Source organism: Lichenostomus cassidix, chromosome 3 (genome assembly GCF_008360975.1).
Source record: "Lichenostomus cassidix isolate B80296 chromosome 3, HeHo_3.0, whole genome shotgun sequence".
Lineage (NCBI taxonomy): Eukaryota > Metazoa > Chordata > Aves > Passeriformes > Meliphagidae > Lichenostomus > Lichenostomus cassidix.
In genome coordinates this window covers 111,797,815-111,939,617 of record NC_139483.1, presented here as the reverse complement: position 1 = coordinate 111,939,617, position 141,803 = coordinate 111,797,815, and the positions used below count along the sequence as shown (strand labels likewise).

The 141,803-nt window shown below is 51.0% G+C and overlaps 6 protein-coding genes and 2 pseudogenes across 10 annotated transcripts; 3 read left to right on the top strand and 5 right to left on the bottom strand.

Annotated features, from left to right (window-relative positions):
- Positions 1-15,858: 15,858 nt before the first annotated feature.
- Positions 15,859-41,975, bottom strand: LOC146440524 (L-gulonolactone oxidase-like). The gene is made up of 12 exons (XM_085057217.1): positions 41,818-41,975; positions 37,446-37,547; positions 35,806-35,931; positions 34,752-34,846; positions 32,654-32,744; positions 31,611-31,796; positions 23,739-23,846; positions 23,455-23,531; positions 21,995-22,144; positions 18,638-18,802; positions 16,673-16,763; positions 15,859-16,192 (listed from the first exon to the last, which is right to left on the bottom strand). The coding sequence occupies exons 1-12, from the start codon at positions 41,947-41,949 to the stop codon at positions 16,064-16,066; spliced, it is 1,452 nt and encodes a 483-aa protein (XP_084913343.1). The 5' UTR covers positions 41,950-41,975; the 3' UTR covers positions 15,859-16,063.
- A 6,866-nt stretch (positions 41,976-48,841) lies between these two features.
- EPHX2 (epoxide hydrolase 2) lies at positions 48,842-71,955 on the bottom strand. 4 transcript variants are annotated; one of them, XM_085057216.1, is made up of 19 exons: positions 71,796-71,954; positions 70,358-70,442; positions 69,775-69,934; positions 68,217-68,407; positions 66,620-66,742; positions 66,089-66,163; positions 64,458-64,553; positions 64,266-64,344; positions 62,528-62,562; positions 62,412-62,438; positions 60,988-61,073; positions 59,082-59,193; positions 58,913-58,987; positions 55,395-55,440; positions 53,803-53,905; positions 53,631-53,700; positions 50,309-50,389; positions 49,803-49,861; positions 49,154-49,326 (listed from the first exon to the last, which is right to left on the bottom strand). In XM_085057216.1, exons 1-19 carry the CDS (start codon positions 71,894-71,896, stop codon positions 49,242-49,244), a joined length of 1,689 nt encoding a protein of 562 aa, XP_084913342.1. In that variant the 5' UTR covers positions 71,897-71,954; the 3' UTR covers positions 49,154-49,241. The 4 variants fall into 4 exon arrangements, with proteins under 4 accessions (XP_084913340.1, XP_084913341.1, XP_084913339.1 ...); XM_085057214.1 differs by lacking the exon at positions 49,803-49,861 and having other exon boundaries at positions 48,842-49,326; positions 71,796-71,955; XM_085057215.1 differs by lacking the exons at positions 49,803-49,861; positions 69,775-69,934; positions 70,358-70,442; positions 71,796-71,954 and adding an exon at positions 68,919-69,203 and having other exon boundaries at positions 48,842-49,326; positions 68,217-68,884.
- A 1,838-nt stretch (positions 71,956-73,793) lies between these two features.
- LOC146440522 (uncharacterized) lies at positions 73,794-81,785 on the top strand. Its single transcript, XM_085057221.1, has 4 exons — positions 73,794-74,078; positions 76,428-76,884; positions 79,076-79,233; positions 81,652-81,785. Exons 2-3 carry the CDS (start codon positions 76,433-76,435, stop codon positions 79,215-79,217), a joined length of 594 nt encoding a protein of 197 aa, XP_084913347.1. The 5' UTR covers positions 73,794-74,078; positions 76,428-76,432; the 3' UTR covers positions 79,218-79,233; positions 81,652-81,785.
- A 4,127-nt stretch (positions 81,786-85,912) lies between these two features.
- On the top strand, positions 85,913-98,029 carry LOC146440521 (neuronal acetylcholine receptor subunit alpha-2-like). Its single transcript, XM_085057212.1, has 7 exons — positions 85,913-86,000; positions 87,832-88,071; positions 91,101-91,246; positions 93,984-94,028; positions 94,127-94,236; positions 95,427-96,519; positions 97,617-98,029. The coding sequence occupies exons 2-7, from the start codon at positions 87,999-88,001 to the stop codon at positions 97,740-97,742; spliced, it is 1,593 nt and encodes a 530-aa protein (XP_084913338.1). The 5' UTR covers positions 85,913-86,000; positions 87,832-87,998; the 3' UTR covers positions 97,743-98,029.
- Positions 98,030-99,984: 1,955 nt separating this feature from the next.
- On the bottom strand, positions 99,985-135,297 carry PTK2B (protein tyrosine kinase 2 beta). 2 transcript variants are annotated; one of them, XM_085057211.1, is made up of 31 exons: positions 135,177-135,297; positions 130,220-130,476; positions 127,514-127,692; positions 127,345-127,432; positions 126,114-126,193; positions 124,430-124,492; positions 122,774-122,828; positions 120,508-120,648; positions 119,097-119,171; positions 118,899-119,000; positions 118,379-118,496; positions 117,062-117,101; positions 116,926-116,972; positions 116,647-116,700; positions 115,009-115,106; positions 114,834-114,918; positions 112,725-112,825; positions 112,534-112,643; positions 110,219-110,319; positions 110,041-110,130; positions 108,252-108,456; positions 106,868-106,976; positions 106,711-106,776; positions 105,869-105,994; positions 104,645-104,791; positions 103,385-103,420; positions 103,062-103,089; positions 102,753-102,799; positions 101,777-101,920; positions 100,942-101,022; positions 99,985-100,856 (listed from the first exon to the last, which is right to left on the bottom strand). In XM_085057211.1, the coding sequence occupies exons 2-31, from the start codon at positions 130,433-130,435 to the stop codon at positions 100,641-100,643; spliced, it is 3,048 nt and encodes a 1,015-aa protein (XP_084913337.1). In that variant the 5' UTR covers positions 130,436-130,476; positions 135,177-135,297; the 3' UTR covers positions 99,985-100,640. The 2 variants fall into 2 exon arrangements, with proteins under 2 accessions (XP_084913337.1, XP_084913336.1); XM_085057210.1 differs by lacking the exons at positions 105,869-105,994; positions 135,177-135,297 and having other exon boundaries at positions 130,220-131,017.
- On the bottom strand, positions 120,830-122,697 carry LOC146440520 (uncharacterized; annotated as a pseudogene).
- On the top strand, positions 123,558-124,318 carry LOC146440519 (uncharacterized; annotated as a pseudogene).
- Positions 124,566-125,793, bottom strand: LOC146440518 (uncharacterized). Its single transcript, XM_085057422.1, has 3 exons — positions 125,776-125,793; positions 124,898-125,632; positions 124,566-124,589 (listed from the first exon to the last, which is right to left on the bottom strand). Exons 1-3 carry the CDS (start codon positions 125,791-125,793, stop codon positions 124,566-124,568), a joined length of 777 nt encoding a protein of 258 aa, XP_084913548.1.
- Positions 135,298-141,803: the final 6,506 nt, after the last annotated feature.

Here is a 141,803-nt window from a genome sequence, read left to right as displayed (position 1 = left end):
GGAATGCAGGATTTGGGATCTCCGGGAAGCTGGAGAACATCCTGGGAAGTGAATGGGGGAATCCTGAGGGAAGAGGGGTGGGAATGATCCCAAATCCCAAATCCCAGATCCCAAATCCCAAATCCCAGATCCCAAATCCCAAATCCCAAATCCCAAATCCCAAATCCCAAATCCCAGAGCCCAAATTCCAGATCCATGATCCCAAATCCCACGTCCCAAATCTTAAATCCCAAATCCCAGATCCCAAATCCCAAATCCCAAATGCCAAATCCCAAATCCTCCATGTCCACTGAGCAAATCCCATCCCTAAGAGATCCCTGGATTCCTGTTTGGAATTTCTTCCCAGGCTGCTCCAAGCCCATCCTGTGGGGATTCCCAATTCCCAAAGGCTGCGGAATTCCAGCCCTTCCCGAGCTGTTTTCCAGGGAAAAAGGAGCAGAACTTCCAGGATGGAGCAAATCCAGGCCAGGAATTCCTGCTCCGATATTTTTATGGATACAGGGTCTTCCCAAGGATCCCAGGGATTGGGAAATTCTGGAATTCCCCCATGGATGAGGAATTCTGGGATGTAATAAACCATTTATTTGAATAATTTTCCAGGAAAACCTTTTTTTCCCCCGGGAAAAAAATCTTCATTCCAGAGTTCATCTATGATCCCTGCTGATCCTGCAGGATGGGGAATTCTGGAATTCCCCCGTGGATGAGGAATTTCAGGATGTAATAAATGATTTCTTTGAATAATTTTCTAGGAAAACCTTTTTTTTTTTCTAGGAAAAACCTTCATTTATGATCCCTGCTGATCCCGCAGGATATTCCCAGTCCTGAATGATTGATATTCCCAAAGTTCCCGCAGGAATTTTGGGATCCAGAGGCATCGGGAAGAGCAGCAACTAAATCCTCCCTTTTCCAGGGTTTTTTCCCTCCCGGAAAGCTCCACATCCACCGGGATCTCCACCTCATCAGGAATTCTCTTTCTGACTTTTTTAGGAGCTGCCGAGCCTGGGAAAACCGGGAGCCACCAGGAAAAGTGGGAGTTGTGGTTCATTCCCAGGAATTTCCCAAAAAAACCGGAGCCAGGAATGCTGAGGAGCAATGTAAACATGGAGTTTCGCAGTCAAAACGAGGGAAAAATGGGATTTTTTCCCGAATTTTTGGGACAGAGCCCTCGGAGGGAGATAACCGGGATGGGGGAAGAATGTTTTCCTTGGCTGAATTCAGAATTCCCAGTGCCGGGAATTCGAGGATTTCGGGATCAACAGGTTGGTTTGGTTGGAAAGGGAATTTAAGGATCATCCCAATCCAACTCCAAAATTCCCAAATCCCAGGGGGATCCAAATCCATCCTTGGACATTCCCAGGGATCCAGGGGCAGCCATAGCTTCCCTGGGAATTCCAGCCCCTTTGGGATTTGTGGGAATTCTGTAAACCCAGCAGGAATTCTGCAAATCCAGCCGGAATTCCATCCTTGCCGAGACGAGGATTTGGATCCCATTTCCTGAATCCTTCCCTCTGTTGTCACAACCACCTTTTCCCGAATTTCGGGGCCTTTTCCCGAATTTCCCCAGCCAATCCCTGCCCTGCCAGGCTGGGTCAGCCCAAGGAGGACTTTTATGAGGGAATTTTGGGAGCAAAGCTGGGAAAGGCGCTGGGAATGGGAGATGAATCCTCATGGGATGTTGGATGCTCCCGGGATGTCCTGCGGAGCTGAGGGAATTCCCAGGAGGAACTGCAGCTCCCAGGAAGGAGGAGAACCCAGCTGGTGCTTCCAGAGGGCAGAATTCCTCTTCTCCATCCCCACAATTCCCTGGGAAAAGGGCTGGAGGGAACAGGAAACAGGGAATGGCTTCCCAGTGGGAAAGGGGAGATTTGTTGGGATGTTGGGAAGGAATTGCTGGCTGGGCTGGAATTCCCAGGGAAGCTGTGGCTGCCCCTGGATCCCTGGGAATGTCCAAGGAGGGATTTGGATCCACCTGGGATTGGGAATGGGATGGGATTGAAGCTCCATGGATCCCAAACCATTCTGGAATTCTGGGCTCAAGGACACTCGGAATCCATCCAGAGGGATTTTGCTGGAATTCGGGGATGGCAAAGGGCAGGGAGATCCTTGCTGGAGTGCCGAGATTCCCAGGGAAGCTCCTCGATCCCGAAATTCCTTCCCAGGATGGATCCAACCTCAGGCTGGGAGAGCTGGGGATGGAGGGAATTCCCTGGGAAAGGGGAGATTGCTTGGGATTTGGGAAGGAATTCCTGAGGCCCTGGCACAGAATTCCCAGGGAAGCTGTGGCTTCCCAATCCCTTGGAATGTCCAAGGATTGATTTGGATCCCCCTGGGACAGTTGGGGTTGGAATGGGATGGGATTGAAGTTCCATGAATCCCAAACCATTCCCTGATCCCGTGGTTAAAAATCCTTATTTTTCCCCTTCCCGGTCCAGTTTATCCCTCTCCATCCCAAACCAAAATCCCAAACTTTTGGACTCCTTTGGAATCTCAGCTCCATCCTTTCCTTCCCCTCCCATTCCCAGATGGATTCTCCACGGGACGCCATGACCTAAATCCATAAATCCTTTCCCTTTTCCCACTGCGGCTCCATGAGATTTTCGGGAATTCGGCAGCTCCTGTTCCGCGCTCCAGGCCCGGAATTCCCGGGAACAAAGGGCAAAACCCCAATCCATCTTTTTTTTCCCCCAAATCCAGGCACAGAGCCAGGCGTTGGCATTGCTCCCTCCGCGCTCCGGGAGCCAAGGATTGCTCAGAATCCCTGGGAAAATGGCTGGAAAAGGGGATGAGAGGAATTCCTGGTGTCCAGCGGGAACGGAGGGGAGAATTCCAGCCAAAAACCGGGAATTTGTATTCCCAGCAGGTGGTTCAGGTGAATCACAGCTTGCAGGGAATTCGGGAATTGGGAGATGGAATTCCTTGTCCTGCTCAGGGATGAGCTTGGGAATCAGGAGAGGATCCAGAGCCATCGCTGGAGTTGTTTTTCCTTAAAAAAAAAAGCGGGAAAAGGGGGATTATCCAGGGATCTGGAAAAGGGATTATCCAGAGGAAAAGTTTCCAGGTGAAATGCCAACCCTGATCCCTGGAAATGTGGGATGAAGGATCAGCTCCGGATCCAAGGAAACCCTTGGATTGAGCTGGAATTGCCCAGCAGGACCTGCTTGGGAATTTTTCCCTTTTTTCCGAGTCTTCCTGCTCTTCCCTCTGTCGATTTCCCACACCTGGAAACCCAAAGATTCCAGGATTCCCAAGGATCCTGCCTGCATTCCAGCCGGGAGGAAACACTTTTGGAGGTTCAGGGAATCATCAAATATCCCGAATTTTGAGGGACACACCGGGATGATCCCTGATCCCACGACAAGCCTGGAATGTCATGGATCTCCCATCGTCCTTTGCCACCCCTCCATCCCTCCGGGATGTCCTGGAATCCCAAAGTTCCATCCCAGATGGATCTGGACACCAATTTGGGAATTGCCTGGAGGCTGGAAAACCATGAGAAGTTGTTCCAAATTCCTTCTGCTCCAGAGGCTTTTCCAGTTCTGGAATCCTGGAATGGTTTGGACCTTAAATCCCATCCCATTCCACAGGCAGGGACACCTCCTGCTATGCCAGGCTGCTCCAAACCCCTGGAATTCTGGTCTGGAAAACTTCCAGGGATCCAGGAGCAGCCAGAGATTCCCTGGGAATCCTGAGGGATTGGAATTGTCCCAACACATCCCGCAGGGCTTGGAATTCTGCTTCCCAGAGGGACCTGTGGAGTGATGGAAAACTCCACAGAGGATGGAAAACCAGGATTTTCAGGACAACCTGTCCATGGAAATGTCCCTTCCCTGCCCTTGGAATTGCCCTCCCTGACCCTTTTTTCCTTGTCAAAAGATTTTCCTGGACTTTCCCCTCATTTCCTGCATTCAGATCCTGGAATTTTGCCAACCACCAGGACACGGGAGATGGGAAAATCCTGTACCATTCCCAGCCCTGTTTTTCCCTTTGGAAAAAGCAGGATCAGCCTGGCACTGCCTGTTCCCTGTGCAGGAAAAATTCCTAATCCTATTTTTCCCTTTGGAAAAAGCAGGATCAGCCTGGCACTGCCTCTTCCCTGTGCAGGAACAATTCCCAGCGCTGTCGCCGGGAGCTGCCGGAATGAGGACAGGAAAATCCCGGGAGCGAGGCTGGAAAAGCTGCTGGATGTGACAGCGGAGGGAGGAAATCAGGGAAAATCCAATTCCCAGCACAAATCCACCCTGGCGGGGGAAGGAGGGAATGGAGAATTCCTGGATCTGCTGAGTAACCAGATCTGCGGAATTCCCAAATCCACTGAGTTCTCAGATCCACTGAATTCCCGGATCAACTGAATTCCTGGATCTGCTGAATTCCCAAATCCGCTGAATTCCCAAATCCATCACCTCCCCAATGGAATCCAACAGCACCAGCCTGGATCCACAGCTGGAAAAACAGGATCCAGAGCTGTTCCCGTGCTCCCTGCCCTTCCCAGGCCTCCTTCCAAATCCCAGTCCTGCTGAAAATGGGATAATGATCCCAGCCTTGGGAATTTCCTGGGTATCACCTGGATCCAGGGAATGGCGCCAGGATGGAGCAGCCGTGGGGATTCCCGGCTTTTCCAAGGCTCTTCCAGCCAAATCTCAGATGGACAAGGTGGGGAATTCCAGCCAGGAATGAGCCTGGAGAGGCAAATTCCAGGCTCTGTCCCTCCTTTTCCTGGATCAAGTTGTTTTCCAAGGATTTTCCCCGATGGAATCTTAGAATATTTGGGTGGGAAGAGACCTCAAAGCTCCTGCACTCCCAGCCCTGCCATGGGCAGGGAAAATTCCCACTTTTCCAGCTGGATTTTCCCACATTCCCATCCGTGCTTCTCCTCCAGGTGGGAATGGCTGATCCCTCCGGATGAGATCTCCGGGAGATGTTTTTTCCACGGATTTTCCTCGCCGCTCCTGAACCCAATCCCCATATCCAAACCACTTCCCAGCAGGATTTTCCCAGCCCTGAATCCCGGGATTCTCACCGTGGAGGGATGTGGTGATTCCTCCCTGCTGCTCCATGCTGGGAATCTGGGAATTCCCATCCCGACCCCGCGGCAGATCCCGGATCTCCAGGAGCTCTGGGGGTGTTTTTTTTTTGGGAAAAGGGAGCAGATTGTGGCGCCCTGGGGACTCTCCGTGACCTTGGGAAGGGAATTGCTGCCACTGGAAACATTCCAATATTGACGTTTCCCGTTCCCGAGCCGCGCTGTGGTCGCGGATCAGCCATTCCGGCCCCTCCGGATCGATGGGAACACCGCCAGGATCTCCCGGTGTCCTTGTCCCCACCGTGGCACTGGGATCATCCCGATCCCTGCTCCCCAATCCCGGATTTCCCTCATTCATCCCATCCTGTTTTCCGGGAAAAAGGAAAAGCAGCAACCCGGCCAGATGTGGAATTCTGGAATGGTTTGGATTTACGGATCTTAATTCCCATCCCGTTCCAACCCCAACAGATCCCACGATCCCAGGGTGATCCAAACCCATCCTTCGACATTCCAGGGATCCCGGGAATTCCCTGGGAATTCCAGCCCAGCCCTTCCCAGGGAAGAATTCCAGAAGATCCCAGACCCTGAGAAGTTTGGCATTGTGTGGGGCTGGAGGTGACAATCCCTGGGATTATTCTGGGATGGGACTGAGCCCTTTTTGGGAATTTCGGGAGCTCTGGAGGGGAACATCCAATTTTTCCTTGAGGAAATGGCCTCGGGATGAACCAGTGGAGTTTGAGTTGGATATTGGGAATAATTCCTGCCCGGAATTCCTGCAGAGCTGCCCAGGGCAGGGCTGGAGTTGCCATTCCTGGAGGGATTTAAATCCCTGTGGATTTTGGGATCAAGGCAGAGCTGGGGGAGCAGTTGGAAAAAAATCCCACAGGAATTTTCCAGCTCCGATTCCATGATTCCATGCCCAGAGATCCCAGATCCCATTCCCTGCTGGTCTCTGTGAGGGAGGAAAGGGGAGAAATGAAGGAAAAACGTGGATGAATTTGGGAGAATCCGGTTTTTCCTCACCCACAGAAACAGCAAATCCCAGCTGGAATTCCCTCTGGCTTTCCCTGGAAGAGTGGGCGGCGGGAAGATCCCAACTCCAGCTGCTCCTGGAGGATGTGTGGGTGGGAATGTCTCATCCCAGCCAGAATGATTCCCCAGGAATCACCACAAGGATGCAGAAAAAGGTGGAAAAAACGCAGGAAAAGCATCGGGAATGAGGGAAACGCCAGAATCCCAAATCCTGGTTGCCTGGACAACAATCCTGAACCCCTTGGATGAGTCAATCCCAGATAACCCACCGAGGATGGAATTCCCTGTCCAGGAGATTTCCATTTCCCATTCCCGGTTTATGGCCAGACATGGATTTATCCCAAAAAACCAAAGGAATGTTGGGTCAGGATCAGGTCTGGAGGCTCCAGATTCCAAGGGGATTCCCTGGGAAAAGCATCCAGCATAGGAATTAGGTTTCAGGGAATTAGCAGCAATTTTAAATCTCTGTCTCCCACTTCCAGCAGAATTTTGGGATTTTTCCTCCCATTTCCAGCCTGGGAAAAATCATCAGCAGGATCTGCCTGTGGGTTGTGTTCAGAATTCCCTCTGGTGTCAGTTTTTATTGGATATTTTGGGTTTTCCACTTCCCAGCTGCTGCCATCCAACCCCTGCTCCTGCCGGACTGGGAATATTCCAGACAGGGAATAAATAATTCATGGATCACAGCCATGGATTGAGGCATCCGGAGCCCCCAGGGAGAGAAACATGGAATTCCTGGCTGCACTTTGATCCTGAGGGATGTTCCCGCTGATCCATGCCGTCTGGGAGAGCGGGATTTCCATCCCGGATATCGGGATTGCCGGCATGGAGGGAGAGGCAGAATTGGGATTTGAGCTCGGAAAGCTGGAGGGGTTGGGATGGATGGATGGGAATTTTTGGTCAGGATGGGAATTCTTGGTCAGGATGGGAATTTCTGATCGGGATGGGGATGGATGGGAATTTCTGGTCAGGATGGGAATTCTTGGTCAAGATGGGAATTTTTGGTCAGGGTGGGGATGGATGGGAATTTTTGGTCAGCTTAGGAATTTTTGGTCAGGTGGGGATGGATGGGAATTTTTGGTTGGGATGTGGATAGATTTTTGGTTGGGATGGGAATGGATGGGAATTCTTGGTCAGGATGGGGATGGATGGGAACTTTTGGTCAGGATGGGAATTCTTGGTCAGGATGGGAATTTCTGGTTGGGATGGGGATGGATGGGAATTTTTGGTCAGGGTGGGAATTCTTGGTCAGGATGGGGATGGATGGGAATTTTCCAGGGTTTGGGAGGGAGGAGGAGCTGGTGACAAACAGGACACAGATCCCGAGGGAATGCAGATTTGGGACAAGAAATCCCCAGTGGAGCCATCCGTGTCCAAATCCGTGTCTGGATCCAGGGGTGGGATGGATCCAGGGATTGTCTGGATCCAGGTGTTCCCCGTTTGCATCCAGGGATGGTGAGGATCCGGGAATGGGGTGAATCCAGGGGAAGTGTGGATCCAGCTGCTCCCTGTGTGGATCCATGGTGGAAATTTGGGAAAATCTGGGATAGTGGGAGGTGTGATGGATGGGCTTTTCCACCCCAAACCACTCCATAATTCCCACCCCAACCATTCCATGATTCCCACCCCAACCATTCCATGATTCCCACCCCAACCATTCCGTGATTCCCACCCCAACCACTCCATGATTCCCACCCAAACAATTCCGTGATTCCCACCCAAACCATTCCATGATTCCCACCCCAACCATTCCATGATTCCCACCCCAACCATTCCGTGATCCCCACCCCAACCATTCCATGATTCCCACCCCAACCATTCTGTGATTCCCACCCCAACCATTCCATGATTCCCACCCAACCACTCCATGATTCCCACCCCAACCATTCCATGATTCCCACCCCAACCATTCCGTGATCCCCCCAACCATTCCATGATTCCCACCCCAACCATTCTGTGATTCCCACCCCAACCATTCCATGATTCCCACCCAACCACTCCATGATTCCCACCCCAACCATTCCGTGATCCCCACCCCAACCATTCCATGATTCCCACCCCAACCATTCTGTGATTCCCACCCCCAACCATTCCATGATTCCCACCCAACCACTCCATGATTCCCACCCCAACCATTCCGTGATCCCCACCCCAACCATTCCATGATTCCCACCCCAACCATTCCGTGATCCCCACCCCAACCATTCCATGATTCCCACCCCAACCATTCTGTGATTCCCACCCAACCATTCCATGATTCCCACCCCAACCATTCCATGATTCCCACCCCAACCATTCCATGATTCCCACCCAAACAATTCCGTGATTCCCACCCCAACCATTCCATGATTCCCACCCCAAACCATTCCATGATTCCCACCCAAACAATTCCGTGATTCCCACCCCAACCATTCCATGATTCCCACCCCAACCATTCCGTGATTCCCATCCCAAACCATTCCATTGTTCCCACCCAAACCATTCCAGGATTCCCACCCAAATAATTCCATTATTGCCACCCAAAACCATTCCTTGATTTCCACCCCAAACCATTCCGTGATTCCCACCCAAAACCATTCCATTATTCCTACCCCAACCATTCCGTGATCCCCACCCCAACCATTCCATGATTCCCACCCCAACCATCCCGTGATTCCATGAAATTCTGCACCATCCACATCCCACACGGCAGCAGCTTCCCAGCTCCTGCTGCATCTCCGAATCCCTGGAATCAGCAGCAGCCTGAGGCAAAGGACAGCTTTGATCGTTTTCCAGGAAATCCAAGGACACGGAACGGGCGGGAGAGACCCATTAGGGCTGGCAGGTGTCTGACGGAAAACAGAGCCGGCTGCAGGCGCTTCCCGAAATTCAATTAGGGATTGTAAACAGCTCCCTAGGCTGGGCTGGACAGTGGGATAAATGCTCTGGAAAACGGGCTGGGGGAAGGGTTTCCAGGGAAAAGGGGGAATCCAGGAGGAAAATGGGATCAAACCCAGCTCGGGTTCGGCTCTGGGTTTTTCCCAGAGAGGAATGGAGGGTGGGAAAATGAGAGGCTGAAATCTGGGAGCCACCGGATCCCGACGTGGCTTTGGGAAGTGGATTGTGCCAGGGAAAGGATGCCATGGCTGGACAGCCTGTGGGGATCCTTCGCCTCTGGATTGGGATCCTTTAACTCCAGATTTGGATCCTTTAACTCCAGGTTGGGGTCCTTTAACTCCAGGTTGGGGTCCTTTAACTCCAGATTTGGATCCTTTAATTTCAGATTTGGATCCTTTAACTCCAGGTTTGGATCCTTTAACTCCAGGTTTGGATCCTTTAATTTCAGATTTGGATCCTTTAACTCCAGGTTTGGATCCTTCACCTCCAGGTTTGGATCCTTTAATTTCAGATTTGGATCCTTTAACTCCAGATTTGGATCCTTCACCTTTGGATTTGGATACTTCACTTCTGGGTTTGGATCCTTCGCCTCTGGGTTGGGATCCTTTAACTCCAGGTTTGGATCCTTTAACTCCAGGTTGGGGTCCTTTAACTCCAGGTTTGGATCCTTTAATTTCAGATTTGGATCCTTTAACTCCAGGTTTGGATCCTTTAACTCCAGATTTGGATCCTTTAACTCCAGATTTGGATCCTTTAACTCCAGGTTTGGATCCTTTAACTCCAGATTTGGATCCTTCACCTTTGGATTTGGATACTTCACTTCTGGGTTTGGATCCTTCGCCTCTGGATTGGGATCCTCTAACTCCAGGTTTGGATCCTTTAACTCCAGGTTGGGGTCCTTTAACTCCAGATTTGGATCCTTTAACTCCAGGTTGGGGTCCTTTAACTCCAGATTTGGATCCTTTAACTCCAGATTTGGATCCTTTAACTCCAGATTTGGATCCTTTAACTCCAGATTTGGATCCTTTAACTCCAGATTTGGATCCTTTAACTCCAGATTTGGATCCTTTAACTCCAGGTTTGGATCCTTTAACTTCAGATTTGGATCCTTCACCTTTGGATTTGGATACTTCACTTCTGGGTTTGGATCCTTCGCCTCTGGGTTGGGATCCTTTAACTCCAGGTTTGGATCCTTTAACTCCAGATTTGGATCCTTTAACTTCAGATTTGGATCCTTTAACTCCAGATTTGGATCCTTTAACTCCAGATTTGGATCCTTTAACTCCAGATTTGGATCCTTTAACTCCAGGTTTGGATCCTTTAACTTCAGATTTGGATCCTTCACCTTTGGATTTGGATACTTCACTTCTGGGTTTGGATCCTTCGCCTCTGGGTTGGGATCCTTTAACTCCAGGTTTGGATCCTTTAATTTCAGATTTGGATCCTTTAACTCCAGGTTTGGATCCTTCACCTCCAGGTTTGGATCCTTTAACTTCAGGTTTGGATTCTTTAACTCCAAGTTTGGATCCTCTGGATTTGGATCCTTCACCTCTGGGATTGGATCTTCCATCTCTGGGTGTGGATCCTTTAATTTCAGATTTAAATCCTTCGCCTCTGGATTTGGATCCTTCACTTCTGGGTTTGGATCCTTCGCCTCTGGATTGGGATCCTTTAATTCCAGATTTGGATCCTTTAACTCCAGATTTGGAACATTTAACTTCAGATTTGGATCCTTTAACTCCAGGTTTGGATCCTTCACTTCTGGGTTTGGATCCTCTGGATTTGGATCCTTCACCTCTGGGATTGGATCTTCCATCTCTGGGTGTGGATCCTTTAATTTCAGATTTAAATCCTTCCCCTCTGGATTTGGATCCTTCCCCACTGGGATTGGATCCTCTGGATTTTGGATTCTCCATTTCCGGATTTGGATCCTTCACCTCTGGATTTGGGTCCTGGGATAGCTGGGAATGTCACTGTCCCTCCCATCCCATCCCACTGGGCTGGGATTCAGGGAATTCCGGAATGATTTGGGATCCAGGAGGAACCACAACTTCTCTAGGAATCCCAGCCAGAGCCTCATGTGCTTTTCCCAAACTTTTCCAGAACCTAGGAAAAATCCACCGGGATTTTCCCTCTTCTTTTGACTCCAAATACAAGCAGAGCACCCGGAAAGCTCAGCCCTGTTTTTCCAATCTCCTTTTCCCTATTTCTCCTCTTTCCCTGTTTTTTCCTGCTTTTTAGCTCTCCCCATTCCCAGAAAGCTGAGGGAAAGGACTGCCAGACTTATTCCCTAAAAACCATCCCGTGGTTTTCCAGCTGCTCCAGGATTTTCCTGCCTTTTTCCCCGCAGCTCCATGTTCTGCTGAAATCCTGACCTTGTCCTTCCCTCGGGGCAAATCCATCCTTTCCGGCAGAGAAATCCAGGAGAATCCTGGGGAACGGCTGGGCTGGGGCTGTGTGACAAAAATTCCGGGATTTGGGGTGGATTGGTCTCACCTGGGGTGGGGGAAAGGGGGGAATGTCCGTGGGAAGGTGGGGAAAAGGGAAAATATGGGGAAAAGAGGGGGAAAGGAGGGGGAAAAGAGGGGGAAAGGAGGGGGAAAAGAGGTGGAGAAGGAGGGAAATAAGAGGTGGAAAAAGAGGGAAAAAGAGGTGGAAAAGGAGGGGGAAAAGGGGGAAATGAGAGGTGGAAAAAGAGGGGGAAGGAGGTGGAAAAAGAGGTGGAAAAGGAGGGAGAAGAGGTGGAAAAAGGGGGAAATGAGAGGTGGAAAAAGAAGGGGGAAGGAGGTGGAAAAAGAGGTGGAAAAGGAGGGAGAAGAGGTGGAAAAGGAGGGAAAGAGAAGGTGGAAGAAGAGGGAAAAAGAGGTGGAAAAGGAGGGGGAAAGAGGTGGAAAAGGAGGGGGAAAAGGAGGGAAATAAGAGGTGGAAAAGAAGAGAGAAGATGTGGAAAAGGAGGGAAATAAAAGGTGGAAAAGGAGGGAAAAGAGGTGGAAAAGGAAGGAAAAGAGGTGGAAAAGGAAGGAAAAGAGGTGGAAAAAGAGGGAAATAAGAAGTGGAAAAGGAGGGAAGAAGAGGTGGAAAAAGAGGTGGAAAAGGAGGGGAAAAAGTGGAAAAGCAGGGAAAGAGGAGGTGGAAGAAGAGGGAAATAAGAGGAAGAGGAAAAAGAGGGAATAAGAGGTAGAAAAAGAGTGAAATAAGTGGAAAAGGAGGGAAAAGAGGTGGAAAAAGAGGGAAAGAGGAGGTGGAAAAGGAAGGAAAAGAAGGTAGAAAAGGAGGGAAATAAGAGGTGAAAAAGGAGGAAAATAAGGAAATAAAATGATGATTAAAGGGATGTGGAGGGAGAGTGATGAGAGAGAGAAAACTAATTAAAATGATATAAAAGGGTAAAATCTGGATAAAGTGGCCTAAAATGAGGATAAAAGTGGTGCAAAATTGGGATTAAGGAGGGGTAAAATCGGGATAAAAGTGGTGCAAAAATCAGGATAAAAGAGGTGTAAAAATCAGGATAAAAGAGGTGTAAAATCGGGATAAAAGAGGTGTAAAATCAGGATAAAAGAGGTGTAAAATCAGGATAAAAGAGGTGTAAAATCAGGATAAAAGAGGTGTAAAAGGAGGGTGATGAGAGATATAAAAGGAAATCAAATTATGATAAAAGAGATATAAAAAGCGAGTGATAAGAGCCATCAAAGGCTACAAAATTTACGACAAAAGGGCTCTGAAAAGGGCGGGAATGTGACCCCAAAATTCCCTGCTCTGCCCATGGAATTGTGCCACGGAATTGCATCCACCCGGGCAGGGATGATCCTCCTCCTTTCCCAGGGATCTGTGGCGTCAAGGATTAATTAATCAGCGGCCTTAATTAATTATCCCCCCTGGAAGCACGGTTGGGGGGGGAAGGACCCAGATGTTCTCCACAGCTGGATGTGGAAAATCCCAATCCCAACCTCTGGAAAGGACTGGGATAGACTGGGAGAGACTGGGAGAGACTGGGAGAGACTGGGAAAGAGGATTCCTGCCCAGGGAATGAGGATGGGACTGGGAATGGTCTGGAAATTGCCACCGGCGGTTTCTGGCGTCCCCAAAAGTGTAATTACAGGGATTAGAGGGATTAGGGGAAAGCAGGACACGGCGATTCCCTTAATTCCACCCATTTGCACTCGCGGGCCGGCGGGGAGCATCTGGGGACAGCCTGGAATGGTTTTCCAGGAGGATTCTCCGTCCTTCATCCCAGCCGGGTCGTGGATCAGAGCAAATCCCCTGGGATACAGCAGGAGGGGGATGTTGGAGTGAAAAAAGGGGAGATTTTGGGATGTTGGGAAGGAATTGCTGGCTGGGCTGGAATTCCCCGGGAAGCTGTGGCTGTCCCTGGATCCCTGGGAGTGTCCAGGGAAAGGCTGGATCACCCTGGGATATGGAAATCCAAAAATCCTGGAATGGGATGGGATTTATCCCAACCCATCCCTTCGTTTTGGGATTCATCCCTCCTGCTCACCCCATCCGAGAGCTTTGCAGGATTCCTGCCGGGATTTTCGGAGCCCACAGCTCATTCCTGGCTTTTTTACGATCCTAAAAAAAAACCCACCCCGGGTTTGTTCCTCCTGAAAGGCACAGAACGGCTCGGCCCCGTCGTGCCTGCCATCAAAGAGAGCCTTTCCTTGGGATTTTTCCAGGTTTTTCCTGCTGACGTCAGCATTATCCATCACCCGCCTGGGACTTCAAACACGATGCAGAGATCCGGGCGGGAAACGAGCCGCCGTGTCCCAAAAAAAGAGGCCAAAGCAGGAATTCTGAGCTGTGCCAGAGGAATCCGAGCGTGGCTCCCGAGGATTCTGTTAAAATCCGGGGATTTGAAGAGATCTGGCTGCGCTGTCCCGTCGGAATTACCCCTCGGGCAGGGATGATCCCATGGAATCACGGAATTGTTGAGGCTGGAAAAGAGATCGGAGATCACCACGGGGAGTTCATCCCTCGCCCTCTTCCCAGGAATGTGGGTCCTGGAGGGACAAAAGCTGGGGACAGAGCTGGGAGTGGCAAATTTCATGGAATCCTGGAACGGTTTGGGTGGGAAGTGACCTCAAATCCCATCCCATTCCAGCCCAAACACCCCACACGATCCCACAGGGATCCAAATCCATCCTTGGACATTCCCAGGGATCCAGGGGCAGCCACAGCTTCCCTGGGAATTCCAGCCCAGCCAGCAATTCCTTCCCAACATCCCGCTTTTCAGGATAAACCAATTATTTTCCATGATTTTCCCCCCAATCCCCTCTCCAGCTCTGCCACCCCGATTTTCCAGCCCCGGCGATCTCCCGGCGCCAATCCCACCCCAGCAGGGACTCCTGGAGCTCCCAGGGACGCAATTCCCGAGCTCCTGGTGCCACCTAAAGGCCTCGATCGGGATTGGAGAAAATCCCTGAAAAGACCCCAAATTCCTCCCTGGGAATCCAACATTTGAACTCGGAGCTGTCCGAGAGGCGAAGGAGGATTTGGGATCGCCCGTTCCGGGTGGGAACATCCCTGAAGCCTCAGAGGAATTTCGGGATCAGATCCTGGTCCTGCCTGGCCGGGGAGCCCTGAGAGTGAATCTTCCCATTAACGACCCCAAAGAATTCCTCCATCCCTCGTGGGGTTTCCTTTATTTTCCTCCTCTTCCCTGTTTTTTTTTCCGAGATTTTTCTTCCTCTTTTTGTTTAATTTTTTTTCTGGTTTTTTTCCCATTTTGTTGTCTTCATTCCTACTTTTCCATTCCTTTCTCCCCTTTTTCACCTTTCCTTTCCTCTTCCCTTTCCTTTTTCCTTTCCTTTTCTTCCTTTTTCCTTTTCCTTTTTCCTTTCCTTTTTCCTTTTTCCTTTTTCCTTTCCTTTCCTTTTTCATTCTCCCTTTTTCCTTTCCTTTCCTTTCCTTTTTTCTTTTTCCTTTTTCATTTTTCCTTTTTCCTTTCCTTTTTTCTTTTTTCTTTCCTTTTTCCTTTCCTTACCCCTTTCCTTTTTCTTTTTCCCCTTTCCTTTCCTTTCCTTTCCTTTCCTTTCCTTTCCTTTCCTTTCCTTTCCTTTCCTTTCCTTTCCTTTCCTTTCCTTTCCTTTCCTTTCCTTTCCTAAACTTTCCTAAACTTTCCTAAACTTTCCTAAACTTTCCTAAACTTTCCAACTTTCCTTTCCTAAACTTTCCTGAAACTTTCCCCTTCCCCAGGGACAGAGCCCAGAGCTCCAGAGCCGTCCCCGGCCCCAGAGGTGTCCCCAGAGGTGTCCCCAGGGTCAGAGTCCCAGCCCCAGAGCTGTCCCCAGAGCTGTCCCCACCCCCAGAGGTGTCCCCAGAGGTGTCCCCAGGCTCAGAGTCCCCAGCCCCAGCGCTGTCCCCAGGGTTGTCCCCAGCCCCAGAGCTGTCCCAGCCAGATGGTGTCACCTGCAGCCCTGGGGACAAAACCTCGGGTGACACAGAGGCCGAGCTGTCCTGGCGGGAAGGTGACACGGAGCCACAGCTGTCCCGGGGGAAGGTGACACGGAGTCAGAGCTGTCCCCGGGGGAAGGTGACACGGAGCCACAGCTGTCCCGGGGGAAGGTGACACGGAGCCACAGCTGTCCCCAGAGACAGAGCACAGAGCCACAAAATTCCTCATCCAGAGGGTGTTTGGCTCTGGAAGTTCTTCCCCAAAAAACGGTGACATTGCCAAGGTTTCCAGTATTTTCAGGAGTGATTTCCAGTTGGGACAGGCTGGGAATTTTGGGATATGATCCTGGTGGATCCTCCTCTGGATATTCCGCGATTCCCAAAATTTCCCCGTTGTGCCTCTTCCCAGAAATGTCGGAACTGCGGGAAGGGATGGAATCATTCCCAAAAATCTCCATTTCCTGACCCCTCAGTGGGAATATCCCAGGATTCCCAACCTTTTCCCGCATTCCCAGGGCTGGGAAATTCCATGGGAAAAGCTCTTCTCCAGGAAAAAAGGCTTTATTGAGGAAATCAAGGCACTGGAATTCCGCGGAATTCCGGAAAACTGGGACGAGATTCCGTGTTTTTTCCGGGAATATTTCCTTCGGAGCAAATCCCTGTCAGGACATGAGGATGCAGCACCTGGGGAGTGGGAATTCCAGGATTTTCCATGGATTTTTTGGGGGATTTTCCCGGAATTCCCCGTCAGTAGAACACCTTTTCCAGGTAGGCGTTCAGGAAGATTCCGGAGGGATCCAGCTTCTCCCGGATGGCGCAGAATTCCGGGAAAGCCGGATACATCTTCTCCAAGTCCTTCCGGGTGCAGCTGTGAGCCTGCGGGAAACGGAGGGAGAAATTCCCAGTTTTCCCAGGGAAATTCCCGGTTTTCAGGTGGAAATTTCTGGTTTTCTAGGGGAAATTCCCAGTTTTCTGGGGGAAATTCCCAGTTTTCCGGTGTAAATTCCCAGTTTTCTGGTGGAAATTCCTGGTTTTCTGGGGGAAATTTCTGGTTTTCTAGGGGAAATTCCCTGTTTTCTGGTGTAAATTCCCAGTTTTCTGGGGGAAATTCCCTGTTTTCTGGGGGAAATTCCCCGTTTTCTGGTGGAAATTCCCAGTTTTCTGGGGGAAATTCCCAGTTTTCTGGGGGAAATTCCCGGTTTTCTAGGGGAAATTCCCTGTTTTCTGGTGGAAATTCCCTGTTTTCTGGGGGAAATTCCCAGTTTCCCAGTGGAAATTCCCTATTTTCCGGTGGAAATTCCCAGTTTCCCGGTGGAAATTCCCGGTTTCCTGGTGGAAATTCCCAATTTTCCGTACCTTGGCCCAGTGGGGTCTCCCGCCGTGTTTCCTCATGATTCCCTCGTAGGTCAGCCAGTAGTCGAGTCTGGGAATGTCCTTTCCGTAGGGCCTGGAGAGCGGGAAGGAGCCGGAATGTGGGAATGAGCGGGAATGAGCGGGATTGGGAATGAGCAGGATTGGGAATGATTGGAATTGGGAATGATTGGGATCGGGAATGAACGGGAATGAGCAGGATTGGGAATGAGTGGGATCAGGAATAAGTGGAATCAGGAATGATTGGGATTGGGAATGATTGGGAATGAGCAGGATGAGGAATGATCGGGAATGAGTGGGATTGGGAATAAGCGGGAATGACTGGGATTGGGAATGAGCAGGATTGGGAATGAGTGGGATCCGGAATGAGCAGGAATGATTGGGAATGAGTGGGAATGGGAATGAGCAGGATTGGGAATGAGCAGGAATAAGTGGAATTGGGAATGATTGGGAATGAGCGGGATCAGGAATGAGCAGGATTGGGAATGAGAGGAATCGGGAATGATTGGGAATGAGTGGGATTGGGAATGATCAGGATCAGGAATGATTGGGAATGAGCAGGAATGATCAGAAATGACTGGGATTGGGAATGAGTGGGATTGGGAATGAATGGGAATGAGTGGAATTGGGAATGAGCAGAATCTGGAATGAGTGGGATTGGGAATGTGGGAGACAGGAATGATCAGGAATTAATGGAATTGGGAATGATTTGGATCAGAAATGATCAGGAATGAGCAGGATCAGGAATGAGCAGGATTGGGAATGACTGGGATCAGGAATGATTGGGAATGACTGGGATCGGGAATGAGCAGGATTGGGAATGCGGGGGATTGGGAATGAGTGGGATTGGGAATGATCAGGAATGACTAGAATTGGGAACTAACAGGATCAGGAATGATTGGGATTGGGAACGAGTAGGAATGAGCAGGATTGGGAATGAGTGGGAATGAGCAAGAAGATCGGGAATGAGAAGGAATGATCAGGAATGACTGGGATTAGGAATGAGCGGGATTGGGAATGATCGGGAATGAGCAGGATCAAGAATGAACGGGAATGGGAATGAGCAGGAATGAGTGGGATTGGGAATGAGCAGAATTGGGAACAATTGGGAATGAGTGGGATTGGGAATGATTGAGAATGATCAGGAATGAGCGGGATTGGTAATGAGCGGAATTGGGAATGAGCAGGAATGAGTGGAATCGGGAATGATCAGGAATGAGCGGGATAAGGAATGAGTGGGATTGGGAATGGGTGGGATTGGGAATGAGCAGGAATGAGTGGAAATGATCAGGAACGAGTAGGATTGGGAATGAGTGGAATCGGGAATGCTCGAGAATGACTGGGATCAGGAATGACTGGGATCGGCAATGACTGGGATAGGGAATGAGTGGGATTGGGAATGAGTGGGATCGGGAATGAGTGGGACCTGGGAAAAGGGGAATCTCTACAATCCCTCTGGAAAATCCCTTTTGGGAAAAGGAGACCCCCAGGGATCCAATCCCAAGATTTTGGGATGCTGGGAGTGTGGGAAAGGGATGGATTTGGGATCCCGGGATTGGGATGTCGAGGGATCTCTGTGCCAAAATTCCAGGTGGGAATGTTTTCCCCAATCCAGATCCCTCTTTCCATGGATTTACTCCTCATCCAGGAATCCTGGGATTCAGGAGGTCCCAGAAAATGGCTGGGACAAGGTTTGGGAATGAACCTCCATCCCACAGAATTCCCAACCCCACCTTAATCCAGGGAATATCCCGGAATGTCCCGACAACCCCTCCCACACCTTTGGCCTCAGGGACATCCCTAAAAAACCAGGACATCCCAAAAAAACCCGGGATATCCCAAAAAAACCAGGATCGCCAGGATCTCCTCGGCGCCGCCGGCTCTCCGGACGGGAGAAACATTCCCGGTTTTCCAGGGGAACATTCCGGGATGGATGGATCCGCGGCTGACCTGTACATGATGACGTTGATGAAGCAGCTGTCCCGCTGGAAGCACGGGCTCAGCGGGATCTCATCCCGCCGGGAAAAGCGAACTTCCACCGGGAAGTGAGCCACCAGCTTGGAATTCCCCTCCAGCGCTGCCTGCAGCTCCAGCAGAGCCTCCTTGGTCTTCCCGCTGGTTTTTTTGGGAAAAGCGGGATGGGTGTGAGTGGAGGGGGAGGGGTGGGAGATCCGTCCCGCGGCATTCCGGGTTTTCCGGGGAATGTTCTGGAATGTCTCAATGCATCCCACCTGTTTCTTTGGGATCACAAAATCCGGGATGGATTTGGGATTTGGGATCTAGAGGGATCTCCATGATTCCAGGTGGGAACGGTGTATCCAATCCAGATTCATTTTTCCATGGATGTAGGATCCCAGGATTTGGATCTAGAGGGATCTCCATGCTCAGATTCCAGGTGGGAATGGTGTCCCCAACCCAGATCTCTCATTCCCTGGATTTGCTCCTCATCCAGGAATTCTGGGCTGGAGGAAATCCCAGGAAAAGGATGGGACAAGGGTTGGGAATGAACCTCCATCCCACAGCATTCCCAGCCCCAGGTTATCCAGGGAATGTTCTAGAATATCCCAATGTATCCCTCCTGTTTCTTTGGGATCGCAAAGTCCAGGATGGATTTGGGATCTTGGGATTGGGATCTAGAGGGGTCCATGATTCCGGGTGGGAATGGTGTCTCTGATCCATATCCAGTTTTCCATGGATTTAGGATTCCAGGATTTGGATCTAGAGGGATCTCCATGCTCGGATTCCAGGTGGGAATGGTTTACCCCAATCCAGATTCCTCATTCCCTGGATTTGCTCCTCATCCAGGAATTCTGGGCTGGAGGAAATCCCAGGAAAAGGATGGGACAAGGGTTGGGAATGAACCTCCATCCCATAGCATTCCCAGCTCCGGGTTTTCCAGGGAATGGTTTGGAATGTCTCGATGCATCCCTCCTGTTTCTTTGGGATCACAAAGTCTGGGATGGATTTGGGATTGGGATCTAGAGGGGTCCATGATTCCGGGTGGGAATGGTGTCCCCATCCAGATCCATTTTTCCATGGATTTGTCCCTCATCCAGGAATCCTGGGATGGAGGAGATCCCAGGAAAAGGATGGGACAAGGAATGGATTTGGGATTCTGGGATCAGGATGTGGAGGGATCTCTGTGATAAGATTCCAGGTGGGAATGGTGTCCCCAATCCAGATCCCTTTTTCCATGGATTTGCTCCTCATCCAGGAATCCTGGGCTGGAGGAAATCCCGGGAAAGAGCTGGGACAACAGATGGATCTGATATCCTGGGATAGGGAGGGATCTGATATCCCAGGATTGGGATCATCTGATATCCCAGGATAGGGCTGGGATAAGGGATGGATCTGATATCCTGGGATAGGGATGGGACAAGGGATGGATCTGACATCCCAGGAAAGGGATGGATCTGATATCCCAGGATAGGAATGGGATAAGGGATGGATCTGACATCCCAGGAAAGGGATGGATCTGATATCCCAGGATTTAGGTGGATCTGATATCCCAGGATAGGGATGGGATAAGGAATGGGATAAGGGATGGATCCGATATCCCAAGATTGGGATGGGACAAGGAATGGATCTGATATCCTGGGATAAGGATGGGATCTGATATCCCAGCACAGATGGATGTGATATCCCAGGATAGGCATGGGATTGGGATGGACTTGAAATACTGGGAGAGGCATGGGATGAGGGATGGATCTGATATCCCGGGATAGGGATGGGATAAGGAATGGATCTGATATCCCAGGATTGGGATGGGATAAGGAATGAATCCGATATCCCAAGATTGGGATGGGACAAGGAATGGATCTGATATCCCAGGATAGGGATGGGACAAGGAATGGATCTGATATCCCAGGATTGGGATGGATGTGATATCCCAGGATAAGGATGGATCTGATATCCTAGGGTAGGGATGGGATAAGGAATGGATCTGATACCCCAGGATTTAGATGGATCTGATATGCCAGGATAGGGTTGGGATAAGGGATGGATTTGATATTCCTGGATTGGGAGGGATGTGATATTCCAGGATAGGGTTGGATCTGATATCCCGGGATTGGGATGGGATAAGGAATGGATCTGATATCCCAAGATTGGGATGGGAGAAGGGATGGATCTGATATCCCAAGATTGGGATGGGAGAAGGGATGGATCTGATATCCCAGGATTGGGATGGATGTGATATCCCAGGATTTAGATGGATCTGATATCCTGGGATAGGGACGGGATAGGGATGGATCTGCTATCCTGGGATAAAGGATGGATCTGATATCCCAGGATAGGTATGCATCCGAAATCCCAGGATAGGGATGGGACAAGGGATGGATCTGATATTCCAGGATTGGGATGGGTGTGATATCCCAGGATTTAGACGGATCTGATATCCTGGGATAGGAATGGGATAAGGAATGGATTTGATATGCCAGGATTGGGATCGATCTGATATCCCAGGATAAGACTGGGATAAGGGATGGGAGAAGGGATGGATCTGATATTCCAGGATTGGGATGGATGTGATATTCCAGGATAGGGATGGATCTAATATCCCAGGATAGGAATGGGATAAGGGATGGATCTGATATTCCAGGATTGGGATGGATCTGATATCCTGGGATAGGACTGGGATAAGAGATTGATCCAATATCCCAGGATTGGGATCCAGAGGAATCCCCACGCTAACATTCCAGCTGGGAATTCTTTCCCCAACCCACATCCCTCTTCCCACAGCTTTTCTCCTCCCTCAGACCATCCCAGGAAGGATCCGGAAACTCGGAATTTACACGGGAATGGCCCAATCCCAGAATTTACACAGGAAAGGCCCGATCCCGGAATTTACACGGGAATGGCCCAATCCCGGAATTTACACGGGAATGGCCCAATATGGGAATTTACATGGGAATGGCCCAATCCTGGAATTCACATGGGAATGGCCTTGAATTTACATGGGAATGGCCCAATCCTGGAATTTACATGGGAATGGTCCAATCCCGGAATTTACACGGGAATGGCCCAATCCCGGAATTTACACGGGAATGGTCCAATCCCGGAATTTACAGGGAATGGCCCAATCCTGGAATTTACATGGGAATGGCCCAATCCCAGAATTCCCAGAATTTACATGGGAATGGCCCAATCCTGGAATTTACACGGGAACGGCCCAATATGGGAATTTACACGGGAATGGCCCAATCTCAGAATTTACATGGGAATGGATCAATCCCGGAATTTACAGGGAATGGCCCAGTCCCGGAATTTACACGGGACTGTCCCGATCCCAGAATTCCCGGAATTTACATGGGAATGGCCCAATCCTGGACGTGCTGCCGGAAGCGGCACTCGTAGCTGAAGATCCGGTGGCTCCGATCCACGTTTTCCGCGCGGGAATTGAAGAGGAGCCAGAAGAAGAGGCGATTGATCCACGGCAGCAGGGCGGGAATGAAGGAGCTGCAGGGAAAGAGTGGGAAGTGAGCCAGGAATTGCTTCCCAAGGGATGGGATGGCCGGGAAAAAACTGGGAATCGTGGAATGGTTTGGGATTCGTGGAGTTTCAATCCCATCCTGTTCCGATCCCACCATCCCAAATCCATCCTTGGACATTCCCAGGGATCCAGGGGCAGCCACAGATTCCTTGGGAATTCCAGCCCAGCCGGGAATTCCTTCCCACAGAAATGAATCCGGGAAGGATCAGAGCTGGAACTCAGTTGGATTCCCGAGTTAACAACACAAATTCCTAAGGGAAAATGTCAATCCGGGATCCTGGAATTGTTCAGATCATTCCCAAAAATGTTGGGACAGTGAATCCAGAGGGGATTTGGGCTTGGCTGAGGAATTTTGGGATGTTGGAATTGGTCTTGGAGTGGGATTTGGGGGCGAGATTCCCGAAATCCGGGATGAAATTCCATCCCATCCCTGCCCACCCTCCCAGAAGGGAATTCCTTCCCAAGATCCCAAAAATTCTCCTCTTTCCCAGTGGGAAGCCATTCCCTGTTTCCCATCCCTTTTCCCAAATCCCTCTCCACGGGAATGCTGGGATGAGGAAAAACTCCAGAGGAAAAGCTGCGATTCCCCAAGGATTCCAAATCCCAGGAATCCTGCAGCTCTCCCAGGATCTCCCCTGCCCTCATCCCAATGGATTTTGGACCTCATTCCCTCAGATCCTTCTGGGAATGGGAACGGGAATGCTCAGACTTTCCCTGGAAATCCCAGAGCCTCATCCCGGAAGACTGAGGGATATCGGGAATTCAGCGGAGTTGTCGCTTGGATCCAATGGCAGAATTCCAGGTGGTCCCAATCCCTCTTTTCCCTCTTTTCCGAGTTGTGTGGATCGGATCCAATTCCATCCCGGGATATTCCCACATCCCAACCCATCCCTAAAAATTTCCCATCTCGACCTCGGGAAAGGCTGCCCAGGGAGGGAGTGGAATTCCCATTCCAGCGGTGATTAAAATTCCACGTGGATTTAAATCCCATGGCTCAGGGGAAGGTTGGATCCGGTGGGATTTTCCAGCCTCAGCAATTCCATGATTTTTTTTCTGTGGACACCAGAGGGCAGCGCAGCCCCAGCCGTGAATCCCAACCCAACCCATTCCCTGGAAAAGCAGCAATTCCTCCTTTTTCCCGGGAATGGGAATGCTCCAGCTGACAGCTATCCCTTCCCGTATTCCCTGCGAATCCCAACAAAGCGGCAAACCAATCCCAAAAAAATCGGGATGAAGCCAGCCTGGAATAAACCTCAATCCCGGAGGATTTTCCTACCTGATCCAGAGCAGGAATTCCAGCAGATAATATCCGACGGCGTAATCCCAAAACCAGCTGGAGGAGGAGCAGGGAGGCTGCAAATCCAGGAGGGAAAAAATTTTAGGGATGAGCAGGATTTGGGAAAACGGGAATGAAGGATTTGGAGAAAGGAATCCCAACATTCCACATTTCCCACATCCCGCTCCGGGAAAAATCCCCGAATTGCCACGAGGATCCCAAAATCCAAAATTAGGGGGTTCATCCCATTCCCAAAATCCCGCTAAAATCCACGGGATGCCTGCCTGGGAAGTGGGATCCTGGTAGATGATCCGGACGTTGTCGCTGTGAGGGAACCACAGGAAACGGAAATATTGGGATTTCCTCAGGTGCTCCTCCAGCTGATCCAGGACCTGAAAAAAAACCGGGATGAGGAAAAATGGGATTGGTGGATTTTCCTGAGTGGGAACGACGGGAATGGGAGGTTGGGAAGCTCAGAGGATTCCCGGGAATGCTGGAGTGATTCCAAGGGGTTTGTGTCCCAGGAATGCCAGGGTTGGGATTGGTGGATCCCATCCGGGCACTGAGGGCATGGATCCCGGGATTTGGGAAATTTGGGAATGGGAAGAGGATCCCGAAATCTGCATCCGGCTGCAGAGGCAGTTTTCCTGGAAGCACAGCTCTCTGCAGGTTGGGAATTCCGGGATAACAGGGAATGGAGCTGGGATCCAATGGAAAAGGAGTTTGGATCCAATGGGAATGGAGTTGGAATAACAGGGAATGGAGCTGGGATTCAGTGGGAATGGAGATCCAATGGGAATGGAGATCCAACGGGAATGGAGCTGGGATCCCATGAGCATCCCCAGCTTCCAATCCAGAATTCCCAAAATATCCCTGAATACACAAACCAGGAATTTGGGAAAAGCCATTCCCTTGGATCAGCTCCTGCCAGGCAGCCACAACACATTCCTGGGTCATATTCCCAGGACAAATTCCCTGGAAATATTCCCAGGACAAATTCCCAGGAGAAATTCCCAGGAAATATTCCCAGGAGAAATTCCCTGGAGAAATTCCCAGGAAATATTCCCAGGAGAAATTCCCAGGAAATATTCCCAAGACCACCATAGATCCATCCCAAGAATTCCCGGAAGGAACTGCACTGCCTGACCCAGCAGGACCCTCTGGAATGACCCTCTGGAATGGGAATTAGGGTTTGGAATTGCAAATAACTGGGAGGATCCGGTGGGAACGGAGAATCTCCGGAGCTAAAACCGCCGTGACCTTCCCGGGATTAATCCATGGATCACAATAATTAATTTCCTCCTGCATCAGGAAAACGCCTGGAAGCAAAGCTGGGAGTGGGGAGACAATCCTTCATGGAAAAATGTGGGAGAGGAGCTGGAGGTGGTGGAAAAGAATGGATTCTGGAATGGTTTGGGATGGGGAGGAATCCTAAATCCAATCCCATTCCAATCCCACAATCCCAGGGGATCCAAATCCATCCTTGGACATTCCCAGGGATCCAGGAATATTTGGGAATTCCAGCCCAGCCAGGAATTCCTTCCCAAATCCCAAGCAATCTCCCCTTTCCCAGGGAATTCCCTCCATTCCCAGCTCTCCCAGCCTGAGGTTGGATCCATCCTGGGAAGGAATTTCGGGATCGAGGAGCTTCCCTGGGAATCTCGGCACTCCAGCAAGGATCTCCCTGCCCTTTGCCATCCCCGAATTCCAGCAAAATCCCTCTGGATGGATTCCGAGTGTCCTTGAGCCCAGAATCCTGGAATGGTTTGGGATGCATGGAGCTTCAATCCCATCCCATTCCCAGATTTTCCATGATCTCAGTGTGATCCAAATCCCTCCTTGGACATTCCCAGGGATCCAGGGGCAGCCACAGCTTCCTGGGAAAAATCTGCATCCCAACATTTTCCATGGTTTTATTTGGGGATGAACACACCGAGCAGGAAAACAAGGACACAGCATTCCCGGATTTTCTCCCGGTCGCCAGCCGGGAATGAGGAATTGACCTTTGCTGTGAGCAGCTTTGGATTCCCGGGATATCAATCAGTGGGAAAAAAAAGCTGGAGAGTTGTAGGAAAATTCCAGCGGGAAGGGAAGGGAGGGAGCAGCACTGGGAATGGGGTTGGCTGGCTGGATTGGGATGCAGCTCCGAGGGATTTGAGGATCCAGGGAATGCTCAGAGCCTTTTCCAGAGCTTTCCAGGAGAGCTGGAGAGGGATTTGGGAAAAGGGCTGGAGGGGACATGAGACAGGGAATGGCTTCCCAGTGGGAAAGGGGAGCTTGGGCTGGGATGTTGGGAAGGAATTGCTGGCTGGGCTGGAATTCCCAGGGAAGCTGTGGCTGCCCCTGGATCCCTGGGAATGTCCAAGGATGGATTTGGATCACCCTGGAATTGCAGGATTGGAATGGGATGGGATTGAAGCTCCATGGATCCAAACCAGTCCGGGATTCTGGGCTCAAGGACACTCGGAATCCATCCAGAGGGATTTTGCTGGAATTCGGGGATGGCAAAGGGCAGGGAGATCCTTGCTGGAGTGCCGAGATTCCCAGGGAAGCTCCTCGATCCCGAAATTCCTTCCCAGGATGGATCCAACCTCAGGCTGGGAGAGCTGGGAATGGAGGGAATTCCCTGGGAAAGGGGAGATTGCTTGGGATTTGGGAAGGGATTGCTGGCTGGGCTGGAATTCCCGGATAATCCATGGCTATCCCTGGATGCCTGGAATATCCAAGGAAAGCTTGGATGGAGCTAACCCCATTCCCAAGCACTCCCAGTGCTGCTCCCTCCCTTCCCTTCCCGCTGGAATTTTCCTACAACTCTCCGGATTTATTTTCCCGCTGATTGATATCCCGGGAATCCAAAGCTGCTCACAGCAAAGGTCAATTCCTCATTCCTGGCTGGAGAAAATCCGGGAATGCTGTGTCCTTGTTTTCCTGCTTGGTGTGTTCATCCCCAAATAAAAGCACGGAAAACGTGGGAATGCAGATTTTTCCCAGGAATTTTGGCTTCCCCTGGATCCCCGGGATGTCCAAGGATGGATTTGCATCCCACTGGGATCATGGAAATTCTGGGAATGGGATTGGGATTTGAAATCCTGGGATGTCCAAGGAAAAGCTGGAGCATCCCGGGATTTTGGGGGTTGGAATGGGATTGGGATTTGAGGCTTCGAGATCCACGGAATTCCCATCCCAAACCATCCCAGGACTCTCCACATCCCTCCCAGCCTTTCCCAACCTCCGGAGTTTTCCAAGGTCTCCCGAGGGTCACGGAACGTTACATAATCCCAAATCCAAGGGCGCCGGAGCCGCGTTCCTCGTTCCCAGATAACTCCCCTCGCCGCTATTCCTCCCGCTCGGATCCGCGGCTCCGGATAAAAGCTGGGAACGGGGAGCCGCCGGAGAGGGCGATGACCCGGGATTGATAACGGCATGAATATTTATGGGATCGCCGTCCTTCCCACGGCTCGGGAACGATGGGATGAGGGGGAGGATGGGCTCGGAGCTCGGCTGGGGTTGGAGGGTTTTGTTTCCAGGGAAAAGGGGAGTGGAGGTGGGGAGAGGAGGATTGGGGTGGTGGGGGAGAGGTGGGGGGGATGTGGGGAAGGGATTTGGGATGTGGGGAAGGGATTTGGGATGTGGGGAAGGATTTAGGGAATGTGGGAAAGGATGCAGGAAAGGTAGAAAAGGATTTAGGGAATGTGGGGAAGGATTTAGGGAATGTGGGAAAGGATTTAGGGAATGTGGGGAGGGATGGAGAAAGGTGGAAAAAGATGTAGGGAATGTGGGAAAGGATGTAGGGAAAGTGGAGAAGGGATTTGGGAATGTGGGAAAGGATTTAGGGAATGTAAGAAAGGATTTGGGAATGTGGGGAAGGGATTTGGGAATGTGGGGAAGGGATTTGGGAATGTGGGGAAGGATTTGGGAATGTGGGAAAGGATTTAGGGAAGGTGGGGAAGGGATTTAGGAAAGTGGGAAAGGATTTAGGGAAAGTGGGAAAGGATTTGGGGATGTGGGGAAGGATTTAGGTAAATTGGGAAAGGATTTAGGGAAGGTGGGAGATGATTTAGGGAATGTAAGAAAGGATTTAGGGAAGGTGAGAAAGGATTTAGGTAAATTAGGAAAGGATTTAGGGAATGTGGGAGAATATTTAGGGAAAGTGGGAAAGGATGGAGGGAATGGGAGAAAGATGTAGGAAAGTGGGAAAGGATGCAGGGAAGGTGGAAAAGGATGTTGGGAAAATCCTGGAGGATGCAGGAAACGTGGGAGAGGATGCAGGGAAAGTGGGAAAAAGTAGAGGGAAGGTGGGAGAGGATTTAGGGAAAGTGGGAAAGGATTTAGGGAATGTGGGAAAGGATGCAGGGAAGGTGGGAAAGATGTAGGAAAATGGGAAAGGATGCAGGGAAGGAAGGAAGGAAGGAAGGAAGGAAGGAAGGAAGGAAGGAAGGAAGGAAGGAAGGAAGGAAGGAAGGAAGGAAGGAAGGAAGGAAGGAAAGGATTTAGGGAATGATGGAGAAAGGTGGGAAGGGATTTAGGAAAATGGGAAAGGATGCAGGGAATGTGGGAAATATGGAGGAAAATAGGAAAGGATGGGAGAAGGTGGCAAGGGATTTAGGGAATGTAAGAAAGGATGGATGGAATGTGGGAAAAATGTGGGAAAGGATTTAGGAAGGTGGGAAAGGATGGAGAAAGGTGAGAATGGATGCAGGGAAGGTGTTGGAAGATGCAGGGAAGAGGGAAAAGGATTTAGGGAATGTGGGAAAGGATTTAGGGAAAGTGGGAAAGGATGGAGGGAATGTGGGAAAGGATGGAGAAAGATGGGAAAGGATTTAGGGAAGTGGGAAAGGATTTTGGGAATGTTAGAAAGGATGCAGGGAAGGTGGGAAGGGATTTAGGGAATGTGGGAAAAGGTTTAGGGAATGTGGGAAAGATTTGGGAAGTGGGAAAGATGTGGGAAAGAAAGTGGGAGAGGATTTAGGGAATGGGGAAATGGACGGAGGGAAAGTGGGAAAGGATTTAGGTAAATCGGGAAAGGATTTAGGGAAGGTGGGAGAATATTTAGGGAATGTGGGAAAGGATGGAGGGAAAGTGGGAAAGGATTTTGGGAATGTAAGAAAGAATTTAGGGAATGTTAGAAAGGATTTAGGGAACGTGGGAAAGGATTTAGGGAATGTGGGAAAGATGTGGGAAAGTGGGAAAAGATGGAGGGAAAATCCTGGAGGATGCAGGGAAGGTGGGAAAGGATTTATGGAAGGTGGGAAAGGAAGCAGGGAATTCCTGCGGGATGCAGGGAAGCTCCAGGAGCTCTGGAAAGGTGGAAAAGCACCAAGGAAAGGATCCGGAGCATTCCCAATCCATGGAAAACTGGGAATTCCCCACTGCAGGGAGCAAATTCCCTGGAAAAATCACTTCCAGATTCCCTGGAAAAATCATTCCCATGGCTGGGAGTGAAGTCGCTGCAGGCTGGGAATGCAGCTGGAAAAATATCTCGGAATTTTGGGATATTCCCATTGCAATTCCTGGGAAAAAGAGGAGCCTGAAGGTCTCGGGATTTCGGGAATTCTCGTGGATTAGCCACATTCCCGGTTTTCCCAACTTTTCTCGAGCACCTGGATTGCTTTGGATCGGGATTTGGGAATCAGAGCCTGGAAAAGGGAATTCAATCCTTGTTTTTGGCGCTGCTGAGCCATCCCGGAATTCTTCCATCCCTGAAAAAGTCAGGATTCTCCCAATCCCTAAAAAATTCAGGCTGGATTCCCGGGAGTGAGCCAATCCTGCCAAAAATCCTTTTTTCCCCCCCATTTTTCATGGAATTTTCCATTTTTCATGGAATTTTCCATTTTCCATGAGGCATTCCGGCAGAATGGGAATTCGGGATCGGATCCGGGGAGGAGGCAGCGGGAATGGCAGGCCTTGGAAAAATCTGGGAATGAGGGATTTGGGATCCAAAATCCTGGAAAAGGTTTTTTCCCCCTCTTGATGCAATTCCTACCTCGGTTTTCCCGCTTTTCCCAGTTTTCTGGTTTTCCTGGTTTTCCCATTTTTTCCCGGTTTTCCCAATTTTCCAGTTTTCCCAATTTTCTGTTTTTCCCGGTTTTCCCAGTTTTCCCAGTTTTCCCAGTTTTCCCAGTTTTCTGGTTTTCCCAATTTTCCAGTTTTCCCAGTTTTCTGGTTTTCCCGGTTTTCCCAATTTTCTGGTTTTCCCAGTTTTCCCAATTTTTCCAGTTTTCCCATTTTTCCCAGTTTTCTGGTTTTCCCAGTTTTCTGGTTTTCCCAGTTTTCCCATTTTTCTGGTTTTCCTGGTTTTCTGAGTTTTCCCAGTTTTCTGGTTTTCCTGGTTTTCCCAATTTTTCCTGGTTTTCTGGTTTTCCCAGTTTTCCCACTTTTCCCAATTTTCCCATTTTTCCCAGTTTTCTGGTTTTCCCAATTTTCCAGTTTTCCAGTTTTGCCAGTTTTCTGGTTTTCCTGGCTTTCCCATTTTTTCCCAGTTTTCCCAATTTTCCAGTTTTCCCAATTTTCTGTTTTTCCCAGTTTTCCCAGTTTTCCCAGTTTTCCCAGTTTTCCCAGTTTTCCCAGTTTTCTGGTTTTCCCAGTTTTCCCAGTTTTCCGGTTTTCCCAGTTTTCCCAATTTTCCAGTTTTCCCTGTTTTCCCAATTTTCCAGTTTTCCCAGTTTTCTGGTTTTCCTAGTTTTCTGGTTTTCCCAGTTTTCCTGGTTTTCCCGGTTTTCCCATTTTTTCCCAGTTTTCCCATTTTTCCCAATTTTCCAGTTTTCCCAGTTTTCCCATTTTTCCCAGTTTTCTGGTTTTCCCAATTTTCCCAATTTTCCGGTTTTCCCAGTTTTCCCTCTCATTCCTCCAGGAAAATCCCTTGGGAAAACCTTTTTCCCTGTGGATTCAATCCGGAAGCTCCGAGGATCCAGAAAGTTGGGAAAAGCTGGAAATTCCCATTCCTGGAAATATTCCAACCTGGGGTTGGATGAGGCTCGGAAAAATCTGGGATTTCAGGTCCTTCCCACCCAAATCCATCCGGAATTCTGTCGGATTACGGAATTCCCGGCATGGAGAGAGTAGGAAAAGCCTCAAATCCAAGGAATTTTATCCCAAAAGGGAAAAAGGGATTGAAAAAAAAAAAGGGAAAATGGGGTTGGATGCATTCCGGGGGGAAGGAATTCCTTCAGATCTCTCTTTTCCAAAGGATTCCGAGGGATTCGGATCAAACCCATGGAAATCCTGAATTCCAGGGAATTCAGTGATCCCAGAAAGGGAATTTTTCCAAGGGAAATCAGCCGGGAATGGAACCGGAAGTGGCTTTTCCATCATTCCAGGGAAAAAGGGGAATTTTCCATGATTCCAAGAAATAGGAAAAATCTGGGAGATTCCAGAGGGAATTGTGGGAATTCTGGAATCATTCCTGGCAAACCTTTGGATCATCCCGGAATTCCCAGGGTGGGAATTTCTTCCGGTTGGAATATGAAATCCTGGAATTCCCAGATTCCCACAGAGCCGTTTTTCCATGGAAAAACGCAAATTCCAAGGGCGGAAAGAAAGAAAACTGGGAATGGGAATCTCCCAGAATTCCACATCCAACCGGAGCGGCTCGGGAAGGGTGGGAGAGGTGGAATTCCAGGGAATTCCCAACATTCCCAGGCTGGGAAGAGTCGGGAATGGAGAATTCCCAACATCCACCAGGAATCCCAAATATTGGGAATTCCATCCCGGGTTGGATGTGAATCCCTATGGATTTCTGTCTCTTCCCAGATTTCGTGGCATTGGGAATGAAGGAAGAGCAGGAAGAGCCTCAGAATTCCCGATTTTCCCTGGATTGGGATGAATCCCAAGTTTTCCATTTCTCCCAAGCATTCCCGATGAGAAAAATCGGGAAAATTTCTGATCGGGGAAATTTAATTTTCGGAGAAATTTTTTGGAAATTTTGGGGAATTTTCTGATCCCAAAAAACTCTCTTCCCACCCTTTGGAATTGGCTTTTCCTTTGTAACAATTCCCAGATATTTTTCCACCTTCAAGGATAACGGGGAAGCCTCGGAAATCATGGAATTCCGTCTGGGAAAATCCTTGGATTCCAAGCATTCCCAGCGCCGCCATTCCCCAAATCCACAGATTTCCCGATTTTTCCCCTCATCCCGAGGGAATTCCGGGATTTCCTACCTGCGGGAGGGTGGAGGGGAAGGCGACTTCCCGCAGCCGGAATTCCGGAACGCACTGGAAGGTGACGGAGAGGAGAATTCCCAAACATCCCAGGTGGAGCCGAGCGGCCTGGAAAACCTCGGGATGGGAGGAGTTGGAACATTCCAGGATTTCTCCTGAGGCCAGGAGCAGGGAAAGGGCTGAGACCTGGAGAGAGGGGGAGGAGCTTGGGATGCGGGAATTGTGGGAATGGGGAATTCCGGAGGGAGGGAATTCCCAGCTCATCCCATTCCGTGGGCAGGAATTCCCGGGGGGATCCAAATCCATCCTGGGAATTCCCAGGGATCCAGGAATATCCGGGAATTCCATCCCAGCCAGCAATCCCTTCCCAAATCCCAAGCAATCTCCCCTTTCCCAGGGAATTCCCTCCATTCCCAGCTCTCCCAGCCTGAGGTTGGATCCATCCTGGGAAGGAATTTCGGGATCGAGGAGCTTCCCTGGGAATCTCGGCACTCCAGCAAGGATCTCCCTGCCCTTTGCCATCCCCGAATTCCAGCAAAATCCCTCTGGATTTATTCCCAGTCTCCTTGATCCCAGAATTCCAGAATGGTTTGGGATCCATGGAAAATCCCAAGCTGGATCCGGCAGGATCATCAAATCCAACTCCTGAACATTCCAGGAATTTTTCCCCCCCCCTTTCCCAGAATTCCTGGAGCTCTGGATGGCTCAGCTTGAATTCCAGGGAATTAATCCATCAGATGAAAGGGGAAAAAAGTGGGAATCCATTGGGAAAAAAGTGGGAATCCATTGGGAAAAAAGCAGGAAAACAAACACCAGGAATGTTGGAATTTTTGCGATTTTCCTTGGGAATTAATGGAATTTTTGTCGGGATGGGAAGGGATGGAACATCCTGGAATTCGGGAGATGGAAATTCCGCAATTCCTCATCCCCATCCATGGAATCTCCACACGGGATTTGAGCCGGAAGCAGAGAATTCCCAGACCTGGAATAATCTCCGGAATTCCCGGAATTCCCGATGGGTTCATTCCCGGCGGGAATCTCACCTGGGTGGGCAGAATTCCGAAGGCGATGCCGGTGTTGTGCGTCCCGGTGCCGATCACTCCGGCCGCCGTCACCGCGGAAACGGCGCCCAGGCTGGGAACGAGCGGGAAAAGGATTTTTGGGATGGGAAATTCCCGGAATATTCCAAAGGGTCCCACTTTTCCAGCCCAGGGATGGAGAATCCGTGATTTCCGTGGGGTGAAATCCCGGAGAAATCCCGGAGAAATCCCAGAGGGGCAGGGCTGGGGGAGAATCCAGAGGGAAAATATCCCAGGAAAATATCCCGGGAAAATATCCTGGGAAAAATGGTTCATCCCAAACAATTCCAGGGTGGGCAGTGGGAATGAAATCCCGGCTGGATTCCGTGGAATTTTGGAATTGTCTGGGTTGGAAAATTGGAAGAAATGGAATCCTGGGTGGATTTAATGGAATTCTGGAATTTTCCGGGTTGGAAAATTGGAACAAATTGATCTCTGGGTGGATTCTGTGGAATTCTGGGATTGTCTGGGTTGGAAAAGAGACCTCAGAGCCCAACCATTCCCGAAATCCCCGTGGATTGAAATCTCTCCTGAGATTCCTTGGGAGCAGATCCCAATCCCACCTGGATCCATTGCCAGATCCCAATCCCAATCCCATTCCTGATCCCACCTGGCTCCATTCCCAGAGCCTGATCCCAGTTCCATTCCCGATCCCAATCCCACCTGGATCCATTCCTGGATCCCAATTCTGGCTCCATTCCCAGATATCAATCCTGGCTCCATTCCCAGATCCTGATCCCAATTCCATTCTCAGATCCTGATCCCAGATCCATTTGCAGATCCCAATCCAAGATCCATTCCCAATCCCAATCCCAGTTCCATTCCCAGATCCCAATCCCAATCCCCATCCCAATCCCACCTGGCTCCATTCCCATACCTCAATCCCAGCTCCATTCCCAGATCCTGGTCCCAATTCCATTCCCAAATCCCAATCCTGACTCCATTCCCAGATCTCAATCCCAGTTCCATTCCCTGATACCAATCCTGGCTCCATTCCCGATCTCAATCCCAGCTCCAATCCCAATCCCAGTTCCATTCTCCATCCCAATCCCACCTGGATCCATTCCCAGACCTCAATCCTGGCTCCATTCCCATATCCTGGTCCCAATTCCATTCCCGAATCCCAATCCTGACTCCATTTCCAAATCTCAATCCCAGCTCCATTCCCTATCCTGATCCCAGCTCCATGTCCAGATCCCAATCCCAGTTCCATTCCCAGATCCAAATCCTGGTCCCATTCCCAAATCCTGATCCCAGTTCCATTCCCAGATCCCGATCCCAGCTCCATTCCCAATCCCAATCCCAGTTCCATTCCCAATCCCACCTGGATCCAATCCCAGCTCCATTCCCAGATCCTGGTCCCAATTCCATTCCCGAATCCGAATCCTGACTCCATTCCCAGATCTCAATCCCAGCTCCATTCCCAGATCCCAATCCCAGTTCCATTCCCAAATCCCATTCCCAGTTCCATTCCCGATCCCAGTTCCATTCCCGATCTCAACTGCACCTGGATCCAATCCTGTATCCCAATCCTGGCTCCATTCCCATATCCTGATCCCAGCTCCATGCCCAGATCCCAATCCCGATCCAGATTCCTGGATCCCAATCCTGGTCCCATTTCCAGATCCCAATCCCAGTTCCATTCCCGAACCTGATCCCACCTGAATCCACTCCTGGATCCCACTCCCATTCCCAATCCCATTACCATAATTCCCGATCCCATCCCCATTCCCATCCCCATTCCCCAATCCCAATCCCATTCCCATCATTCCCGATCCCATTCCCATCATTCATTTCCATTCCTAAATCCCATTCCCAATCCCATTCCCATTCCCAATCCCATTCCCATAATTCCCGATCCCATTCCCGTTATTCATTCCCATTCCCAATCCCAATCCCATTCCCATTATTCATTCCCATTCCCGATCCCATTCCCATTCCCAATCCCATTCCCATAATTCCCGATCCCATTCCCGTTATTCATTCCCATTCCCGATCCCAATCCCATTCCCATTATTCATTCCCATTCCCAAATCCCATTCCCATTCCCAATCCCGCTCACTTGGCCAAGGCCATTCCGTGTTTCTCCAGCTCCAGGTTGAGCTCCGAGAGCAGAATTCCAGCTTCCACCGTCACCTGCAGCCTCTCCTTGTCCACCTGGAAAATCGGGATGGGAAAAACTCCTCTGATATTCCCAAATCCATGGACAGCTCCCACCCCAAACCTCATCCAATGGAATTACACCCAAGGAAAATTCCATCCAAGGAAAATTCCACCCTTGATCCATCCAATGGAATTCCAATGGAATATGAATAATATGAATAATATGAATAATATGAATAATTCCAATGAAATATCCAATGGAATTCCAGCCTTGATCCATCCAATGGAATTCCAGCCTTGATTAATCCAATGGAATTCCCACCCTGATCCATCTAATGGAATTCCAATGGAATATAAATAATATGAACAATTCCAATGAAATATCCAATGGAATTCTAGCTTGGATCCATCCTATGGAATTCCAGGTTTGATCCATCCAATGGAATTCCATCCTTGACCCATCCTATGGAATTCCCAGCATGGATCCATCCAATGGAATTCTACCCTTGATCCATCCAATGGAATTCCCACCCTGATCCATCCTATGGAATTCTAGCCTTGATTAATCCAATGGAATTCCCACCATGATTCATCCTATGGAATTCCCACCCTTGATCCATCCTATGGAATTCCAGCCTTGATTAATCCAATGGAATTCCCACCCCTATTCATCCTATGGAATTCCCATCATGGATCCATCCTATGGAATTCCACCCTTGATCCATCCTATGGAATTCTACCTTCATCCATCCAATGGAATTCCCACCATTGATTCATTCTATGGAATTCCAGCTTTTTTCCAGCCCCATTCCCGCCTCATTCCCAATCCCAGAATTCCTCCCAAAACTTCTCCCAGCTCCACTCCAGGCAGAAAATTCCCAGGAAAAGGAAATCTGTGTTCCCTCCTCATTCCCGTGAGGATCTCCCAGAGAAAGATCCATCCCTCCATGAATTCCCGGGAATTTTTCCGCCCGGATTTTTCCGGGTTATCCCAGGAATTTCCCGGCTCTGACCTGCAGGATCCGGTTCATCTTTCCCATGTGGATCATGAACTCCTGGGAGCAGGCGATGTCCGAGGGGGAATGACCTCCTCCCACCACCTTCACCCGCTTCTCCCGCTGCCGGGCCAGCTCCAGGATCTACGGAAAAAACCCGGAATTTCCCTCAAAAACTGGGAATTTCCCTCAAAACCATGGGAATTTCCCTCAAAAACTGGGAATTTCCCTCAAAATCCCTGGAATTTCACTCAAAAACTGGGAATTTCACTCAAAATCCCTGGAATTTCACTCAAAAACCAGGAATTTCCCTCAAAATCCCTGGAATCTCCCTCAAAAACCAGGAATTTCCCTCAAAATCCCGGGAATTTCCCTCAAAATCCAGGAATTTCCCTCAAAACTGCAGGAATCTCCTTCAAAATCCTAGGAATCTCCCTCAAAATCTGGGAATCTCCCTCAAAATCCGGGAATTTCCCTCAAAACTCTGGGAATACCCTTCAAAATCCTGGGAATCTCCCTCAAAATCTGGGAATTCCCCTTCAAACCCCAGGAATCTCCTTCCAAATCCCAGAAATCTCCCTCAAAATCAGGGAATCTCCCTCCAAAATCTGGGAATCTCCCTTAAAACTCTGGGAATCTCTATCAAAATCTGGGAATTTCCCTCAAAAACTAGGAATTTCCCTCAAAACTCCAGGAATATCCTTCAAAACCCTGGGAGTCTCCCTCAAAATCCTGGGAATCTCCCTCAAAATCCAGGAATCTGCCTCAAAACTCATCCTGGAATCCACTGGTTTGGATAACTCCACTTCCAGGATGGAATCTGCTCCCCAAGCCTGGATTTTTCCTTGGCTCCATTCCCAGATCCTGATCCCACCTGGATCCATTCCCAAATCCCAATCCCATTTGGGATAAATTCCTTTCCATTCCCAGTTCCCAATTCCCAATTCCCTTCCCAATTCCCAGTTCCAAATTCCTTTCCATTCCCAATTCCCAGTATTCCCAATTCCCAATTTCCTTCTCTCCCAGTTCCCTTCCCATTCCCAATTCCCAATTCCATTTCCAATTCCCAATTTCATTCCCAATTCTCTTCCCATTCCCAATTCCCACTTCCCAATTTCATTCCCAATTCCTGATTTCATTCCCACTTCCCAATTTCATTCCCAATTCCCAATTTCCTTCTCTCCCAGTTCCCTTCCCATTGCCAATTCCCAATTCCCAATTTCATTCCCAATTCCCAATTTCCAATTGCATTCCCAATTCCCAATTCCCAATTCCCTTCCCAATTCCCAGTTCCCAACTCCTTTCCATTTCCATTCCCATTCCCAATTCCATTCCCAATTCCCATTCCCAATTCCATTCCCAATTCCCATTCCCAATTCCATTCCCAATTCCCACTTCCCGATTCCATTCCCAATTCCCACTTCCCAGTTCCATTTCCACTCGGGATCAATCCCATCCCAAATTTCCTCCCCAGCCCCGATCCCAAAAGCCGGGATGGCAGAACACTCGGAATTCCAGCCGGGATAGGCAGGGAATTCCGGAAGGAGCAAAATCCCACCAGGATCTCCCAGATAAAGGGAAGAATTCCCACTTTTCCCTCTCTTCCCAACCTTTTCCCGTCATTCCCGAGGTTTTTCCTTCTGGAATGTTCTCCGTACCTCCCGGAGCTCCTGCACGGAGCTGGGCTGGAAGTAAAGCTCGGGACTGGATCCGTAGGTTCCGGCCCAGTTCCGGAACTGGAATCCTGCTTGGCCGTGGACCTGGAGTGGGAATGGGAGAGCTGGAGGGGTGGAGCTGATCCTGGTGGGATTGGGATTGGGATTGGGAATGGGATTGGGATTGGGAATGAGAGATCTGGAGGGATGGAGCTGATCCTGGTGGGATTGGGATCGGGATTGGGATTGGGAACAGGATTGGGATTGGGGTTGGGATTGAGATGGGGATTGGGATCATCCCATGGGGATTGGGAATGAGAGATCCGGAGGGGTTGGATCTGATGCTGCTGGGATCAGGATTGGGAATGAGATGTGGAGGGATGGAGATGATCCAGCTGCGATTGGGATTGGGATTGGAATTGGGATTGGGAATGAGAGATCCAGAGGGGTTAGAGTTGATCCTGCTGGGATTGGGATTGGGATTAGGATTGGGATTGGGAATGAGAGATCCAGAGGGATGGACCTGATCCTCTTGGGATTGGGATTGGGATTGGGTTTGGGATCGGGATTGGCATTGGGAATGGGAGAGGTTGGATGTGATCCTGGTGGGATTGGGGTTGGGATTGGGAATGAGAGATCCAGAGGGATGGAGGTGATCCTGCTGGGATTGGGATTTGGATTGGGAATGGGAATGAGGGAGCCAGAGGGGTTGGAGCCAATCCTGCTGGGATTGGGATTGGGATTGGGAATGAGAGATCCGGAGGGATGGAGATGATCCTGCTGGGATTGAGGTTGGGATTGGGATTTGGATTATCCCATGGGGATTGGGAATGAGAGATCCAGAGGGATGGAGCTGATCCAGATGGGATTGGGATTGGGAACGGGATTGGAATTGGAATTGGGATCGGGATTGGGAATGAGAGATCTGGAGGGGTTGGATGTGATCCTGCTGGGATTGGGATCGGGATTGGGATCGGGATCATCCCATAGGGATTGGGAATCAGAGATCCAGAGGGGATGGAGCTGATCCTGCTGGGATTGGGATTGGGATTGGGAATGAGAGATCTAGAGGGTTGGATGTGATACAACTGGGATTGGGGTTGGGATTGGGATTGGGATTGGGATCGGGATTGGGATTGGGATTGGGAATGAGAGGTCCGGAGGGATGGAGGTGATCCTGCTGGGATTGGGATTGGGATCGGGATTGGGATCGGGATCATCCCATGGGGATTGGGAATGAGAGATCCGGAGGCATGGAGCTGATCCTGCTGGGATTGGGATTGGGATTGGAATCGGGATTGGGAATGAGAGATCTAGAGGGATGGAGTTGATCCTGCTGGGATTGGGATTGGGATTGGGATTGGGATTAGGGTTGGGGTTGGGATCATCCCATGGGGATTGGAATGAGAGATCCGGAGGGATGGAGCTGATCCTGCTGGGATTGGGATTATCCCAAGGATTCTGGATCCCATCTCCTTCCCTTCCCTTCTCCCATTCCCACCTTGGCTCCAAGGGATAATTCCCAATCCCAAATTCCCAATTCCATTCCCTTCCCAGTTCCTAATCCCCTTCTTTTCCCAATTCCCAATTCCCAATTTACTTTCCAATTCCCAATTCCTTTCCATTCCCAATTCCCAATTCTATTCCCAATTTGCAATTCCCAATTCCCAGTTCCCAATTCCCAATTAATTCTCAATTATAAATTCTTAATTCCAAATTCTCTTTCTAATTCCCAATTCCCAATTCCATTCTCTTCCCAGTTCCCAATTCCCAATTCTCGATTCCCAATTCCCAATTCCTAATTACAAATTTCATTCCCAATTCCCAATTCCCAACTCATTTCCATTCCCAATTTCCCAGTTCCCAATTCCCACATCCAATTCCCAATTCCCAATTTCCTTTTATTTCCAATTCCATTTACTTCCCAATTTGCAATCCCCAATTTGCAATCCCCAATTCTCAATTCCCAAATCCAATTCCCTATTCCATATTTCCTTTCATTCCCAATTCCCAGTTCCTAATTCCTAATTACAAATTCTCTTCCCAATTCCCAGTTCCCAATTCCCAATTCCCAATTCCCAATTCCCAGTTTCCTTTCCATCCCCAATTCCCAATTAATTGTCGATTCTAAATTCTTAATTCCCAATCCCCAATCAATTCCCAATTCCCAATTCCCTTTCATTCCCAATTCCCTTTACTTCCCAATCCCCAAAATCCCAAAAATCCCCAAAAAAATCCCCAAAATCCCCAAAATCCCCAAATCCCTTTTCCAGCTTATCCCAACCCCCAGGCTCTCCCCTCCCCTCCCCTCCCCCACCCCGCCCGAGGCCAGGAATTCCGGGAAGCAATTCCCGAAATCCCAGAAATCAGCCTTGGGAGAGGGGGAGGGGCAAAATCCCCAAAATCCCCCCAAAAAATCCCCAAATCCCAAAAAAATCCTGGAATTTATCCATAAAAAAACCACGGAAAATTGGGGGAAAAAGTCCCAAAAAAGCCAAAATTGAGGAATTTTAGAGCGGCGGGTTGGGAGAAAATTCCCTCCGAGGTTGATTTTTCCGGGAATTTTGGGTTTTTTTGTTCCCTGTCTGTTTTCTGAGAGATTTTTCCCATTTTTTTCCAGGGGGATTTTGGATCCCTAAATCTACATCAGATCCCTCCTTTCCCACAGTAAAAAAAAACCCCAAAAATCAAACAAACAAAAACCCCAAAACCACCACAAAAAACCCCAAAAAAATCCCAAAAATCCCCCAAAAATTATAAAAATCCAAAAACCAAACCAAACCAACAAACAAAAAACCCAAAACCACCACAAAAAAACCCCCAAAAAATCCCAAAACCCCCCAAAAATCAGAAAAAGAAGAAAATACAAAAAAGAAAAAAAACCAAAAAACCAAACGAACAAAAAACCCAAAACCACCACAAAAGAAACCCCAAAAACCCCCAAAAACCCCGAAACCAAAACAAAAAAACAAAAAAACAAAAAAAAACCCCAAAAATCCCCCAAAAAATTTAAAAAATAGAAAAGACAAGAAAGAAAAAAACCCCAAAAAACCAACCAAACAACAAACCCAAAACCACCACAAAAAAACCCCAAAAAATCCCAAAAAAGAAGAAAAGACAAGAAAGAGAAAAACCCAAAAAAACAACCAACCGAAAAACCCAAAACCACCACAAAAAAACCCCCAAAAAATCCCAAAAATCCCCAAAAAATAAAAAAAGAAAAGACAAAAAAGAAAAAAAACCCAACCAAACAAAAAACTCCAAACCACCCCAAAAAACCGCCAAAAAACCCCAAAAAATAAAAAAGAAGAAAAGACAAGAAAGAATAAAACCCAAAAAACCAACCAACCGAAAAACCCAAAAGCACCACCAAAAAATCCCGAAAAAACCCCAAAAAACAATTAAAAAACCCCAAAAATCCCCAAAAAACAATTAAAAAAACCAAATCCCCAAAACAAACAAAAAAATCCGGGAAAAAAACCCCAAAAAACCCAAAAAACCAACCAAACAAAAAACCCAAAACCACCACCAAAAAAATCCCGAAAAAACCCCCAAAAAACAATTTTAAAAATCCGGAAAAAAATCCCCCCAAAAAACAATTTAAAAAGACCCCAAAAAATCCCCCAAAAAATTTTAAAAAAACCCCAAAAAACCCCCAAAAACCAATTTAAAAAAAAAAAAACCAAAAAATCCCCAAAAATGATTTTAAAACTCAAAACCCAAAAACCAATTTTAAAACCCCAAAATCCCCAAAAACAATTTCTAAAACCCAAAAAATCCCCAAAACCCAATTTTAAAACCCCAAAATCCCCAAAACAATTTAAAAACTCCAAAATCCCCCAAAACAATTTAAAAACACCCAAAATCCCCAAAACAATTTAAAACCAAAAAAAACCCAAAAACAATTTAAAAAACCCAAAATCCCCAAAACAATTTAAAAACCAAAAATCCAAAAAAAATTTAAAAAAAAAAAATCCCCAAAACCAATTTAAAAAAACCAAAATCCCCAAAACAATTAAAAACCTCTGAAATCCCCAAAAACAATTTAAAAACCCAAAAAATCAAAACAATTTAAAACACCCAAAATCCCCAAAACAATCTAAAATCCGAAAACCCCAAAAATCAATTAAAAAACCCCAATAAACCCCCAAAAAACAAAAACCCAAAATCCCTAAAAACAATTTTAAAAAACCCAAAAAATCCTCAAGAAACAACTTAAAACCAAAAAAAATCCTCAAAAACAATTAAACCCAAAACCCCAAAAACAAAAACCGGAAAAATCCCCAAAAAATCCCCAAAAAACCAAAAAAATCCCGAAAAAATCCCCAAAAACCCCAAAAAAATCCGGGAAAATTCCCGGTCGGATTCTCCTCACCATCCTGGAGCAGCCGCTGGAATTCCCGGCTGGAATTCGGGATGATCCCGAAGTTCGCAGAGCTTTATTCCCAAAGAATTCCCGGCAGGAATTCCGGGCAGAGCTCAGCCCATCCCATGGGAATTGCCTCATCCCAGGGGGGATGGAAAATCGGGAATGGAGCGGAGCCTGGAGAGGAGGAAAATCCCAAAAATTCCAAAGGTTTGGTGGAAAAGTTGATTCCTTTTGGGGTTTGGGAAGTTTGGAAAAGTGGGAAAAGTGGGAAAAGAAGTGGGAAAAGAAGTGGGAAAAATGGGAAAAGAAGTGGGAAAAGTGGGGAAAGTGGGGAAAAGAAGTGGGAAAAGTGGGGAAAAAAGTGGGAAAAATGGGAAAAGAAGTGGGAAAAGTGGGGAAAGTGGGGAAAAGAAGTGGGAAAAGTGGGGAAAAAAGTGGGAAAAATGGGAAAAGAAGTGGGAAAAGTGGGAAAAGTGGGGAAAAGAAGTGGGAAAAGTGGGGAAAAAAGTGGGAAAAGTGGGGAAAAAAGTGGGAAAAGTGGGAAAAGTGGGGAAAAAAGTGGGGAAAAGAAGTGGGAAAAGTGGGAAAAGAAGTGGGAAAAGTGGGAAAAGAAGTGGGAAAAGTGGGAAAAATCCCGAAGATTTAAATCCCAAAGATTTAAAAGATTTTGGGAATGTGGGAGAACGGGGGAGGGGAGAGAGAATTCCTGGGAAAATTGGGAAATAGGGAGAAGATTTCAGAAATTTTGGGAATGTCGAGGAGGGAAATGCTGGAAAAATTGGGAAAATGGGGAAATAGGGAAAAGATTTCAAAGATTTTGGGAATGTGGGAGAAGGGAATTCCCGGGAAAATTGGGAAAAGGAGGAAATGGGGAAAAGTTCCCAAAGATTTCAAAGATTTTGGGAATGTGGGAGAAGGGAATTCCTGGGAAAATTGGGAAAATAGGAAAAAGATCCCAAATATTTCAGAGATTCTGGGAATGTTGAGAAGGGAATTCCTGGGAAAACGGGGAAATAGGGAAAAGATTTCCAGGATTTCAGAGATTTTTGGGAATGTGGGAGAAGGGAAATCCTGGGGAAAGTGGGAAAGGGGGAAAATAAGGAAAAGATCCCAAAGATTTCAGAGATTTTGGGAATGTCAAGGAGGGAAATGCTGGAAAAATTGGGAAAAGAGAGAAATAGGGAAAAGTTCCCAAAGATTTCAGGGATTTTGGGAATGTGGGAGAAGGGAAATCCTGGGAAAATTGGGAAAATGCGGAAATAGGAAAAAAATCCTAAAGATTTTGGGAATGTGGGGAGATTCAGGCAGGGAATTCTTGGGAAAATTGGGAAAAGATCTCAAGGATTTCAGAGATTTTTGGGAATGTCGAGCAGGGAAATCCTGGGAAAACTGGGAAATAGGGAAAAGATTTCCAGGATTTCAGAGATTTTGGGAATGTGGGAGAAGGGAATTCCTGGGGAAAGTGGGAAAAGGGGAAAATAAGGAAAAGATCCCAAAGATTTCAGAGATTTTTGGGAATGTGGGAGAACAGGGAATTCCTGGGAAAATGGGGAAAATGGGGAAATAAGGAAAAGATTTCCAAGATTTTGGAAATGTGGGAAAAGGGAAATCCTGGGAAAATTGGGAAATAGGGAAAAGATTTCCAGGATTTCAGAGATTTTTGGGAATGTGGGAGAAAGGGGAGGGGAGAGAGAATTCCTGGGGAAATTGGGAAATAGGGAAAAGATCCCAAAGATTTCAGGGATTTTGGGAATGTGGGAGAAGGGAAATCCTGGGAAAATTGGGAAAATAGGGAAAATAGGGAAAAGATCCTAAAGATTTTGGGAATGTGGGAACAACGGGGAGGTTCAGGCAGGGAATTCTTGGGAAAACTGGGAAATAGGGAAAAGATTTCAAGGATTTCAGAGATTTTTGGGAATGTGGGAACAGGGAAATCCTGGGAAAATTGGGAGAAGGGGGAAATAGGGAAAAGATTTCAAAGATTTTGGGAATGTGGGAGAAGGGAATTCCCAGGAAAACTGGGAAAAGGAGGAAATAGGGAAAAGTTCCCAAAGATTTCAAAGATTTTGGGAATATCGAGCTGGGAAATGCTGGAAAAATTGGGAAAATTGGGAAATAGGGAAAAGATTTCCAGGATTTCAGAGATTTCGGGAATGTGGGAAATAGGGAAATCCTGGGGAAAGTGGGAAATAGGGAAAAGATTTCCAGGATTTCAGAGATTTTTGGGAATGTCAAGGAGGGAAATGCTGGAAAAATTGGGAAAAGAGAGAAATAGGGAAAAGTTCCCAAAGATTTCAGGGATTTTGGGAATGTGGGAGAAGGGAATTCCTGGGGAAATTGGGAAAATGCGGAAATAGGGAAAAAATCCTAAAGATTTTGGGAATGTGGGGAGATTCAGGCAGGGAATTCTTGGGAAAATTGGGAAAAGATCTCAAGGATTTCAGAGATTTTTGGGAATGTCGAGCAGGGAAATCCTGGGAAAATTGGGAAAATAGGGAAAATAGGGAAAAGATCCTAAAGATTTTGGGAATGTGGGAACAACGGGGGGGTTCAGGCAGGAAATTCTTGGGAAAACTGGGAAATAGGGAAAAGATTTCAAGGATTTTGGGAATGTGAGAGAATTGCTGGGAAAATTGGGAAAATGGGGAAATCAGGAAAAGATTTCCAGGATTTCAGAGATTTTTGGGAATGTGGGAACAGGGAGGGTCGGGCAGGGAATTCCCAGCTCCATCCCAGATTTTCCTTGGAAAAGGAAATTCCATCTGCCGTTCCATGGGAATTGTGGATTTTCCAGGGATTTTTCCAGAGATTTTTTCCAGGGATTTTTCCAGGGATTTTTCCAGGGATTTTTCCAGGATTTTTTTCCAGGGATTTTTCAGGGATTTTCCATGTTTTTTCCATGGTTTTTCCACATTTTTTCCATGGTTTTTCCACGGTTTTTCCACGTTTTTTCCAAGGTTTTCCCATGATTTTTTCCATGTTTTTTCCACTTTTTTCCCACGGTTTTTCCATGGTTTTTTCCATGGTTTTTCCACATTTTTTCCATTATTTTTTCCACGTTTTTTCCATGATTTTTCCATGTTTTTTCCACATTTTTCCCACGTTTTTCCCACATTTTTTCCATAGTTTTTCCACATTTTTTCCATGGGTTTTCCACATTTTTTCCACGTTTTTTCAATGGTTTTTTCCACATTTTTCCCTGGTTTTTCCATGATTTTTCCACATTTTTTCCACGTTTTTTCCATAGTTTTTCCACATTTTTTCCATTATTTTTCCACATTTTTTCCATGATTTTCCCACTTTTTTCCCATGATTTTTTCCACATTTTTCCACGTTTTTCCCATGATTTTCCCACATTTTTTCCATTATTTTTCCACGTTTTTTCCACATTTTTTCCACGTTTTTTTCCACAATTTTTCCACATTTTTTCCACAATTTTTCCACGATTTTTCCAAGTTTTTTTCCAAGGCTTTTGCCCTCCTGCCCATCCCGAAACTCGGAGCAAATCCAGGGATAATCTCCTGACATTCCTGAGGCTCCCAGAGGTGGCCAAAGGTCAGGAATTGATCCCAAAAAATTCCTTGGGATTATCCATTAACGGCAGGGAGGGGGAGGGGCTGCAGGGATCCCAATTCCCAGGATTTTGGCTCATTCCTCAGGAATTCCCAAATTTCTGATGCATCCCCAAATCCCGAGGAATTCCCAATTTTTTTATGCATTCCCAAATTCCCATGCATTCCCAAATCCCAGGAAATCCCAAATTCTCAGAGCGTTCCTGGTTTCTGACACACTCTATTCCCAAATCCTGAGAAATTCCCAAATTTCCAATGAATTCCCAAATCCCAATGCATTCCCAAATCCCAAGGAATCCCCAAATCTCAGGAAATCCCAAATTCCCAGAGCATTCCCAGTTCCCAAAGCGTTCCCAGCTGAGGAATTCCCAAATTCCTGGAATATTCCTGGTTTCTCACACACTCTATTCCCAAAATCTGAGGAGTTCCCAAATCCCAAGAAATTCCCAAATTTCCAATGTGTTCCCAAATCCCAGTGTGTTCCCAAATCTCAGGAAATCCCAAATTCCCAGAGCATTCCCAGTTCCCAAAACGTTTCCAGCTGAGGAATTCCCAAATCCCAAGGAATTCCCAAATCCCCAATGAATTCCCAAATTTCCAATGCATTCCCAAATTTCTGATGCATTCCCAAATTCCCAATACATTCCCAAATCCCAGGAAATCCCAAATTCTCAGAGCATTCCCAGTTCCCAAAACATTCCCAGCTGAGGAATTCCCAAATCCTGAGGAATTCCCAAATTTCTGATGCATTCCCAAATCCCAGGAAATCCCAAATTCCCAAAGCAATCGCAGCTGAGGAATTCCCAAATTCCCGGAGCATTCCTGGTTTCTAACAAACTCTCTTCCCAAAATCTGAGAAATTCCCAAATCCCAAGGAGTTCCCAAATTTCCAATGCATTCCCAAATCTCAGGAATTCCCAAATTCCCAGAGCATCCCTGGTTTATGACACACTCTATTCCCAAATCCTGAGAAATTCCCAAATCCCAAGGAATTCCCAAATTTCTGATGCATTCCCAAATCCCAGGAAATCCCAAATTCCCAGAGCATTCCCAGCTGAGGAATTCCTAAATCCTGAGGAATTCCCAAATCCTGAGGAATTCCCAAATCTCCATGCATTCCCAAATCCCATACATTCTTAAATCTCAGGAAATCCCAAATTCCCAGAGCATTCCCAGCTGAGGAATTCCCAAATTCCCGGAGAATTCCTGGTTTCTCACACACTCTATTCCCAAATTCCCAATGCATTCCCAGCTCCCAATCCCACATTCCCAATTCTCAATCCCACATTTTCCTACATTCCCAAAATCCCAAGCCCTCATTCCCAGATCCCAATCCCACATTTTCCCTGATCCAAATCCCTCATTCCCAATCCCACATTTTCCAAAATCCCAATCCCAATTCCCAATTCCTCATTCCAAAATGCCAATCCCACATTCCCAGATCCCAAATCCCACATTTTCCCACATCCAGATCCCACATTTTCCCTGATCCCAATCCCACATTGCCAATCCCACATTTTCCCACATTCCCAATCTGCCATTCCCAGTTCCCAGTCTCACATTCCCATCTCCCAATCCTGATCCCAGTTCCCAATCCCACCTCCCCACCTTCCCAATCCCCAAGTCCCACATTTCCAGATCCCAATCCCACAGTCCAAAGTCCCAATCCCACATTCCCAGACCCCCTTCCCACATTCCCAATCCCACATTTTCCAAAATCATAATCCCTCATTCCCAATCCCAATCCCAAATCCCACATTCCCACATCCCAATCTCAAATCCCAATCCAGCATTCCCAACTCCCAATCCTGATCCCAATTCCCAATCCCACATTCCCAATTCCCAATCCCACATTTTCCCACATTCCCAATCCCTCATTCCCACCTTCCCAATCCCTTTATCCAATCCCAATTCCCAATTCCCACTGGAATTCCTGACCCAATTCCCAATTCCCAATTCCCAACAATTCCCAATTCCCATTTCCCAATTCTCGATGGAATTCCTGTTCAAATTCCCAATTCCCAAGGGAATTCCTGTCCCAATTCCCATTTCCCAGTTCCCAATGGAATTCCTGTCCAAATTCCCAGTTCCCAATTCCCAACAATTCCCATTTCCCAACAATTCCCATTTCCCAACAATTCCCAATTCCCAATTCCCAATGGAATTCCCAATTCCCAACAATTCCCAATTTCCATTTCCCAATTCCCAATGGAATTCCTGTCCCAAATTCCCAATTCCCAACTCCCAACAATTCCCATTTCCCAATGGAATTCCCATTCCCAATTCCCAATTCCCAACTCCCAACAATTCCTAATTCCCATTTCCCAATTTTCGATGGAATTCCATTCCCAATTCCCAATTCCCAATTCCCAATTCCCAGTTCCCAACAATTCCCAATTCCCACTGGAATTCCATTCCCAATTCCCAATTCCCAACTCCCAACAATTCCCAATTCCCATTTCCCAATTCTCGATGCAATTCCTGTCCCAAATTCCCAATTCCCAACTCCCAACAATTCCCATTTCCCAATTTTCGATGGAATTCCTGTCCAAATTCCCAGTTCCCAATTCCCAACAATTCCCAATGGAATTCCTGTCCCAGTTCCCAACAATTCCCAATTTCCACTTCCCAATTCCTGAGGGAATTCCTGTCCCAATTCCCAATTCCCAGTTCCCAATTCCCAATTCCCAATTCCCAATTCTCAATTCCCACTGGAATTCCATTCCCAATTCACAATTCCCAGTTCCCAGTTCCCAACAATTCCCAATTCCCATTTCCCAATTCCCAATGGAATTCCTGTCCAAATTCCCAACTCCCAACTCCCAACTATTCCCAATTCCCAACTCCCAACAATTTCCAATTCCCAATTCCCACTGGAATTCCTGTCCAAATTCCCAACTCCCAATTCCCAGTTCCCAATGGAATTCCCAATTCCCAATTCCCAACAATTCCCAATTCCCAATTCCCATCCCGCTTTTCCCAGCACGATTCCCTTGGCAATGCTGCTCCTGGATTTTCCCTTCCAGCTCCAACCCCAATCCCAAAGTCTCCTCCCCCTTTCCCCAAAAATTCCCAAAAAGCTGGAGAGAAACACCAAATCCATGGAAAACTCTGGAAATGCGGGAATTTAAACCCCCGGAGTTGCGGCTTTTCCCAAAAAAATCCACCCGGCTCCGATTTTCCGGGATGAATCCGGCGGGAAAAACTGGGAATGGGAATTCCAGATGGAAAAACCGCCAAATTCCGCAGGAAAAACCGGAATTTTGGGAAGGGGAAATGGGAGATTCTGGATCCATTCTCCAGCCCGGGGGTGGGAAAAGGGTTGGGAATTCTTTGGGAATTTTTTGGGGAATTTTTTGGGAATTTTTTTGGGAATTTTTTGGGAATTTTTTGGGAATTCTTCGGGAAAAGGCGCAGGGGAGAAGGGTGAAGGATTCCATGGAAAAGGGAAGCGCCGGGAAAATTCCGGAATTTATTTTTCCGTGGTTTCGGAACAGAATTAATTCTTATTTATCGATTATTGATTATTGATCAATTATTGATTATCAATTATTGATGATCAACCATTGATTATCAACTATCGATTAACCCACTCCAACTTCCACATCCCAGAGTTCTCCAGGAAAACCTCTGGAATTGGAACCCATGACCCCAAATCCCAAAAAATTCCCACAAAAAAATAACCTCCAGGAGCTTCTTTTTCCCGGGAATTTTTCCCGCCGATTCCCATCCCAAAAAAAATTCCCATTCCGAGGCAGGAAATGGAATTCCAAAGGGGAAAAATTCCACAAATCCCATTCCAAAGGCACAAATCCAACAATTCCGGATCTGGGGAAATTCCCGGGAGAAGCTTCCGGATCACAGCTTGGAATTCCTGGGAAAAGGAGGATCCGGAGGAAGCTTTTCCAGCCATTCCAGCAGGATTCGGTTCACCTCGGCTGGTCTGCGGAGAGAGAGAATTCCCGGGAATGTGGGGGTTGGAATTCCCGGGAAATTTCCTGGGGAAATTCCTGGAAAATCCTGATTTTTGGGGGAAGGGATGGAACCCCAATGAGAGAATTCCCGGGAATATGGGAGTCAGAATTCCTGGGAATGTGGGGAATCCTGGTTTTCAGGGAAAGGGATGGAGACATGATGAGAGAATTCCCAGGGATTTGGGAGCTGGAATTCCTGGAAAATCCTGATTTTCAGGGAAAAGGGATGGAGATGGGATTGGAGATGGAATTCCTGGGAATGTGGGGAATCCTGGTTTTCAGGAGAATGGATGGAGATGGAATTGAAGCCGAAATTCCCAGGAATCTGCGACTCAGAATTCCCAGGAATGCAGCAAATCCCGATTTCCTGGGAAAAACATGGAAGCCGAAATCCCCGGGAATTCCGGGCAAATCCCGTTTTTCCGGGAATTCCGGGAATTCCCACCTCTCCATCTGCGTCCAGTGCCCACAGTCCTGGATGTGCTCCCTGTGCAGCCGCGGGACCTGGGGAAGGAGAGCATGGAAGAGGAGATGGATTGGGATGGGAGAATTCCCGGGGAATTCCCAGATTTCCCTTCATTCCCAGGGAATTCCCAGTTTTTCCCTTCATTCCCAGGGAATTCCCAGCTTTTCCCTTCATTCCCAGATTTTTCCCACTTTCCCAGGGAATTCCCAACTTTTTCCTTCATTCCTTCAATTCTTGTGGGACCAGAAATTCCCAGATTTTTCCCACTTTCCCAGGGAATTCCCACCTTTTCCTTTCATTCCCCCCTATTCCAACATTTTTCCAAAATCCCCGCATTTCCCCCAATTCCCAGATTTCCCCAAATCCCCAGATTTTCTCCAAATCCCCATATTTTCCCCGAATTCCCATCTTTCCAAGATTTTCCCGGAATTCCCGGCATTCCCGAATTCCCAGATTTTCCCGGCATTCCCGCATTCCCGGCTGACCCAGGTCTCCATGCCCTTGCTGAGGTTGGGGTGCAGCACGGGATCCTTGCCGGCTGTCAGCAGCAGCGCCGGGATCCGGATCTGCCGGGAGAGCCGCGGGATGGAGATCCCAACGGGAATTTGGGGATCCCAGCAGGAATTTGGGGATCCAAAGGGAATTTGGGGGATTCGGAGGGGATCTGGGGACACAAATGGGATTTGGAGAGAAATTTGGGATATCCAGAGGGAAATTGGGGGATCCCAAAGGGATTTGGAGAGAAATTTGGGGAATCCTAAGGGGATTTGGGGGATCTAGATGGAAATTGGGGGATCCCAATGGGAATTTGGGAGATCCAGAGGTGATTTGGAGAGATATTTGGGGTATCCAGAGGGGATTTGGGGGATCTGGAGGGAATTTGGGGGATCCCAAAGGGATCTGGGGATCCTGAGGGGATTTGGGGGATCCAGAAGGAATTTAGGATATCCAGAGGGAATTTGGGGGATCCCAACGGGAATTTGGGGGATTCGGAGGGGATTTGGGAGATCCCAAAGGGATTTGGGGGATCCCAAAGGGATTTGGGGGATCCCAAAGGGATTTGGGGGATCCAGATGGAATTTGGGGGTTCCCAAAGGGATTTGGGGATCCTGAGGGGATTTGGAGAGAAATTTGGGGGATCCTGAGAGGATTTGGGAGATCCTGAGGGGAATTTGGGGGATCCAGAGGGAAACTGGGATATCCAGAGGGAATTTGGGGGATCCAGAGGGGATTTGGAGAGAAATTTGGGGGATCCTAAAGGGATTCGGGGGATCCTGAGGGGAATTGGAGTATCCAAAGGGAATTTGGGGGATTCAGAGGGGATTTGGGGACACAAATGTGATTTGGAGAGAAATTTGGGATATCCAGAGGGAATTTGGGGGATCCTGAGGGGATTTGGGGGATCCAGATGGAAATTGGAGGATCCAAATGGGATTCGGGAGCTCCTGAGGGAATTTGGGAGATCCCAAAGGGATTTGGGGATGCCAATGGGATTTGGAGAGAAATTTGGGGAATCCTGAGGGGATTTAGGGGATCCAGATGGAAACTGGGGGATCCAGAGCGAATTTGGGGGATCCCAAAGGGATTCGGGAGATCCTGAGGGAATTTGGGGGATCCAGATGGAAATTGGGATTTCCAGAGGGGATTTGGGGGATCCAGATGGAAATTGGGGGATTCGGAGGGGATTTGGGGGATCCAGAAGGAAATTGGGGGGATCCCAAAGGGATTTGGGGATCCTGAGGGGATTTGGAGAGAAATTTGGGGGATCCTGAGGGAATTTGGGAGATCCTGAGGGGAATTTGGGGGATCCAGACGGAAATTGGGATATCCAGAGGGAATTTGGGGGATCCAGAGGGGATTTGGAGAGAAATTTGGGGTATCCAGAGGGAATTTGGGGGATCTGGAGGGGATTTGGGGGATCCAAAGGGAATTTGGGGGATCCAAATGGGATTCGGGAGCTCCTGAGGGAATTTGGGGGATCCCAAAGGGATTTGGGGATGCCAATGGGATTTGGAGAGAAATTTGGGGAATCCTGAGAGGATTTCGGGGATCCAGACGGAAATTGGGGTATCCAGAGGGGATTTGGGAGATCCCAATGGGATTTGGAGAGAAATTTGGGGAATCCTGAGGGGATTTAGGGGATCCAGATGGAAACTGGGGTATCCAGAGGGGATTTGGGGGATCCAAAGGGAATTTGGGGGATTTGGAGGGGATTTGGGAGATCCCAAAGGGATTTGGGGGATCCAGAAGGTATTTAGGATATCCAGAGTGGATCCAGAGGGGATTTGGGGGATCCAGATGGAAATTGGGGGATCCGGGGGGAATTTGGGAGATCCAGAGGGGGAAAATGGGATTTGGGGGATCCGGAAGAGATCCAGAGGGAACAAATGGGATTTGGGTGATCCAGAGGGGATCCAATGGGAATTTGGGGGATCCAAAGGGAATTTAGGAGATCCAGAGAAAACTGGGATGATCCAGAGGAGATCCAGAGGGGGGAAATGGGATTTGGATAATCCAGAGGGAATCCAGAGGGGATTTGGGGGATCTGGAGGGGGAAAATGGGATTTGAGGGATCCAGAGGACATCCAGAGGGAACAGATGGGATTTGGGGGATCCAGAGGGGATCCAGAGGGAATCTGAACAATCCACTGGGAATTTGGAGGATCTTGAGGTAGTTTGGGGAATCCAAAGGGAATTTGGGGAATCCAGAGGGGATCCCTAGGAGATTTGGGAGATCCAGAAGGAATTTAGGGTATCCAGATGGAATTTGGAGGATCCAAAGGGGGAAAACGGGATTTGGATAATCCAGAGGGGATCCAGAGGGGATTTTGGGGGATCCAGAGAGGAATTCAGGGAATCCAGAGGGGATTTGGGGGATCCAGAGGGGATTTGGGGGATCCAGAAGGAATTTAGGATATCCAGAGTGGATCCAGAAGGGATGTGGGAGATCCAGAGGGGAAAAATTGGGATTTGGATGATCCACAGGGATTTTGGGTGATCCAGAGGGAAATTTGGGGATCCAGAGGGGGAAAATGAGATTTGGGGGATCCAGAGGAGATCTGGAGGGAATTTAGGGGATCCAGAGGGGATTTAGGGTATCCAGAGGGGATTTGGGGGAATCTAGAGGGAAAACAAGTGATCCAGAGGGAATGTGAACAATCCACTGGGAATTTGGGGGATCCTGAGGGAATTTGGGGTATCCAGAGGGAAATTTGGGGATCCAGAGGGGGAAAATGGGATTTGGGGGATCCAGAGGAGATCCTGAGGGAATTTAGGGAATCCAGAGGGAATTTAGGGGATCCAGAGGGGAATTTCAGGAATCCAGAGGGGAATTTTGGGAATCCAGAAGGGAATTTGGGGATCCAAAGGGGGAAAATGGGATTTGGATAATCCAGAGGGAATCCAGAGGGGATTTTGGGGGATCCAGAGGGGATTTTGGGGGATCCAGAGGGAATTTAGGGGATCCAGAGGGGAATTTCATGAATCCAGAGGGGAATTTCGGGAATCCATAGGGGAATTTCGGGAATCCATAGGGAAACTTCAGGAATCCAGAAGGAATTTTGGGGATCCAGAGGGGAATTTCGGGGATCCAGAGGGGAATTTCGGGGATCCAGAGGGGATTTTGGGGGATCCAGAGGGGAATTTCGGGAATCCAGAGGGGAATTTTGGGAATCCAGAAGGAAACTGGGGAATCCAAAGGGAATCCATAGGGACAACCAGCAATCCCAAAGGAACAGAGCTCCCCAAATCCCCAAAATCCCGATCCCAAAATCCCGGGAATGTGGCTCAGGCTCCCGGAATTCCCACCTTCCTCTCCCTGGCGCTCAGAGCCCATCTCCAGTTGCTCCTCAAGTTCCGGTACCAGTTCAGAGGACCCCTGGGAAGGCAGGAATTCCGGGAATTCCCGGGATTATCCCAGAAATCCCCCTCGGAGCGGGAACGGGGTGGGATTTGGGGTTTTTTTTTTCCTGGATCCCACCTGAATCCGGCTCTGCGGAAGCTCTGGATGTAGTGTTGCAGCTCCGGGAGGGGAAGGATGCTGCTCTCCGGGGGGTTTTCCGGGAATCCCACCAGGAGACCCCCTGCAGGGAGAGTTTGGGATTTCCCGCGGGGAATTCCGCCCCAAATCGGGATTTGCCCCCAAATCCGTCGGGATCGTCCCCCAAGATCCCAAAATCCCACATCCCAAAATAGTCCTTCATGCCTCAGCATCGCCCAAATCCTACAGAATCCCCCAAATCCCTCAGGAGGTCCCAAATCCCAAAGGATTCCCCAGATCTCTCAGAAATCCCCCATTCCCCAAATCCCACAGGACCCCAAATCCCACAGGATTCCCCAAATCCCACAGGATCACCCCATTCCCAGATCCTACAGGATCTCCAAATCCCATAGGATTTCCCCATTCCTAAATCCCACATGATCCCCCAAATCCCATAGGAGTTCCCCATTCCCAAAATCCCACAGGATCCCCAAATCCCACAGGATCCCACATTCTCCAGTATCCCCCAAATCCTACCAAATCTCCAAATCCCACAGGATCCCCCAAATCCCATAGGATCTCCCCATTCCCTAAATCCCATAGGATTTCCCCACTCCCAAATCACACAGGATTCCCAAATCCCATCGGGGATTCCCAAATCCCACTGGATCCCCAAATCCCATAGGATTTCCCCATCCCCAAATCCCAAAGGATCCCCAAATCCCATAGGATTCCCCATTCTCCAGCATCCCCCAAATCCCACCAAATCCCCAAATCCCACAGGATCCCTTCCCACCCCCAATTCCTACTGGATCCCAAATCCCCCAAATCACACAGGATTCCCAAATCCCATAGGATTTCCCCATCCCCAAATCCCACAGGATCCCCCAATCCCACAGGATTCCCCATTCTCCAGTATCCCCCAAATCCCACCAAATCCCCAAATCCCACAGGATCCCCAAATCCCATAGGATCTCCCCATCCCCTAAATCCCAGAGGATTCTCCCCATTCCCAAATCCCAAACAATTCCCCCATTCTCCAGCATCCCCAATTCCCCAAATTCCATAGAATTCCCCATTCCACAGAATCCCCAAATCCCACAGGGTCCCCCAATTCCCAAATCCCACAAGATGACCCCATTCCCAGATCCTACAGGATCTCCAAATCCCATAGGATTTCCCCATTCCCAAATCCCACAGGATCCCCAAATCCTATAGGATTCCCAAATCCCACAGGATTCCCCATTGTCCAGTATCCCCCAAATCCCACCAAATCCCCAAATCCCACAGGATCCCTTCCCACCCCAAATCCCAAAGGATCCCCTATCTCTAAATCCCACAGGATCCCCAAATCCCACAGGATCTCCCCATTCCCTAAATCCTATAGGAGTTCCCCATTCTCCAAATCCCACAGGATTCCCAAATCCCAAAGGTTTCTCTCATTCCCAAATCCCATAGGATTTCCCCATCCCCAAATCCCATAGGATTTCCCCATTCCCAAATCCCAAAGGATTTCCCCATTCCCAAATCCCATAGGATTTCCCCAAATCCCAAATCCCAGCGTTTTTCCCCATTCCTGCAGCATTCCCGACCTCTCTCCCTGACCCCATGGAAGTTGGGGCTGCCGGGAAGTCGATCCTGCGGGGAGAGAGAACGAGGGGAAGGATGGATCCGGAGGGATCCCGGAATTCCCGGGAATTTGGGATCCAACCCTTCCTGGGAATTGGGAATTGCTGCATCCCAAGGGATTGGGGAACGCTGGAGAACAGAGATGGGAATTGATTGGGATTTATTGATGGGAATTGATGGGAATTGTTGGGAATTGCTGAGAATTGTTGATGGGAATTAATGGGAATTTATCTTGGGAATTGATGGGAATTTTTGATGGGAATTATTGATGGGAATTGCTGGGAATTGCTGGGAATTACTGGGAATTGCTGGGAATTGATGGGAATTGCTGGGAATTGATGGGAATTGAATTGATGGGAATTGTTGATGGGAATTAATGGGAATTAATGGGAATTTATCTTGGGAATTGATGGGAATTTTTGATGGGAATTATTGATGGGAATTGCTGGGAATTGCTGGGAATTGCTGGGAATTGCTGGGAATTGATGGGAATTGCTGGGAATTGATGGGAATTGAATTGATGGGAATTGTTGATGGGAATTAATGGGAATTAATGGGAATTTATCTTGGGAATTGATGGGAATTTTTGATGGGAATTATTGATGGGAATTGCTGGGAATTGCTGGGAATTGCTGGGAATTGCTGGGAATTGATGGGAATTGCTGGGAATTGATGGGAATTGAATTGATGGGAATTGTTGATGGGAATTAATGGGAATTAATGGGAATTTATCTTGGGAATTGATGGGAATTTTTGATGGGAATTATTGATGGGAATTGCTGGGAATTGCTGGGAATTACTGGGAATTGATGGGAATTGATGGGAATTGCTGGGAATTGATGGGAATTGATGGGAATTGATGGGAATTGATGGGAATTGATGGGAATTGATGGGAATTGATGGGAATTGATGGGAATTACTGGGAATTGATGGGAACTGATGAGAATTGATGGGAATTGCTGCATCCCAAGGGATTGGGGAACCAGGAATGAAACCCGGGATAACAGATCTGGGAATTCCCAGGAATTGCTGCATCCCAAGGGATTTGGGATCCCAGGAGAACAGAGCCAAAGGCAGGAATCCCAGGAAAAGGCAGGAAAAGATGGAATCCGGGATAGCCCAGGAGTGAGGGTCTCCATGGGAGGCTCCAAAACCACTCTGGAATTTTTGATTCTTTTGGGATTCCATTATCCCATCATCCCATCATCCCATCCCACTATTCCATTATCCCATTTTCCCATTATCCCATTTTCCCATTATCTCATCCCATCATCCCATCCCATTTATAATCCCAATCCCAATCCCACTCAATCCCATTATCCCATCCCATCCCATTCCCATTCCATTATCCCACTATCTGATTTTCCCATTATCCCATTATCCCATCCCATCCCATTTACAATCCCAACCCCATCCCATCATCCCATTATCCCACTATCCCATTACATCATTATCCCCTTATCCCATTATCCCATCCCATCCTATTTTCCCATCCCATTTTCCCATCCCATTATCCCATCCCATCCCATTTACAATCCCAATCCCAATCCTAATCTCATTATCCCATTATCCCATTTACAATCTCAATCCCATTCCAATTCCATCCCAGTATCCCATCCCATCATCCCATTATCCCATTTTCCCATCCAATCCCATTTACAATCCCAATCCCACTCCATCCCATTATCCCATTTTCCCATCCCATCCCATTATCCCATCCCATTTACAATCCCAATCCCATTATCCCACCACATCCCATTGTCCCAGTGTCCCAGTATCCCACAATCCCATTCCATTATCCCATTATCCCATTTACAATCCCAATCCCATCCCATTATCCCACCATCCCATCATCCCATTATACCAATCCCATCCCATTTTCCCATTTGCCCATCCCATCTCATCCCATTTACAATCCCAATCCCAATCCCATTCCATCCCATCCCACTATCCCATCCCATTATCTCATCATCCCATTATCCCATCCCATCATCCCATTATCCTGTTTTCCCATTATCCCATCCCATTTACAATCCCAATCCCAATCCAAATCCAAATCCCACTCAGTCCCATTATCCCATCCCATTTACAATCCCAATCCCATCCCATTATCCCATCCCATTATCCCATTATCCTATTATCCCACTTTCCCATTATCCCACCACATCCCATTTTCCCATTTTCCCATTATCCCATTATCCCATCCCATCCCATTTACAATCCCAATCACATTCCCATCCCATCATCCCATCCCAATATCCCATTATCCCATTATCCCATTATTCCATTATCCCATTATCCCATTATCCCATTATCCCATCCCATATACAATCCCAATCCCATTCCCATCCCATCATCCCATCCCAATATCCCATTATCCTATTATGCCATTATCCCACTTTCCCATTTTCCCATTTTCCCATTTACAATCCAAATCCCATTATCCCATTATCCTGTTATCCCATTTTCCCATTATCCCATCCCATCCCATTTACAATCCCAATCCCGATCCCACTCAATCCCATTATCCCACTATCCCATTATCCCATTATCCCATTATCCCATTATCCCATTTTCCCATCCCATCCCATTATCCTATCCCATTTACAATCCCAATCCCATTATACCACCACATCCCATTATCCCATTATCCCATCATCCCATCATCCCATCCCATCCCACTATCCCATCCCATTATCCCATTATCCCATGCCATGTACAATCCCAATCCCATTATCCCATTATCCCACCACATCCCATCATCCCATCATCCCATAATCGCATTATCCCATCATCCCATTATCCCATCCCATCATCCCATCCCAATATCCCACCCCATTATCCCATTATCCCATCCCATTTATCCAAATCCCAATCCTGTCCCATCCCATTATCCCACTATCCCACAATCCCAATATCCCATCCCACTATCCCATTATCCCATTTACAATCCCAATCCCACCCCACCCCATCATCCCATTATCCCATTATCCCCCAATCCCATTATCCCATTATCCCATTATCCCATTCCATCCCATTATCCCATCCACATCCCATTTACAATCCCATTATGCCAATCCCAATCCCACTCCCACTCCATCCCATTATCCCATCCCATCCCATCCCATCCCTGTATCCCATTATCCCATCCCATTTACAATCCCAACCCCATCCCATTATCCCATTATCCCATTATCCCATTATCCCATTATCCCATTATCCCATTATCCCATTATCCCATTATCCCATTATCCCATTCCATCCCATTCCATCCCATTATCCCATTATCTCATTTACAATCCAAATCCCATTATCCCATTTTCCCACAATCCCATTATCCCATTATCCCACTATCCCATTTTCCCACTTTCCCATTCCACCCCACTATCCCATTATCCCATCCCATTTACAATCCCAATCCCCATCCTGATCCCAATCCCACAATCCCAAAACCCCCCAACCCCACACCCCGCCGGCTCACCTCCCTCCGCGCGGATCGGATCAGGATCCTCAGCGTTCTCCCCACATCCTTCTCCAGCTCCGCCTCCGCCACTCCCTACGGAAAACCGGGAATCACCCCGAAACATCCAGAATCCCAAAAAACTCCGGGATCCCACAAAAAATCCGGGAAAAACCCCGGGAATTCTGACCGGCTGCTGGAAGTAGAGCTGGTAGTGGAAGGCGGGATGAGATTCCAACTTGTCCACGATGTCCGCGCTGGGATCGGCAGGGCGGTACGGCGTGTTCAGAGAGGCCACCGCTCTGGGAACGCCGGGAGATCATGGCAATTCCCAAAATATTCCAAAAATACTCCCAAAATATTCCAGAGATATTCACCAGGATATTCCAGGATATTTCCAAGATATTCCCAGAATATTCCCAAGATATTCGCCAAGATATTCTGGGATATTTCCGAGATATTCACAAGATATTCCTGGATATTCTCAAGGTATTCCAGGAATATCCCAAGATATTCCGGGATATTCCAGGATATTTCCAGGCTATTTCCAGGATATTCCCAAGATATTCCCAAAATATTCCCAGAATATTCCCAAAATATTCCAGGATATTCCCAGGATATTCCCAGGATATTCCCGAGATATTCCCAAAATATTCCAGGAAATTCACAAAATATTCCCAAGAAATTCCCAATATATTCCCGAGAAATTCCCAAAATATTCCCAAGATATTCCCAAAACATTCCCAGGACATTCCCAGGATATTCCCAGGACATTTCCATTTCTCAGGATATTCCTGTGATATTCCAGGATATTCCAGGTTATTCCCAAAATATTTCCAAAATATTCCCAACATATTCCCAGGATATTCCAGAATATTCCCAAGATATTCCCAAAATATTCTCAGGATAGTCCCAATACAGTCTCAAAATATTCCCAAATTATTCCCAGAATATTCCCATCATATTCCAGGATATTCCCGAGATATTCCATCATATTCCTGAGATATTCCCAAAATATTCCCAAAATATTTCAGGATATCCCCAGGATATTCCCAGGATATTCCCAGGATATTCCCAAAATATTCCCAAAATATTCCCATGATGTTCCAGGATATTCCCAGGATATTCCCAAGATATTCCCAAGATATTCCCAAGAAATTCCCAATATATTCCCAAAATATTCCTGGATATTCCCATGAAATTCCCAACATATTCCCGTGAAATTCCCAAAATATTCCCAGGATATTCCAGGATATTCACGACATATTCCCAAAATATTCCAGGATATTCCCAAGACATTTCCAGGATATTCCCAAAACATTCCCAAAATATTCCCAGGATATTCCCAAGATATTCCAGAATATTCCCAAGATATTCCCATGATATTCCCAAAATATTCCCAAAATATTCCCAAGATATTCCCAAAATATTCCCAAAATATTCCCAAAATATTCCCAAGATATTCCAGGATATTCCCAAAATATTCCCAAGATATTCCAGAATATTCCCATGATATTCCCATGATATTCCCATGATATTCCCAAAATATTCCCAAGATATTCCCAAGATATTCCAGGATATTCCCATCATATTCCAGGATATTCCAAGATATTCCCAAGATATTCCAGGATATTCCCAAAATATTCCCAGGATAATCTGGGATATTCCAGGATATTCCCAGGATATTCCTGAGATATCCCAAGATATTCCCAAGATATTTCCAGGATATTCCCAAATTATTCTCAAGATATTCCCAGGATATTCCCAGCATATTCCAGGATATTCCCGAGATACTCCCAAAACATTCCCAAAATATTCCCAGGATATTCCCAAAATATTCCCAGGAAATTCCAGGATATTCCCAAGATATTCCCATGATATTCATGGGATATTTCCATGATATTCCCAAAATATTCTCAGGATAGTCCCAATATATTCCCAAAATATTTCCAAGTTATTCTCAAAACATTCCGGGATATTCCAGGATATTTCCAGGACATTCCCAGGACATTCCTGAGACATTCTCAGGATATTCCCAAAATATTCCAGGATATTCCAGAACATTCCAGACCATTCCAGACCATTCCCAGCCCCACCTGAGGCGCTCAGGGTAGAACAAAGCCATATTCCAAGCCACAGCTCCTCCCCAGTCGTGACCAACCAGCACAACCTGCGGAATTCCCTACGGAAAAGAAAAACTTTTCCAGCTTTTCCGCCTTTTTTCCCTCATTTCCCATTTTTTTCCGGGTTTTTTTCCCCCGATTTCCCTATTTTTTGGGGTTTTTTTGCCTCCTTCCCCCCCTTTTTTCCCTCATTTTCCTCCTTTTTTCCTGTTTTTTTACCCTAATTTCCCTATTTTTGGGGTTTTTTTTCCTCCTTTTCCCCTCTCATTTTCCCCTTTTTCTCCCTTTTATTCCCTCAGTTTTCCTCTGTTTTTTCCCATTTTTTCCTCCTTTTCTCCCTCCTTTATTCCCTCATTTCCCCCCTTTTTCCAGTTTTTTTTCCCTAATTTCTCTCTTTTTTGCTTTTTTCTCCTTTTTCCCAATTTTCCCTTTTTTCCCATTTCCCCCTCTTTTCTCCCTCCTTTTTTCCCTCATTTCATCCCATTTTTAATATTTTTTTCATCTTTTTTCCTCCTTTTCCCTCCTTTTTGCTGTTTTTTTCCTAATTTCCCTCTTTTTTCTGGGGTTTTTTCCTCCTTTTTTTCTTCTTTCCCCTTTTTTTTCTTTTTCTTCTCCTTTTTTCCCAATTTCCCCACATTTTTCTGGTTTTCCCTTTTTTTTCTTTCTAATTTCCCCCTTTTTTTTGTTTTTTCCTCATTTTTCTCCTTTTCCCCTCATTTCCCCTGTTTTTATGCTGTTTTCCCCTAATTTCCTTCTTATTTTCCTGTTTTTTCCTCCTTTTCCCCTCCTTTTTTCCCCTCATTTTCTCCCCATTTTAAATGTTTTTTCCTCCTATTTCTCCCTCCTTTCCCCCATTTTTTCTGGGTTTTTTCCTCCTTTTCCCCCCTTTTTTCCCTGTTTTTATTCCCCTAATTTCCCTCTTTTTTCCTGGTTTTTTCTTCCTTTTTTCCCATTTCCCCCCTTTTTTTCCAGTTTTTATTCCCCCCAATTTCCCTCTTTTTTCCTGTTTTTTCCTCCTTTTTTCTCTGCTTTTTTCCTGTGGTTTTTTTTCCTAATTTCCCTCTTTTTTTCTATTTTTTCCCCCATTTTTCCCCCATTTTTCCCCCATTTTCCCCCATTTTCCCCCATTTTTCCCATTTTTCCAGAACCAGAATGAGCTCTAAATCCATCCCGGGTTGGATTCATCCCACAAAAATCCAGGATGGAAATTCCCATCCCTAAAATCCCTCCTGCGGAATTCCCAGGAATTTTGGGAATTCCTGGAATTTTGGGAATTATTCCCAGGAATTTTGGGAATTATTCCCAGGAATGGGATGGAGGAGGAAAAAGGGAATCCAATGGGATAAATCCCAACAATTCCCAAAAAAACCAACCCCAAATCCAGGGAATCTCCTCACCAGTTTATCCAAGAAAGTCACCAAATCCTGGGAAAAGGAAGGGAAATTGGGATCAGATCCCGATTTTTGGGATCCCATTATCCCATCCATCCCATTTCCCAGAAATTCCCACTCACCTTGCAGATCTGCTCCTGGGAATATTCCGGGATATCTGCCGGGAAAACAATTCCATGGGGTTTTTGGGGGTTTTTTTCCCCATGGATCTATTCCCATATTCATCCCAGGAGAGGGAAATCCCAAATCCCCCAAATCCCACAGGATCCCTGAATCCCATAGGATTTCCCCATCCCCAAATCCCATAGGATCTTCAAATCCCATAGGATTTCTCCATTCCCAAATCCCTCAGAATCCCCAAATCCCAAAGGATTTCCCCATTCCCCAATCCCAGAGGATTTCCCCATTCCCAAATCCCACTGGATCCCAAAATCCCATAGAATCCCTAAATCCCATAGGATTCTCCCATTCCCAAATCACACGGGATTCCTAAAATCCCACAGGATTCCTCCATTCCCAAATCCCATAGGATTTCTCTGATCCCCAAATCCCACAGGATTTTCTCATTCCCAAATCCCATTGGATTCCCCCAAATCCCAGAGGATTTCCCCATTCCCAAATCCCTCTGAACCCCTAAATCCCATAGGATTTCCCCATCCCCCAAATCCCACAGGATCCTCAAATTCCATAGGATTTCCCCATTCCCAAACCCCACGGGATCCCAAAATCCCTCAGAATCCCCAAATCCCCAAGGATTTCCTCATCTCCAAATTTCACAGGATCCTCAAATCCCATAGGATTTACCCATCCTCAAATCCCATTGGAATTTCCCATATCCTAAATCCCACAAGATTCCCAAATCCCAAGGGATTTCCTCATTCCTAAATCCCTCAGAATCCCCAAATCCCATAGGATTCTCCCATTCCCAAATCTCATAGAATCCCCAAACCCCACAGAATCTCCAAATCCCACAGGATTCCCAAATCCCATAGGATTCCCCCATTCCCAAATCCCATAGGATTTCCCCATCCCAAATCCCATAGGATTCCCAAAATCCCACAGGATTCCTCCATTCCCAAATCCCATAGGATTTCCCCATCCCCAAATCCCACAGGATCCCCAAATCCCATAGGATTTCCTCATCCCCAAATCCCACTGGATCCCCAAATCCCACAGGATTTCTCCATTCCCAAATCCCACAGGATTCCCCCAAATCCCATAGGATTCCTCAATTACCAAATGCCATAGGATTTTCCCAGATCCCAAATCCCATAGGATTTCCCCAGATCCCATTGGATTTCTCCCATTCCCAAATCTCATAGAATTCCCAAGTCCCACAGGATCCCCAAATCCCAAGAGATCCCCCCATTCCGAAATCCCATAGCATTCCTCCATTCCCCAATCCCATAGGATTCCCCCATCCCAAATCCCATAGGATTCCCCCATTGCCAAATCCCACTGAATTCCTCCATTCCCAAATCCCACACAATCCCCCATTCCCAAATCCCACAGGATTCCCCCATTCCCAAATCCCATAGGATTTCCCCATTCCCAAATCCCACAGAATCCCCAAACCCCACAGGATCCCAAAATCCCAGGGGATTTCCCCATTCCCAAATCCCACAGATTCCCAAATCCCATAGGATTCTCCCATTCCCAAATCCCACAGGATCCTCAAATCCCACTGAATTCCTCCATTCCCAAATCCCACTGAATTCCTCCATTCCCCAATCCCATAGGATTTCCCCATTCCCAAATCCCACCGGATCCCCCATCCAGCAATGGCAGAAGATTCCCACAATCCTCTCCTCCCCAGGATTGGTTATCCCAACCCACCCCACCCCGGAATTCCCGGCTCACCGGGCGGCGCCGTGGATTCCCCGTATCCCTTCATCTCCAGCGCCATCACCCGGAATCCGGCGTCGGCCAGCGCCGGGATCTGGGACGGAGGGACGGGATGGCACCTTCCAGAGGATCCCGAGATTCCCGGGAATCCCACCCCGGCGTCCCGGGCGGCGCCGCCATCCCGAATTCCCGGCGTTTTCCCGTCACCTGGAAGCGCCAGGAGAGCCAGGATTCCGGGAATCCGTGGCACAGCAGGACGGCGGGGCCTTGGCCGAGCTCCACGAAGTGCAGCTGGACTCCCGGCTGGAAAAACGGGAATTCCGCTCGGATCCGGAGGGGGAAAGGGAATCTCCAGGAGCTGGAATTCCAGAGCTCAGCGCCCATTCCAGGATGGAATTCCAGAGCCCATTCCAGCCTGGAATTCCAGAGCCCAGCAACCATTCCGGGATGGAATTCCAGAGCCCAGCAACCATTCCAGGATGGAATTCCGGAGCCCAGCAACTGGAATTCCAGAGCCCACAACCCACTTCCAGCCTGGAATTCCAGAGCCTAGAACTCCACCCATTCCAGCCTGGAATTCCAGAGCTCAGCAACCATTCCGGGATGGAATTCCAGAACCCAGCACCTGGAATTCTGGTGCCCATCACCCTCTCCAGGTCAATATTCCAAAGCTTTCTACTCCCTCCAGCCTGGAATTCCAGAGCCGAGCGCCCATTCCGGGCTGGAATTCTGGAGCCCAGCACCCATTCCAGGATGGAATTCCAGAGCTCAGCAACCATTCCAGCCCGGAATTCCAGAGCCCAGCAGCCATTCCAGGATGGAATTCCAGAGCTCAGCAACCATTCCAGCCCGGAATTCCAGAGCCCAGCAGCCATTCCAGGATGGAATTCCAGAGCTCAGCAGCCATTCCAGGATGGAATTCCAGAGCTCAGCAACCATTCCAGCCCGGAATTCCAGAGCCCAGCAGCCATTCCAGGATGGAATTCCAGAGCCCAGCAGCCATTCCAGGATGGAATTCCAGAGCCCAGCAGCCATTCCGGGAGGGAATTCCAGAGCTCAGCAACCATTCCGGGATGGAATTCCAGAGCTCAGCAACCATTCCAGCCCGGAATTCCAGAGCCCAGCAGCCATTCCAGGATGGAGTTCCAGAGCCCAGCAACCATTCCAGGATGGAATTCCAGAGCTCAGCAACCATTCCAGGATGGAATTCCAGAGCCCAGTGCCCATTCCAGGATGGAATTCCAGAGCTCAGCAACCATTCCAGGATGGAATTCCAGAGCTCAGCAACCATTCCAGGATGGAATTCCAGAGCCCAGCAACCATTCCAGGATGGAATTCCAGAGCCCAGAAACCATTCCGGGATGGAATTCCAGAGCCCACTACCTGCTCCAACCCAGTATTCCAGAGCTAACCACCCTCTCTGGGTCAATATTCCAAAGCTTTCCACTCCCTCCAGCCTGGAATTCCAGAGCTCACCATCCACTCCAACCCAGAATTCCAGAGCCTGGAACTCCACCCACTTCCAGCCTGGAGTTCCTGGAATTCCACCACCCTCTCCAACCCAGAATTCCAGAGCTCACCACCCTCTCCAGGTCAATATTCCAAAGCTTTCTGCTCCCTCCAGCCTGGAATTCCAGAGCCCACAACTCCAGCCATTCCAGCCTGGAATTCCAGAGCTCACCACTCCCTCCATCCCGGAATTCCGGAGCCCCTGGAATTCCCGGAGAATTCCCAAAGCACGGAGCACCTCCCCATCCCTCTCCCAGCTCCTCTCCCGGCCCATCCCAGCCGGGGATCCCCGACATTCCTGATCCCACGTTCCCGAGGCGATTCCGTACGCGGATGGAGACGTATCCGTGCGCGAGCTGGGACGGATCACACGGCGTCGGCAGCGGCTCCTCCGGCCTCAGGAGCTGCGGGATGAGGAGCGTGGAATCAACTCCCGGAATTCCATGGGAATTCCATGGGATATCCCATCCGGATGGTGCCAAGCTGGGAGTTGGATCCAATCCCTTCCAGGGAATCCAAGGAATTTGGGGGAATCTTCCTTCCCCGCTCCCTCTTCTAAAAGTAATCAGCTCCACCCCTTTTCCGGGATGGGATTGAACATGGAATTCCCAAATCTGGGAATGCCGAGGTGACTACAGATTCCCGGGATTCCAAGATCTCCCGGACATTCCGGGCATTTGGGATCATCCCGGAGTTCTTGGGATTCCCAGCTCTCCGGGAATCACGGAATTCCACACCGCTTTGGATCAGGATGGACCTCCAAGCCCTCAATCCCAACCCTTCGGAATGCGACAAACCCCGCTGGAATCTCCCGGAATTCCCACCATTCCCAGCATTCTGGAATTCCGGGAATTCCACACCTGCACTCCGGAGAGCTCCTGCAGCTCCCTCAGGGCGGAGTCGGAATCCCGGACCAGGATGGTCGCCATTCCCATCTCCCGCGCCGGCTTCAGGTTCTCCCCGAGGTCATCCAGGAGGATCGCCTGGAAAAAAAACCGGGAACAGCCCAGGGCTGCATCTGATGGATGGAGGAACCCGAAATTCCCGGGATTTTTGGGATTGTGGAACCTCCTGTGGATCCACATCCCCGGGAACAGCCCAGGGCTGCATCCGACGGCTGGAGGAACCCGAAATTCCCAGGATTTTTGGGATTGTGGAACCTCCTGTGGCTTTCCAATCCCAGGAATATCCAAGGGTTCAACGAAGGATTTGTGGGATTGGAAAAATCCTAAACTCCCTGTTTTTTTGGGATTGTGGAATCTCCAGGGGCTCCACGTCTCTGGGAACATCCAAGGATTTGTGGGATGGAGAAATCCGAAATTCCCAGGATTTTTGGGATTGTGGAACCTCCTGTGGCTTCCAATCCCAGGAAAATCCAAGGATTCAGCCAAGGATTTGTATGATTGGAAGAACTCTCCATTCCCTATTTTTTTTGGGATGTGGTGAAACCTTCTGAGGCTCCAAATCCTGGGAACATCCAAGGATTTGTGGGGCTGGGAAAATCCCCCATTCCCTGGATTTTTGGGATTGTGGAACCTCCTGCAGCTCCACATCCCTAAGAGCATCCAAGGATTCGTGGGATGGAAAAATCCTCCATTCCCTGTTTTTTTGGGATTGTGGCATCTCCACATCCCCAAGGGTTCAACCAGGGATTTGTGGGATTGGAAAAACCTTCCATTCCCCGGATTTTTGGGGTTGTGGCAATTCCTGTGGCTTCACATCCCTGGGAACATCCAAGGATTTGTGGGATGGAAAATTCTCTCATTCCCTGGATTTCTGGGATTGTGGCATCTCCTGTGGCTTCCCAATCCCAGGAATATCCAAGGGTTCAACCAAGGATTTGTGGGATTGGAAAAACCTTCCATGCCCTGGATTTTTGGGATTGTGGCACCTCCTGTGGCTTCACATCCCTGGGAACATCCAAGGATTTGTGGGATGGAGAAATCTGAAATTCCCAGGATTTTTGGGATTGTGGAACCTCCTGTGGCTTCCCAATCCCAGGAATATCCAAAGATTCAATCCAGAATTTCTGGGATGGAAAAATCCCTCATTTCCTGGGGTTTTTTTGGGATGTGGCACCTCCTGCAGCTTCCCAATCCCGGGAATATCCAAAGATTCAATCAAGGATTTCTGGGATGGAAAAATCCCCCATTCCCTGGTTTTTTTTGGAATGTGGCACCTCCTGTGGCTTCACATCCCTGGGAACATCCAAGGATTTGTGGGATGGAAAATTCTCCCATTCCCTGGATTTTTGGGATTGTGGCATCTCCTGTGGCTTCACAATCCCAGGAATATCCAAGGGTTCAACCAAGGATTTGTGGGATTGGAAAAATCCCCCATTCCCTGTTTTTTTGGGATTGTGACACCTCCACATCCCCGGGAACATCCTGGGAACATCCAAGGATTTGTGGGATGGAAAAATCCCCCATTCCCTGTTTTTTTTTTGGGATTTGGCACCTCCTGCGGCTTGGCCTGCAGCGCTTGCAGGGCGTAGGAGTAAATCCCGGGATCCGGTTTCCTCATCCCGAGCCGGCAGGATTCCAGCACCAGGTCGAAGTGGCGCCGGAGCTTCTGCAGGAGCGCGGCCGTCAGGAACCTCCCGTCGCTGTCGTCCACCCAGTTGTTGGTCAGGATGCAGGTCTTGAATCCTGGGGAAAATGTTGGGATTTTTCCTTGGAAAATCCCGGGAAAAATGTCGGGATTCCCATTGCAGGGTGTTGGATTCGCCCTCCTCTCCTCCACCATCTGTGGTGTTGAGATGTTCTCATCCCGAAATTCCTGGTTTTGAGGATTTCTCTGGGATCCCAGGAGGAGGTCAAGGGATGGAGTTTGGACTTCCAGGGGTGACATTCCCGGTGGGATTGAGCTGGAGGTTGGGAATGTGGAGATGTTGAGGGTGGAGCTGGTGGGATGGACCGGGAAGGACCTCGTGGTGAGATTGATCCAGATCCTGGTGGGAATGACCAGGACCTTAGGGTGGGAACGACCAGGATCTCCTGGTGGGAATGACCAGGAGCTCGTGGTGGGAATGACCAGGATCTCCTGGTGGGAATGACCAGGAGCTCGTGGTGGGAATGACCAGGATCTCCTGGTGGGAATGACCAGGACCTCAGGGTGGGAATGACCTCCTGGTGGGAATGACCTCCTGGTGGGAATGACCAGGACCTCAGGGTGGGAATGACCAGGATCTCCTGGTGGGAATGACAAGGATTGCATGGTGGGATTGATCCAGATCCTATAGTGGGAATGACCAGGATTCCATGGTGGGAGTGACCAGGATCTCCTGGTGGGTATGACCAGGACCTCATGGTGTGACCAACCAGGACCTTGAGGTGTGACCAACCAGGACCTCATGATGGCACCTCCCTGGGGCCAGTCCTGTTCCCTATCCTGTCCTTCCCACCATTCCATTCCCACCATTCTCATCATTCCAGACCCACCATCCCACCATTCCAGACCCACCATTCCCAGAATTCCATTCCCACCATTCCAGACCCCCTATTCCACCATTCCAGACCCACCATTCCCAGAACTCCAGACCCACCTTTCCCATCATTCCAGACCCACCATTCCCACCATTCCCGGAATTCCATACCCACCATTCCCACCATTCCAGACCCACCATTCTGGGAATTCCAGACCCCCCATCCCACCATTCCAGACCCCCACCATTCCCAGAATTCCAGACCCACCATCCCAGAATTCCAGACCCACCATTCCATTCCCACCATCCTGGAATTCCAGACCCACCATTCCCAGAATTCCATATCCCCCATTCCCACCATTCCCATCATTCCAGACCCACCGTTCCCAGAATTCCAGAGCCACCATTCTAGCATTCCAGACCCACCATTCCCAGAATTTCAAACTGACCATCCCAGAATTCCAGACCCACCATTCCAGACCTACCATTCCCACCATTCCAGATCCTCCATTCCCACCGTTCCATTCCCACCATTCCAGACCCACCATTCCTGATATTCCATTCCCCCCATTCCCACCATCCCATTCCCACCGTTCCGCCGCAGGATCCCGGCTGCCCTCAGCATCCGTCCGTCCATCCTGCCCTGGGCCTGCAGCTCCTGGAAGGGCCGAGCCGCGGAGAACCCGCCGGGAATGGCGATTCCCAAGGAAGCGGCCTGGAGCCGGCAGCCCTTCTCCATCTCCGAGACCAGCTGGAAAAACCACGGAATCCGGGAATTATCCCGGCTGGAAAAACCTCGGGAAGCCACCGAGGCCGTCGCGGATCCGCGTCCCCAAGCGCCACATCCACGAGGATTTGGATCCCTCTGGGAATGGTGACTTCCTCCCAATGTCCAGGCAGAGACTTTTCCAGGAATTGTTCCCAAAATTCTCCTTGGGATGGGAGATTGTCCTTCCCTCTCCTCGGGATATTTATGGAAAAGCTTTTCATTGTCCTCGTGGCAGAGCTGATTAAATTCCCAGCGGGATTTATCCCTCTGATCTTCTCCCCGGATAACCTCGCCGCGTCCTTGGATTATTCCCAGGAAAACGGAGCCTGAGCCTCCTCCCCCATCCCGAGGGAAGCTCCAGGAATTTTTTTTGGGGTTTTGATTCCCAAAAAAAAAAACCCTCACCTGGCTCAAGGTGATCTGTCCCCTCATGGCTTTGGAATAAGGGCTCTCGGATCCGCCGGAAAACATCGCGTCCCGCAGGAAATTCCTGCCGGGAAAAGCAGGAGAGGACCCAAACTCGGATTTTTTTGGGGGAATTTGGGATACAGAGCTCCATCCCCCATCCGTCATTCCCGAGGAGATTTATTCCCGCCGGGAATCCTGCCAGGAATGAGCGGGAGAAGGCGATGACCGAGGGAATTTTGGGAATCGTAACTCAGGGAAAACGACCATTCCTGTCACCCAGCGGCTCCCGGGATCGATGGGAACAAATCCCTGGAGCAATAAATCCCCAAAAATCCGAAATAAAATTGGCTCTTTCCGCTCCCATCGCTTCTTTAATCACGGAAAAAACCGCCGGGTGTCCTCATTTTTTTTGGAATTTATTATCCCGAGGTTTGTTGGTTAAGATTTTATTTCCTCCCTAACTCCCTGCGGGTTTTCCAAGCTGCGGATTCCAGCAGGGAAAACCTGCTGGGGAACTTTTGGGATCACCAAATCCCGATGTTATTGGGACAGAGGGTTCAGCGGGGATCCGGTGTTTCGGGATTTTCCGGTTCTATTCCTGGCAGGGATGGGCTTGATGATTAATTGGTTGGGTTAATTATTAATTAATCAGCTGCCTCTGCCAACATTCCCGATGGAATTCTGGGCTCCTTGTGGGATTCAAGCACTGCTGTCCTCCCTTTTCCCAGGATTCCCTTCACCACCCCATAGCCAAAATTATCATTTCCCAAATACTAATTCCCAAAATTTTGGGAATTTTCCCCTCCAAACTCCACATCCTATATCCTTCCCAGGATCCTTCACCACTCCATAGCCAAAATTATCATTTCCCAAACAGTAATTCCCAAATAGCAATTCCCAAACAGTAATTCCCAAATAGTAATTCCCGAACAGTAATTAATTCCCAAACAGTAATTCCCAAAATTTTGGGAATTTTCCCCTCCAAACCCCGCATCCTACATCCTTCCCAGGATCCTTCACCACCCCATAGCCAAAATTATCATTTCCCAAATAGTAATTCTCAAACAGTAATTCCCAAATAGTAATTCCCAAACAGTAATTAATTCCCAAATAGTAATTCCTAAAATTTTGTGAATTTTTCCCTCCGCACCCCCACCCCATCCCGCATCCTATATCCACTCAGCAATCCCAAATTCCCAGATTTTTCCCCTAAAATTCCTGACCCCCCCACCCCCAAAACCCCAAATTCGCGGTGGAGCCGCAAACCCGGCGCGGGCGGCGCCGCCAACCACAAAATCAACTGTTTGTGTTTGCGTGTCTCGGACAGAGCGGGCGCTCAGCGCTGCGCGGGCGGGCGCGTTCCGCCATTCCGAGCCGGGCCGGGCCGAGCCGCGCCCAGCCGTGCCGAGCCGTGCCGGGCCGAGCCGTGCCCTACCTGGGCAAAGCCCATTCGCGCTCGCAGGAGCTCATGAAGTGCTGCAGGCCCGGCCCGAGCAGCACGCCGCCAAGGTCGAAGAGCACGGCGCGCCGAGCCATGGCCGCCGCCGGAGCCGGGACTCGAACCCGCGGCCTCGCCCTTGGGCTGCGCTCAAGTCACGCCCCCTAACTGAGACCACGCCCCCTCATTGAGACAGCTCCATCATGGAGGCCACGCCCCCTGCCTGAAGCCACGCCCCCTCACACGGCAGAGCTCATCGAGGAGACCAGGCCCCCTCCCCAGGACGGAGCTCATCGAGGAGACCACGCCCCCTCCCCAGGACGGAGCTCATCGAGGAGACCACGCCTCCTCACCCAGACCGCGCCTCCTCATCCAGACAGAGCTCCTTGCGGAGGCCACACCCCTCTCGCTTAAGCCACGCCCCCCGTGGGGTCCAGGCCCCGCCCCCATTCCCGGTTTGCTCCAAATCCCGGGAATTTCCAGCAAATTGGAGATCCCGGGAAAGGCTTGGGGAGGGGGGAGGGGTGGGGGGAAATTTGGGGGAGTTAGGGGGGAATTTGGGGGAATTTGGGGGAGTTAAGGGGGATTTTTGGGGTCTCAGTGGGATTTTTGGGGAGTCCCAGGGGGATTTTGGGGTCTCAGTGGGATTTTTGGGGTCAAAATGGGACTTTGAGTGCCTCACTTTTGGAGCGCAGCTGAAGGGTTTTGGGGTCACAGGAGGATTTTTGGGGTCCCAGAGGGACCCTGGGTGTCTCATGGGGATTTTGGGATCATGGGAGGATTTTGGGTGGTTTCAGTGGGATTTTTGGGGTCACGGGAGGGATTTTGGGGTCACGGGAAGACTTTTAGGGGATCACATTGGGTTTTTGGGATCACAGGAGGATTTTTTTGGGAATCACAACGGGATTTTGGGAATCACAGGAGGCTTTTGGGGTCACAGAAGGATTTTTTTTGGGATCACACGAGGATTTTGGGATCACAGAAGGATATTTTGGGGATCCCAGAAGGATTTTGGGGTCACAGGAAGATTTTTTTGGGAATCACAATGGGATTTTTGGGATCACGGGATGATTTTCGGGGAAATCCCAGCGGAATTCGAAGGGAATTTTTGGGTGTCCCAGTAGGATTTTGGGAATCCCACGGGAATTTTGGGAATCCCAGAGGAATCTCTTCCCCCTCTGGGATTTTGGGATCATTTTAGGATCAATTTGGGATCATTTTAGGATAATTTTAGGATCATTTGGGGATCATTTGGGGATCATTTGGAGATAATTTTAGGATCATTTGGGGATCAATTTGGGATCATTTTAGGATCAATTTAGGATAATTTTAGGATCATTTTGGGATCATTTTGAGATCAATTTGGGATCATTTTAGGATCATTTGGGGATCAATTTGGGATAATTTTAGGATCATTTTAGGATCATTTTAGGTTCATTTGGGGATCAATTTGGGATAATTTTAGGATCATTTTGGGATCAATTTTAGGATCATTTTTAGGATAATTTTAGGATCATTTGGGGATTAATTTGGGATCAATTTGGGATAATTTTAGGATCATTTTGGGATCAATTTTAGGATAATTTTAGGATCAATTTGGGATAATTTTAGGTTCATTTTAGGATCATTTTAGGATCATTTTGGCATAATTTTAGGATAATTTTGGGATCATTTTAGGATAATTTGGGGATCAATTTGGGATCAATTTTAGGATCATTTTGGGATCAATTTTAGGATCATTTTAGGATCATTTGGGGATAATTTTGAGATCATTTGGGGATAATTTTAGGATCATTTGGGGATCAATTTGGGATCATTTTAGGATCAATTTGGGACAATTTTAGGATCATTTTGGGATCAATTTGGGATAATTTTAGGACCATTTTAGGATCAATTTTAGGATCATTTTAGGCTAATTTTAGGATCATTTTAGGATCAATTTGTGATAATTTTGGGATCATTTTGGGATCATTTTGGAATAATTTTGGGATCATTTCTCCCTTCCCGCCTTCCCAGCGCTCCGAATTCTTCGGGAAAAGCTCCGAGCGGATTTTTTGGGATCTCCCCCACCCCAAATCCCCGGAATTCCCTTTCCCGGCCGATCCCCAACCCCATCCCCACATCCCTGGCTGCCATTCCCACTTTTTTTGGCTCCCAAATCCCAAATTTCTGACTCTCCCCGCCGCTTCTCCCTCCTCCCTTCCCAACCTCCGGAGCTCATCCCGCTTTTCCGAGCCCCAAAATTCCAACCGGAACATCCCAGCGGCGGGAAAAAACAAGGTGGGAATGATTTTTTTATAAAAAAAATGGGATTTTCGCGGGAAAAAAAGGGGGAAAAATGAGGAATTTGGCGGCGGAGATTCCCGGGAAAAGCAGGAAGAAAGCGCCAGGCGGGATGCCCGGGAAATGCCAGCGCGGCCGGAATTCCTCCCGTCTGGAATTCCGGCAGTTCGGGAGTTTCGATCTCTTCCGAAAATCCCGAAAATCCCGAAATTTGGGGGATTTTTCCCTCCGGCATCCTCCTTTTTCCAGCGCTGGAGTTTCCAGGGATGAGGAGGGAAAAGTTGGGAATTGTCTTCCCGCCGGGATCGGGGGGTGCGGGATGGTCCTGGGTCACCAAAAATCCCCAAAAAGTCCCAAAAAATCCCCCAAAAATCCCAATAAAATCCCCAAAAATCCCCAAAAATTAAAAAAAAATCCCCAAAAAAACCCCAAAAATCCACAAAAAAATCCACAAAAATCTCCAAAAATCCCCAAAAATCTCCCAAAAAATCCCAAAAAAATTCCCCAAAAATCCCAAAATCCCAAAACCCCCAAAAATCCCACAAAACTCAAAAATCCCAAAATCCCAAAAATCCCCAAAAATCACCATAATTCTAAAATCCCAAAATTCCAAAAATCCTCAAAACCCCAAAAATCCCCAAAATCCCCTAAAATAAAAAAAAAAATCCCCAAAATCTCCCAAAATTTCCCTAAAAATCACCTTAAAATCCCCAAAACTCAAAATCCCCAAAAATCCCCCAAAAATCCCCAAAATCAAAATCCCAAAATTCAAAATCCCAAAATCTCCAAAATCCCCAAAAATTCCCAAAACCCAAATCCCCAAAATTCAAAAATCCCCAAAATCCCAAAAATCCCAGAAAAATCCCCAAAATTCCAAAATCCCAAAATTTCCAAAATCCCCAAAATCCCAAAATCCCCAAAATCTCCCAAAAATTCAAAATAAAATCCTCAAAATTCCTAAAATCCCAAAATCCCCCAAAATCCCAAAATCTCCAAAAATCCCCCAAAAATCTCCCAAAAATCCCCAAAAAATCCCCAGAAAAAATCCCCAAAAAATCCCCAGAAAAAATCCCCAAAAAATCCCCAGAAAAAATCCCCAAAAAATCCCCCAAAAATCCCAAAAAATGATCCCAAACAGTAAATCCTAAATCCCAGATCCCATGTCCCAAATGCTAAATCCCAAAGCTCATATCCCAGATCCCAAATCCCTAATAAAATCCAAAGTCCTACATCCCAAATCCCAAATAAGATCCCAAATCCTAAATCGCAAGTAGTAAATCCCAAATCCCAAATCCCAGTTCCCAAATCCCAAATAAAATCTCAAATCTCAAACCCCAGATCCCAAATCCCAAATAAAACCCCAAACCCCAGATCCCAAATCCCAAACCCCAGGTCACAGATTGCAAATAAAATCCCAAATAAAATCCCAGATGCCAGATCCCAAATCCCAAATAAATTCCTGAATAAAATCTCAAATCCCAGATGCCATATCCCAAACCCCAAATCTCAGATCCCAAATCCCAAATTAAATCCAAATCCCTAAATCCCAAATCTCAAATAAAATCCCAGACCCCAGATCCCAAATCCTAAATCCCAAATAGTAAATCCCAAATCCCAGATCCCATATCCCAAATCCCAAATAAAATCTCAAAGCCCAGATCTCAAATTCCAAATAAAGTCCAAAATCCTAAATCCAAAATCCTAAATCTCAAACCCCAGATCCCATATCCCAAATAAAATCCCAGATCCTAAATCCCAAATCCCAAACCCCAGATCCCAAATCCCAGACACTAAATCCCTAATCCCTGATCCCAGATCCCAAATCTCAAATAAAATCCCAAACCCCAGATCCCAAACCCCAAATCTCTGATCCCAAATCCCAAATAGTAAATCCCAAATCTCAGATCCCAAATCCCAAATTAAATCCAAACCCCTAAATCCCAAATCCCAAATAAAATCCCAAATCCCAAATCAAATCCTAAACCCCAGATCCCAAATCCCAAATAAAGTCCAAAATCCTAAATCTCAAACCCCAGATCCCATATCCCAAACGCTAAATCCTAAATCCCAAACTCCGTATCCCAGATCCCAAATCCCAAATAAAATCCTAAATCCCAAATCCCAAATCCCAAATAAAATCCCAAATCCCAGATCCCAGATCCCAGATCCCAGATCCCAAATCCCAAATAAAATCCCAAATCCCAAATCCCAGATCCCAAATCCCAAATCCCAAATAAAATCCCAAACCCCGCCAGGCAGGGCTGTGAATCCAGGACAAACCGAGGGATTTGCGGGAATTTTCCCGATCCCAAACTCCCCCCAATTCCCAAATTTTTTTTCCCAGAGGCGCCATGATCCCACAATCCTCCGCCTGGTGGATCCTGCTGGGAATTTGCTCCCTTTCCCCAAACCCCACAAATCCCGGAGAAACCCCAAAAACCGGGATGGAACCTCCGCAATTCCCGCCGGAATTCCCGCCGGAATTCCCGCCGGAACTCCCGGCCTGCGGCGTCACCTTCCGCGCTCCGGCTCCCTGCGGCATTCCCGCCGACCCCGCGGCTTCCCGGCGGGAACTGGAGGATCTCCGGGAGCTTCTGGAAGCTTCCAAGGCCTCCCTGCGGGAACTGGGGGGGAAATTCCCGGCGGAAAACGGGAGCAGGTTCCAGGAGGTCGTGGCCGACGCCATTCCCGCCATCCGCGAGGCCAACCTGGAATTCCGGGAGAGTCTGGAGAACGTCCGGAGGGAGCTGGAGGAGCACGTGGCGCGGGAGGAGCGGCCGGCGGTGGTCCGGAAGAAGGAGGAGTGAGTGGGGATGGGATGGAATGGGATGGGAGAATTCCCGGAATTCCGGAGTGGGAGCGCCTTGGGAAGTTCCCGAATTTCCCGTGGGATCTGTGGTGGATCCCAAAATCCCAGGTGGGATTCAGGAGTGGGAAGTTCCCAAATTTCCCGTGAACTTCATGGTGGATCCCAAAATTCCAGGTGGGATTTGGGAGTGGAAAGGGAGGAATGGGAATGAGCTGGAGATGATTCATTGAGCTGAAATCCCAAAATTCCAGGTGGGATTTGGGAGTGGAGGAATGGGAATGGGATGGAGATGATCCATGGATCCCAAAATTCCAGGTGGGATTTGGTAGTGGAGGAAGTGGAATTGGAATGGGAATGGGAATGGGAATGGGAATGGGAATGGGAATGGGAATGGGATGGAGAAGACCCATGGAGCTGAGATCCCAAAATTCCAGCCTGGGGACACCTTGGGAAGTTCCCAAGTGTCCCATGGGCTCCATGGTGGAATTCTGGGATGGAGGAGTTGGAATGCAGAATTCTGCGATGGACAGCTTGGGATCTGGAATTCTGGGATGGATGGGTCAGGATCCAGAATTCCGGGACGGATGAGTTGGGATCCAGAATTCCGGGATGGATGGCTCAGGTCCAGAATTCTGGGATGGATGGTTCGGGACCTGGAATTCTGGGAAGGAAGGGTTGGGATCCGGAATTCCAGGACTGATGGTTCAGGATCCAGAATCCTGGGATGGATGGGTTGGGATCTGGAATTCTGGGATGGACAGGTTGGGATCCAGAATCCTGGGATGGACGGGTCAGAATCTGGAATTCTGGGATGGACGGGTCGGAATCCGAAATTGTGGTATGGATGGGTCAAGATCCGGAATTCCATGATGGATGGTTCAGGTCCGGAATTCTGGGATGGACAGTTCGGGACCTGGAATTCTGGGAAGGAAGGGTTGGGATCCAGAATTCCAGGATGGACAATTTGGGATCCAGAATTCTGTGACAGATGGGTTGGGATCAGGAATTCCAGGACTGATGGTTCAGGATCCAGAATCCTGGGATGGATGGGTTGGGATCTGGAATTCTGGGATGGAAGGTTCGGGATCTGGAATTCCAGAATGGATGGGTCAGGATCCAGAATTCTGGGATGGACGAGTTGGGATCCAGAATTCTGGGATGGACAGCTTGGGATCTGGAATTCTGGGAAGGCTCGGGATCTGGAATTTTGGGATGGATGGATCAGTATCTGGAATTCCAGGACAGATGGTTCAGGATCCAGAATTCTGGGATGGACGGGTTGGAATCTGGAATTCCAGGATGGTTGGGTTGGCATCTGGAATTTTGGGATGGACAGTTTGGGATCCGGAATTCCGGGATGGAAGGGTTGGGATCTGGAATTCTGGGATGAATGGGTCAGGATCTAGAATCCTGGGATGGACAATTTGGGATCTGGAATTCCAGGATGGTTGGCTCGGGATCCAGAATTCCGGGATGGATGGTTCAGGACCTGGAATTCAGGGATGGGATCCAGAATCCTGGGATGGACAGTTCGGGCTTTGGAATTCTGGGATGGGACCTGGAATTCCAGGATGGAAGGGTTGGGATCCGGAATTCCGTGATGAATGGGTCAGGATCCAGAATCCTGGGATGGATGGGTTGGGATCTGGAATTCTGGGATGGAAGGTTCGGGATCTGGAATTCCAGAATGGATGGGTCAGGATCCAGAATTCTGGGATGGACGAGTTGGGATCCGGAATTTTGGGATGGACAGTTTGGGATCCGGAATTCCGTGACGGAAAGGTTGGGATCCGGAATTCTGGGATGGATGGGTCAGGATCCAGAATCCTGGGATGGATTCCAGTTCGGGATCTGGAATTCTGGGGTGGATGGGTTGGGACCCGGAATTCCGGGATGGGATCCGGAATCCTGGAATGGAGAGTTTGGGATCCGGAATTCTGGGAGGGAGAGTTCAAGATCTAGAATTCTGGGATGGACAATTCAGGATCTGGAATCCTGGGATGGACGGGTTGGGATCCGGAATTCTGGGTTGGGATCCGGAATTCTGGAATGGAGAGTTTGGGATCGGGAATTCTGGGATGGACGGGTTGGGATCCGGAATTCCAGGATGGGATCCGGAATTCTGGGATGGGATCCGGAATTCCGGGATGGGAACCGGAATTCCGGGATTCCCGCCGTTCCGCAGGCTCCGGAAGGGTGTCCGGCTGCTCTCCCACGTGCTGCTGCTGACCTCCCGCCTGGCCCAGAGCCTGGAATTCGCTTCCCAACGGATCCACTCCGAGCTCAGCCGCGGCTTCCGGAGCCTCCGGAGCCAGGAGCAGCCCTAGGCGGGGTGGGAATGGGGTAGGAGATAGAGGGGATTGCCGGGATTTGGGGGAGCTGGGAATGGGATTGGGAATGGGATTGGGAGTGGGAATGGGAGTGGAATTCGAATTAGAATGGGGATTGAGACTGGGATTGGGAGTGGGAATGGGAGTGGAAATGGGAATGGGATTGGGAATGTGATTGAGATTGGGAGTGGGAATAGGATTGGGAATGGGAGTGGAATTCAGAATGGGATTTGGATTGGAATTCGGATAGGGATTAGGATTGGGAATGGGAATGGGAATGGGATTGGGAATGAAAATGGGAGTAGAATTGGGAATGGGAATGGGAATGGGATAAAAATTTGGATTGGAATGGGGATGGGGATTGGGATTGGGATTAGGATTGGGAATGTGATTGGGATTAGGATTAAAATTAGGATTGGAATGGGGATTGAGATTGGGATTGGAAACGGGAATGGGATTGGGAATGGAAATGAGATTGGAATTGGGAATGGGATTGGGAAGGGAAGGGGAAGGAGGGGACTAGAGGTGACATCACAGGGGTGATGTCATTGGGTGAGTGACGTCATTGGATGTTGTCACCGTGTGTGATGTCACAGACCGTGCGTGATGTCACTCGGTGTGATGTCATTGGGTGTGTGATGTCATAGTGTGTGATGCAATTGTATTGCGTAGTTGTGTGTGATGTCATCGTGATGTCACTGTGTGATGTCATTGGGTGTGTGATGTCATAGTGCATGATGCAATTGTATTGCGTAGTTGTGTGTGATGTCATCGTGATGTCACTGTGTGATGTCATTGGGGTGTGACGTCATGGGGCGTGTGTGATGTCATTGGGTGTGTGATGTCACAGTGTGTGATGTCATTGTGTGCGTGTGATGTCTCAGAGTGTGTGATGTCATAGAGTGTGTGTGATGTCACCGTATGTGATGTCACCGAGTGTGTGGTGTCATTGGATGTGGATGTGTGATGTCATAGGGTATGTGTGATGTCATCACATGGGATGGCGCTGCACCGGTGACGTCATCGGGTGTGTGGTGTCATTGTCCACGGGATGGCATCAGCCGTGTGACGTCATGACCCCATGATGTCATCGGCTGTGATATCCTACCTGTGATGTCACTGCACATGTGATGTCATCACACAGGTGACGTCATTGCTCAAGAGGCCATTGTGCACGTGATGTCATCGCGTGTGACGTCATTACCTGTGCGATGGCGCTGGCTGTGACGTCATCGCACCTGTGACGTCACTGTAGGTGTGAGGTCATTGCGTGTGTGATGTCACTGTACCCGTGATGTCATCGCGTTCTGCGTGACGTCATCATCCAAGTGACATCGTTGCGTACCTGATGATGTCACAGCCATGATGTCACACACGTGATGACGTCACAGACACGATGTCACACAGATGTCATGTCACACCCATGATGTCGCACATGTGATGACGTCATGCACGCGATGATGTCACACATGTGATGACGTCATGCACGTGATGACATCACAGAAACGATGTCACCTGTGACCTCCACCCCATCCTCCCTCCCTTCCCCTCATTCCCAATTCCCCCACAGAATTCCTTATCCACCCCAATTCCCATTCCATTCCCATTTTTTCCTCCGGAAGCACCTTATCCACCTCCATTCCCATTTTTTCCCTGCCTTATCCACCTCCATTCCCATTTTTCCCCTGGAAGCAGCTTATTCCCCATCATTCCCAATTTCCCCCCAGAATTCCTTATCCACCCTCATTCCCATTTTTCCCCATCCTTATCCACCCTCATTCCCATTTTTCCTAGGAAGTGCCTTATCCACTCCATTCCCATATTTTCCTTCTGCCTTATCCATCCTCATTCCCATTTTTTCTCCTGCCTTATCCACTCCCATTCCCATTCCCATTTTTCCCTCACCTTTTCCACCCCCATTCCCATTTTTTCTCCTGCCTTATCCGCCATCATTCCTGATTTTCCCTGTCTTATCCACCTCCATTCCCAATTTCCCCCCAGAATTGCCTTTTCCACCCTCATTCCCATTTTTTCCTTCACCTTTTCCACCCTCATTCCCAATTTCCACCTGGGAGTTATCCCTTGCCTTATCCCTTCCCATTCCCATTTCCATTTTTTCCTCTGCCTTATCCACCCCCATTCCCGATTTTCCTCTGCCTTTTCCACCCTCATTCCCATTTTTTTCCTCACCATATCCACCTCCATTCCCAATTTCCCCCTGGACGTTATCCCTTGCCTTATCCATTCCCATTCCCACTTTTCCCTTCCATTATCCACCCCCATTCCCATTTTTTCTCCTGCCTTATCCACTCCCATTCCCATTCCCATTCCCATTCCCATTCCCATTCCCATTCCCATTCCCATTCCCATTCCCACTTTTTCCCTTCCATTATCCACCCCCATTCCCGATTTTCCCAGTTTTCCATCCCAGCTCTCCATCCCGCCTGGCTCCACGCCCGATCCCGGGAATCCCCAGCGGCTCCTCCAGACGAATCCCAGGATTTTGGGAATCCCAGCGACGCTCCAGCGGCTTCTCCTCCCAACACACATCGCCAGACCCCAAATCCCTGGATTTCTCCTGGAATTCTCCTGGAATTCTGCCGGAAGGAGCGGCCAGGCCCGCTTTTCCGCACGCATTCCCGCTTTTCCGTGCGCATTCCCGCTTTTCCGCGATGGGAAGAGACAGAATTCCCCCTCGGGCAGCCAATAAAGCATCTCCGCCAGCGGCAGCTCCGCGTCTTCATCCCGAGGGAAAATCCTCCGGGATGAGCCTGGAGCCGAGCCGTTCCCGAAAATCCCACGGCTCCCGAAAATCCCACATTCCTCAGGATTCCAGGGAGGGATGTTCATCCCGCGGCTCTTCCCAATCCCGCTTTTCTCTGCCTGGAAAATCCCGGTTGGATCTTGTTGCTTCTTCCCGATGAATTCGCTCCGATCTTTTCCCAGCTCCGCTTTTTATCGGGAATTTTCTTCCTCTGGATGGATTTCCTGGAGCAGCCAGGAATTCCCTGGAATGCCTTAAAAAGAAGGAATGTGGGGGATGTGATGGGTTGAGTGAAAAAATCCTGGAATTCGGGAATGGTTCGGGAAGGGATTTTAAGGATCATCCCGTTTTGAGGATCATCCCATTCCCATCCCGCTATCCCAGGCTGCTCCAGCTCCTTCCTTGGACATTCCCAATCCCAAAAAAATTGGGAATTTGACGGAATTTGACATCCGTGGATGTCGGGATCATCCTGGGGCGAAGGAGAAATTCCAGGAGCTTCTTTTTCCTTTGTTTTCCAAGGGAAAGGAAGCAAATCCTTGGGAAAAGCCCTCAGGGAGCTGGGAATCCCATTCCCAAGTTTTCCCGGGAGGAAGGAGGGAGAGGGTTGGGATTTCACCCGGAGCAGCTCGGGAAGCAGGAGGGAGCTCCGGCTTTTCCGGATTTTCCCATCCCAAAATATTCCTGATCCCATTCCCTGCCCAATTCCCTCAGTGTCTCCCAGTGGGAAAATCCTCTCCCATTCCCAAAATATTCCTGTTTCCATCTTCTCCATGTCCCTCAGGGGGAAAATCATCTTTCCATTCCCTGAATATTCTCATTCCCAAAATATTCCCATTCCCATCCCTATCCCATTGGGAAAATCTTCTCCCATTCCCAAAATATTCCTGTTTCCATTCCCTTGATATCTCCCAGTGGGAAAATTCCCTCCCATTCCCAGAATTTTTGGATTCCCATCCCTATCCCATTCCCTCAGTGTCTCCCAGTGGGAAAATCCTCTCCCATTCCCAAAATATTCCTGTTTCCTTTCCCTTGATATCCCCCAGTGGGAAAATCCACTCCTCATTCCCAGAATTTCCCTATCCTCATCCCCTCGGTGTTCCTTCTGCCGTTCCCAAAATATTCCTGATCCCATTCCTGTCCCATTCCCTCAGTGTCTCCCTGTGGGAAAATTCCCTCCCATTCCCAGAATATTCCTGTTCCCATCTTCTCCACGTCCCTCAGTGGGAAAATCATCTTCCCATTCCCAAAATATTCCCATTCCCAGAGTATTCCCATTCCCATCCCTATCCCATTGGGAAATTCCTCTCCCATTCTCAAAATATTCCTGTTTCCATCCCTGTTCCCATTTCTTTGGTATCTCCCAGTGGGAAAATCCTCTCCCATTCCCAGAATATTCCTGATCCCATCCCTATCCCATTCCCTCAGTGTCTCCCAGTGGGAAAATTCCATTCCATTCCCAAAATATTCCTGTTCCCATCTTCTCCATGTCCCTCAGGGGGAAAATCATCTTCCCATTCCCAGAACATTCCCATTCCCAGAATATTCCCATTCCCATCCCTGTCCCATTGGGAAAATCCTCTCCCATTGCCAAAATATTCCTGTTTCCATTCCCTTGATATCCCCCAGTGGGAAAATCCTCTCCCATTCCCAGAATTTTCCTATCCTCATCCCCTCGGTGTTCCCTTTGCCATTCCCAAAATATTCCCATTCCCATCCCTGTTCCTATCCCACTGGTGTCTCCCATTGGGAAAATCCTCTCCCATTCCCAAAATATTCCTGTTTCCATCTTCTCCATGTTCCTCAGGGGGAAAATCATCTTTCCATTCCCAGAATATTCCCATCCCCATCCCTATCCCAGTGGGAAAATCCTCTCCCATTGCCAAAATATTCCTGTTCCCATCATTTCCACATTGCTTTGATGTCCTCCAGTGGGAAAATCTTCTCCCATTCCCAGAATTTTCCTGATCTCATCCCTGTCCCCATTCCCATAGTGTTCCTCCACTGGGAAAATCCCCATCCCATTCCCAGAATATTCCCATTCCCATCCCTATCCCAGTGGGAAAATCCTCTCCCATTCCCAGAATATTCCTGTTTCCATTCCCTTGATATCCCCCAGTGGGAAAATCCTCTCCCATTCCCAGAATTTTCCTATCCTCATCCCCTCAGTGTTCCCTTTGCCATTCCCAAAATATTCCTGATCCCATCCCTTTCCCATTCCCTCAGTGTTTCCCACTGGGAAAATTCCCTCTAATTCCCAAAATATCCCAATTCCTGAGTGTCCCAAGGGATGGGAATCCCTGGGATAGGAGATGGATGGATCCGCAGGGTGGGGATTAATCCCAGATTTCCCAGTTTTGGGAACAACATTCCCAGTTTTCCTGTGGTTTTTTTGGGAAAAACACGGATCGGGGGGACAATTCCATCCCTCTCATCCCATTTTTCCAGCGGACATTCCCAATCCCTGGAGCTCCCTGAGGTTCCCAGGGAAATTCCCGAAATTCCCTCTGATGGGACAACATCTTGGAGCTTTGGGATTTGCCCTGGGATCCCCTGGGATTCCAAATCCCGAAATTCCATGCTCCAAGTCCTTCCCTAATTCCATCTCTCTCCTCATCCTCACACAATTCCCAATCTTCCTTTCCCTCTCCCCATCCCAATCCCGATCTCTTCCCAAAAAATCCAGGGAATTCCCTCCTTTCCCAGCACTTCCCGATCCTCCTTCCCAGATTTTCCATGATTTTCCCATTTTCCCTCTCCCTCCTCATCCTCACAAAATTCCCAACCCCCTTTTCCCTCTTCCCATCCCATTCTGGTCTCTTCCCTAAAAATACCAGTAATTCCATCCTTTCCCAGCACTTCCCGATCCTTCCCCTCTGTCCTTTCCAGCTTTTCCATGATTTTCTTTTTTTCCCTCTCCTCATCCTCACAGAATTCCCAACCCCTTCTTCCCTCTCCCCATCCCATTCCCAGTCTCTTCCCAAAAATCCCATTAATTCCATCCTTTCCCAGCACTTCCCAATCCTTTCCCCCTCTCCTTTCCAGATTTTCCATTATTTTCCCATTTCCCCTCTCCCTCCTCATCCTCACAGAATTCCCAAACCCCTTTTCCCTCTCCCCATCCCAATCCCGATTTCTTCCCTAAAATTCCCAGAAATTCCATCCTTTCCCAGCACTTCCCGATCCTCCTTCCAAGGTTTTCCATGATTTTTCCATTTTCCCTCTCCTCATCCTCACACAATTCCCACTCCCTTTTTCCCTCTCCCCATCCCAATCCCGATTTCTTCCCAAAAATCCCGGCAATTCCCTCCTTTCCCAGCACTTCCCGATCCTCCTTCCCAGCCTTTCCCTGATTTTCCCTCCTCCAAATCCTTCCCTAATTCCATCTCTCTCCTCATCCTCACACAATTTCCAATCCCCCCTTCCCACTCCCCATCCCAATCCCGATTTCATCCCTAAAATCCCGGCAATTCCCTCCTTTCCCATCACTTCCCGATCCTCCTTCCCAGCCTTTCCCTGATTTTCCCTCCTCCAAATCCTTCCCTAATTCCATCTCCCTCCTCATCCTCACACAATTCCCAATCTTCCTTTCCCTCTCCCCATCCCAATCCCGATTTCTTCCCCAAAATCCCTACAATTCCCTCTTTTCCCAGCACTTCCCGATCCTCCTTCCAAGGTTTTCCATGATTTTTCCATTTTCCCTCTCCCTCCTCATCCTCACAGAATTCCCACTCCCCTTTTTCCCACTCCCCATCCCAATCCTGGTCTCTTCCCCAAAATCCCGGCAATTCCCTCCTTTCCCAGCACTTCCCGATCCTCCTTCCCAGCCTTTCCCTGATTTTCCCTCCTCCCCCTGTCCCTGTCGTCACCTCCCGCCCGGAGTTCGCGCTCAGCCATCCTCCTCCTCCCGATCCCAGTTTTTCCCCGGGAGCGCTCGGCGGCTCCACATCCCGATCCCGCCTCCTCCTCCCGCTCCCGGCGGGAATGTGGGAATGGGGAATCACTCCCGACACCAGGTAACGACATTCCTCGCATCCCGGCGGGGTGGGAAGGGGGAAAAAAGTGGGATTTTCCCGCTGATCTCCGCGATTCCAGCTTTCCGCGGAGCGCTGGGAATGGCCGGGAAGCGCCGGAGAGGGAAACTTTCCCAGCTCCGCGGGAACTTCCCGCTTAAAATTCCCCAAAAATCCCTCCCCGGGCCGCCTCGAAATGCCAGGAATTGGCGATTTATCCCCGGCTGACGCCGGGAGCTTCTCCCGGATCCATCCCTGGATTCAGCCTCCGGCAGCCGCCCGGGGCAGGAATGCGCATCGCTCCGGGAAAGTGCTCGGGAAACCGGGAATGGCATTTGCCAGCCGCGGAGAGGCTTCCGATCCGGCTGGGGATGGAAAATCCAGCCGGGAATTCCTCGGGATGTGGGAATGCCAGGCAGGGCTGAAGGGGGAAGGTCGGGAAGGAAGGTTGGGATCTGCCGGAGCTGCTGATGCCGCTGGAAAAAAAAGCTTGGAAAAGCTCTGGAAATGCCCTGGGAAAAGCCTGGAAAAGGACCGAGGGGGAGAAATTTTTGCAGGGAATTGGGAAGAATTTGGGATGGAGGAAAAAGTCCTGGAAAAACCTAGGAAAAGCCCGAGGGGGAGGAATTTTTGCAGGGAATCGAGAGGGATGTGGGAGCAAGGAAAAGGCCTGGAAAAACCTTGGGAAAAGCCCTGGAAAAGCCTTGGAAAAACCTTGGAAAAAGCCCGAGGGGGTGGAATTGAGGCAGGGAATGGAGAGGGACGTAGGAGCAAGGAAAAGCCCTGGAAAAACCTTGGAAAAGCCTTGGGAAAACCTTGGAAAAGGCCCGAGGGGGAGGAATTTTTTCAGGGATTGATGAGGGATGTGGGAGCAAGGAAAAGACCTGGAAAAGCCCTGGAAAAACCCTGGAAAAGCTCTGAGGGTGGGGAATTTTTGCAGGGAATGGAGAGGGATGCAGGAGTAAGGAAAAATGGTGGGAAAACCTTGGAAAAAGCCCTGGAAAAGCCTTGGGAAAACCTTGGGAAAAGCCCGAGAGGGAGGAATTGTGACAGGGAATGGAAAAGAATTTGGGATCGAGGAAAAGCCCTGGAAAAACCTTGGAAAAACCCCAGGGAGGAGGAGTTTTTGCAGGGAAGGGAGAGGAATTTGGGAGCAAGGAAAAGGCCTGGAAAAACCTGGGAAAAGCCCTGGGAAAGCTCTGTGGGGAGGAATTTTTTCAGGGAATGGAGAGGAATTTGGGATCAGGGAAAAAGCTGCTGTTTTTCCATCCTTTCCATCATCCCGGAATCCTGGAAAACCACGCCGAGGATGAGGATGGATCCGGGAATGTTCCGTGGGTTTTGATCCCTGAAAATTCCAGGCAGGAATTCAACCCCCAAGGAGCCTCAGTGCGGAAAAGGGAGGTGGAAAAATATCCCTAACTCCAGGGAATTCGGAATTCCAGGGATCTGGAAGGTCAATTCCCACCCAAACCACTCCCTGATTCCCGGGAATATTGCGGAAAGGGAATGTCACTCCGGAAAAATCACCTTGGAAGTGAGAATGAATTCCAGAGCCTCTGCAGGGGAAGAATTCCTCCTTTTCCAGGGATTTGCTGCGCCGGGAGGAGAGAATCCAACACATCCATGGATGGATGGATAATCCCTGGAAAACTGGGATCCCTCCGGAGCAGAGCAGCAAATCCCTGGATTTCCCCCTTCCCTCTTTTTCCCGGGAAGCAGATTTTTGGGAATGTTTTCTTGTTGATCTGCCCTGCTGGGATCTGCACTGCTCCAGCCTGGAAAAGCTTTGGGGACAATCCTGGTGACATTCCGGCTCTCTGCTGTTTTCCAGGAATGAAATCCAGGATCGGTGACTCGGCAGCTCATCCCGATCCGGCTGCATCCCGAACCAAATCCATGGAGACGCCGCCGGAATTCTCCCGTGGTGTTCATTCCCGCTGAGCTTCCTTCCCACCAAATTCCAGGGGGGATTTTCCAGCTGCTCCGGGAAAAGGATCCATGGGGAGCATGGGATGGTTTTCCAGCGGGATTTTCCCGCTTTTCTTGTGGTGTTTCTTCGCTTTCCAGGAGGGTAAGGATGGATCTGATTTTTCCGGATTGGGATTTGAGAATTGGGAATTGGGGTTGGGGATTGGGATTTGAGAATTGGGATTTGGGGTTGGGGATTGGGATTTGAGAATTGGGATTTGGGGTTGGGGATTGGGATTTGAGAATTGGGAATTGGGAATTGGGATTTGAGAATTGGGAATTGGGGATTGGGATTTGGGGATTGGGAATTAGGGTTGGGAATTGGGGATTGGGATTTGAGAACTGAGAATTGGGAATTGGGATCTGGGAATGAGGGATTGGGATCTGGGAGTGAGGGATTGGGATTTGAGAACTGGGAATGAGGGAATGGGAATTGGGATCTGAGAATGGGGATTGGGATCTGGGAATGAAGGACTGGGAATTCGGAATGCAGGATTGGAAACTAGGATTGGGGATCGGGATCTGGGAATGTGGGATTTGGATCTGGGATTGAGGGACTGGGAATTCAGAATGCAGGATTGGAAACTGGGATTGAGAAGTGGGATCTGGGAAAGTGGGATTGGGAATTGGGGATTGGGAACTGGGAATAAGGGGCTGGGAATTTGGAATGCGGGATTGGAAATTTGGATCTGGGAATGTGAGATTGGGAGTTGAGAACTGGGAATGTGGGTTTGGGAACTGGGATTGGGATTGGGATCTGGGAATTAGGGATTGGGAATTTGGAATGCAGAACTGGAAATTGGGATTGGGAATCAGGATCTGGGAATGTGGTATTGGGAATACTGAATGCAGGATTAGGGATCAGGATCTGGGAATGAGGGAATTCGGGAATGAGGGATTGGGAATTCGGAATTCAGGATTGGAAATTGGGATTGGGAACTGGGATCAGGATTGGGATCTGGGAATTAGGGATTGGGAATTTGAAATGCAGGACTGGAAATTGGGATTGGGAATCAGGATCTGGAAATTGGGAATTGGGATTGGGGATTGGCATCTGGGAATGTGGGATTGGGAATTTGGAATGCGGGATTGGGGTCTGGGAATGAGGGACTGAAATCTGGGAATTTGGGATTGGGAATTCAGAATGTGGGATTGGAAATTGGGATTGGGAATGAGGAATTGAAATCTGGGAACGCCAACTGGAAAGGAGCTCTGTGGCAAAAAAACCCAGGGAATAAAAACCTTTGGAGAAGGAAGAATGAGGAATAAAATCTTCCAGGATCTGGAAGTTCAGCTTTTCCCTGGAATTCCACAAATTCCAGTTCCCAAGGCTCTGCATTCCCAAGGGAATCACCCACTGGAGTCCTGAGGGGGAAAATTCGGGAAGAGGGAAGGGAACTGTGAATTCCCGATTTCCTTCCATGACAGGCTGGGATGGACTTGGTTTCCCTGCGGATCCATTCCAGAAATTTGGGAAGGGAGAGGGATCTGCTCGGGGTCATTCCATAGGGAATTCACCTCTGGAATCTCACATCCCTCCCGTGCACCCCCAAAATCTGGGAATGCTGGGAAAAAAATGGGATTTGGCTCTTGTTTCCCATCAACATTCCACAAGCTGGGCGCCCAACACCCCCGAGGCTGATTTTAATGGGAATCAATTTAAATTTATTGGGAATTCAGGCGAATTCCCGGCTGGAACACAACCCCGGGAGTTTGGGATGAGTTGTGGGGTGAAATTCCCATCCTGATTCCCGGGAAAAGCCAGCTGGACCACAAGTCCTTGGTGGTCCATCCATCCCTGTATCCCTTCTCCATCCCTCCCTCCATCCCTGTTTTCCTCTCTCCATCCCTTTTCCATCCCTGTATCCCTCTGTCCTTCTGTTTTCCATCCCTCCATCCCTCCCTACAGCATTTTCCATCCTTTTTCCCTCCCTTTTCCATGTCTTTTCAATCCTTTCATCCCTCCATCCATCCATTTTCCATCCCTTTTCCATCCATTTTCCATCTCTTCATCCCTTCCTCCATCCCTCCCTTCATGCCTTTTCCATGCCTTTTCCATGCCTCTCTCCATGCCTTTTCCATGCCTTTTCCATGCCTTTTCCATGCCTGTATTCCTCCCTCCATCCCTTTTCCATCCCTGTATCCTTTGTCCAACCATCTGTCCCTTTTCCATCCCTTCTCTCTCCCTTTATCCCTTTTCCAACTCTGTGTCCCTCTCTCCTTCTGTTTTCCATCCTTTTATCCCTCCCTCCATCCTTTCATCCCTTCCTCCCTTCCTCCATTCCTTTTCCATCTCTTTTCCATCCTGTATCCCTTCTCCAACCGTCTATCACATCTCCATCCCTGTATCCCTCTCTCCTTCTGTTTTCCATCTTTTTATCCTTCCCTCCATCCCTTCATCCATCCCTCCATCCATTTTCCATCCCTTTTCCATCCCTTTATCCCTCCCTCCCTCCCTCCCTCCCTCCCTCCATCCTTTTATCCCTCTTTCCCTGCCTCTCTCCCTTTTGCATCTCTTTTCCATCCTGTATCCCTTCTCCAACCATCTATCCCATCTCCATCCCTGTATCCCTCTCTCCTTCTGTTTTCCATCTTTTTATCCTTCCCTCCATCCCTTCATCCTTCCCTCCATCCATTTTCCATCCCTTTTCCATCCCTTTTCCATCCCTTTATCCCTCCCTCCCTCCCTTTATCCCTCCCTCCCTCCCTTTCCCTCTTTCCCTCCCTCCCTCCCTTTATCCCTCCCTCCCTCCCTTTATCCCTCCCTCCCTCCCTTTCCCTCTTTCCTCCCTCTCCTCCTCCTCTTTCCTCTCTCTCCCTCCTCCTCCTCCTCCCTCCCTCCATCCCTTTCCCATCCCTTTCCCATCCCTTTCCCATCCTCCCTCCCCCCGCTGGCTCCCGGAAATTTATGGATCCCTGCAGCGAGCGAGGCCAGGGATTTTAAGGAAAACAGCCAAGGATTTTAAGGAAAACTCCTTCCCATCCCAACCTCGGGAATTTCCTCTGGAAAACCCACATCCACCCCTGTGCCGAGCTCAAAGCCAAACCAGTGGCACCAGTCAGGGCAGCGGGAGGGGACTGGGATGGATCCGGATGGGGTTCATTCCCAAAATTCCCGAATTCCCGCCGCAGCCGCCGGCCAGCGCCGGAGCCACGCGGAGGATCGGCTCTTCAAGCGCCTCTTCTCGGGATACAACCGCTGGTCACGGCCTGTTCCCAACACTTCCGACGTGGTCATCGTCCGCTTCGGCCTCTCCATCGCCCAGCTCATCGACGTGGTGCGTCATTCCCGGGATTCCTGGGATTCCTGGGATTCCTGGGATTCCTGGGATTCCTGGGATTCCCGATCCGGCTGGGTTTGAGGAATCCCAGAATGGTTTGGATGGGATTTGTGGATCTTAAATCACATCTCATTCCAGCCCTGACACTTCCCATGATCCCAGGGGGATCCAAATCCATCCTTGGACATTCCCAGGGATCCAGGGGCAGCCACAGCTTCCCTGGGAATTCCAGCCCAGGGAATTCCTTCCCAACATCCCAGCCCAAGCTCCCCTTTCCCACTGGGAAGCCATTCCCTGTGTCCATCCATCCATCCATCCATCTGTCCCTCTATCCCTATCCATCTCTACCTCTATCTCCTTATCTCCCATCCCTCTATCCCCCGATCCCAATACATCTATCCCCCTATCCATTTCTCCCCCATCCCATATCCATCTATCCCCCTGTACCTCTGTCTCCCTATCCCTCCATCCTTCTACCCCATCCTGATCCATCTCTCCATCCATCCACCCATCCATCCATCCATCCATCCATCCATCCATCCCTGTATCCCCCATCCCCTCATCCCTCTATCCCACATCCATTTCTCCATTTCTCCCTCTATTCCCTTATCTCCCATCCCTCTGCCCTCTTGTCCCCCATCCCTATCCCTTATCTCTCTATCCCCTTATCTTCCATCCTTCCACCCATCCATCCCTCTATCCCCCATTCCCTTATCTCCCGTTCCTCTATCCTTCTATCCAGATCCCTCTATCCTGATCCCTGTATCCTGATCCCTCTATCCATCTATCCCTCTGTTCCCTATTCTCTTATCTTCCATTCCTCTATCCCTCTATCCAGATCCCTCTATCCCACTACTCCTCTATCCATCTATCCCTCTATTCCCTATTCCCTTATTTTCCATTCATCTATCCCCATCCCTCTATCCCTCTATCCTTCTATTCCTGTATCCATCTATTCCTCTATCTCCTATCTCCCCATCCCAACCCCTCTATTTCTCTATCTCTCTATTTCTCTATCCCTCTATCCATCAATCCGTCTATCCCCTATTCCTGTATCCCTCTACCCTGTACCCCCTATCCATCTATCCCCATCCCTGTATCCATCTATCCCTCTATCCCCTATTCCTGTATCTATCTATCCCTCTATCCCTGTACCCATCTGTCCCTCTATCCCTCTATCCCCTATTCCTGTATCCTTCTATTCCTGTATCCATCTATCCTTCTATCCCTCTGTCTATTCCTCTATGCCCTATGCCCCATATCCTGATCCTTCTAACCCCTCTCCCTGTATCCATCTATCCCCTATCCCTGTATCCTTCTATCCCCTCTCCCTGTATCCCTCTATCCCCTATCCCTGTATCCATCTGTCCCTCTATCCCTGTATCCATCTATCCCCTATCCCTGTGTTCATCTGTCCCTCTATCCCTCTATCCCTGTATCCATCTATCCCTCTATCCCTGTATGCATCTATTCATCTATCCCTCTATCCCAGTCCGTCTATCCCTCTATGCCAATCCCTCTATCCCTCTATCCCTATATCCATCTATCCCTCTATCCTGATCCCTCTATCCATCTATCCCTGTATCCATCTATCGCTCTATCCCTCTATCCTGACCCCTCCATCCCTCTATTCCAATCCCTCTTTCCCTCTATCCCTGTGTCCATCTATCCCTCTATCCCTGTTATCCATCTAGCCCTCTATCCCATATCTCTGTATCCATCTACCCCTCTATCCCCTATCCCTCTAGGACTCTGTCCCTCTATCCCCTATCCCTATATCCGTCTATTCCAGTCCTGATCCCTCTATCCATCTATCCCTCTATCCCTCTATCCCTCTATCCCACTATCCCTCTATCCCTCTATCCCAATCCCTCTATCCCCTATCCCTGTATCCATCTACCCCTCTATCCCTGTTATCCATCTATCCCTCTATCCCAATCCCTCTATCCATCTATTCCTCTATCCCATATCCCTGTATTGATCTACCCCTCTATCCCCTATCCCTCTATCCATCTATCCCCTATCCCAGTATCCCTCTATCCATCTCTCCCTCTATCCCAGTCCCTCTAACCCTCTATCCCAATCCCTCTATCGCCTATCCTTCTATCCATCTATACCTCTACCTCAATTCCTCTATCCTGTACCCCTGTATCCATCTATCCCTCTATCCATCTATCCATTTATCTCCTATCTATCCCTGTATCCATCTATCCCCTATCACTATCTATCTATGGATCCCAATCCATCTATTCCCCTATCCCTCTATCCCCTATCCCTGTATCCATCTATCCCCTATCCCCCCATCCCAATCTCTCAATTCCTCTATCCATCGATCTAACCCTATCCCGATCCATCTATTCCCCTGTCCCTCTATCCCTCTATCCCGATCCCTCTCTCCTCTATCCCTGTATCCATCTATCCTCTATCCCCCCATCCCAATCCATCTATCCCTCTATCTATCCATTCATCCATCTATCCCCTGTCCTTCTATCCCTGTATCCATCAATTCCCCTATTCCTGTATCCCCCAATCCTCTCTCCCACCCCTCTCTCCCTCCATCCCCGAGCCGATCCCCGCCAAAAGCAATTCCCTGCTGCCCTCTAGTGCCCAGAGATCCCAAGAAACCCCAATCCTCGGGAGCCGATCCCGATAAAAGCTGGGATTTAGGGACGAGGCGTGAACGGGACAATCCCTCGGGATGTCCCCGCTGGCTCATCCCTCTTTCCCACCGCAGGATGAGAAGAACCAAATGATGACCACCAACGTCTGGCTGAAGCAGGTAGGAGCTGATCCCGATCTGGGATTGGGATTTGGGAATGGCCCTGCCTGGGGTGGCTCGGTGGTGTCCCCATGGATCTGTGCCGTGTGTCCCGGCAGGAATGGAGCGACTACAAACTGCGCTGGGATCCGGCGGAGTTCGACAATGTCACCTCCATCCGGGTGCCCTCCGAGATGATCTGGATCCCGGATATCGTCCTGTACAACAAGTGAGGGATGGGAAATGTTGGGGAAGATGGAATAGGAAAGCCTTATAAGTATGATTGCCTTGCAAAAGATGCTGAGGATATGGAAAATATGAGCGATATTGAAATGAAGACAAGGTTCAAGTTGTAGAGTAACTAAAAAACAATGGTATGGCCACGGAAGGTAATCCCCCTTCTTGATAGAGCAATGCCCTCTGCCCAGGCAGGTCCAAATGTCAGAGCAGACCCTGCCTGCCTGGTAGAGATCCCAAAAAGCAGTTTTTTTAAGGTTTGAAACATGACCCTGTATGGTAATGTGATGATTCTTATAGGCTGTATGTAAATGCTGTAGGGTTTGTAGCTTGTCTTAGATTGGTTAAAGAGAATTAGAATATTTAACAGAGAAGATGATTTATTGCATTGTAAACAGCAAATTGCTCTCTTTTACGCTCTTTTACTCTCTTCTTTCTGCTCTCTCTCCCTCTCTCTCTCTCTTTTCCCTGGCCTGCTTTGGGCTGCATCTTGCAGCCTAGCAGGCCTCTCACCCACGCCCTTTCGCAATAAACCCTCAAGTTCTAAAACTCATCTTTAGAGATCTCTTGACCCTATTTTATCTCCATAACTAAACCCCATGGAGTTCCTTCCTTACAGGGAAACCCTGGGATAGCTGGGAATTCCCTTCCCTGAATCTCTTCTCTTCCCCTTCCCCTCTATCCCATTCCATCCCTCCATCTCACCCTATCCCATTTCTGTAACTCATCCCATCCCACCTTCATCTCATCTTCATCCCATCCCATCTCATCTTCATCTTCATCCCATCCCAATCTCATCTTCATCCCATCCCATCTCATCCCATCCCATCCTTTCCCATCCCATCCCATGTTCATCTCATCCCATCTCATCTTTGTCTTCATCCCATCTCATCTTCATCCCATCCCATCCTGCCCCATCTTGTCCCATCCCCATCCCATCCCATCCCATCCAATCGACAATCCCAATCCCAATCCCATCCTATTATCCCATCCCATCCCCTTATCCCATCCCCTCCCATCCCATCCCATCCCATCCCATCCCATCCCATCCCATCCCATTTACAATCCCAATCCCATCCCCTTATCCCATCTCATCTTCATCCCATCCCATCCCCAATCCCATCATTCCCAGCCCCATTTCCCGGGAACACCACTCTGACCCCATCCCTCTCCGTCCCGCAGCGCCGACGGCGAGTTCGCGGTGACGCACATGACCAAGGCGCACCTGTTCTGGGACGGGACGGTCAAGTGGGTTCCACCGGCCATCTACAAGAGCTCCTGCAGCATCGACGTCACCTTCTTCCCCTTCGACCAGCAGAACTGCAAGATGAAGTTCGGCTCCTGGACCTACGACAAGGCCAAGATCGACCTGGAGAACATGGACCACCACGTGGACCTCAAGGACTACTGGGAGAGCGGCGAGTGGGCCATCATCAACGCCATCGGCACCTACAACTCCAAGAAGTACGACTGCTGCACGGAGATCTACCCCGACATCACCTTCTACTTCGTCATCCGCCGCCTGCCGCTCTTCTACACCATCAACCTCATCATCCCCTGCCTCCTCATCTCCTGCCTCACCGTCCTGGTCTTCTACCTGCCCTCGGACTGCGGTGAGAAGATCACGCTCTGCATCTCCGTGCTGCTGTCCCTCACCGTCTTCCTGCTGCTCATCACCGAGATCATCCCGTCCACCTCGCTGGTCATCCCACTGATCGGCGAGTACCTGCTCTTCACCATGATCTTCGTCACGCTCTCCATCATCATCACCGTCTTCGTGCTCAACGTGCACCATCGCTCGCCCAGCACGCACACCATGCCGCGCTGGGTCCGCAGCTTCTTCCTGGATCTCATCCCGCGCTGGCTCTTCATGAAGAGGCCGCCGGCGCTGCCACCGCCCGAGGGGACGGGGGGACAGTATGACCTCCCCGGGACGCGGCTCAGCACGTCCCGCTGCTGGCTGGAGACCGACGTGGATGACAAGTGGGAAGAGGAGGAGGAGGAGGAGGAAGAAGAGGAGGAGGAAGAGGAGGAGAAGGTCTATCCCGGCAATCCCGCGGAATCTCACGCCCAGGGAACGCAATTCCGCTACGGCCAGGCCGGGAAGGAATCCGGGGGCTCGGCGTCCCGCAGATCATCCAAGGGGAAGGAGGAGGAGGAGGAGGAGGAGGAAGGCTCGGAGCAGGGCCTGGCGCTGTCTCCCAGGATTCTGAAGGCCCTGGAAGGGGTGCAGTACATCGCGGATCACCTGCGGGCCGAGGATGCTGACTTCTCCGTGAGTTCTGGGAGCCATGGGATTGGAGATCCCAAAAATGGGATCTGGAGGATGGGTCTGGAGATCCCAAAACTGGGAAGGGCATTTCTGGAAGCCATGGATGGATCCTGAGGATCTCAAAATGGGAAGGGTAGTTCTGGGAGCCACAGATGGGTCTGGAGATGCCAAAAATGGGAAGGACGGTTCTGGGAGCCACAGATGGGTTCAGCAATCCCAAAAATGAAAAGGGCAGTTCTGGGAGCCATGGATGGGTTTGGAGATCCCAAAAATGGGAAGGTCCATTCTGGGATCCATGGTTGGATCCTGAGGACCCAGAACTGGGAATGGTCAGTTCTGGGATCCATAGTTGGTTCCTGAGGATCCAAAAGTGAGAAGGTCAGTTCTGGGATTGAAAATTGGGAAGGTCAGTTCTGGGATCCAAAATGAGGTCAGTTCCTGAGGATCCAAAACCAGGGAAGGTCAGTTCTGGGATCCACAATTGGGTCCTGAGGATCCCAAAAATGGGAGGGTCAGTTCTGGGATTGAGAAATAGGAATGGTCAGTTCTGGGATCCATGATCAGTTCCTGAGGACCCAGAACTGGGGATGGTCAGTTCTGCAATCCATAGTTGGATCCTGAGGATCCGAAACCAGGGAAGATCAGTTCTGGGATCCGTGGTTGGATCCTGAGGACCCAAAAACAGGAAAGTCAGGAAGGTCAGTTCTGGGATCCATGATCAGTTCCCAAGAATCCAAAACCAGGGAGAAGATCCATGACCACCCCTGGGATATTCCTGGCCCACAGGGTCAGCCGAGGGTTCCTCCAGCTCCCGTTGGCTTTGGGAATGTTGGAGATTCCTCTCCCACCCTTGGGACTTTGCTCAAAGGCCACATTCCCACTTTTCCCAAAGTGGTTTTGGAAAATCCTGGGTGGGATCAGCTCTGCTCAGGAGACCTCCACCCCCACCCTGGGATTTCTCAGGAAACTCCAATGTTTTCCCAAGACTCCTCACCCAGAGGCATCCAGCAGATCCCCAGGAAGCCCTGGGTGCTCTCCTCATCCCATGGGATTCCCGGGAAGGGATTCCCAAGGGATTGACAGGCATTTTCTGCTGGCAGGTGAAGGAAGACTGGAAATACGTGGCCATGGTGATCGACCGGATCTTCCTGTGGATGTTCATCATCGTCTGCCTGCTGGGCACCGTGGGGCTCTTCCTGCCGCCCTACATGGCCGGGATGATCTAGGATCTGGCCGGGATGTGGTGGGAATGGTGGTGACCACATCCCACCAGGGCCGGGGAGGACATGGAGCCGTGGAAAAGCTTGGATGGGAATGTGGGGTGGAGAAAGGGATATGGCAATGGGTGGCCTGGAGACGGTGGTGACCACAGGGTGTCCATGGATGATGTGGGATATGGATGTGATCCTGGAACCCCATGATCCCTTCATGCCATGATCCCAGGAGGTCATGGGACAGGGATAATGCTGTGTGTGGTCTGTGCAGAGGGGACATGGACATCAGCCCAGGATCCCATGATTCCAGGAGGTTGTGGGACAGGCAAAACGCTTCAGATGGTTTGTGGAGAAGGGTCATGGGCATGATCCCATGATCATGTGATCACATGATCCATCATCCCACAATCCCATGATCCCAGGAGGTCATGGGACAGGGAAAATGCTCCAGATGGTCTGTGCAGAAGGGAGGTGGACATGATCCCACAATCCCTTGTTCCCATCGTCCCATGATCCCAGGAGGTCATGGGACAGGGATGATGCTCCAGATGGCCTGTGCAGGAGGGATGTTGACATGATCCCATAATCCTGTGATCCCATGATCCCAGGAAGCTGTGGGACAGGAAAAATGTTCCAGATGGTCTGTGGAGAAAGGGCACAGACCTGATCCCATCATCCCAGGAGGTCCCAGGACAAGGATGATGCTGTGGATGATCTGTGCAGAAGGGATACAGACCTAATCCCATCATCCCAAAATCCCACAATCCCATGATCCCAGGAGGTTGTGGGACAGGGATGACACTGGATGGTCTGTGCAGAAGAGGTGTGGACAGGATCTGATGATCCCAGGAAGTTGTGGGACAGGGGATAATGGGATGATCTGTGCAGAAGGGATATGGACATCACCCCAAGATCCCAAAATCCCGCAATCCCAGGAGTTCCCTGCTCTGCCCAGGTGCTGCCCTTCCCCACCCCCCCAAACAAGCAGTTCCTTCCCACCCCACACCAGAACTCAGGAGGGAGATGGCGAGAGCCCACCTGGAAATGGGGGTGGCGTAGAAGGGAAAATCCACCTGGATACACCCATGGATCCTGGGATTCATGGAATGCTGCTGGGTTTGCTGGAACAGCAGGAAGCTGCTCTCCTGGATCCATCCCAATCCCACCTCAGATCCCAAACCACCTGACCCTGACAGCTGCTGCATTCCAGCTTTTCATTCCCAGCTTCCATAAACCCTCCAGGCCACACGGAGCACCTGGTCCCGTTTTCCACACCCTGAGACACACCGGGATTTTTCCCGCTTCGTTTTCCCTCCTGGAGCACAACCGGGAAGCTTTCAGGGAACATTCCGTGCTTTCAGGAGTGAAACGAGCTGGAATAATAGTGCCACGGCAGGACAGGCACATCCCGAGGGTGTCCCTGCCACTTCCAGAGCCTTCGGAGCCGGGATATGGATGAGCTCAGGCGCAGGGACACGTGGGGGGAGTGTCCAACCGGATCATGCCAGGAGCTCCTGGATATGGACAGGGATCTCCTGGGAAGGTCATGTTGGAACTGCATCATTCCAGGGGGGTGGGGATGACCAGGCATGGATAAAATCCAGGAATTATGGAATTATTTCGGTTGGAAAAGCTCTCAAGGCTGAGTCCAACCATTCCCAGCACTGCCAAGGCCACCACTGATCTATATCCTCCCAAATCCACTGGGATTTAAATCCCTTCAGGAATGGGGACTCCACAACTGCCCTGGGCTGGAAAAGCCTTTCCAGGGTGGAATTGTTCCCAATATCCAACTAAATCTCCCCTGGCACAGCTTGAGATTGTTCCATCCCATCCCATCCCATCCCCATTCCCAATCCCATTCCCATCCCATCAGAGCAGATCCCGATCCCACCTGGCTGCACCCTTTTGGCATGGAATTCCAGAGGGAGTAGCTCCCTCCGGATCCTCCTTTTCTCCTCAGCCACTCCTGGTGCTCCAGCCCCATTCCCAGCTCCATTCCCTTCCCTGGACACACTCCTTGTCCTTCTTGGAATGAGAAGCCACCACCCCAAGCTCTGGGGTGACCCCAGCTGTGACCCCTATTTTGGGGGAAACCCCACTTAGGGCGGGAATGCTCATCCCATTCCATGGGCAAGCACTCCATTCCCACGATCCCAAGGAGAAGTCTCAGAGCTCCGAGAATCCCAACCACTCCGCTTTCCAGGGAAATTCCAGGGGATGGGGGTGACAGGAAGGACAGGCCACGGCAGGATTTGGTGCACGGTTTATCTCAGCCAGAATAAACTGGGAAAACTGCAGGAAAAACGCTGGGGAAAAGCCCGAACCGCCCGGCTCCCGGCCGGAAGCACGAACCCGACAGAGCCGCGGTTTTGCTGGCGGAGCTCACACAAAACTCAGGAAAAACGCGGCTGGAAGAGGCACCGTTCCCCAGGCTCGTGTCCCCCAAGGCCGCGATCCACGGGGAGCTCGTCCCTGCCCGGATTCCGCAGGCTCCGGAAGTGAATCCCGCTTCCCGCCATTAAATAAACTCTGCTATACAATGTACAAGGAGAACTCCGACGGCATTCCGGCGGGAATTCCGGCCTCCCCCAAAATCCGTTTCCTCGGCCCCAAAATCCAGGTCCCCGTCCCGCCGTGCCGCCCGCGGCCGTCCGCGCTCGGAGGATGGATCGATCCATGGATACAGCCGGGAAGCCGCCGAGCCGGGGGGATCTTCATCCGCCGGATCACCCCCCCAGCCCTTTTCCAGGGGAAAAACCACCGGGAAAAGCCTCCTGTCTCCCGAAGAGCAACGCGACACTGACAGACACGAGCGGCTGGGAAGAGGGAGAGCGGGAAAACCGCGGGAAAACCACGGGAGACACACAAAAAGCCGACTCCTCCCGGATCCACCGGCACGGAATTCCCTCATTCCGGGCACGGCTTGGCCAGGTTGGCCTGGAGCTTGGCTTGGTCCACGGCGTCCAGGAGGTTCTTGGCGTCCACGGCCAGGGTGTGGGAAGCCGTCAGCATCTGCCGCTGGAATTCCGCGCTGAGGGAAGTGCCGGAATTCTGCTGCGCCAGGCGCATCTTGCTGATCAGGTTGGCCAAGTCCTTGTTGAGCAGCTTCTGGGTGCCCTCGATCTGGCAGGGATTTTCGGGAATTCAGAGGGAATCCCGCCGGAATGTCACCCCCTCCCCGCCCCGTTCCCGCCATTCCCGCTCCTACCTCGGTGCGGGAAGCGGCAGGAAGGTCGGGAAGGATCTCGTCGACGCTCCCGATCAGCTTCCGTAGGGAAAGGCCGACGTTCTGGGGGAGGGAAGGGTTGGGATGGATCCAGGATGGATCCAGGGATGGATCCGGGTGATTCCCAGCGGGAATGGTTTGGGTGGCTGAGGGGAGAATTCCATTCGGGAGAGGGGAGTGGTGGGAGAATCTCCCACTGTTGAGCCAAGGATCCAATGGAGGAGCTGGGAATGTTGGGAATTTTCCCAACATTGAGCCAAGGATACACTGGAGGAACTGGAACTGGAACTGGGAGAATCTCCCACCATTGATCCAAGGACCCAATGGAGGAGCAGGGAATGCTGGGATTGCATCCATCATTCATCCATGGATACAGTGGAGGAGCTGGGAATGCTGGGATTGCTCCCGCTATGGATCCATGGATCCAATGGAGGAACAGGGAATGCTGGGATTGCTCCTGCTGTTGATCCAAGGATACACTGGAGGAGCAGGGAATGCTGGGATTGCTCCCACCATGGACCCAAGGATCCAATGGAATAACTAGGAATGCTGGGATTGCTCCCGCTATTGATCCAAGGATGCAATGGAGGAGCAGGGAATGCTGGGATTGCTCCCACCATGGACCCAAGGATCCAATGGAATAACTAGGAATGCTGGGATTGCTCCCACCATTGATCCAAAGATCCAATGGATGAAACAGGGAATGCTGGGATTGCTCCCACCACTGATCCAAGGATCCAATGCTCCTCCCATTGGGAGCCACTCAGGAGCCTCATTCCCATCTCCCGCGGAATTCCAGGGGTGATCCCTGCCCTACCTTGACCACCAGGATGTATCCATCGGGAGGCACGTGGCTGATCTCGTTCTTCAGCTGCAGCACGGCGCGGACCAGATCCATGACATTCCCGTAGACGGGATCATCCGTGCGGTCCAGGTTGGCCGTGGGAGCCGGCTGGATGGACTGCCAGGAAACAGGGATACTGCGGGATCAGATGGATTCGGGGAAAAGAGGGAAAAACCAACACCTGGCTGGAGAGGCTGTGGTGTTCCCATCCCTGGAAGTGTTCAGGGAAAGGTTGGAGTAGCCTGGGATCGTGGGAGGTGTTGGGATTGGAATGGGATGGGATTGAAGATCCCTTCCCATCCAAACCATTCCGGGATTCTGGGATCAAGGACACTCGGAATCCATCCAGAGGGATTTTTATGGAAGTCGGGGATGGCAAAGGGAAGGGAGATCCTTCCTGGAGCCCTGAGATTCCCAGTGAACTCTCTCAATCCCAAAATTCCTTCTCAGAGAGGAGTTGGGATGGGGATGGATCCAATCTCGGGCTGGGAGAGCAGGGAATGCTCAGCTGGAGAAGGGAAAATCCAGGGAATGCTTGGGAACTTTTCCAGAGCTTTCCAGGAGCTCCAGGAGAGCTGGAGAGGGATTTGGGAAAAGGGCTGGAGGGCCAGAAGACAGGGAATGGCTTCCCAGTGGGAAAGGGGAGCTTGGGCTGGGATGTTGGGAAGGAATTGCTGGCTGGGCTGGAGTTCCCAGGGAAGCTGTGGCTGCCCCTGGATCCCTGGGAATGTCCAAGGAAAAGTTGGATCATCCTGGATTGGTGGGAGATATCCCTGGGATGAGTTTTGCACCCAAACCACTCTGGAATTTTTTGGAACCCACTTCCCACCCACGATCCCGATCCTGCTGGGTCTGCCTGACTCCCTTGGAGATGGGAAGAGCAGGAAAATTCCCTTCCCGGGAATTCTGGAGGTGGAAAAGGAGGATCCAGACCCATCCCAGGTCTCACCTGAGCCCCGAGTCTGGGAGGCTTCTGGGGAGGCCCCGTGAATTGTGCTGCACCAGAGCGAGGAAAAGGAAGGAAAATCATTCCGTGGAAATGTGGGAATTCCCCAGGATCCATGGGATTTGTCCCACATCCCCTCCCCAACCTCCCCGCCCCATCCCAGCTTCCCACGGATCCCATTCCCACCCCCAGGAGAAGCAGCTCCTCCCTAAATGTGTCCCTCAGGAATGTGGGATTTCATCCCTGGAATATCCGGGGAAACATTCCCGAGAATCCCAACAGCCCAAAGAGGGAATTCCACCGGGAACTCACTGTAATCCGTCTCCTTCTCCGGGAGAAGCTGCGGAAGGAGAAAGAAAATCGGGAATTAGAGGCTGCAAAGCCGGGATGGAGGGAGGGAAGAGGGAGGAGGCGTCGCCATTCCCTCCTGGAATGTCAGGAAGGATCGGGGAATCCACCCCGCCAGGATATCCAATATTCAGGATAATTTTCCCAAATAAATAAAAAATAAATAAATATTTATCAGCCACCCATGGAAACAGGAATGAGGAGCTTCAGATATTCCCAAAAAAAAGCGGGGGTGGACCCAAAACTGGCCCAGCCTGGATTTTCCAGGGATTGCTGGAATCACTCACCGGAGGAATGTTGTTGTTCATGAACACCGTGGGATCCTGGAAAAGGGGAAAAGGTTGTGTGAGGCATGGGAAAATGGGGAAAAATGGGGGAAAAATGGGGGGAAAAGGGAAAAAAGGGGAGGGAAAAGTGAAAAAAGGGGGAGAAAAGGTGGGGAAAAGGAAAAAAGGGGAAAAAAAGGGGTGGGGAAGGGAGGAAAACCCAGGATTTCCTAATTTCCAGGAGACTCCTGGAACATTTCCCCCAGGAAAGGAGCACTGCAGGATCCAGGATTTTGGGATGGGAAAGGGATTTTTTTTTTCCCCAGGAAGCAGGAATTTGCTTTCTCAAAATCCCAATCCCCAAAACATTAAGAAATCCATTAAAATGCAGCTGGAAGTGCTTTAAAATCGCCCAAAATTCCAAATGTTCCTTTGGATATGGAGCAGCTCCAGGGGGGTTTGACAGGGCTGGAAAATGAAGGGATGCCAAAGGTTTGGCTGGCAGAGGAGCTGTTTTTCCATGGAAAAATTGGCTTTTCCAGCCAGGAATGGCTTTTCCACATCCTTTTTCCCTGGGAGGGTGGGGAGGGGCTGGGCTGGAATTCCCAGAGAATCCATGGCTGCCTCTGGATCCCTGGGAATGTCCAGGGAAAGGCTGGAGCAGCCTGGGATGGTGGGAAGTGTCCCTGGAATGGGATGGGATTTGAGGTCCTTTCCCACCCAAATCATTCCAGGATTCTGGGATTCCGGGATCAAGGACACTCGGAATCCATCCAGAGTGATTTTTATGGAAGTCGGGATTTAAAAGGAAGGAAAAGAGAAGGGGCATCCTTCCTGGAGTCCTGAGATTCCCAGTGAACTCCATCGATACCAAAATTCCTTCTCAGAGAGCAGTTGGGATGAGGGTGGATCCAATCTCAGGCTGGGAGAGCTGGGAATGCTCAGCTGGAGAAGGGAAGGATCCAGGGAATGCTCAGAGCCTTTTCCAGAGCTTTCCAGGAGAGCTGGAGAGGGATTTGGGAAAAGGGATGGATGGAACAGGAGACAGGGAATGGCTTCCCAGCGGGAAAGGGGAGATTTTTTGGGATGTTGGGAAGGAATTGCTGGCTGGGCTGGAATTCCCAGGGAAGCTGTGGCTGCCCCTGGATCCCTGGGAATGTCCGAGGATGGATTTGGATCCACCTGGGATCGTGGGAGGTATCAGGGCTGGAACAGGATGGGATTTAAGGTTTTCCCCACCCAACCATTCCATGATTCCCGAGGAATTCCGGGATCGCTCACCAGGCTCTTCACCTCCTGCCGCAGCCACCGATCGTCCTCCAGCATCTCCCGCTGCTGCCTCTCCATCGCCTGCTCCACGCGGAGCCTCTCCAGCTCCAGCAGCTGCTGCGCCTCCTCCCGGCTGCTGGGCCGCTGGAAATCCTCCTCCTGCAGCCCGGGATTTGGGGTCAGGAGGCGGAATTCCCAAAATTCCAGAGCGGGAATGTTGCTCCGTTCGTGAGGATTGTGACCCAGAGTGGGGAAAAGGGGGAGAAAGGGGGAAAAAGGAGAAAAAAGGGCGAAAAGAGAAAAAAGGGGGGAAATGGGGGAAAATGGAGAAAGGAGGTGGTGGGGAAAGGAGGAAAATGGGGGGAAAGAGGGGGGAAAAGGGTACAAGAAAGAAAAAGGGGGACAAGGAGGAAAAAGGAGAAAAAAGGGGGAAAGTGGGATAAAAATGAAAAAAGGGGGAAAATAGGGGAAAAGGGGACAAAAAGGGGGGAAAGGAGGAAAAAGGGGAAAAGAAGGAAAAAGGGGAAAAGGAGGAAACATGGGGATAGAGGAGAAAAAAGGGAAAAAGGGGAAAAGCTGAAAAAAGAGCAAAGGGGGACCAAGGGGGGAAAGGTAGGATAAAGGAGAAAAAGGGAAAACTAGAAAAAGGTGGAAAGGGAGAAAAAAGGAGAAAAAGAGGGGGAAGGGGATAAAAAAGAAAGAAGGGGAAAAGGAGGGAAAAGGGAAAAAGGGGAAAAGAGGGAAAGGAGGAAAAATGAGAGAAAAAGGGGGGAAAAGGAGGAAAAAGGGAGGAAAGAACAAGGGGGGAAGTCTAGGGAGCAATCGGATTTCCAGCAAGGAGAGTCAGCCACGTCTCCCAGCACCACATTCCATTTTGGGATGACAACCACCGAGCTGGAACATCCCCCTAGGGAATCTTGGTGAGATCCCAACACCGAGCCCGAGGAGCACCAGCCATGCATTCCATGCTCATTTTTCGGGAACGCCGTGCCGGCGGCTCATCCCACAAAATCCGGGATATGGGGGGGAACATGCATGGAGACATCCCAAAGGTTGATCCTTCCACTGGGAATGGGATTTGACCCTCCCACGGCATCTGACGGGAACAACACTGAGCGGGAAGCAGCGAGAAGCAGCTGGAAGCAGCAACGGCGGAAAGCAGATCCCAACGGGAGCGTTGCGGCGGATCGGGAATCCCTCCGGATTGGCGAATCCCGACGGGAATTCCGGGCTTACCCTCATGCTGTGGCGTTTGAAGACGTTGTGGCGGCTGGGAGGCGGCGTGCGCCGGGAATTGGCCGGGCTCGGGAATTCCGCGGGACTGGCGAGGGTGGGAGAGCTGGCGCAGAGCCCCTCCGGAACCTGGGAACGCGGGAACGGCGCGGGAGCGGCGGCGGGAGCGGAGCAGGCACGGAACGAGGGTTAGAACCCACGGAAAACGGTTAGCGCGGACACATGGACGGAGCGGGAGCACAAGAAGAGCGGGAATTTGGGAATGGGATCAGCCTGGCTCAAAAAATGGCCTCCGAAGAGGTTTGGGAGCTCATCCGGAGAAATCGGGAATGGCTGAGGGAGCTGGGAAAGCTCAGCCTGGAGGAAAGATGGGAATTCACTCCGGAATTCCCTCCCAGAATGGGGCAGCCGGGTGGGATCGGGATTTGATCCCAGGGAATGAGGGATGGGATGAGAGGGAATGGCTTCCAGCTGTGCCAGGGGAGTTGGGAATAATTCCCATTATATATGGATATTGGGAATAATTCCTGCCTGGAAAAATCCACCCAGGCCTGGCACAGCTGGAGGGGTGGATGAATCCCTAATCCTGGATGGATGGAAATCCCTGTGGATTTTTGGGATCAGTGCTGGGAATGGTTGGACTCCATGGGTTCTGTGGGATTTTCCAACCTCAACGACTCCGTGATTCCCAGATGGACCAATCCTGGAGCTGCAAGCGCTCCTGGTCCCACTGGAATGGTGGCACTCGGTGGTGACGCGGAGCACCTCGGATCCCAAAATCCACAACATTCCCGGGCTCTCCCATTCCCAAACCCCCGTGGGATTCTCCAGCCCTGCAGCCTCACCTGGAATTGCAGCCTGGGAGCCAGGAGGTTATTCTGGGATGGCGGCTTGTACATGGCTCTGCTGGGCTGCGGGAACGGGAAAAGGCGGGAATTCCTCCGGATCCGATCCGGGAAATCCCATTTGTGATTCCCACAGAGGGCTTGGACTCATCCCCACCTTGGGAGGTGGATCCTGGAATGCCGGCGGCTCCAGGATTTTGGGAGGTCGGTGCCGGTTGTTCCTCTCCTGCTCCTTGGCCAGCTCCTTCTCCATCAGGTAAATGTCACTGTGGGGAGGGGACAATCCTGGAATCAGGATTTCCCACTTCTCCTGCACCCCAGAGGTCTGGGACGCAGGAGGTGACAATCCTGGAATCAGGAATTCCCACCTTTCCCATTTCTCCTGCACCCCATAGAGTCGGAATGCAGGAGGTGACAATCCTGGAATAAGGAATTCTCTGACTTTGCTGCTCCTCCTGCACTCCAGAGGTTTGGGATGCAGGAGGTGACAATCCCAGAATCGGGAATTCCCAACTTTCCTGCTTCTCCCACACCCTGGATGCAGGAGGTGACAATCCTGGAATTGGGAATTCCCACCTTTCCCCCTTCTCCCTCACCCCAGATGAAGGAGGTGACAATCCCGGAACTGGGAATTCCAGCCTTTTCTGCTTCTCCCTCACCCCGGATTCCCAGCTCACCTCAGGCTGCAAAGGAATTCCTGGAATTTGGTTTTAGAGGAGCCTTGGAGACCCTTTGGAGAGCTTTTCCCAGGAAGCAAAGCCCTTCCATTCCATCCCCTTCCAAAGGGTCTCCAACGTGCCTCTAAACCCTCTAAACTCAAACTTATCCATAAAAACTCCCGATCCAAAGCCTTTCCCAGTATTTTCCCCCACATTCCCACCCCGCTGTGGATCCTTCAGAATTCTCAGCTCACCTCAGGCTGCAAAGCAGCTCCTGGAATTTGGGCTTAGAGGAGCCTTGGAGACCCTTTGGAGACCCTTTGTAATGGAAGTGTTTTGCTTCCTGGGAAAAGGTCTCCGAATCTCCTCTAAACCCAAATTTCTCCACAAAAACTCCGGATCCAAAACCTTTTCCAGCATTTTCCCCGACATTCCCACCCCTCCATCACACCATGGACCCTCCAGCATTCCCAGCTCACCTCAGGCTGCAAAGTCTCCAGAGGAGCACTGGAGACCCTTTGAGATGGAAGTGTTTTGCTTCCTGGGAAAAGGTCTCTGATGCTCCTCCAGACCCAAATTTTTCCATAAAAACTCCTGATCCAAAACCTTTCCCAGCTTTTTCCCCCAAATTCCCATCCCTCCATCCCACCATGGAAATTCCAGCATTCCCAGCTCACCTCAGGCTTCAAAGGAACTCCTGGAATTTGGGCTTAGAGGAGCCTTGGAGACCCTTTGGAATGGAAGTGTTTGGTTTCCCAAGAAAAGGTCTCCAACACTCCTCTAAACCCAAATTTCTCCACAAACCTCTGGATCCAAAACCTTTCCCAGCTTTTCCCCCCAGATTCCCATCCCACCATGGATATTCCAGCATTCCCAGCTCACCTCAGGCTGCAGACCAGCTCCTGGAATTTGGGCCGTTCCCCGGGATCGTAGTCCCAGCAGCGCGTCATGAGGGTGTAGAGGACAGGAGGGCACAGGTCGGGTTTGGGGAGTCGATCCCCCTTTTCCAGGACTCCGATCACATCCTTGTTTTCCAGCCAGAAGAACGGCTGCTTCCCGTAGCTCAGGATCTCCCACATGCACACGGCTGTTGGATGGACCGGGACAACCTCAAATTCCCGGGAATTCCCTGGAATCTGCCCCTTCCCGGGGTTTTGGGGTTTTTTTGAGGTGGGACACTTGGCAGCTTGGAATTCCTGATTCCTGGGTGGGAATTCTGGCAACTCCTCCCAAAGTTTGGGGTCAGCAATATTTCCTCAAGTCCCTCATTTTCCCCTGTATCTGTATCCCTGCCTGCCAGTATTTGGGATTTAGGATTTGGGAATTCTGGCATTTAGGATTTGGGAATTCTGGCATTTAGGATTTGGGATCTGGGGGCTTGGAGATCCCGATTTTGGGGATGGGCGGATGGGAAGGGGATGGATATTTGGAGTGGGAAGAGTTTAACTCATCCTAAAACTTCCCTAAAATCCCTGGAGGAGGAGGAGGAAGCACCTAACAAGGGTTGAATGGAAACCCTTCCCTAGCATGGCTTCTCCCAGGGAAAAAGTTGGGATAATCTGCCATTCTGGAGTGGGATTTGTCCCTGTGCATGCCATGGGAAGAGGATGAATCCCAAAATCCCACTCTGAATCCTGGGATCCCATTCCATCCCCTGTTCACGCCACAGGAAACTGATAAATTCCGGGATCCCACTCTGAACCCCAGGATCCCACTCTGAACCCCAAGATCCCACTCTGAATTCCTAGTCCCACTCTGAATCCTGGGATCCCATTCCATCCCCTGTTCATGCCACAGGAATCTGATAAATCCCAGAATCCCACTCTGAACCCCAGCATCCCACTCCGAACCTCATGATCCCACTCTGAACCCCAGGATCCCACTCTGAATCCCGGGATCCTACTCTGAATCCCGGGATCCCACTCTGAACCCCAGGATCCCATTCCATCCCCTGTTCATGCCACAGAAAACTGATAAATTCCAGGATCCCACTCTGAATCCCAGGATCCCACTCCAAAACCCAGGATCCCACTCTGAATCCCAGAATCCCATTCCAAACCCCAGGATCCCACTCTGAATCCTGGACCCCACTCTGAATTCCTGGTCCCACTCTGAACCCCAGGATCCCGCTCCGAACCCCAGGATCCCGCTCCGAATCCCAGGATCCCACTCTGAACCCCAGGATCCCACTCTGAATCCCGGGATCCCACTCTGAATCCCAGGATCCCACTCCAAATCCCGGGATCCCACTCTGAATCCCAGAATCCCACTCCGAAACCCAGGATCCCACTCTGAATCCCAGGATCGCACTCTGAATTCCTGGTCCCACTCCGAACGCCAGGATCCCACTCCGAATCCCGGGATCCCGCTCTGAATCCCAGGATCCCACTCCAAACCCCAGGATCCCACTCCAAACCCCAGGATCCCACTCCAAACCCCGGGATCCCACTCCAAACCCCGGGATCCCACTCTGAATCCAAAGATCCCACTCCAAATCCCAGGATCCCGCTCTGAATTCCAGGATCCCACTCTGAATCCCGGGATCCCACTCTGAACCCCAGGATCCCATTCTGAATCCCAGGATCCCACTGTGAATTCCTGGTCCCACTCCAAACCCCAGGATCCCACTCCAAATCCCGGGATCCCACTCCACCCCATTCCCAGCACTCACCAAACATCCAGACATCGCTGGCCGTGGTGAAGCGTCGGAAGTTGATGGATTCCGGCGCCATCCACTTGATGGGAAGGCGGGTGACAGAAGCTGGAAAGATCCAGGAATGATCCAGATCTCCGCCTCATTCCCACCATCCGGAGAAATCCTCGGGAGCCCCGATCCCGTGGGATCCTACCTTTGTAATATTCCTCATCCTCGATGTAGCGGGAGAGGCCGAAGTCTCCGAGTTTGACGCATTCCGGAGAGGCCACCAGGATGTTCCTCACGGCGATGTCCCTGCGGGGAGAGAAATGCTTGGGTTGTTGGGATTGGGATGGGATAGTGGGATGGGATGGGATGGAGATGGGTTGATGGGATGGGATGATGGGATGATGGGATGGGATGATGGAGGTGGGATGATGGAGGTGGGATGATGGAGGTGGGATGATGGGATGATGGAGTGGGATGATGGAGGTGGGATGACAGGATGGCGATGGGATGGCGATGGGATGGAGATGGGATGGCGATGGGATGGAGATGGGATGGAGATGGGATGGAGATGGGATGGAGATGGGATGGAGATGGGATGGAGATGGGATGGAGATGGGATGGAGATGGGATGGAGATGGGATAATGGGATGGGATAATGGGATGGGATAATGGGATGGGATAATGGGATGGGATAATGGGATGGGATAATGGGATGGGATAATGGGATGGGGTAATGGGATGGGGTAATGGAGATGGGGTGATGGAGATGGGATGATGGAGATGGGATGATGGAGATGGGATGGGATGGAGATGGGATGGTGGAGATGGGATAGTGGGATAATAATGGGATGGGATGGGATGGAATGGGAGTGGGGAACAGATGGATAAGGGATGGAAAATGGATGGAAAACGGATGGAAAATGGATGGGGAAGAAGAACCCCCACCTTGACAATACCACTTCCCAAAAATTCCCCACCAAACCCTTCCCCCTCTCCCCATGCCCATTCCCAGTGCCCACCACCTCCTCCATCCCACCCCAAATCCCACCTGACCCCAATCCCATCCCAAACCCCACCCAACCCCAATCCCATCCCAAATCCCACCAGACCCCACTCCCATCCCGAATCCCACCCAGCTCCAATCTCGTCCCAATTCCCACCTGCCCCCAATCCCATCCCAAATCCCACCCAACACCAAATCCCATCCCGAATGCCACCCAATCCTGATCCCATCCCAAATCCTACCTGACCCCAATCCCATCCTGAATCCCACCCGGCCCCAAATCCCATCCCGAATCGCACCTGACCCCAATCCCATCCTATATCCCATCCAGCCAAAATCCCACCCAACCCCACTCCCATCCCGAATCCCACCTGACCCCAATCCCATCCCAAATCCCACCCGAAGCCACTCCCATCCTGAATGCCACCGGCTCCCAATCCCAACCCGAATCCCACCCAGCCCTGATCCCATCCCAAATCCCACTGGACCCCACTCCCATCCAGAACCCCACCCGGCCCCGATCCCATCCCAAATCTCACCCGACCCCACTCCCATCCCAAATCCCACCGGTTCCCAATCCCGTCCTGAATCCCACCCAACCCCGATCCCAGCCCAAATCCCACCCAGCCTCGAGCCCATCCCTAATCCCACTGGACCCCACTCCCATCCCGAATCCTACCGGTTCCCAATCCCAACCCCAATCCCACCCAACCCCAATCCCATCCCAAATCCCACCCAACTTCAATCCCATCCCAAATCCTGTTGGATCCCAATCCCACCCCAAATCCCACCTGACCCTAAATCCCATCTCAAATCCCACCCGACCCCGGTCCCATCCCAAATCCCACCTGACCCCACTCCCATCCCATATGCCACCCGACCCCACTCCCATCCTGATTCCCTCCTGGCCCCATTCCCATCCCAAATCCCATCCAGCCCCGAATCCCATCCCAAATCCCACCAGACCCCACTCCCATCCCGAATCCCATCTTACCCTAAATCCCATCCCAAATCCCACCCAACCCCAATTCCATCCCAAATCCCACTGGATCCCACTCCCATCCCAAATCCCACCTGACTCTAAATCCCATCCTGAATCCCACCCAACCCCAGTTCCATCCTGAATCCCACTGGATCCCACTCCCATCCCAAATCCCACCCGGCTCCCAATCCCATTGCGAATCCCACCTGACCCTAAATCCCATCCCGAATCCCACCCAACCCTGACCCCATTCTACATCCCACCCGACCCCAATCCCACCCCTAATCCCACTTGACCCCAATCCCATCCGTAATCCCACACAGCCCCAATCCCGTCCCAAATCCTGTTGGATCCCAATCCCAACCCGAATCCCACTTGACCCCAATCCCATCCGTAATCCCACACAGCCCCAATCCCGTCCCAAATCCTGTTGGATCCCGATCCCATCCCGAATCCCGCCTGACCCCAATCCCATCCCGAATCCCACCTGACCCCAATCCCATCCCGAATCCCGCTGGATCCCGTTCCCGCTGACCTGTGGACGCAGCTGAGAGCCTCCAGGTAAGCCAAGGCTTTGCCCACCTGCAGCACGAACAGCACCAGCACAGGCACCGGCGGCCGCTGCCGCTCCAGGTACTGCCCCAGCTGCAACCGCAAATTCCCGCCGGGATCAGCGCCAGGAATGCCGGCGGGAATGCCGGGATGGGGGCGGGAACGGGGTCTGACCTCTCCGTAGGGATAGAGCTCCATGACGATCCAGGTGGGCTCGTCCTCGGCGATGCCGATGAGCTTCACGATGTGCGGGTGGTCCAGCTTCTTCATCAGCACTGCGGGAATGGCGGAATTGCCGCCTCGGAATGGGGAATTCCCGATTCTGGGAGTCCTGATCCCTGTCCCGGGTGCTGTGGGATTCCCACCTCGGAATTCCTGATTCTGGGAGTCCCGGTCCCTCTCCCAGGGGCTGTGGAACTCCCACCTTGGAATGGGGAATTCCTGATTCTGGGAGTTCCAATCCCTGTCCCAGGGACTGTGGAATTCCCACCTCGGAATTCCCAATTCCAGGAGTCCTGATCCCCAGTTTAGTGGCTGTGAAATTCCCAACTCATAACAGGGAATTCCTGATTCCAGGAGTCCCAATCCCTATCCCAGGGACTGTGGAGTTCCCGCCTTGGAATGGGGAATTCCCAATTCCGGAAATCCTAATCCCTGTTCCAGGGGCTGTGGAATTCCCAATTTGGAATGGAGAATTTCCAATTCCAGGAGTCCTGATCCCTGTCCAGGAGCTGTGGAATTCCCACCTCGGAATTCCCAATTCTGGGAGTCCCGATCCCCAGTTCAGGGGCTGTGAAATTCCCACCTCAGAATGGGGGAATCCCGATTTTGGAAATCCCAATCCCTGTCCTGGGGGCTGTGGTATTCCCACCTCAGAATTCCTGATTCTAGGAGTCCCAATCCCTGTCCCAGTGGCTGCAGAATTCCCAACTCAGAATGGGGAATTCCTGATTCTGGAAATCCTAATCCCTGTCCCGGGGGCTGTGGAATTCCCACCTCAGAATTCTCAATTTCGGGAGTCCTGATCCCTGTCTCAGGGACTGTGGAATTCCCACCTTGGAATGGGGAATTCCCGATTCCGGGAGTCCCGATCCCTGTCCCTGGGGCTGTGAAATTCCTGCCTTGGAATGGGGAATTCCCAGTTCCAGGAGTCACAATCCCTGTCCCAGGGGCTGTGGAATTCCCACCTTGGAATTCCCAAATCTGGGAGTCCCGATCCCCAGTTTAGTGGCTGTGAAATTCCCAACTTGTAACGGGGAATTCCTGATTCCAGGAGTCCCAATCCCTATCCCAGGGACTGTGGAATTCCCGCCTTGGAATGGGGAATTCCTGATTCCAGGAGTCCTAATCTGTGTCCCAGGGGCTGTGGAATTCCCACCTCAGAATGGGGGATCTGGATTTTGGAAATCCCAATCCTTGTCCTGGGGGCTGTGGAATTCCCAGTTTGGAATGGGGAATTCCTGATTCTGGAAATCCTAATCCCTGTCCCAGGGGCTGTGGAATTCCCAACTAAAAATTCCCAATTCCAGAAATTCCAATCCCTGTCCCAGGGGATGGAGGAGGAGGGGGAGGGGGAGGAACACCTGGGATTTTCCAAAAGGATTGGAGCTTCTGGTTTCTGGGATCGATGGCCTTGCCTGGGAATTCCAGCAGGAATTCTAGCAGCTTCCCCCTTCCAATAATCCCTTCCCATAATCCGGGGGTTTTTGGGATCCTATCCCAGGTGTCTGGGCATGGATTGACTCCCTTTTCCCCAGTCCAGCATTCCAAAGGCCACTTCTCCCCAAAAAGCCACCGGGAGATGCCAGGACAAGGTTGTGTCATCCTGTCCCCACCCATGTGAGCCCTGAGCAGGATCTTATCCCAGAAAACCCTGGCAGAACACTCGGGATCCCAAAAAACCCCAGCAGGACATTCAGGATCCCAAAAACCCCCACAGAACCCTCGGGATCCCAAAAGACCCTGGCAGGACCCTCGGGATCCCAAAAACCCCAGTAGGGCCCTCAGGATCCTAAAAAACCCAGCAGAACACTCGGGATCCCCAAAAAACACAGCAGGACCCTCAGGATCCCAAAAACCCCAGCAGGACACTCAGGATCCCAAAAACCCCCACAGAACCCTCAGGATCCCAAAATACCCCAGCAGGACCCTCAGAACCCGAAGAAGAACCCAACAGGAACCCCCTCAAGATCCTAAAAACCTGGGCAGTACCCTGAAGACCCCAAAAAACCACAGCAGGACCCTCGTGATCCCAAAAAATTCCCAGCAGAACCCTCGGGATACCAGCTTCACTCAGGAATTTTTCCCGGTTTTCCGGACTGCAATCCTTCTTGCAGGTCTTCACGGCCACGTTGATGCGCTCGCCCTTCTGCTCGGGGAGGGAAAAGCGGGAATGTGATATCCCAAGCCCCGCCCGGATCCCAGATTTGGGATGGCGGGGAAAAGGTAGGATTCTCACCGGGGTGGTGTAAATTCCCTCGTAGACCTCTCCGAAGAATCCTTCCCCGAGGATCCTGCCCAGCGCGACGTCATCCCGGGAAATCAAATAGTGCTGGACTTCGTGGGGATGGGAACAGGGAAAAGGGGACTTTATCCCAAATCATTCTGAAGGCAGATTCCCCCCCAGGATAATCGGGAATATCCCTGGGTCGTCTCTCTCCATCCATGAGGATCCATGGATCTGGCCTCTCTATCATCCCAAGGATCCATGGATCTGCCCTTTCCATCCATGAGGATCCATGGATCTGCCCTCTCCATCATTCCCACATGGATCCATGGATCTGTGTGCTCCAACCATGAGGATCCATGGATCTGCCATCTCCATCATTCCAAAGATCCATGGATCTGCCCTGTCCATCTATGGGAATCCATGGATCTGCCCTTTCCACCATTCCCACAAAGATCCATGGATCTGCCCTTTCCATCCATGGGAATCCATGGATCTGCCCTCTACATCATCCCAAGGATCCATGGATCTGTGCTCTCCATCGTTCCCACAAGGATCCATGGATTTGCCCTTTCCATCATTCCAAGGATTCATGGATCTGCCCTCTCCATCCATGAGGATCCATGAGGATCCATGGATCTGTGCTCTCCATCATTCCCACAAGGATCCATGGATCCTGTCCTGTCCATCCATGAGGATCCATGGATCTGCCCTGTCCATCATTCCCACGCAGATCCATGGATCTGCCCTTTCCATCCATGAGGATCCATGGATCTGCCCTTTCCACCATTCCCACAAAGATCCATGGATCTGCCCTTTCCATCCATGGGAATCCATGGATCTGCCCTCTCCATCATTCCCATGAGGATCCATGGATCTGCCCTCTACATCATCCCAAGGATCCATGGATCTGTGCTCTCCATCATTCCCACAAGGATCCATGGATTTGCCCTTTCCATCATTCCAAGGATTCATGGATCTGCCCTCTCTATCCATGAGGATCCATGGATCTGCCCCCTCCATCCATGAGGATCCATGGATTTTGCCCTTTCCATCATTCCGAGGATCCATGGATCTGCCCTCTCCATCATTCCCACACAGATCTATGGATATACCCTCTCCAACCATGAGGATCCATGGATCTGCCCTGTCCATCCATGAGAATCAATGGATCTGCCATCTGCATCATTCCCACAAGGATCCATGGATCTGCCCTTTCCATCCATGAGGATCCATGGATCTGCCATCTCCATCCATGATAATCCATGGATTCTGGCCTTTCCATCTATGAAGATCCATGGATCTGCTCTCTCCATCATTCCAAGGATTCCATGGATCTGCCCTCTCCATCCATGACAATCCATGGATTCTACCCTTTCCATCTATGAAGATCCATGGATCTGCTCTCTCCATCATTCCAAGGATCCATGGATCTTCCCTCTCCATCATTCCATGGATCTGCTCTCCCCTTCCATGAGAATCCATGGATCTGCCCTCTCCATCACCCCAAGGATCCATGGATCTACCCCACGACTCATCCCAGTTCCTCCAGGATGTTCTGAGGTGTTCAGTGAGGATGGGACAGGAATTTGGGATGGGCAGGAGGAACTGGGACACCTCAGCCGGAGAATTCCCAAGGGAAGCACCTACTTCCAGATCTTGGCCTTGAGGATTCATCCAGGATTTCGGCGTAAATATCGGAATCTGGGGAAAAACGGGATGTGGGAATGGGATCAGGAAGCTCATTGGTTGGGGGGGTTTTCCAGCATCTCCAGAGGGTCTGGAGCTCCTCCAGGATGCTTGGATGCATCCCAACCCTCTGGAAAAGAGCTGAGGGTGTCCAGCCTTCCCAAATCCCATATGGAATCTGTCCCAAATCCCTGCCCGTGCCCCAGTGATGGCGGAGAGGGGGAAGAGCCAAAAACTCACCCCCGCTGATGCTGTGGGAAAACGTGGAAATCCTCTCCCCGAGATTCCTGAGGGTGGGAAGAGGGTCAGGGACCGGGATGGGGATAAGGAGGGATTCCGGGGTCGGGAATCCCAGGAAAGGGTCGGGATCACTCACGGGGCTGGGATCTGCGGGAGGCTGATCCTCTTCTCCCGCTCTGCAGAGAGGAGAGGGAAAACTCCTGTCCCATTCTATCCCATCCCATCTCCATCCCATCCATATAACATGCAACCCAATCCCATCCCATGTCCATTCCCATCCCATCACCATCCCCACACCCATTCCAACTGCATCCCTTCTCATCCCATCCAACTCCATCCCATGAAAAGCCATCCCATCCCCATCTTCATCCCCATCCTATCCCTTCCAACCCCATTCCATCCCATCTCACCCCCACCCCATTCTGATGACATCCAAACCATCCCCATCCCATTCCACCCCATCCCACCCTATGCCATTGTCATCTCCATCCCTATCCCATCCAAACCCATCCCATCCCAATCCCCCTAGTATCCCATTGCATCCCATCCAATCCCATCCCATCCCACTCCATCCAACCCCATCCCATCCCAATCCCCATAACATCCCCCTCCACCCCATCCCTACCCCATCCAACCCCATCCCATCCTAATCCCACCCTGTATTATCTCTATCCCATCACCATAACATGCAACCCAACTCCATCCCAACTTCATTCCCATCCCAACTCCATTCCCATCCCATTGCCATCCCCACGCCCATTCCAACTGCATCCCTTCTGTTCCCATCCCATCCCACTCCATCCCATGAAAAGCCATCCCATCCCCATCCCATCCCTTCCAACCCCATTCCATCCCATGTCATCTTTACCCCATTCCGATGACATCCAAACCATCCCCATCCCATTCCACCCCATCCCATCTCCATCCCTTATCCCATTCCTATCCCATCCCATCCCAACCCTGGCCAATCCCATCTCCATCCCAATCCCATTCAACTCCATCCCATCCTAATCCCATCCCATCTCCATCCCATCCCTATCCCTATCCCTATCCCTATCCCTATCCCTATCCCATTCAACTCCATCCCATCCTAATCCCATCCCATCTCCATCCCATCCCTATCCCATCCTACTCCCATCCCAATCCCATTCCATCTCCATCCTATCCCCATCCCATCCTAATCCCATCCCATCCTAATCCCATCCCAATCCCATCCCATCTCCATCTCATCCCAATCCCATCCTAATCCCATCCCATCCCAATCCCATCCCATCTCCATCCCATCCCTATCCCATCCTAATCCCATCCCATCTCCATCCCCATCCCATCCTAATCCCATCTCCATCCCCATCCCATCTCCATCCCATCCTAATCCCATCCCAACCCTGCCCAATCCCATCTCCATCCCATCTCCAAAACATCCAACCCAACCCCACCACCCCCAGATTCCCACCTTTCCTCGGGAATACGATGAGCGATGTCTCCGAGCCCCCCTGGAGCCGGCAGTAGCCGTCGATGAGGTCGGCCATGTTTTCCGCCTCCGCCAGCGACGACGTCTTGATCGCCAGGGACTTGGGAATTCCGGGATGGGACGATGGATCAGCCCTTCTCCCACCCCATAGCCCATCCCAGTTTTCCACCATCATCCTTCCCACCATCCCAAGACCCCCAGAACAGCACTCCCAGCACTGGAGGAGCATTCCCAGGAAAGGGTGGGAACAGGGACATTCCTGAATTTTAGGGGATCATTTCCCCTTGACCAGGGCTGGAGATGGAGCTTCTGGCAAATCCTGCCTCATCCACAGGGATCCCACCAATCCCATCCATCCCAACCATCCCACCCAGCATTCCCAGGATGCCCCAAATCCTCACCTGGGGGGCTGGAGATGGAGTATCCCACAAATCCCGCCTGATCCCCAGGGATCCAACCCAGCCCACCCAGCATTCCCAGGAATTCTCTCCCAGCTCCTCACCGGGGGGGTTCCGCTGAGCCCCAGCTGCAGCAGAGCCTGGTCATCCTCCACTCTGGAGCACCGGATGGACTTGATGTCCCGGAATTCCGCCAGGCAGGTGGGCTGGGAAGGGGGAATCCGTCGGGAATTAAATCCATGCTGAGTTGAATCACTGATTCCGGATTAGGAACCCCCCAATTCCCAGCCCGGAATTCCCACCTTGGCGTCCTTGCTGGTCACCTGCCGGATGCCCTTGGGGCCGATGACCAAATCCACGGTGATGTTCCATCCTTGCTGGGGGCAGCCAGAGCAGAGGGAAGTTGGGATGAGGAGCATCCCAAGGGTCAGGTCCCATCCCAGTCCCAGTCCCATTCCCATTCCCATGCTGTGAAAAGCCATCCCATCCCCATCTTCATTCCCATCCCATCTGGCCCCATTCCATCCCATCCCAACCCCATCCCATTCCCATCCCCATTCATTCCATCCTGATCCCACACCATCTCCAGAATGCCCAACCCATCCCAATCCATCCCCAGAACATCCCAACTCCATCCCATCCCGATCCTGCCTCATCCCAACCATCTTCACAACATTCCATCCCACCCAATCCCATCCTATGCCATGTGATGCCATCCCATCCTCATCTCCATGGCAACCCCATTGCATCCCCATAACATCCCACCCCAACCCAATCCTGCACTGCCATCCCATCCCAATACTCCTGCACTGCCATCCTACCACAATCAAAATCCTGCACTTTCATCCCATCCCAATCCTTTGCTCCCATCCTATTCCACCCCACCTCACCCCCTTGCATCCCATCCCATATCCCATATCCCATATCCCATATCCCATATCCCATCCCATCTCATCCCCATAATATCCCACTTACCCATCCCCTCCCACCCAACTCCATCCCACTCCATCCCGTATCCTATATCCCATATCCCATATTCTGTATCCCATATCCTGTATCCCATATCCCTTATCCCATATCCCACATTCCATATCCTGTCTCCCATTATCCCATATCCCGTATCCCATATCCCACATCCCGTATCCCATTATCCCATATCCCCTATCCCACATCCCATATCCCATTTCCCACATCCCATATCCCGTATCCCACATCTCATATCCCATATCCCGTATCACCTATCCCATATCCCATATGCCATATCACTTATCCCATATCCCATATCACTTATCCCATATCCCATATCCCGTATCTCACATCCCGTATCCCATATCTCCTATCCCATATCCTGTATCTCACATCCCATATCCCATATCCCGTATCCCACATCTCGTATCCCATATCCCGTATCCCACATCCTGTACCCCGTATCCAATATCCCACATCCCATATCACCTATCCCATATCTCACATCCCGTATCCCATATCCCGTATCCCATATCCCGTATCCCACATCCCATATCCCCTATCCCATATCCCACATTCCATTATCCCATATCCCATATCCCCTATCCCGTATCCCGTATCCCACATCCCACATCCCCCTATCCCACATCCCACATCCCACATCCCACATCCCGTATCCCACATCCCACATCCCGTATCCCACATCCCATTATCCCACATCCCGAATCCCACATCCCGAGCACGCACGACGAGCTGGCAGCGGAAGCTCTCCTGGTCGATGGGCGCGAAGGTGGCCAGGGTGTGCAGGAACTTGAGGACGCACTCCTCTTCCCGCAGCAGCGCGTACTGCTGGAACGTCTGCTGGATCATCTTCCGCAGCTGCCGCGGCTGCCGGGACACCCGCGGGGACACGGCGTCGGATCCGGGAACGGCGGGATGGGGAGCGGGATGGGGCCGGACACACGGATGGACACGGGTGGGGTATGGGTATAGAGGAGTATGGGAATGTACGTGGATACGGGGACATGGACACGCATGGACACACATGGATACACGGCGATATGGGGATTCACATGGATACAGAACATGGACACACTGGGATATGGGGATTCACACGGATACGCGACATGGATACACATGGACACACATGGACACACATGGGGACACATGGATGGACACGCATGGACATAGGAGCATGGATGGGGATAGGGACAGAGGGATATGGGGATGCACATGGATACGGGACATGGACACACATGGATACACATGGACAGGCATGGACACGGGAGTGTGGGTGGGGATAGGGACATAGGGATTTGGGAAGGCACACAGGGACATGGACACACATGGACACACACGGATACACATGGACACACAGGGATATGGGGATGCACATGGATACAGGGACATGGACACACATGGACACAGGTATATGGGGATGCACACAGATACAGGGACATGGACACACATGGACACACATGGATACATGGGGATATGGGGATTCCCATGGATACAGAACATGTATATACACAGATACACACAGACACACACAGACACATGGATGGACATGCATGGACATAGGAGCATGGATGGGGATAGGGACAGAGGGATATGGAGATGCACATGGATATGGGACATGGATACACATGGATACACATGGATACACATGGACATGCATGGATACACATGGACATGGGAGTGTGGGTGGGGATATGGACACAGGGATATGGGGACACACATGGATACAGGGACGTGGACACACAGGGACACATATGGACATGCATGGACTCACAGGGATATGGGGACGCACATGGATACAGGGACATGGACACGCATGGACACACAGGGATATGGGGATTCACGTGGATACGGGACATGGACACACATGGACACACACAGATACACATGGATACATACAGACGAACAGATGGACACACATGGACATAGGAGCATGGCTGGGGATAGGGACACAGGGCTATGGGGATGCATGTGGATATGGGACACGGATACACATGGACATGCATGGATACACACGGACACGCATAGACACACACAGACACACATCAACACGGGAGCGTGGGTGGGGATAGGGACATAGGGATTTGGGAAGGCACATGGATACAGGGACATGGACACACATGGACACACATGGACACACATGGACATGGGCATTCACATGGATAAAGGGACATGAACATGCATGGACATGCATGGACACACATGGACACATGGGGATATGGGGATTCACATGGATACAGGGACATGCACATGCCTGGACACACATGGACACTCAGGGACATGGGAATGCACATGGATACAGGCATATGGACACACAGGGATGCACAGGGATATGGGTATTCACATGGATACAGGGACATGGACATGGATGGACACATGTGGACACACGTGGACACATGGGGATGCACACGGACACAGGGACATGGACACGCATGGACATGTATGGACACGCATGCACGTGCATGAACATGCATGGACACGCATGGACACATGGGGATATGGGGATGCACATGGATACAGGGACATGGACATGCATGGACACATGTGGACACGCATGGACACGCAGGGACACACATGGACACTCAGGGACATGAGGATGCACACAGATACAGGGACATGGACACACATGGACACACATGGACACACATGGACACAGGTACATGGGGATGCACACAGATACAGGGACACGGACACACATGGACACACATGGACACACATGGACACACATGGACACACATGGACACACATGGACACACATGGATACAGGGACATGGACACACATGGACACAGGGACATGGACACACATGGACACAGGGACATGGGGATGCACACGGATACAGGGACATGGACACACATGGACACAGGTACATGGGGATGCACACAGATACAGGGACATGGACACACAGGGACACACAGGGACACACATGGACACACCCAGGTGCATGGTCACAGGTGCCCCCAGGTGTCCCACCCATGTCCCACCCGTGTCCCTCACCTTCAGGTTCTCCTGCATCTGGCTGGGGAAGAACAGGTCCAGCCCCACCTCCTTCCTGCGGAGCAGAGAATTGCGGGAATGTCAGCAGGAATTCCCAATCCTGGGGAGGTGTGAGGGTTCTGGGGGGAGTGGGATGGAGGAGACCGAGGGAAGGGGGAGCTGACGGGAGATCTGGTGGGAAAAGGGGGTGGAGGGTTCCCATCTCCCTCTCCAAGGATGAGGAGCTGGAGGAGGATGTGGAGCTAAAAGTGGATGAGGAGATGTGGGAAAAAGAGGAGGATGAGGATTTGAGAAAGATGAGAAGTTGTGGAAGAATAAGGAGCTGCAGGAAGATGAGGAGCTGTGGGGAAATGAGGAGGATGAGGAGCTACAAGTGGATGAGATGTGGGAAAAAGAGGAGGATGTGGAGGATGAGAAGTTGTGGAAGAAGGAGCTATAGGAGGATGAGGAACTACAAGTGGATGAGGAGATGTGGGACAATGAGGAGGGTGAGAAGATGTGGGGGAATGAGGAGGATGTGGATCTGAGGAGGATGAGAAGTTGAGGAGAATGTGGAGCTGCAGGAGGATGAGGAACTAAAGGAGGACGAGAGCTGGAGGAGGATGAGGAACCATGAGAAGATGAGGAACAGAGGGAGGAGAAGGAGGAGTTGTGGGAGGATAAGGAGGACGAGGAGCCATGGGAGGATGAGGTGCTACAGGAGAATGGGGAGCTGCCAGAAGATGACAAAATGTGGGAGGATGAGGAGCTGTTGGAGGATGAGGAGATGTAGGAGAATGTGGAGATGTGGGAATATGAGAAGGATGAGGAGGATGAGAAGTTGTGGCAGAAAAAGGAGCTGTGGGAGAATGAGGAGCTACAAGTGGATGAGGAGGATGAGGAGTGGTTGGAGGATGAGGAGCCATGGAAGGATGAGGAGCATGAGGAACAGGAGGATGAGAAGTCATGGGGTGAGCTGGAGGAGGATGAGGAACCATGAGAAGATGAGGAACAGAGGCAGGAGAAAGAGGAATTGTGGGAGGATGAGGAACTACAGGAGAATGGGGAGCTGAAGGAAGATCAGGAGATGTGAGAGGATGAGGAGGATGAGGAGCCATGGGAGGATGAGGAGCTGTGGGAGGATGAGGAGCTGTGGGAGGATGAGGAGCTGTGGGAGGATGAGGAGCCATGGAAGGATGAGGAGGACGAGAAGCCATGGGCTGAGCTGGAGGAGGATGAGGAACCATGAGAAGATGAGGAGCAGAGGGAGGAGAAGGAGGAGGACTTGTGGGAGGATGAGGAACTACAGGAGAATGGGGAGCTGCAGGAAGATCAGGAGATGTGGGAGGATGAGGAGGATGAGGATTTGAGGAGGATGAGAAGTCATGGAAGGATGAGAAGCCATGGGATGAGCTGGAGGAGGATGAGGAACCATGAGAAGATGAGGAACAGAGGGAGGAGAAGGAGAAATTGTGGGGGGAGGAGAAGGATGAGACGTTGTGGGAGGATGAGGAGCTGTGGGAGGATGAGAAAGATGATGAAGATGATGAAGATGATGAAGATGAGAAGCCACAGAAGGATGATGAACGGTGGGAAGCTGAGGAGCAGAAGGAGGATGACGAAGGCCACCAGCAGGTCCCTGCTGGGCTGCGGTGGAGGCTCCAGGCCCAGACTCACTCCAGGAACTCGAAGTTGGATTTCTTGTCCAAGGCGTTCTGGGGCATGTCCTTGTAGTACCTCCTGTGGGACCGAGGGACAGGGACATCGGCTGGTGACACGTGTCCCTCCATGTCCCCACATCTCCCATGTCCCTCTATGTCCCCACGTCCCCCATGTCCTCCATGTCACCATATCCCCCATGTCCCTCTGTGTCCCCACATCCTCCATGTCCCCCCAATGTCCCCACATCCCCCATGTCCCCCTGATGTCCCCACGTCCCCCATGTCCCTCCATGTCCCCCTGATGTCCCCACATCCCCCATGTCCCTCCATGTCCCCCTGATGTCCCCACGTCCCTCCATGTCCCTCCATGTCTCTCCCACCACCTCCAGAAGATCTGGACCTTCCCACCTCTTCCCCATCCCATTCCCATTCCCATCCCCCAGCCCTCCCATGGCAGCAAAGGGAACAGGAGGGACATGGGGACAGAGGGACACGGGGACATGGGGACACGGGGACACAAGGAGAGAAGGCCAGAGGGACACAGGGACATGGGGAGAGAGGAACACAGGGACACGGGGACATGGGGACACAGGGACACAAGGAGAGAAGGACAGAGGGACACAGGGATATGGCAGCAGAGGGACACAGGGACAGAGGGACACAAGGAGAGAAGGACATGGGGACACAAGGAGAGAAGGACATGGGGACAAAGGGACAGAAGGACAGAGGGACACAGGGATATGGCAGCAGAGGGACACAGGGACACAAGGACAGAAGGACAGAGGGACACATGGACATGGGGACAACGGGACACAGGGACAGAAGGACATGGGGACACAAGGAGAGAAGGACATGGGGACACAAGGAGAGAAGGACAGAGGGACAAAGGGACAGAAGGACAGAGGGACACAAGGAGAGAAGGACATGGGGATACAGGGACATGGGGACAGAAGGACACAAAGACAGAAGGACACAGGGACATGGGGACAGAGAGACACAAGAGGGACACAGGGATACAGACACAGGGACAGAGGGACACAGAGGGACATGGACACAAAGACAGGGGGACACAAGGACAGAAGGACTCAAGGACGGAGGGAGAGAGGGACACAAGGACAGACGGACATGGGGACACAGGGACACAAAAACAGACATAGAGACACAGGGACACGAGAAGGACAGAGGGACACAGAGACACGGGGACATGGGGACACAGGGACTTGGGTACAGAGGGACATGGGGACACAAGGGCACAAGGACACAAAGACAGGGACAGAGGGAAACAAGGACACAGGGACACAAGGAGAGAAGGACAGAGGGACACAGGGACATGGGGACAGAAGGACAGGGGCACAGAGGGACATAGGGAAAGAGGGACATGGGGACGCAAGGACGCAAGGACACAAGGACACAAAGACAGGGACAGAGGGAAACAAGGACACAGGGACACAAGGAGAGGACAGAGGGACACATGGGGATGCAAGGACGTGGGGACAGAGGGACAAGGGGACACAGGAACATGGGGACAGAGGGGACACAAGGACAAGGGGACACAGAGACACAAGGACATGGGGACACACAGGGACACATGGAGATACATGGGGACAGATGGCGACAAGGGGACAGAGGGACACATGGGGACTCAGGGACACACAGAGACACATGGGGACACATGGGGACAAGGGGACACAGGGCCATACCGGAGCTCGAGGCAGCCGAGCTGCAGCGCCATGCCCTCGCTGACCTTGCTGGCGTAGCTCTGCATGTACTCGCTGCGGAGCTGTGGGGACAGTGTGTCACCAAGGGGACACCCAGGGGACACCCGGGGGACACCCAATGGACACCCAGGGGACACCCAGGGGGACAGTGGGGACAGCAGGGTGGGCAGGGGATGGTGGCAGGAATGGTGGTGGGAATGGCCAGAGGTGCCAGGGATGGTGACAGGGCACAGTGGCAAGAATGGCAGAGATGGTGAAAGGGGACAGTGGCAGGGATGGTGACAATGGGATGGTGACAGGGACAGTGACAGGGAATGGTCACTGGGGGGTGGTGGCAGGGGATGGTGACAAGGATGTGGACAAGGATGGGGACAGAAGTGGAAGGGGATGGTGACAAGGATGGTGGCAGGGATGGCGACAGGGAGATGGTGACGTGACAGGGAATGGGGACAGGAAATGGTCACTGGGGGATGGTGACAGGGGGTGGCAGGGGATTGTGGCAGGGTATGGTGACAGGGGATGGGGACAGAGAGAGTGACAGGGATGGGGACAGGGAATGGGGACAATGAGATGGTGACAGGGCGATGGTCACTAGGGGGTGATGGCAGGGGATGGTGACAAGGATGGGGACAAGGATGGGGACAGGGGATGGTGACAAGGATGGGGACAGAAGTGGAAGGGGATGGTGACAGGGAATGGTGACAAGGACGGTGGCATGGGTGGCGACAGGGAGATGGTGACAGGGACAGTGACAGGGAATGGGGACAGGGAATGGTCACTAGGGGGTGGTGGCAGGGGATGGTGACAGGGACTGACAGGGAATGGGGACAGACTGCGAGAGGGATGGTGACAATGGGATGGTGACAGGCTGATGGTCACTAGGGGGTGGTGGCAGGGAGATGGTGACAAGGATGGGGACAGAAGTGGAAGGGGATGGTGACAGGGAATGGTGACAAGGATGGTGGCAGGGATGGCGACAGAGGATGGTGACAAGGATGGGGACAGGGAATGGGGACAATGATATGGTGACAGGGAATAGTCACTAGGGGATGGTGACAGGGAATAGTGACGGGGACATGGACATTCCCAGCTGGATCTCCTCCCAGATCCACCAGCAGGACAGGGCCACCACCACCCCAGGGTGACAAACCCTTGGAATCTCGGGAATTTCGGGGCCGGAATGTGACCTGGAGACCCCTGGAGTGACCCTGACCTGCTGGTAGAAGTAGAGCAAGGTGGTCCTGTCCTCCTTGAAGCGCTCCATGAAATCCTCAGGAAGGTACCGGATCTGCAGGTCGTACCTGGAAAAACCCGCTCCGTGAGGACACCGCGGGGAATTTGGGGGGACAAGGAAAGGGACGAGGCCACCGCCGCGGTCACACCTCCACTCGGCTTCCAGGTGGAGGCACTCGTATTTCTCCTGGACTTCTCCCACCGTCAGGTCCGGGTGGAGCCAGTGGATCTCGTCCGACTTGACGTGCTTGAGCCGCAGGCCGTAGCACTCGGCCAGCTGGATGTCCGGCCCGATCCGGCCGCTCAGCAGGATGGACCGGATCACCTCCTGGGAAAATTCCACACGTGGAATCATGGAATCGTGGAGTCATGGAGTCATGGAGTCATGGAATGGTTTGGGTGGGAAAGACCTTCAATCCCATCCTGGTCCAATTCCAACACCTTCCATGATCCCAGGTGGATCCAAATCCATCCTTGGACATTCCCAGGGATCCAGGGGCAGCCACAGCTTCCCTGGGAATTCCAGCCCAGCCAGCAATTCCTTCCCAAAATCCCAAGAAATCTCCCCTTTCCCACTGGGAAGCCATTCCCTGTTTCCTGTCCATCCATCCCTTTTCCCAAATCCCTCTCCAGCTCTCCTGGAAAGCTCTGGCAAAGGCTCTGAGCATTCCCTGGATCCTTCCCTTCTCCAGCCGCACATTCCCAGCTCTCCCAGCCTGGATCTCCTCAGAGATCTCCATGATCTCCTCTGGAATTGCTCCAGCTCAACATTCCCAGCCGAGCTCCCGGTGAGCTCCAGACAGCGGGAAAAGGATGAGTTTTTCCAGGAAAATCCGAATTTCCCTGGAGTGAAGCTCCAGCCTTGGAGAGCTCCATGAGCAAATTCCCAGAATCCACACCCCTTTTCCCAGCTGGGAATCTGCCGGACTCCAGGTAGGAAGGGTGAGGAGCACATTCCTGATCCCAAACTCTGCGTATCCATGAAGGATTTGCCCTAAAATCCCCTTCCGGTGTCCTCCCAGCTCCATATCCCCACTCCAAGGGCAGAAATCATGGATTCATGGAATTCAGGTGGGAATGAACCTTAAACCTCATCTGGTCCAGAATTCCAAACCTCTCCATCCTTTGGTGCTCCACAACCGCGGAGCTCCGCGTGGGAAACGCGGCTGGAAAGAGCCTGATCCGATTCCAGCTGGGATCCAAACCAACCCTGCATTCCCAATCCCGCATTCCCAATGCCATATTCCCAATCCGACATTCCTAATCCCACATTCCTGACCCCACATTCCCAATCCCACATTCCCAATCCCGCCATTCCCAATCCCGCATTCCCAATCCCACATTCCCAACCTCATATTCCCAATCCCACATTCCCGATCCCACATTCCCGGTCCCGCCATTCCCGATCCCACATTCCCGGTCCCGCCATTCCCAGTCCCGCCATTCCCAATCCCATATTCCCAACCCCACATTCCCAACCCCACATTCCCAATCCCGCCATTCCCAACCCCATATTCCTAATCCCACATTCCCAACCCCGCCGTTCCCAATCCCGCCGTTCCCAATCCCGCCGTTCCCAATCCCACATTCCCAATCCCGCATTCCCAACCTCATATTCCCAATCCCACATTCCCAACCCCACATTCCCAATCCCGCCATTCCTAATCCCACCATTCCCAACCCCCTATTCCCAACCCCATATTCCCAATCCCGCCATTCCCAATCCCGCCATTCCCAATCCCGCCATTCCCAACCCCATATTCCTAATCCCACGTTCCCAATCCCGCCGTTCCCAATCCCGCCATTCCCAATCCCGCATTCCCAATCCCGCATTCCCAATCCCACATTCCCAATCCCACATTCCCAACCCCGCCATTCCCAATCCCACATTCCCAACCCCGCCATTCCCAATCCCACATTCCCAACCCCGCATTCCCAATCCCACATTCCCAACCCCGCATTCCCAATCCCACATTCCCAACCCCGCATTCCCAATCCCGCCATTCTCAATCCCACATTCCCAATCCCGCCGTTCCCAATCCTGCCATTCCCCCTTTTTCCCCCTTTTTCTTTTCCCCTTCTTTTTTCCTCCTTTTCCCCCCCTTTCCCCTCCTTTTCCCTGCTCTTTCCCACTTTTTCCCTGTTTTCCCTGTCATTTTCTCTACTTTTCCCACCTTTTCCCCACTCTTTCCCACTTTTTCCCTTTTTCTCACCTTTTCCGTGTTTTCTCCACTTTTTTCCCCACTTTTTCCTTGTTTCTCCCACTTTTTCCCTGTTTCTCCCACTTTTCTCCTGTTTTCCCATTTTTTCCTGTTTCTCACACCTTCTCCCACTTTTCCCATTTCTCCCACCTTTTCCCTATTTTCCCCACCTTTTTCCCTGTTTGTTTTCCCTCTTTCTCCCTCTTTTCTCTGCTGCTTTTCCCATCGTTTTTCCCACATTTTCTGTTGTTTTTCCCTATTTTCCCCATTTTTTCCCTCTTCCACTTTTCCCTGTTGTTTTCCCCACTTTTTCCCTCTTTTTCCCTGTTCCTCCTACTTTTCCCCATTCCTCCCATTTTATCACTCCTTTTCCCCATTGTTTTTCCCTGTTATTTTTCCCTATTTTCCCCGTTTTTTCCCTGTTTCTCCCACCTTTTCCCTGTCCTTTTTCCCACTCTTTCTCACTCTTTTTCCCTCCTTTCCCCCCATTTTTTTCACCTCTTTTCCCCACTTTTCCCCTCTTTTCCTCACTTTTTCCCCACTTTTTCCCTCTTTTCCCCACTTTTCCCCTATTTTCCTCACTTTTTCCCTCTTTTCCTCACTTTTTCCCCATTTTCCCAGTCATTTTCCCCAGTTCCATCTGTTCCCACCTACCCGGATCTCGGTGGCCACGGAGCACTTGACCAGCTTGAAGTTCTTGCCCAGGTTGAAGCTGTTGCTGTAGAAGCAAACCTTGAGGATCCTCATCTCCTCCTTATCCCGATCCCAATCCCGATCCGCGTCCGGAGTCCCCATGGCCTCCAGCATCCCGGGGAGGCTGCGGGAAGAGCTGCTCCGGGGGCGACCCAGGGGGTCAGGAATGGTGGTCATCCTCAGGACACCGGGGGCGTTAGGGGCCGAGCATCCCTTCCCTGTAGGAATGACCATCGGGATTGGGATTGGGATTGGGATTGGGATATTCCAGAGCATCCCTTCCCTGTGGGAATGACCATTGGGATTGGGATTGGGATATCCCAGAGCATCCCTTCCCTGCAGGAGTGACCATCGGGATTGGGATATCCCAGAGCATCCCTTCCCTGTGGGAATGACCATCGGGATTGGGATTGGGATTGGGATTGGGATATTCCAGAGCATCCCTTCCCTGTGGGAATGACCATCGGGATTGGGATTGGGATTGGGATATCCCAGAGCATCCCTTCCCTGTGGGAGTGACCATTGGGATTGGGATTGGGATTGGGATCTCCCAGAGCATCCCTTCCCTGTGGGAATGACCATTGGGATTGGGATTTGGATTGGGATTGGGATATCCCAGAGCATCCCTTCCCTGTGGGAATGACCATTGGGATTGGGATTGGGATATCCCAGAGCATCCCTTCCCTGTGGGAATGACCATTGGGATTGGGATTGGAATATCCCAGAGCATCCCTTCCCTGCAGGAGTGACCATCGGGATTGGGATTGGGATTGGGATTAGGAGTGGGATTAGGATATCCCAGAGCATCCCTTCCCTGTGGGAATGACCATTGGGATTGGGATATCCTGGAGGGGTGGGGAAGGGAGGGAGAGGGGAGGGGAGAAGGGAAAGGGGAAAAATGGGAAAAAAGGGTGGAAAATGAAAAAAAAAAAGGGGGGAAATGGGGAAAAAGGGAAAAGAAGGGGAAAAAAGGTAAAAAGGGGGGGAAATGGGAAAAATGGGAAAAGAAGGAAAAAAAGGGGAGAAAAGGGGGAAAAAGGGAAAATAGGGGGAAAGAGGGGGAAAGAGGGGGAAAAAAGATGGAAAAAGGGGGGAAAAAAGGGGGGAAAAGGGAAAAAAGGGGGGAAAAGGGGAAAAAGGGGGAAAAAGGGGAAAAAGAGGGGAAAAGGGGGGGAAAAGGGGGAAAAGGAAAGTGACAAAGGATGTCCCCACCATGCCCAGAGCAACGCCCATGTCATTGTCACTGCCATGTGGACACCTCTGTGTCCTTGTCACCTCCAGAGGGACACCTCTGTCCCCATCACCTCCTTGGGGACACCTCCCTGTCCCTGTCACCTCCAGAGGGACATCTGTGTCCCCATCACTTCCTTGGGGACACCTCCGTGTCCCTGTCACCTCCAGAGACATCCATGTCCTCATTACCTCCTTGGGGACACCTCCCTGTCCCTGTCACCTCCAGAGCCATCCGTGTCCCCATCACCTCCTTGGGGACACCTCCATGTCCCTGTCACCTCCAGAGGGACACCTGTGTCCCCATCACCTCCTTAGGGACACCTCCCTGTCCCTGTCACCTCCAGAGCCATCTGTGTCCCCATCACCTCCTTAGGGACACCTCCCTGTCCCTGTCACCTCCAGAGCCATCTGTGTCTCCATCACCTCCTTAGGGACACCTCCCTGTCCCTGTCACCTCCAGAGCCATCTGTGTCTCCATCACCTCCTTAGGGACACCTCTGTGTCCCTGTCACCTCCAGAGGGACACCTGTGTCCCCATCACTTCTTGACCAGGACCTGTGTCCTGAACCTCTTGGTGTCATCAGCACTTCCAGAGCAATGCTCCCATGTCCTTGTCACCTCCAGAACAATGTCTCCATGTCCCTGTCACCTCCACAGTGACACCTCCATGTCCCTGTCACCTCCACAGCGACACCTCTGTGGCCATCACTTCCAGAGCAGGACTTGTGTCCTTGTGACCTCCAGAACAACATCTCTGTGTCCTTGTCACCTCCAGAACATTTGTGTCCTTGTCACCTCCACAGCAACACCTGGGTGTCCCTGTCACCTCCACAGTGACACCTCAATGTCCTTGTCACCCCCACAGTGACACCTCTGTGACCCTGTCACCCCCAGAGTGGTGTCTCCATTTCCTTGTCACCTCCACAGTGACACCTCCATGTCCCTGTCACCTCCACAGTGACACCTGTGTGGCGTCACTTCCAGAGCAGAACTTGTGTCCCTGTCACCTCCAGAACAACATCTCTGTGTCCTTGTCACCTCCACAGTGACACCTCCATGTCCTTGTCGCCCCCACTGTCCCTGTCTCCTTGTCACCCTCAGTGTCCCAGTGTCCTTGTCACCTCCACAGTGACACCTCTGTGTCCTTTTCACCCCTCAGAATAGTGTCCCTGTATTTTTGTCACCCCCATGTCAACACTTCCATGTCCCTGTCACCTCCACAGTGACACAGTGAGTGTCCTTGTCACCTCCACAGTCACACCTCCACATCCCTGTCACCCCCAGCGTGACACCTCCACATCCCTGTCACCCCCAGCGTGTCACCTCCACCCCACCCCGATCTAGATCCATTCTCTCCTCCATTTCCAGAGCAAAAAACCCCCAAAAAACCCCAAACCCTCTTAAAAAGCCACCCCTGGATCAGGAGGGAAAACAACTCCAGCTCTCCCTTCCCCAGAAAAAAACCGGGATGGGGAATCGGCCGATCCCAAATTCCAGCATTCCCGAGGATTCCGGGGGGAAGGATCGCCCCGGGTCGGGTTTTCCCGGGAGCAAAGGTGCGGCCGAGCCGCTGGAATGTGGAATTCCTCATCCGGCTGCTCCTGGATCCGAGCCGGGCGGAGCTCCGGTTAACGATTAAACCCAGCCGGGAACCGGAGTTATTCCAGAGGGAAACATTCCCGAGGTGTTCCGGAGAGCTGGGAATGCCCGGCTGGAGAGGGGGAAGGATCCAGGGAATGCTCGGAGCTGGAATTTGGTTTTCCAAGGGGAAGAGGGAATGAGGAGTCGCCGGACAGGAGGGAATCCTTCCCTGGCAGAGAATTCCCAGGGAAGCTGTGGCTGTCCCTGGATCTCTGGGAATGTCCGAGGATGGATTTGGATCCACCTGGGATCGTGGGAAATGTGGGAATGGGATGGGATTTAAATCCATGCATCCAAACCAGTCCGGGATTCTGGGATCAAGGACACTCTGAATCCATCCAGAGGGATTTTGCTGGAATTCGGGGATGGCAAAGGGCAGGGAGATCCTTGCTGGAGTGCCGAGATTCCCAGGGAAGCTCCTCGATCCCGAAATTCCTTCCCAGGATGGATCCAATCTCAGGCTGGGAGAGCTGGGAATGGAGGGAATTCCCTGGGAAACGGGAGATTGCTCGGGATTTGGGAAGGGATTCCTGGCTGGGCTGGAATTCCCGGATATTCCTGGATCCTTGGGAATGTCCAAGGATGGATTTGGATCTCCCTGGGATCTGTCGGAGTCTCACCAGGATGGGATTTAAGCTCCTCCCACCCCAACCCCCTTTGGGATTTTTTCATTCTCTGGGGTTTTTTTTACACCTTAGTTTTGGGGATTTTTTTTCAACTTAGTTTTGGGGTTTTCTGTTCTTTCCACCCGCCGGGCGCTCTGAAGAAGCCACATCCTCTGCACAATGCTGGGGCCACTGGGGGCCACCTCCCCTCCCCAGGTGGCCACAAGAGCCGTGTGGGGACAGCCGGGTCACCTCCCCCACCTCGGCCCTTCCCGTCCCCATCCGCGCCAATCCCAATCCAAAACAACCCGGATCGCTTTGGGGTCAGAGGGATCCTCCAGGTGGGTGGGAACGATCCCAAATCCAACCCTTGGGAACTGGGATGAGAGCAGCTGGGAATTTCCAGGGAGCGCGGGGTGAAAATATTCAATTTTGGGGTTTTTTCCCCGCTTTTTCTTCATTCCCGGCTGTCTCCTCCCAGCCCCATTCCCAAGGGGTTTTTTCCCGCTTTTTCTTCATTCCCGGTTTTCTCCCCCGCCAGCGCCATTCCCAAGGGGTGGCACGGGGACAGGGACAGGGCTGGATGTCCCCTCGGTGTCCCTGCCCTGCTGGGGAACCCTGGAGTGGGGTGGAATTCAGGGATCATCCTATGGAATATCCCATGGAACATCCCATGGAAAATCCCATGGGAAAACCCCACGAAATGTCCCAGGAAGAACCTCGCCGTCCCTCACGGCCACAGCTGGTGACACCAGGGGACATCGCTGTCCCCTCAAGCCCCTCAGGACCACGAAGGACAATCCCATCCTTCCCTCCCAACCCCCCTGGCCTCACCTTCCCATCCCATCCCTACCTGTCCCAGCCCTGGAAAAGCTGGAAAAATGTCCCAGGAGGTGACAAGGCGGTCAGGATGTCACCCCTTCCCATCCCTGTCACCTCCCCTCCGCCTCGGGGACACTTCCCGGGCTCTGTCCCCTCTCTCCGTGACGCAACCCCGGGCACGGGGACGCCGAGGAAACGAAACCGAGCCCGGCGCTGCCACCGCCGCCACCAACGTCCCCTCCCTGTCCCCTCCGTGTCCCCCCGGTGTCGCCCCGCTGTCCCCTCGTGTCGCCTTCTCCCGCCGGTGACACCCGGAAAAGTCCCCGCGGGCCTCCCGCACCAGGAAGTTCCCCGGTGCCTCCGGGACAAGTTCGGTTCCCCTGTCCCGCTGTCGCCCCCGCGGGCTCTGTCCCCGAGCCCGACCCCGGGTGACACCGCGGCGACACTCCGGGACCCCCTGCCGCCCCGCGCGCCGATCCGGGCGGGAATTCCCGGCGGGAATGGTCCGGGATGAGCTCTCCGGGATCCGCCCCGCGCCCGCCTCCTCCCGCAGGTGAGGGGCTCGTCCGGCGGCATTCCCGGGAATTCCCGGGCCGCGGGAGGCGCGCGGCACTCACGGAGCGCTGGTGGCTGTCGCCGCTGTCGCTGCTGTCGCCGCTGTCGCCCCGGGGAGGCCCCGCTGTCGCCGCTGTCCCCTCGCCGAGCCCGCGCGGGCGGCGCTTCCTGCTGTGACCGACACGGGTGCGCAGAGCGACCGGCGGCAGGCGCAGGCACCGGGACCGGCACCGGAACCGGCACCGAGACTGGCGCCGGGACTGGCACCGAGACCGGCACCGGGACCGGGACCGGGACTGGCACCGAGACTGGCACCGGGACCGGAACCGAGACCGCAACCGGGACTGGCACCGAGACTGGGACTGGCACCCGGCACAGCCACCGGGACCCGGACCGGAACCGGGACTGGCACCGAGACTGGCACTGGGACTGGGACTGGCACCCAGAACCGGGACCCAGAACCGGCACCGGGACCGAGACCGGAACCGACACCGGCATCCAGAGCCGGGACTGGCAGCCAGAACCGGCACCCAGAACCGGGACCGTGACCCGACAGCGGGACCAGCACCAGGACGGGCACCGGGACCCCGAAGTGGCACCCGGCACAGGTATCCCAGAACCGGCACCGGCACCCAGAACCGGGATCGCGGAGACCCCAAACCGGGACCGGGACTGGCACCCAGAACCAGCACCGGCACCCAGAATGGGGACCCTGAACCGGGACTGGTACCGGAACCGGCACCCAGAACCGGGACAGGGACTGGCACCCAGAACAGGGACAGAGACCCGACAGCGGCACCAGCACCGGGACCAGGACCCAGAACCACGACTGGCACCCTACAGCTGCACCGGGACCCGATAGCGACACCAGAACCGGGACTGGCACCCAGTAGTGACACCAGAACCGGGACTGGCACCCAACAGTGACACCAGAACCGGGACCGGCACCCAGTAGTGACACCAGAACAGGGACCGGCACCCAATGGTGACACCAGAACTGGGACCGGCACCCAATAGTGACACCAGAACCGGGACCAGGACCCAGAACCAGCACCCAGCAGTGGCACCGGCACTGGGACAGACAACCGGAACCGGCGCCTGGCAGTGACACTGGCACCGGAACCGAGACAGACACCCAGAACTGGAAACGGAACCCAGAATCGGCACCAGGACCCAACGCTGGCACCCAGAACTGGCACCGGGACCGGGACCGGCACCCAGAACTGGCATCGGCACCCAGAACCGGAGCTGGCACCGGGACCGGGACCCAGCACCCACCACAGGCACCCAACTCAGGACCGGCACCGGGACCCAGAACTGGCATTGGGACCCAAAACTGGCACCAGTTTGGATGTTCCCAGTGCGGTTTTAGGCAGAGCCGCTGGAATTCCGTCTCCTCTCCGAACCGCAAATCCCAGATCCCACAACTGATTCCAGAATCCAAAAGCGCCTCTGCCGAGTGGGAATGGGACATGGGAATCCTGCGGGAATTTTGGGAATGGCAGGACTGTGGTGGTCCAGGACCCAGCTGGGAAAATGGGATGTGGGAATCCTGCAGGAATTTGGGAATGAGTGACCTGGGACTCATCTGGGGGAATGGGACATGGAAATCCTGCAGGAAATTTAGGAATAGGTGACCTGGGACTCACCTGGGGGAATGGGATGTGGGAATCCTGCAGGAATTTTGGGAATGGGGAGACTGTGGTGATCCAGGACTCAGCTGGGGGAACGGGACACAGGAATCCTGCAGGAATTTGGGAGTAGGACACAGAGGTGATCCAGGACTCAGGAATTCTGCAGGAATTTTGGGAATGGGGAGAATACGGTGGTCCAGGACCCAGCTGGGAAAATGGGATGTGGAAATCCTGCAGGAATTTAGGGAATGGGTGACCTGGGACTCACCTGGGGGAATGGGATACGGGAATCCTGCAGGAATTTTGGGAATGGGTGACCTGGGACTCACCTGGGGGAATGGGACATGGAAATCCTGCAAGAAATTTAGGAAGAGGTGACCTGGGACTCACCTGGGGGAATGGGACACGAGAATCCTGCAGGAATTTTGGGAATGGGACAGTGGTGACCTGGGATTCACCTGGGGGAATGGGATACGGGAATCCTGCAGGAATTTTGGGAATGGGTGACCTGGGACTCAGCTGGGGGAACGGGACACGGGAATCCTGCGGGAATTTTGGGAATGGGGAGACTGCGGTGATCCAGGACTCACCTGGGGGAATGGGATGTGGGAATCCTGCAGGAATTTTGGGAATGGGAAACAGTGATGATCCAGGACTCAGCTGGGGGAATGGGACACAGGAATCCTGCAGGAATTTTGGGAATGGGGAGACTGAGGTGATCCAGGACTCAGGAATCCTGCAGGAATTTTGGGAATGGGGGAACAGAGGTGATCCGGGAATCGGAAATCCTGCAGGAATTTTGGAAACTGGGCACAGCAATGACCCAGGACTCGGGAACCCCGCAGGAATTTTGGGAATGGGGCACAGAGGTGACCCAGGACTCGGGAATCCCGCAGGAATTTTGGGAATGGGGCACAGCAGTGACCCCGCAGCATGTCCCGAGCTCCAACCCCTCACCCCAGCATCCAACCCGGAGCCACCCCGGTGGCTCCAGGGAAACCCAAATCCCGGGATTGGAGCTCCGATCGCGGGCTGAGTCACCATTCCCGGCATTCCAGTCCCTCCCGATCCATGCAGGTGTTCCTGTGACTCATGGGATCGTCGCTCCGTTTCCCGGGGAACAGCCGGAGCGGCACCCGCAGCTCCCACTGCAGTCCCACCGGGATCAGCGAATTCCCGCTGGAAAAACCGGGAATGGGAGATTCCCAAGGGATCCGAGCATCCTGACACGCTCGGAATCCTGGAATGGTTCGGGTGGGAAAAGACCTCAAATCCCATCCCATTCCAGCCCTGGCACTTCCCATGATCCCAGGGGGATCCAAATCCATCCTTGGACATTCCCAGGGATCCAGGAATATCCGGGAATTCCAGCCCAACTGGGAATTCCTTCCCAAATCCCAAGCAATCTCCCCTTTCCCAGGGAATTCCCTCCATTCCCAGCTCTCCCAGCCTGAGGTTGGATCCATCCTGGGAAGGAATTTCGGGATCGAGGAGCTTCCCTGGGAATCTCGGCACTCCAGCAAGGATCTCCCTGCCCTTTGCCATCCCCGAATTCCAGCAAAATCCCTCTGGATGGATTCCGAGTGTCCTTGAGCCCAGAATTCCAGAATGGTTTGGGATCCATGGAGCTTCAATCCCATAAATCCCATTCCAATCCCATGGGATGATCCAAATCCCTCCTTGGACATTCCCAGGGATCCAGGGGCAGCCACAGCTTCCCTGGGAATTCCAGCCCAGCCAGCAATTCCTTCCCAACATCCCAGCCCAAGCTCCCCTTTCCCACTGGGAAGCCATTCCCTGTTTCCCATCCCTTTTCCCAAATCCCTCTCCAGCTCTCCTGGAGCTCCTGGAAAGCTCTGGAAAAGGCTCTGAGCATTCCCTGGATCCTTCCCTTCTCCAGCTGAGCATCCCCAGCTCTCCCAGCCTGGCTCCAGCCTCATCCAGCACCACAAAAATCCTGGAATTCCCATGGTGATCAGAGCCAAGCTCCAGCCTCTGCCCTTTTCCCATTCCCGGATAGGACAGAACATTCCAGAAAAAGCTTGGAGCAGGGATAGAGCAGCTCATCTCTCTCCCAGGGGATCCCAAACCCTTCCCGCTGCTCCCGGGAGCTTCCAAGGGCAGCTGGAAACATTCCCAGGATCCCTCAGATCCCATCGAATTCCTGCCTGTCCGACTCCCACGTGGGATTATTCCCTGCTCCAGGCGGTTATTCCCGCTTTTCCAGACTGGGAAAACTCGAGTGGGAGGATTCGGGAGCAGGGCTGAGGCAGATTCCCGATATCCCATTCCCGAGGGAATCACGGAATCCCTGGATTCCATCCTACCTGCATCCCACTGCTTCCCATATCCCATATTTTCCTGGATCCCAGATATCCCAGCATTCCATCTCCACCTGGATCCCATTTTCCCGGATCCCATTTTCCCAGCATTCCATCTCCCCCTGCATCCCATTTTTCCCGCCTCCCATCTCCTCCTGCTTCCCATCTCCTCCCACATTCCCTCTTCCCTGCATCCCATTTCCCCTCATTCTCAATTCCACCTGAATCCCGTTTTTCCCCCCACACTTCCCAGCTCCACCTGTATCCCATTTTCCCTGTTTCCCTCCTCGTCTCCATCCCATTTTCCCGGCATTCCATCCCCACCTGCATCCCATTTTCCTGGATCCCATTTTCACAGCATTCCATCTCCACCTGCTTCCCATTTTTCTGTGCTTCCCATCGCCACCTGCATCCCATCTCCCCCTGCATTCCATCTACATCCCAATTTCTCCTGCATCCCATTTTCCCTGCATCCTGTCTATCTTGTATCCCATTTTCCCTGCATCCCATTTTCCCCCTGCATCCCATTTCCCTGTTTCCCATCTCTCCCTTCATCCCATTTTCCCTGCATCCCATCTCTCTTGTATCCCATCTCCTCTGCTTCCCATTTTCCCCTCTATCCCATTTTTTCCCTGCATCCCATTTTCCCTGTATCCCATCTCCTTTGCATCCCATTTCCCCCCCGTATTCCATTTTTTTCCCTGCATCCCATCTCCTCTATCCCATTTTCCCTCACTTCCCATTTTCCCTGCATCTCATTTTCCCTTGTATCCCATCTCCCCTGATTCCCAGTTTTTCCCTGACTCCCATTTTTCCTTGCATCCCCTTTCTTCCCCTGCATCCCATCTCTCTTGCATTCCATTTTTTCCCTGCATCCCGTTTTCCTTGTGTCCCACCTCCTCTGCATCCCATTTTCCCAGATCCCATCTATCCCGGAATTCCATCTCCCCCTGCATCCCGTTTTCCTGTGCTTCCCATCTCCACCTGCATCCTGTTTCTCCTGCTTCCCATCTCCTCCCACATCCTATCTTCTCCTGCTTCCCATTTTCCCAGCATTCCATCTCCACCTGCATCCCATTTTCCTGGGCTTCCCATTTTCCTGTGCATCCCATCTCCCCCTGCATTCCATCAACATCCCAATTCCTCCTGCATCCCATTTTCCCCGCATCCCATCTGCTCCCACATCCCATCTCTCTTGTATCCCATTTTCCCTTCTTCCCATCTCCCCCTGCATCCCATTTTTTCCCTGCTTCCCATTTTCCCCACATCCCCATTTCCCTTGCATCTCATCTCTCTCGTATCCCGTTTCTCCTGCTTCCCATCTCCCCTGCATCCCATTTTTCCCTCACATCTCATTTTCCCTACATCCCATTTCCCCTGTATCCCATCTCCTCTGATTCCCATTTTTTTCCTGCATCCCATTTTCCCTGCTTCCCATCTCTTCTGCTTCCCTTTTTTCCCCCTGCTTCCCATTTCCCCCTTCATCCCATTTTCCCTGCATCCCATTTGTTTCTTGTATCCCATCTCCTCTGATTCCCATTTTCCCTGCATCCCATTTTTCTATGTATCCCATTTTCCCCCTGCATCCCATTTTTCCCTCATATCCCTTCTCCCCTGCTCACCATTTTCCCTCCATCCCATTCCCTTCATCCCATTTTTCCCCTGTATCCCATCTACCTGCTTCCCATTTTCTCTGCATCCCACTTTCCCTGTATCTCATCTCCTCCTCATCCCATTTTTTCCCTGCATCCCATCTCCTCTGCTTCCCATTTTTTTCGTGTAGCCCATTGTCCCTAAATCCCATCTCCTCTGACTCCCAATTTTTCCCTGATTCCCATTTTTGCCCTGCATCCCACTTTCCCTGCATCCCCTTTTTTCCCCTGTATCCCATCTCTCTTGTATCCCGTTTTTCCCTGCATCCCATTTCCCCCTTCATCCCATTTTCCCCGTATCCCATTTTTTCCCTGCATCTCATCTCCTCTGCTTCCCATTTTTTCCTTGTATCTCATTTTTCCCCTGCATCCGATTTTCCCTGTTCTCATTTTCCCTGTTTCCCATCTCCTTTGCATCCCATTTCCCCCCTGTATCCCATTTTTCCCCTGCATCCCATCTCCTCTGCTTCCCATTTCCCCCTGCATCTCATTTCCCCCTTCATCCCATTATCCCTGCATCCCATTTTCCTTGTATCCCATCTCCTCTGCTTCCCATTTTTCCCCCACATCCCCTTTCCCCTGCATCCCATTTTTTCCCCTGCATCCCATTTTCTTCCCTTCTTCCCATTTTCCCCTGCATCCCATTTTGTTCCTTGTATTCCATCTCCTCTGCATCCAATTTTCCCTGCTTCCCATTTCTCTTCATCCCATTTTTCCCCCTGAATCCCATTTTCCCCCTGAATCCCATTTTCCCCCTGAATCCCATTTTCCCCTGAATCCCATTTTCCCCCTGAATCCCATTCCCCCTCTCCCCGCTGTTCCCGGAGCAACCTCGGCGGAGCTTTTCCCGGGAATCGAACCCCCCGCGGGAGCTCAGCCGGGAATCCCACGCAGGGAATGAGTCAGGAGCCGGGAACAGGCCTGGAGCTCCGTGTTCCCGATGTTCCCGGTGCTGTTCCCGGTGTTGTTCCCGATTTTTCCGGGCTGGGATCGGCCGGAGCCATCTGGGAACCAACAGCTCTCCAGATGGGAAGGAAGGTCTGGAATTCCGGGAAGCTCAGGGATCCTCGATCCCGCTTTTT

Coding starts and splice junctions, on each gene's coding strand:
- LOC146440524 (XM_085057217.1), bottom strand. CDS start 41,949: ATGAGGCAATTCCCATGGGATGGGCTGAGCTCTGCCCGGAATTCCTGC. Junction 34,847..35,805: donor AGATGAACCGGATCCTGCAG/GTCAGAGCCGGG, acceptor CCGATTTTCCAG/GTGGACAAGGAGAGGCTGCA. Junction 32,745..34,751: donor CACGGAATGGCCTTGGCCAA/GTGAGCGGGATT, acceptor GCTCGTTCCCAG/CCTGGGCGCCGTTTCCGCGG.
- LOC146440518 (XM_085057422.1), bottom strand. Junction 124,590..124,897: donor CCATGTCCCCGTGTCCCTCT/GTCCCCATGTCC, acceptor GGTGACATGGAG/GACATGGGGGACGTGGGGAC.
- EPHX2 (XM_085057214.1), bottom strand. CDS start 71,896: ATGGCTCGGCGCGCCGTGCTCTTCGACCTTGGCGGCGTGCTGCTCGGG. Junction 62,563..64,265: donor GGAATCCACGGCGCCGCCCG/GTGAGCCGGGAA, acceptor TTTTCCCGGCAG/ATATCCCGGAATATTCCCAG. Junction 61,074..62,411: donor TGACTTTCTTGGATAAACTG/GTGAGGAGATTC, acceptor TCTTTTCCGTAG/GGAATTCCGCAGGTTGTGCT.
- LOC146440521 (XM_085057212.1), top strand. CDS start 87,999: ATGGGGAGCATGGGATGGTTTTCCAGCGGGATTTTCCCGCTTTTCTTG. Junction 91,247..93,983: donor TCGCCCAGCTCATCGACGTG/GTGCGTCATTCC, acceptor TTCCCACCGCAG/GATGAGAAGAACCAAATGAT. Junction 94,237..95,426: donor GATATCGTCCTGTACAACAA/GTGAGGGATGGG, acceptor TCCGTCCCGCAG/CGCCGACGGCGAGTTCGCGG.
- LOC146440522 (XM_085057221.1), top strand. CDS start 76,433: ATGATCCCACAATCCTCCGCCTGGTGGATCCTGCTGGGAATTTGCTCC. Junction 76,885..79,075: donor GTGGTCCGGAAGAAGGAGGA/GTGAGTGGGGAT, acceptor GCCGTTCCGCAG/GCTCCGGAAGGGTGTCCGGC.
- PTK2B (XM_085057210.1), bottom strand. CDS start 131,011: ATGGTCACTCCTGCAGGGAAGGGATGCTCTGGGATATTCCAATCCCAA. Junction 106,777..106,867: donor TCCAGGATCCACCTCCCAAG/GTGGGGATGAGT, acceptor CCGTTCCCGCAG/CCCAGCAGAGCCATGTACAA. Junction 102,800..103,061: donor GGAGAAGGAGACGGATTACA/GTGAGTTCCCGG, acceptor GCTCTGGTGCAG/CACAATTCACGGGGCCTCCC.